This window comes from Pygocentrus nattereri, chromosome 21 (genome assembly GCF_015220715.1).
Source record: "Pygocentrus nattereri isolate fPygNat1 chromosome 21, fPygNat1.pri, whole genome shotgun sequence".
NCBI classification, from domain to species: Eukaryota; Metazoa; Chordata; class Actinopteri; order Characiformes; family Serrasalmidae; genus Pygocentrus; species Pygocentrus nattereri.
In genome coordinates this window covers 30,391,673-30,535,851 of record NC_051231.1, presented here as the reverse complement: position 1 = coordinate 30,535,851, position 144,179 = coordinate 30,391,673, and the positions used below count along the sequence as shown (strand labels likewise).

The 144,179-nt window shown below is 41.9% G+C and overlaps 4 protein-coding genes across 4 annotated transcripts; 1 reads left to right on the top strand and 3 right to left on the bottom strand.

The window, feature by feature from the left end:
• Positions 1-15,213: 15,213 nt before the first annotated feature.
• setmar (SET domain and mariner transposase fusion gene) lies at positions 15,214-16,898 on the bottom strand. Its single transcript, XM_017710411.2, has 2 exons — positions 16,691-16,898; positions 15,214-16,087 (listed from the first exon to the last, which is right to left on the bottom strand). The coding sequence occupies exons 1-2, from the start codon at positions 16,790-16,792 to the stop codon at positions 15,302-15,304; spliced, it is 888 nt and encodes a 295-aa protein (XP_017565900.1). The 5' UTR covers positions 16,793-16,898; the 3' UTR covers positions 15,214-15,301.
• Positions 16,899-19,253: 2,355 nt separating this feature from the next.
• brk1 (BRICK1 subunit of SCAR/WAVE actin nucleating complex) lies at positions 19,254-23,442 on the bottom strand. The gene is made up of 3 exons (XM_017711066.2): positions 23,277-23,442; positions 20,922-21,004; positions 19,254-20,139 (listed from the first exon to the last, which is right to left on the bottom strand). The coding sequence occupies exons 1-3, from the start codon at positions 23,392-23,394 to the stop codon at positions 20,113-20,115; spliced, it is 228 nt and encodes a 75-aa protein (XP_017566555.1). The 5' UTR covers positions 23,395-23,442; the 3' UTR covers positions 19,254-20,112.
• Positions 23,443-30,439: 6,997 nt separating this feature from the next.
• On the bottom strand, positions 30,440-32,326 carry gpx1a (glutathione peroxidase 1a). The gene is made up of 2 exons (XM_017711080.2): positions 32,043-32,326; positions 30,440-31,127 (listed from the first exon to the last, which is right to left on the bottom strand). The coding sequence occupies exons 1-2, from the start codon at positions 32,265-32,267 to the stop codon at positions 30,777-30,779; spliced, it is 576 nt and encodes a 191-aa protein (XP_017566569.1). The 5' UTR covers positions 32,268-32,326; the 3' UTR covers positions 30,440-30,776.
• Positions 32,327-35,010: 2,684 nt separating this feature from the next.
• LOC108434960 (testis-expressed protein 264) lies at positions 35,011-134,895 on the top strand. Its single transcript, XM_017710430.2, has 4 exons — positions 35,011-35,722; positions 62,589-62,810; positions 114,165-114,336; positions 133,644-134,895. The coding sequence occupies exons 1-4, from the start codon at positions 35,459-35,461 to the stop codon at positions 133,955-133,957; spliced, it is 972 nt and encodes a 323-aa protein (XP_017565919.1). The 5' UTR covers positions 35,011-35,458; the 3' UTR covers positions 133,958-134,895.
• Positions 134,896-144,179: the final 9,284 nt, after the last annotated feature.

The window sequence follows — 144,179 nt, the reverse complement described above, 5'->3', positions numbered from 1 at the left end:
TGTTTCTGTCTTAGCTGAAGCTGAAGAGGCTCACTCTGGCTGGTCATTTTCTAAAACGGCACTTGAAACACTAGCGTGGGAATCTATACAGAAATCTCCCACTCACTGATGTTGTAACTATGGAAATGCATCACCGTGGTATTCTCCTGAGTTCTGAGATGGGGGAACTACAGACAAGACAGAGAGAGAATGAGAGAGAGAGAGAGACAGAGACAGAGACAGAGGAAGATTCAGGCTATTTTCAGGCATACATGTACAGCCTGTGTGTGTAGTTCATACCGTTCATATGTCAGAGCTCACGCTTTAACTTATTTAATGTATGGTCAAAATGGCTATCAGGTACATGTTGTTCCTTTTTAAGGATACATTTCTGAGGAGATTAAATATGAGATAATCCACTTGAATGAGAGAGTCAAAGGAAAATAAGTGAAAAATGAAGAAGTAGTAATTTTCTAAGCTTTCATCTTTGAGAGAGAGGAGAAAATCAAGCTGCTTCAGATCTGAGAACATCCACAGGTGTCTCTGTCCATCCTTCCACTGTGAGAAGACCACTCAGTGCTGTGGGTCTGCAAGGATGTGTAGCTGTTCAAGAAGAACTTCACTGAGAAAAGGAGATGGACACATCAAGCAAAGAAGCTGAATGATGGACTGACCACCCCAGAGTCCAGACCTCAACACCACTGAATGGGTTTGATTACTTGTAGAAAATGATCGACCAGCTTCTAAGGCTGAACGTTGGAGGTGTGCCTGCAGATTCTTTGAGAAACTGAAAGTGAGTTGATATTTTGTTGAGGCTTATGTGTAAATTTCTGTTAAATATGTTTTGGCTTGGTGAATGTGAGAGTGGTCTCTGACCATGGGGTCAGATTCCCAAAGCATCATACTGCAGGTATGCTAGAACTTTGAACACTCTCTCTAATAACGCTGATGATTTCAGTAGAACTGCAATGCAAAAATAAATAAGTCCTGCCCTGGTTGAGTGTTTGGTGCCTGTGCTAGACTAAGCTGTGAGGGGTACTGGGGGCTGGTCTGCAGGTGCTGCTCCTGAGTGCCAGGCAGGCTTCATTAACTCTGTAACACACTGTATAATTTCACCACTCTTAATGGCAGTGTGGCAGACAGCCATGGCAGATGAGCGGAAAACAATCAGTTGCGCTAAGAACCAGGCAGACATGGACAGCAGGGAGGAGACTGTAGGAGCAAATGGGAAGAGTGGAATGTTTTTGGTTCATCACAGGAAAATAAAAGCAATGCTTTGTTGAATTTAATTGAGTTTTTTTTTTTTTCAAAATTTTGAGATATTGTTCTAAATTAGCATTTATGTTTAGCAAGATTACTATTCTATTAGAGGTTCAAGCAGGGCATGTAAAGATGAATTCCTTATGTATTATATTCCTGCATGATTAATGCCATTCTGAGTGGTTCGATGTGAAATACTCCAGTCAGGATTGTTCACAATGGTGATAAAGGGAACCAGACATCAGAAATGATGTCTTCCAAAGCTTTGCCTCTAAAATATACTTTTTTAAGTGACCCTTATTAGTCCCACGATGAGGGGATTTCATCTCTGCATTTAACCCATCCGTGAAGTGAAACACCACATACACACTAGGGGGCAGTGAGCACACTTGCCCAGAGCGGTGGGCAGCCCTATCCACAGAGCCCAGGGAGCAGTCGGGGGTTATGGAGTTGGGTTGCTCAAGGACACCTCAGTCATGTACCATTAGCTCTGGGGATCGAACCAGCGACCTTCAGGTTACAAAGCTGGTGCCCTAACCTCCAGCCTACAACTGCCTCATACATTTAAAACCCTTTCATGGTGGTGGGGTGCATGCAGGGTGTTGTAGTCCCCAAAGAAAACTTTTTTTTTTTCCAGATTTACCACTATTGACCGTTTTTAACATTATATTTAAAACTCAAGACACATATAGGTTCATTGATTGTTTTGGATAATTAATAAAATGGCTATATTTGCATTGTAGACATTGCAACCCCTGGTTTCTATCACCTCCACTGTGAAGGAATCTGAGTCGGTAAGTTTCTGTTTCATGTATATTTGCAAATTAACCACTCTGAATAACTTTGTTTACACCTCAGTTATCGAACTGTGCCGAAAAATCTGAGGAAATCCCTTTTAAAACCACAAAAATGTTGCTCAATATTATAAGCCTAGATGTAGATGCGTTATTTTCCCAGACTGAACTAAACCAGTATAAGCCAAAACAGATTTTTGGTTACAAATCTGAAACAAAATCTTTTTAAATATGCATCTTTATGTCACTGACAACATGATCTAACACAACCCGCCAGTCCATTTCCCTGTGCATTTCAGGAAAAGCAGAGCTGGAAGCATTTGTTGTGAAATGTCTGATTGTAGCTTTAAAGATGCTAATGATGGTTCAGTCACCCGGTCTTTACCCTTCACCAGTGCTGGACTGCTAATCTCTCTCGGAGAAAGCTAAAGCCTGCTAAGCCCATCAATAAACACAGGCCAGCCCAGTCACCTCCAAACGCTGTGACGTAGGCGGCAATAAGAATAGACTGGCTTCTAATTAAAAGTCTCTTCCCAACTATTGTACATGTGTGCTGTAAGCTTTGAAAGCAGCAATCAGAGGGGCCATCAGAGCTGACAGTGGCCTGTTAAACACACATCCGTGCACTGACTCTGAAGTCAGAGGACTTAGCAAGGCCTAGCGGGTACCATAGCAGGGTTGCTAGCCTGTGTGCAATGGGATAATGGGATTACAGAAGCTTAATACAGCACGCAGAGCAGACTTGGCTTTCACTGCTGAGGTGAAGATGGGGTAAGGAATGTAAACTATGAAACGGTGCTGGATCTGTGCCTACAAGTGAATGATAATCAGGGAGGATGTTAGCATAATACTGTGTGCATTATGCTAACTGAAGCCTACTAACCAGTCATATGACACTGACTGTTAAGGGCAACAGTACACCGACCAGACATAATACTATGACCACCTCCTTGTTTCTACAATTTGGGTGGTGGATCATTCTCAGCACTGCCGTAACACTGACTTGGTGGTGGTGTGTTAGTGTGTGTTAGTGTGTGATGTGCTGGTCTGAGTGGATCAGACACAGCAGTGCTGCTGGAGTTTTTAAACCCCTCCGTGTCGCTGCTGGACTGAGAACAGTCCACCAACCAAAAATATCCAGCCAACATAGTCCTGTGACCCCTGATGAAGGACTAGAGGATGACCAACACAAACTGTGCAGCAGCAGATGAGCTGTTGTCTCTAACTTTACATCTACAAGGTGGACCGACAAGGTAGGAGTGTCTAACAGAGTGGACAGTGAGTGGACACAGTGTTTAAAAACTCTAGTAGAATTGCTGTGTCGGATCCACTCGTACCAGCACAGCACACACTAACACCCCACCACCACGTCAGTGTCACTGCAGTGCTGAGAATGATCCACCATCCAAATGTCACCTCACAGCAAGAAGGCCCACTCTGTTTAGAGTTTGCATGTTTTCCCTGATTTCTAAGGCTATAACAGTCAGGGTTTTTAAAGGGTTTGACCACTGTTTTCCAACCAGGTCCTCCGGTCCAGAACAGTTCACGTATTTCATTTATCTCTGTATTGAATTAGGCTGGAGTTTGCCATATGGGGGCCCTGTGGACCAGGTTGTGGTACTGGCCGTCGTTTCTTTTAGCCACAAAGTTTCATTACAATATATAGAGTTAAATAAAGCAATAAATATGACAAATATTTGCAAAAATAAACCATCAAAAATGCCTAAATATTCAGGTCGAGCTTAGTGTAATGTAACCATGTAATGTATGTAACCCGCATAGATAGCTAGATATGTTAATATTTTCAATGCAATCAAGTGCAAGATGTTTCTATTTGCTAACTGCTAAAAAAAAGATAATTGTGAGATTTTTTTTAAGTTATGTTGTTGCATGCTGTGAGTTGCAAAAGTTTGAGAACCCCTAGAAAAGACAATTAAAAGTTTGCACTTTGTGCTGTTTGTTCCTTGTTGCACCGTGTTGCTACTGGAGGAACGTAATTTCACTCCACTGTGTACCAGAACATAGATACATATAATGTAATACACCAACATCAAACATTCAATGCACAAATCCAATTTTGGACAAAAAATTTGGTTTGAAACCGTTGTTTTATAGAACGAAGACATAGGAATTGTATTATAACAACAAGCTGAATGCAAATGAATGCTCTGAAAAATATCTTTCTCAGCAATAAAGCAGCAATGTCCGTACATAATTGTACAAATAATGATGCGATATTTATTAGGAACACACATAATGACAAAATGACAGTGTCCATTAGACATAAAACCATTAGACTAACATGAGCCAGATGTAGTGAATACAGATGAAGGCCAACCATGAAATCTGATGGGTCTCTTTGGAGATGTAACCCACTTCTGACAGGCTGGACGGTTCTATTTCTGTCTTGGTCAGTAAAGCTTGTCTGCGCTGCTCCCCTCACACCACTTCAGAATCTGATCAGTAGGACTGAAGCCTCTCTTCACGCTTCAGTCTGAGACCCTCTTGATTAGACCTGATTTGACTGTGTGTGGCTTCAATTTGCAGGCGTATGCGTGGAATTCATAAGGACTGAAACGGACTGAAAGCACAGTTGCTGGATTCAAGAGTGGAAATGTGACATTCATTGAAATGATGATACTTTAAAGTGAAGGCAGTTCTGGCCTTCAATGTTTATACATATATCTTGTGAACATTCTACATAATGTTTCTTTTATAATTATTACATTTAAAGGAATGCTGCAGCATTTTTCAACCTAATCTCCTTCCTTCTGCATCTGTATCATACTGTCAGTTACAACAAGCAACAATTTCCCTGTACTGCCCTGGACAAGAACAGAAAAGCTGATGACTCAGAACAGTCACGTTATATTTTTACATGACCTCTTAACACTTACAGTTAAACAGGCTGTTTTTGTGAGCAAGAATAAGTGAAAACATCTGCTACAGAGAACCTACTTTCTCTACACATTTTTATTTCGTGAGTGCCTTCAACGTGAGGTGGTACGATGAGGGAAGACTGACTGAGGGAGTGGGGAGAACACTGGGACTTTGGGCTAGAGTTCTGGGCGGCTTCTGCCTGTAGCTAAAAGGCCGGACTGCCTCATAGCAGGACTGATGCAGGACTGAGGAACAGGGAGGAGAAGGGGTGGTGGTGGGGACTGCGGACACTTCGTCAAGGCAACGGAAGGTGAGGACGTGAATTTATAGGCACCTAGATTGGGAGAAGGATTGGGTTTCAGGCACATTCCTGCCCCCAAACTTCAGGTGCAACATAACTACATTCATTTAACATACTGGGGAAAAAAAGAAGCATAAAATATAAAATGTGCCATAACGTTTGCATACTTCCCGTATGTTAAACTCAGCATTTTAGAGGATGTTTTAGCTCATTTTTACTTAGAAAATCCACAAAACCTGGCATTTAATGAAGGGTTGCCCAAACCTTTGCACCACTGCGTACAAATGAGCTCTTTTCTGATTGGCTGCCCTGTACTGTATTCAAAAAGGAGCTCTCTTGGTGTGATTGGGCTGAACAGGTGGACATCAAATTCAAGCATCAAATTCAAAATGAGTGAATATTTGTAAAAAACAATAAAGTTTATCCGATTGAACATTAAATATCTTGTCTTTGTAGTGTATTCAATTGAATATAGGTTGAAAAGGATTTGCAAATCATCGTATTCTGTTTTTATTTGTTTTACACAACGTCCCAACTTCATTGGAATTGGGGTTGTACACCAAGTGTGGAAATTGAAACCACTTTTCAAAACCACTTTTTTAATATTCACACCAGTATAATCTAGGGCGCCACTGTACTCTCTCTATCCCTCTCTATCCCTCTCTCTCTCTCTCTCTCTCTCTCTCAGTGCTCTTGGCACATTGTCCCATATATAAATATTAGGCAACTTCGGATTTGACTGGGCTCACTACATGCGGCTGCTGGAGAAGGCTTGTGTGCCATTCTAATTAAATAAACCACTGGCCCACTTTCCTAGAAGAAATTGGGGCCACAAGAAAGGAAAGAAAAAAACAAAAAAACCACCCCCAGCAGTCACCCAACTGATTTATCAGAATTTTTGAAGATGTGTTTGTTTTGGACCAGGAGGAGTCATTTGGCCCACTTAAAAGGCAAAATATCGGTCTGAAGTCACTACCAAGAGAATCTGGAAAAAGACCTTTTCCTGGGCTGATCGAATTGACGTATGCATGTCGTACACATCACATCCCTAACAGCAGATGCTTTGACCTGCTCCGGGCAAGAGGATTCATTCGGAGGTCTTAATTTTTCCCCTGATGTACAGGAGACACAGTATTGCTCTTACACACAAGTGCAGCAATAATCGATCCATTTACACATAATGCAGCTCTAACTCAATGACTAACTGTACTCAGTGCAGATTTTAAAATGTACAGCCTTTTATGTGTTTATGTTATAAGTCACATCAAATGTGATGCATTCCACTTCATTCTGAAAGATTACATTATACAAGTGTCTGGCCACAGTTGAGATCAGTGGATTGTTGGCATCCATGCGAACCATCTGGACCTTTTAAATATTCTTCTTTATAGCTAAGGCCACACTTTCTCTGTTCTTTTGAATATTTTTGTCTTAACTGGAGCTGCACATTACATTGTGTTTCATAATTACTATCACAATACTGGCCTTCTCAGCGCTGATACTGTACAAGTATTCTATATCGTTTGACCTCCAAAATGGAGAAGGAGCAAACATTCGTAACTTTAAATATACGTTGAAATAAGTTATCATGATGCCCGTACTAGAAACTCGGAATACTGGGTCTAAGGCACGTGTCAGGCTTCAGTCCTCGCGGGCCAAAACACTGTAGAGTTCTGCTCACTGTCTCATTGAACACACCTGATTCAGCTCATCAGCTGACTTGCAAGGCCTTCAGGAACCAAATTCAGAGAATTACATTAGGGTGAATGTTAATATCTGCAGGACCTTGTCCAGAAGGTCCCCAGTTTGACATGCCTGGTCTAAGCCGTTTTTTCTCAAGGGCAAAAAATAAACATTTTTCCTCAGAATGCCTCCCTATCATCTGAATTACAAAGTCATTAAGGAGCTGTAAAACCACTATAGCTACATCCAAGCTGTCACTGCTGCACTCTGGATTGATATTGTGACCTCAGCAAAGAAGACGACATCATTTGAAGGCTAATTGTTTTCTGTTGAACAGGCAGCAGGGGAGCGCTGCTGACGTAGCAGACAGGTCACTTCTAGCCATACACTTCCCCTTCCTGGCAGATACTGACGCCACACTGAATAACCCACAGCCCGGCACCGAATGACACCATTAGCACGTGCACATGTTTAAGATAATAACAACTTATTTATAGGAATGTCGCTATTATCGCAGGTGGGTCAGTTCCCGTGAACCTCTTTGCGTGGGCACGCCCCCTGCAATCCTATGGCAGGGCAAGCCAGTGGCAGGATGCCGCAGTATCATAGCACTGACAACCTCACCAAAATACCATACACAAAACAACAAGCTGTGCCAAGTATTCTGTTCCATAATTTTTCAACATAACGTGCATATAAGTGTGGTGGTTGAGAAGCTTTGACAGTAGTAGACTATAGTTTGAATTGGACAAAACATCTTGGAGTTGGTGTGTTTTGGCTCACCACATGGCGCAATAGCGCTGATTCTCAAAAGCGGCCTTCATTTACATCATAGAGAGAACCAGCTTAGACCTGGAGTTCCTAATTTGGGAATGATGACTAGTAGTAGTGTATGGACATTATCACTTCTATATACCTCTTTTTTTACCTCTTTTAGAGCTTTGAGAAGTCTCTATGTTCTTTACCAAGGTTCTGAGTGATGCTTCATTGGGTTGCTTCACTGTTTGTCTCCAGCATTTTTGTTTGACTGATGTGATGACTATGTGTATTGAATTTGCCCTAAGAAATCTACTCTATATAGACAAACGTACTGGAACACACATCTTAATGTGTTAAATAATCTTAACTTAGCCATTCAGTCAGCCTTTACCATAAATTGTGAAAGAATGGGTCGTTCTAAAGATTTGAGCACGGTACTGTAACAGGGTGCCACCGACACAACAAGTCAGTTTGTGAAATTTCTTCCTTCCTAGATATTCCACAATCAACTGTGAGTGATATTATTGAAATGTGGAAGTGGTTATGAACCACAGTAACTCAGTTCAAACCTCCTCTGACACTAACATCAGCACAAAAACTTCATGGCAGGGTTTTCATGGCCGAGCAGCTGCATGCAGGCCTTACATCACCAAGCACAATGCCAAGAGTCGAGTGTAGTGGTGTAAATCACCGCCACTGGACTCTGGAGCAGTGGAAACGTATTCTGTGGAGTGATGAATCATCTGTCAGTCTGATGGATGAGTCTGGGTTTGGCAAATGCGAAGAGAATGTTACCTCCCTGACTGCACGGTGCCAAGTGTGAAGTTTGGTGGAGGAGGCATAATGATATTGTGCTGTTTTTTGGCCTAGAACCCTTAGGGAATGGAAACCTTAATGCTCCAGCAGACCAAGACATTTTGGACAATTGTATGCTTCCAACTTTGTGGGAACAGTTTAGGGAAGAACCTTTTCTGTTCCAGCATGACTGAGTCCAAGTGCACATATCAAGGACCATAAAGACATGGTTGGGTAAGTTTGGTGTGGAAGAACTCTGAACAAAATTTTTCAGAGTGGTTTGGTGTTAAATGCTCTGTACTAGAGAAACTTACCAAGTCAGAATTGCCCACCGTGGTGGGGATAGGAACCAGACGTCTGAAGAGTTTAATATCATGGCATGAAGAGTCAGTGGAATTCCCCATCAATGACAATTCAAGAGGAAACGCAGTACATACATTGAATTGCATCTGGCAGAAACATAATTTTATCAGGGCCTACTGAATTCTACTGAATGAATTTGACCCTAAAGCTTACTATCTACAAACTACTGTATCTCTATCTCTCAGACAAACCTGTTAAGTCACTTTCTCTTATCTAATCAGGACCTGTTTGACCCCCCATGAGGGTGACACGATTGATGGCAAACTGCTCGTGTGAAAGTGAAAGCTGGGAAGGTGACGCTCCAGCAGCAGAGCAAGATTTCTGCTTTCACCCTCCAACAAACCTCATGAAACGCAGCCTACACTTCGGTGTCCAATCGATAGCTCACATTCTGTTGCCATAGAGACTTGAGAGACTTGCTTACTCACTGGTTTCAGTGAGTCATGAGACAGAAGTAGAGATTTTGGAGTCTATCACACACCTGCCATTATTATCACTCCTGCATGGCTGACCAGTGGAGATGGGACTGCATCAGCATAGCACAAAGCAATTACACTGTACTCTATTGCTGGACAATATGTTTCCTAAGCTGGTAAAAAAATTAATACAGATTTTTAAATGTAGTTGTAGTTGCATAAAAGCTTGTATGTAATTTGCTGGGTACTTATATATGCATTTACATATAATACTGTAGAAGTTTCACTTTATAGGAGAAACAGAAAAGCATTCCAGTCAAAACAAGCTTTGTAGGGTTTATAATACATTTGTATTATATATCAAAACAGCGGTATTCAAGGGTCCATTAGCTTTATTAGTACAAATATCATCTGATACTGATTTCTAAACATTTTGGGGGCCCTAAGGAGTATGCTAATTGTAGCATCCTCTGTCCATATAATTTTAGATCACTGTTGTCATATCAAAACCTTGTATCTCCAAAATGCCAACTTTACAGGAGAAGGAAAAATCGTACCTTACTTTTAATGTAAGTCAATGGAACCAGACGTTTCTCCAAGTAATTTTGGGTCATTTCTGTTGGTCCATTCATCGTTAAACTTACACACAGTATATAGGACCACTGGTACTTTCAAAATATGTCAAAAACTGAAAAAATGACAGAAATGGAGATACGAGGTTTTGTTCCTGACAGCACAGATGTGCAAGAAATAAAAACAGAATACATCATTCACTTCAATCAGAAGTTGAATAAATTATACAGAAAAGACTATGGGCGACATTGAATAAAAAGAAGGTACTGAGTTGTATTTTTAAATAAATCAATCAATAAATAAACAAAAGAAATAAGACAAAACAGATAAATACCACATACTCCCAGGGGACCCCTGGTGGCCTGTGCTAATAACAGAGGTCAGCACAGATCATCATGTCTGAGACCTCAGGCAGGACCCCTGAACAAGTTCAAATCAACTACCTGGCTCAAGTGTGGAATACCATAGTGACCACCTAACCATTCCCTAGCAACCACCTGGAACAGCATAGAAACCTCACAGCAGCCACCACTTAACAAACAGCAACCACCTCCAATACCTCAGCAACCACATAGGAGCAATCTGCTATCTCCAAAGATAACATAGAACCACAGCCCAACAACTCCCTAGCAACCACCTGGAACACCACAGGAACTGCCACAAGAGACACCATAACAATCACCTAGCAACACCCTGCCAACAACCAAGCAGTGAGGAATGTGTTGATATTGTGGCATCGGTGTAGAAAATGGACTTTTTTGTAAGAAAGGAATAAAATGTCTTTATTTACCCTTCCACTTTATATCTAAACAGAAAATACAACGAAATGTGGGCATTATATAACATTTTTTTCACCCCTTACAACCAAAAACACCATAGTAGCTATTTTGCAACATCATAGCAACATTGGGGAACCGTTTAAAAGTGCAGTGTGTAAGATTTCCACTTTAGCAGAAATGGAAAATAGCAAAAAAAAAAAAAAAAAAAAAAAAAAAGTTGACAGCCACTATTGCTTCTACTACACACTTGGAAAGGGAGGTGTGAGGGAGGGATATTCAGCTGGTTGCATTCTGCAGCCTCACCACTAGATGCCACTAAATCTTACACACTGCACCTTTAAGCTGTTGAACTACTCTACACTTTCTAGCGTTTTCTAGTTTGCCTCATAAAATTCTTACAATGATCAGCCAAAACATGAAAAATAAATCAGTCATTGCAAATATCGGCTGATTTTGATCAGTTGATTCTAATTGTGAAACCACTAACAAAAGAAAGCTTTTCTAGAGAAGGGAGATTTTCATAGAGATAGACTGATAGACACTGCTGCTAATGGCACAGATAAAGGCAGGACCGACATGCATGCTGGGGAAAAGCATGATCAGAACCACTTATTGCAACCGCAGAGTAGTTATTGGACAAAAAATACCCATTTACTAACCATCAATGCTGATCAATACTGCGTGACGCCATAAAGAGTCTGATCACTGCAGCAAAGTGTTTTCTCCTGTTCTAGCACCATTGACTGAACTCATGAAGAACTTCATAATTAGCTGGAAATAGGCTGAACTTTGGAGTGACTCTCCATCTACTGCACCAACAGTGTTCAGATGTTCTCTAATTTTGTGTAAAAAAGTTATCTTAGCAGGAAAGAGCATCTTGTATGCAATGTGGGCCTTGTAGACATTATTTGTCTTTATGTGACAGTCATTAGAACTTTATAGGGCAAATATCCATCCATTTTCTAAGCCGCTTCTCCGTCAGGGTCGTGGGGGTGCTGGAGCCTATCCCAGCAGTCTTCGGGCGGAAGGCAGGATACACCCTGGACAGGTCGCCAGTCCATCACAGGGCAGACAGACAGACACAGTCAGTCACTCACACCCAGGGGCAATTTAGCTTGTCCAATTGGCCTGACTGCATGTCTTTGGACTGTGGGTGGAAACCAGAGAACCCGGAGGAAACCCACGCCGACACGGGGAGAACATGCAAACTCCACACAGAGAGGACCCTGGTCACCCGGCCGGGGAATCGAACCCAGACCCACCACGCCACCGTGCCGCCTAGGGCAAATATATATTAGTAAAAAGTTTGCATCCACGTTTTGGAACAAAAGAATTATTTACACTTAAAATAAACCAATAGAACATAATGTCTTCACCACCGAAGGGTTTTGTACATCAACCTCACGGAACAATATTTTAACTGGATTCAAATCTTACATTTTTGTTGTATTTATTTTCTTTTTTTCCCTCAAAGGTCCACTTATGATGTAAATTAATTCAAATAAACAGTGAAACTAAAACAAGCTGCTTTTACAGCTTGGCTTCCGTATATGGACTGGAGGGACTGGGGAGTAAACTGTGCACTAATGCTTGCAAACTACATCAAACCCTTTTTTTTCATTCTTCTGAAAAGCAAAGGAAACAGGATTTTCCATGATGTAGGTCCTCGAAGTTGCAAAGACACACAGTCCACTTTATCATTACAGTGTAATTCAAGCTATATGATCAGCAATACACTCATCACTTGCCACTTTATTAGAAACACCTACCTTGTCCTTCCGCTCACTGGCCACTTTATTAGAAACACCTACCTTGTATTTCCGCTCACTGGCCACTTTATTAGAAACACCTACCTTGTCCTTCCGCTCACTGGCCACTTTATTAGAAACACCTACCCTGTACTTCCGCTCACTGGCCACTTTATTAGAAACACCAACCTTGTCCTTCCGCTCACTGGCCACTTTATTAGAAACACCTACCTTGTCCTTCCGCTCACTGGCCACTTTATTAGAAACACCTACCTTGTCCTTCCGCTCACTGGCCACTTTATTAGAAACACCTACCTTGTATTTCCGCTCACTGGCCACTTTATTAGAAACACCTAGCTTGTATTTCCGCTCACTGGCCACTTTATTAGAAACACCTACCTTGTCCTTCCGCTCACTGGCCACTTTATTAGAAACACCTACCTTGTCCTTCCGCTCACTGGCCACTTTATTAGAAACACCAACCTTGTCCTTCCGCTCACTGGCCACTTTATTAGAAACACCTACCTTGTCCTTCCGCTCACTGGCCACTTTATTAGAAACACCTACCTTGTCCTTCCGCTCACTGGCCACTTTATTAGAAACACCAACCTTGTCCTTCCGCTCACTGGCCACTTTATTAGAAACACCAACCTTGTCCTTCCGCTCACTGGCCACTTTATTAGAAACACCTACCTTGTCCTTCCGCTCACTGGCCACTTTATTAGAAACACCTACCTTGTCCTTCCGCTCACTGGCCACTTTATTAGAAACACCTACCTTGTCCTTCCGCTCACTGGCCACTTTATTAGAAACACCAACCTTGTCCTTCCGCTCACTGGCCACTTTATTAGAAACACCAACCTTGTCCTTCCGCTCACTGGCCACTTTATTAGAAATACCTACCTTGTCCTTCCGCTCACTGGCCACTTTATTAGAAACACCAACCTTGTCCTTCCGCTCACTGGCCACTTTATTAGAAACACCAACCTTGTCCTTCCGCTCACTGGCCACTTTATTAGAAACACCTACCTTGTCCTTCTGCTCACTGGCCACTTTATTAGAAACACCAACCTTGTCCTTCCGCTCACTGGCCACTTTATTAGAAACACCAACCTTGTCCTTCCGCTCACTGGCCACTTTATTAAAAACACCAACCTTGTCCTTCCGCTCACTGGCCACTTTATTAGAAACACCTACCTTGTCCTTCCGCTCACTGGTCACTTTATTAGGAACACCTACCTTGTCCTTCCGTTCAATGGCCACTTTATTAGGAACACCTACCTTGTCCTTCTGCTCACTGGTCACTTTATTAAAAACACTTTCCTTGTCCTTCTGCTCACTGGTCACTTTATTAAAAACACTTTCCTTGTCCTTCCGCTCACTGGTCACTTTAGTAGGAACACCTCTCTTATACTTTCAACCACTGGACGAGCTCCATTTAGAATATAATATATATTTTAAACATTCTATGCATGAGCATGAAAGTCTGCCTTCTCTCCTCCACTTCGACTCTTAACTGCAGGGACTCCCTTCTCTACCTGTGATATGTAGCAGAATACTTTGTGTAGGTTAACACAGCCGACGCTGGAGTGTAATATTTACTCTACTGACGCGGGCAGAGTGGATCTGCTCCTATCCAAGCCCTGCCTCGTGGTCCGCTCTCGTTTCTGGAGCTCTGCTCTCCGTCTCTGGTCTCTGGGCTAATTAACCCAGATGAGGATATTAATATCGGCGAGGAGATGAAGACAGGCCCAGGCTGGAAATGGGGCAGAGACATGAAGGAGAGAGGGGCCGGATTTAAGAATGGAGACTTTGCTGAAGTGGGTCACTCCGGCCCCCTCCACCAGCGGCTGGGGAGAAAGATCTGTTACTATATCCAAACACCCAAAGGCTCTTTTTAATTGCTTATTACTCCAGAGCTTTGTGTCCAATGAAAAGCTTCTGGTGCTCTTAAAGGGGAAGGCGACTCAAAAATGCATCCAGGAAATGAGCAGCGCATAGAGATTCTATTTGTCTCAATGTATCTCAACTGACCAATAAGCTCAAGGGCAGAGGGGCTGTTAAGAGAATATAATCTCATCAATAAGAAATGTACAGATATACTGCACACTGCAATGTTACTGTAATATATGTACGTTAAACATATAAGTGTGCAGAACTTGGTGATAGTGTAGAAATATAAATATACAGCAAGTTAATCTGAATAAAACTCAGAGAGGAAATGACAAAAAAAAATCTGTCATTACATGTCAGTGCATTTACAGACAGCATTGTCGCTACAATATTCAGTGTAACATTCAATAAATTATTTACAATTGTCTAAGAGAGAGTTACAAACACAACACTAACTCTGCATTAATACATACAGGCACATATGCGCTGATAAGAAACGGCCGTTTGCAGATGTGCTGCAAACATACAGTAACTACCCTACAAACTGGTAGTGCAATGCTAGTGAATTTCCATGTGCGTTCTGAGTCATTTAGAGTAGTTTAATCTGAAAGGGTTAATTGTAGACAAATCTACGGACTCAGATTTCTTTGCAGTGGTGGTGATGGGAGCCAAGTATGACACCAATATAACCATTTTATTTACTGTCCAAACCCACCAGTGAAGCCACACGAGTCTTCTGAGTTTTATATGTAATGATGATGATGGTGAAATAGTCATAAATCTGAAGAAAAGAAAATTTTCTTTGGGAATATTTTGCTATAAAATGCCTTGCAAATATCTGCTCAAAACATCGGGCAGCACAGTGGGAACCATTTAACATCATAACTTTCTGTGAGGGAACTTTCAGAGGCATTAACCTCCTCAGACGTCTGGTTCCCATCAGTTTCTCTAGTATGGAGCTTTTCACGTCAAACCACTCTGAATGGCTGGTTTACATATTAAAAGATTTAATCATGTAGAAATTCTGGTGGAATTCCCCTTTAATTTGAATAGAAATGCGAAAATTGACGCGGTGTTATTAATGCAGGACGGAGACGTCTAAAGGTAAAACTCCAGTGCAGTTCGGTGCTCCACAGTGACATGCTTTCCTCTGGGGAGCTCCAGGTTCAGTCTGAGGTCCCAGTCTGTGCGAGTGGGTTTGCGTGCTGGTGACGTGTCCTCCGGCGTAGTCGAAGGTGAGCTCCTCGCCCGCCTCTATGTCTCGGCTGGTGAACAGCGCCAGCCTGGGCACCAGCGAGTGCACACGCACGGGCACCATCACCAGGTTGGGCTGGCACGAGTGGTTCAGAAAGCGGCCCACGTTGCCCACCGTGGCCGGGTCAACAAACGTCCGGCTGAGCTGCTGCCCGCCCCCGTGCTCCTGGACGGCGATGATGTAGTTCATGTCCTCGGCGGTTTGGGAGAGCTGCCTCTTCCGGGCCTCCTGGAAGCCGATCACCTCCCCAGCGTACTCACAAACGAAGCAGCCTTGTGGGATCGCTTCCAGAGCCAAAACCCCCCAGCCGCGGTCCTGAGTACAAAATACTCCCAGACGTACCCGCACCCCATTTTGGACCAGGCGGGACTGGCAGGCCTCGCTGCACTCACACAGGACGTTACACTCAAACACAGGCCGGCTGTAGCCCAGGCTGGCCTCCTCTTCTCGCTGCTCCACCAAACGGCCCTCGCCGGTGTAGGGCTGGCCGAAGCACAAGCACGGGCAGCTGTCCGGCAGGCAGGACTGCGAGCGGCAGGAGCAACCAGGGAGGGTCACTTCAGTCGGGTCAACGTCACAGCCTGGACCCTGTATGTTCTCTGGATTGTACTGCAGTACACAAATAAAACAGCATTAGTCTCTAGAATAAACAATGTTCACCCACAAAACCTGCAGACACAGTTTTCCTTTATTAACATGAAGACTTCTATAAGTCTCATCAGTCTCAGAGACACAGTTACAAAAACAGACTGTTTATTTCTAAGGCAAGGCCAGTGTAGTTACAGATCACTTTTCATGCACATGAATTCAGTTCAACATGCTTTAAATATATAAAAGCAAAAAGATTATCAAAAAGACTATTTTAATACATATAAACACAATGTTTTAAGCAGAACTCAGAGAAATAAAATACAATAATAACAGCACACGGGCGCTTCAAGCAGCCTTTCTCTAAAACAAGGTGATCTAATAATATTTCATATTTTAAATTATACACCAACAAACTTGACGGGCTCTGCGCTGAGTGTGACACTGCTGCCATCTAGTGGCTGCTACAAGAACTACTGCGCAGCGAGCGCTCAAAAACAGGATTAAAGCGCACTAAGCGGACACAAAAATAAGTGTTTAATGTCCCAGCCTTTACAGATATGTATTATATCACGTTTCAGGCGAGATTAGAGAAGTATTAGGGATGAAAACCCGTAACGGTACCTGGAATTTGGGGAAGGCGTCCTCCCCGCTCTCACTGGCCTCTATCAAAATGAGAGCGGTCTCCAGACCTCCGCTTAGATCCCCACCGAATGACCGCTCCATGTCTTCATCTGTCCTCTTCAGCACAGACAGGACTTTCACACACTCTACAATAAACTGTCCGATTAAAGTGAAGCAACGCAGCAAGCTAAGCGTCGGACACCCAAAACGGAAGTATCGCATACAACATAATTAAAAAGTAAAGTCCCTAAATAAAAATAAAGATCCCTGAGCTGAACCAAGGCTACTGCCTTTAAATGATTACATATAAAGGGTTTTAGGGGTCTAGGGATTTAAAAGGCATTAAATAAAATATATACTGTTTTTGAGCTACATATATATATATATATATATATATATATATATATATATATATATATATATATATATATATATATATATATATATATAGAGAGAGAGAGAGAGAGAGAGAGAGAGAGAGAGGTATAACATTCTGACCACCTCCTTGTTTCTGCACTCATTGTCCATCTTATCAGCTCCACTTACTGCATAGCTGCTCTTTGTAGTTCTACAGTTACAGACTGTAGTCCATCTGTTTCTCTGATACTCTGTTACCCCCTTTTACCCTGTTCTTCAGTGGTCAGGACCCCCATGGACAGGTACTAGTTGGGTGGTGGATTATTCTCAGCAGTGACAGTGACATGGTGGTGGAGGTGTGTTAGTGTGTGTTGTGCTGGTACGAGTGGATCAGACACAGCAGTGTTGTAGTTTTTAAACACTGTGTCCACTCACTGTCCACTCTATTAGACACTCCTAGCTTGTCAGTCCACCTTGTAGATGTAAAGTCAGAGACGACAGCTCATCTGCTGCTGCACAGTTTGTGCTGGTCGTCCTCTAGTCCTTCATCAGGGGTCACAGGACGCTGTTGGCTGGATATTTTTGGTTGGTGGACTATTCTCAGTCCAGCAGTGACACTGAGGGGTTTAAAAACTCCAGCAGCGCTGCTGTGTCTGATCCACTCGTTAGTGTATATGTAACATTACCCCCACAGAGCAGGTGCTGTTTGGGTGGTGGATCATTCTCAGCACTGCAGTCACACTGACGCGGTGGTGGGGTGTTAGCAGTGTCTATCTGTCAGGACATATTTACAACAGACCTACATTAAACAAGGTTTATGTAAAATGTCATTATAATTTTAAAGGTTTCTGTATTTAAATCATTTGCATGTTACATTACTGCATATGAAAACGTCTGAATTCCTCAATGTACTGACTACATGAACATGGGCCAGTGGAAGTGTGCTGCCATCTAGTGCCTGTAAAAGAACTACTGCACAACTCGCTCACCAAACAGGACTCAAGCACACTAACAAACTAAAGTCAAGTCAGGTTTATTTATATAGCGCTTTATGCAACAAGCATCATCACAAAGCAGCTTTACAGAAAAACCCAACCACCTCTGGACAACACCGGAGAGCAAACAGCGTTAGAATAAAAAATTCAGATACAGAAAAGGGGAAAAAATGGTTATAATTAAATATTTTGTCTGTGCAGCAGAAGCAGCACTAGAGTGTTAATCAGCAAAAACAGAAATATCCAGTTTTTAACTCTACCATAAGCACAAATTGGCCTCATTTCTGCTGTGTGGACATAAAATTAAGGAATATTTCATTCAAAGTCTTTAAACGAATGGTCAAATTCTCAAATTTAAAATATGGCATATTTAAATATGTATTTATTCTTCCTCTGCACACCATACATACACGGACGTGTAACAGGTGTACAGCCTAAGGAATTCGTTTTGAGTGACCACCAGTACAAAGATTTTTGGATAAAAAGCAACTTATGGTCCTGACTTGTAACTCACTCACATTTGGCAGGCTGAAGATTCTCCACAAGGGGGCGGTGTTAGCTCTCGATCAGCTTTAAGCTGGCACTATAAACGCTGAAAGAAGTAAACGCAATCAAACTACTGACAGAAGCGCTGTTGTAAGTATATTGAAAATAACTCGATGCATGTCTCAGATGTGCTCGCCATCAATGTCTCCAAATAAATGTGCTTGTGATTGGGACCAATTGCAGTCGGGGGGGGTCTCAGTATTGATCAGGAGTTCTGTTGGCATGCAGAGCATGCGCATCACACTTCACACATTCAAGCCGAAAGACGTCGCTTTGCTCTGGAAGTATAACGGCTTAAAATTACTTATAAGAGCGGTGCTTCACATGAATGACACCGTGTCCTCGACGTCTCACTGAGTTTTTGCAAAAGCAAGTGATCCTACGGACAAAAAGCTGAAATGGATAAACCAGTCAACACTGCTTTTACATAAAGCATAAGGGGAAAAAAGCAGAACATCTATTTGTACTGGAAAAGCTAAATAAAAAAAATGCTGAACATTATTTACAGTTAGTAAAGCTGCACTATGTAAGTTCTCTTGTTAAAACCGAATTAGGTGGCCTCAATGACAAATCCACACATTTCTCAGCATGGCTTTAAACACCCTGGCACAGAGTTAAAAACATAACGCTTTGAGGCTCACATGAACAAAAACGTACAAACCCGACAGAGTAACTTGACATTTTATTTCCTTTTTAAACCACAAAACATCAATGTATGAGCATTAAATAAAAGACAAAACAGCACTTCTGCAGAGATGCACCCGTCACTTCAACATGGTCTTATTGGCACTTTAGAAACTCCCCCACCCACCACACATTACCAGTCACTGTGTGAAGATGCTAAGATGCTCTACTGCATGAGACACTGTCACAGGGCAGCTATGTTTCTGCAAATGCAGGCTTTTGCATTTCACAATTACAAAATATATAAAGGAACTGGTTAAACACACAAAGGGGCAGAGTATGTTAATTCGTTTTCGGTTTTAAGAAAAATAACCGTCGATTCGTTTCCATTTTATATTTACTCGTTACTTTATTCAACACTTGTCAATATGTCAAAGGTTTAGTGTCTGAGTCTGCATGTTTTTAATAGCTGGTCAAGTTTGAGAGCGAAGTTAAAAGGATCTCATGTGCAACCACCACAAAGACAGTAACAAGTCAACTGACCCCAACTTGAGGATCCAAAATGAAATAACGCTGTTCATACTGAGGCAGAGACTGTGGAACATACTCAAAATGCTCAATGATGTAATTACAATGGTCCCACACATTAAAGCCCCAATCAGGAATTGCTGCAGCCGTCAACGCTTTCAAGGAGTTCCCCCTTAAAACATACAACATGTACGTTTTTCCAAGATCCCTTTTTGCAGATCCAGTCCAGTGGTGGCGCTGCTTCAGCAGTTCCTAATTTGGGCTTTAAGAGGCTGGTCCAAAACAGTCAGTCGATTGACAGTTGATAAGTTGCTGAATGAAAAAGAGGAAAAAACTGAGTGGCCATTCTTCTTGTCCTCAGCGGCAAGATGTTTAGGTCAATGTTTCCCCCTTTGTAACCTTGAGAAAAACAGAGAGAAAGATAAAAACAGTGACTTACAAACTCCAGTTCACTGTGAACAGCCGTTTTTCTGCACGACACACAACATAACGCTTTTACTGAGGTGGAATATTTAGCACCTAACAGCTCAGTTTGGCAGCCGGCATGCAGCAGTTTTATTTTAGTCATCACACTCGAGCCAAACTCGCTGTAACCGAGTTTCTGCCTGTAATTACAGCTACGCCACAGACTTTAACAGAAGCAGAAAGCGCAGTTAAAGACGACGGAGCCACATCATCTCTCAAAACCTGATGTATATATTAGCAATAGGGCGGTCACTACTAAATATAGTAGTAATCAAGTAACCTGCAAGAATCCCCTCAATGTCCTGTTATACCATGTTCTCCACTTGATTCTGATCTAACTCACTGACAATTTGTGCTTCGTGACGGGTTATTGTGGCCACGAAAGGATGCACATAGTTAGCAGCAACACTCAGACAGGCCGGGCATTCAAATGATGCTCTAATGGTATTGGGGTGTGCAATGAGTGCCAAGAATACCTCAAACCCCCACACCATTACACCACCAGCAGCTTCGACTGCTGGCAGAACACCGAATTATGACCCTAGCTCCAGCAAATCACGGTAGCAATCGGATTTCATCAGGCTTCACAAGCTTGTGGTGTAGCTGCACTCAAACAGAGGGACCTGGTTGCATTCAGTGTGTTCCCCTTTTCACATATTCGAAGTGAAATGGTGTATGATGCAGGCTGTGAGTTCAGCAAGTACTTGTGCACTTACTCTGGCTTCGATGTACTCAATCCTCCTCTCCAGGGCAGTCAGCTTCTCATTCAAGGTAGCTAAGCGGGACCTGCAGGACATATCTGGCAAGGAAAGCAGAGGAATACTTGTCAAACCTGATGTTGGTGGATGTCAGTTTTCTTTGCATCATTTGGTGTAGCTGTTATTTAATTGCTGGAAACACAAATAGTAGCTTTTCTGATGCCTTATTAAACTGTTAGACAGTATGTCGGAATAAATGAGCCCTGCAAAGATGAGCTACAACGTTTCCTTCACTGGTTAGGCACCATAAACTCAAACTGCTTACACAATTAAATCTGGTCCTGTTTATTAATACATGAAAATCGTAATTTGAAGGGGTGGAATTTGTAAATCACAAGAGCTAAACTTTAGTTACAGCCTACATCATCAACAACGTTGTCTTCAGTGTTAAATGGGAAATTTAACCACATAACACAGAGGCTGTGAACCACCTGGAGATCAGTTAGACCAATTCGGGTAACCGAGCATCCATATGCTGTATACAACACGACCACAACTAACCGGCAATAAGTGCCAGAATTACAGCCTCAAACCAGAAAAAGTGGATACTTTGTTCTTCTTGGACAACAAAACAGGCCTGGGCCTTAATTTATAGAAAACAATCTCAATTTAAACTGCCGTCACAAAACTGGTCAGAAAAATCGCCGTGAGATATTTTGGTTAAATCGCTCAGCCCTCGGTGCAACACTTTGAAAACAGTGTCAGAAAATTTCAGGATTACAGCAACTTCTTCTTTAGAGAAGCCGGTTAGTTTTATGCTGACCTGCCATACTTCCATATTACTACAAGCTAATACACTGAGGCAATGAATTACAGCACTATACTGAAGTCATGAACAACGAGTTAATATATCGAGGCCGCAAATTAATATACTGAGGCTACAAGTTAATATATTGAGGCCATGAATGACTATATGGAGACCACAAATTAATATAGTGAGGCTATGAGCTAATACACTGAGGCCATGAATTACTACATTAAGGTCATGAATAACAAGTTATTATATTGAGACCACAAATTTATATACTGAGGTAACGAATTAGGAGGTAATACACACACACACACACACACACACACACACACACACACACACACACACACACTTTCTAAAACGCTTATCCTTCTGGGTAGCAGCTGGTACAGGAGCCTATCCCAGACGTCATTGGGCAGGAAACACCCTGGTCAGTTGACCAGTCCATCGCAGGGCGGACACGGACACACACACACACCCCTAGGGGCAATTTCGCATGTCCAATTGGCCTGACTGTATGTCACTGGGCTGTGGGAGGAAACCGGAGTACCCTAGATACTTAGGCCATAAATGATTATATTAAGACCACAAATTCATATATTGAGGCTACGAATTAATATGTTGTGGGCACAATTCAAGAGAAAAACTATTGGGGCGCTGGATCTGAGGAGCTGAGGGGGCTCAGCGTTAGCGCGGAGTAACTAATGGTCTAGAACTGTAACAACTTGTGGCCACGCCTTATTAAAAAAAGAATCATCTTGTCATCTCAGGGGCTCCATGCAACACTAATGAGGGAGCAGGGATCAGTTTCCGTCTCAGCAAAAAATCGAAAACCGTAGAGAACTGGAAAATGAGTGTTACTGTTACTGTTACAGCCTAATCGCGGTTCAGACGCACCCTGCAAAAACGGGAAGCTCTCTCAGCCGGGGTCATTTAAAGAGGCCAAACTGAGAAACATTCAGATTTAGGAAGTCCAACTATCAAACCCAGCACAATTTCACAGCGCAACGTGTTCTAACAGTCGCATAACCTGACTACCGCGACAAAACGCAGTGAATATCCAGACAGTCCAGAGCGTTTAACGCTACGACTTGTTTACGCTGCGCTCCGTCTCGGCACCTACGCTAACTAGGTTGGCTAGCGTTAGCTAGCAAGCTAACCTAGGCGGGGACTTGCCTTGAGAAAACATCCTAATTTCTTGGGTTTGTTCATATAAAGCGAACAAGAAACGAAACACTGCAAAACGACTTTCTAAATCAGGATAACGGAGAACAAAACTTTCAGCTCAAGCCCACTTTATCAGCCACTCCTCCTTTCCCGACGCCGAAGTCGGTTTCCCATTCGCCAGCTTCTTGTTCGAATTTTCCCGGTCCACCTTAAATGGTGCAGCGGCTCCATTCTGGCGCCTCAGGCTCTCAAGCGCCAGAACGTAGCTGCTGCACCATTTAAGGTGGACCGGGAAAATTCGAACACGGCGCCTGACGAAGAGTTAGCACGGAGGCTACATCAACAGACGGACGTCTCAATACTTCACAAACGTTATTTTTTTCCGTCCCACTCACCGAATGAATTGAGGAAATCGGCTATTTTCTTGATGCTGCTGGTAATGACCTCGATGTACTCGCGGTTTGCCCAGTCCTGGTGAATTTCCCTTTGGACTGGATCCTCCTGCCCGGCCATTTTGATCTACAGATACAGCTGCGTTGGTCGCGGTCGCTCACCAGCGCCGCCTGCAGTCACTAGCGGGGAGCAGAAAACTAGGTCATGTATTGTTAAATATACGAGCGTGTTACGCATTTATGATAAAACACACTCTTCATACACGGATGGCACATATTACTCATATTTACTATCTTCTTATTATGTAATCCAATGTTCTGAAGCATGTTTTTTTTCTTTCGCATTTCCTAATGAATTCACGTTGTAAGCCGTGCACATATTCACTAAAACCTGAAATGAAAATATCGCTCCCCAAACACAGTTAAATAATTTAATAAATAATAGCAAACAGATAACATAGTAACAGTTATAGCTGCACTTGGATGTACGCGTACACAACATATATATATATATACACACACAACTGTTTGGAAATATATGCTCAATCCTTTAGAAACCAAGCGCATATATGGCCATATATCAGATTTCTGTATGGGACTGAGTCACAGGACACTAGGTCAGTACAGAACCGTTATAACCTACAACACTATAGACATCTCAGTTTCTCATTGTATTACCACACATCTTTTTGGTGATGAATTAAGGATGAACTGGTTTAGCATCCAGAGAAGCGAGAAACAGTGGTTTACACACGCTGCTAGAAACTGAACATTTTATCCCCTAGACTAAGTCCTAGACTTATAAATAGTCCGTGTGAAGATATCGTGGCTAAAGGGAGGCTCCACTGAAACGATTTTAGGGCAAACTCTTATTTTTCCGTAAGACGCAGCGTTAAGGGGGAGTCTCAAACGGTTCCCTGCTCCCTACGTAGTGCACTACGTGGGTCTTAAAGTAATGTACGAAAAACGGCACAAAGACCCATTTGGGACTCGGCCACATATTAACAGTTCCTTACTGCATCATTTAGCGGAAGACTGAAAATTCTCATCACTTACATAGCAAGATTATGAGATCTTTACAGCGTGCACTATCTAGGGAACAAGGGGCCATTTGAGACTCGGCCGAAGCCACCGGCTAACGTTATTAGCCCGTTTTTAAAAACGTTCTCTCGAGCGAAGTTCGGCGTAACGGCTCTAACGATATTTTCTAACGTAGCTACACAAATTTAGCAGGAAAACGCCTGATAACCAGGTTGTAGTAAGTAAGTTTATTAAAATAGAGCAACAGTTTTTCGTGTATATGCTTTTAGACTGTGTCAAGTCGATTATTCAGGATTTAATGTTAGGTTAATGAACTAGCTGGCTAGCTAATATGGCGACCTCAGTACTAACAAGTCTGTTTAAGCAGTATACAGAACCATTTCGTGTTTAAGTGGTTCTTTGCCTGGTGAAATGGTTCCTTTTTAAAAAATTGGTTCTATATAGCACCAAAAAGGGTTCTGCTGTTGTCACAATGTCATTATTGGAGCTATTATAGGAGCATATCGCTGTTGTTGGGACAAAACCTCATCTCAATTTTTGACATTTTTCAGTTTTTGACATAATTTGAAATGAACGGTCGCCCTTAACATTGTGTGCCAATTTCATGATGAAGGGACTAAAGGAAATGACCGAAAATGGCTTAGGAAAAATTCTGGTTCCATTGACTTCCATTAAAAACGAAGCAGGTTTTTTGCTTCTCCTGTAAAGTTACCACTTTGGAGATACAAGGGTTTGATCTGACAACAGCGATACGCAACGTTTCCACCTGTCTGAAGAACCATCTCACCATTCAAACAACCATTTAAGCATACAAATGGTTCTATAACTGCATAACTTATGGTTCTAAACTGGGCCGTTGCCTTTACTAAAGAACCTGTGAATAACTATCTTTGTGTGTACTAAACCACAACACGAGAACGCAGTTAATCCGGTATAGTTTTTTTAAAAATAGTACAGCGTGTAGATGTAATGTGTCCCACAGCTTCATACAGTCAATGTCAGCCAAGCTGAGAGAGTGTAGGCAAGACCTTGCGGCAGCCTTGGACCAGGCAACCAAAGACGTATCCCAGTTTGAATACTGCTCACCTGTATTGCCCAACATCTCAGGACCTGTTCTTTATGTCTCGTGTCCCTTCCCTAATGACCACCCTGAGATCCTTCTTGACCGCAGCCTCTGCCTGGTTTCCCATAATGAGATGTTTATTCAACCCACTGAGAGACCTGATTGCAGGTGTATAGGGTGGGTATGCTTAGTTTTGATCACAGTATATGCTCCGTTTGTCCTAAACATGTCATAACACCACTTATTATCCTCACACCGTATGACTCAGACTTGGACAAGAGCGCTTTTCATGGCTCGGGTCTGAAGCTGATCTGCCACAGGAACTGCCTGGACTGCTTGGTCAGTAGGATCCCTTGTTTCTAAACATAGTAGTAACAGTATTATTGCTTCCACTCATTGAATAATAGTAATTATAATAAAAGGGCTGATGAACTAAAGTTGAAAAAATTCACAAATGGTAAACAAATTCCTGCTGATGTGGTTAGATTAAGATTAAGTGACCCTTATTAGTCCCACAACGGGGAAATTTCACATCCGCATTTAACCCATCCGTGAAGTGAGCACACACACACACTAGGGGCAGTGAGCACACTTGCCTGGAGCGGTGGGCAGCCCAATCCGCAGCGCCCGGGGAGCAGTTGGGGGTTAGGTGTTTTGCTCAAGGACACGTCAGTCATGTACTGTTGGCTCTGGGGATCAAACCGGTGACCTTCCGGTCACGAGGCTGGTTCCCTAACCTCCAGCCCATGACTGCCCCCTATTCATATTCATATTAATAACAATATTATTTTTTTCACTTTGATAGAAAGTATAATACCAGGAATTTCCTTCATTAATCAGTGTTTGGCTGATAAACCAAAGTACTGAATCACAAAAATTCTAAGAAGGTAAACTTTGAGAAATGATAACAACAGGAAATCCCTTAGTTTATTAGAACTCGGCTTGGTCTTCCAAAAAGCATGAAAACACATGGAAACTTGCTAGTGTAGCAAAATCAAGGATCGCTTTGAATACTTCTGGACTATTAACAGTTTAAACATATATTTAGGCTATTCATTCATTTCTAGCTTGAATGCCAAATTGAAATAGTATGTGAACAGTTTTCAAAGGCACCACTCACTCTGTAGTCCATGCATGGAAACTAAGTAGGCCATTTGAATTGTTTTTGACATGAAAACCAGTTTACCCATTTACACTGGAAGGAGTGTTTCAGCCTGGACTGCTTTTTGAAAGAGGCAAAAATACAGTACAGTCGATGAGAACGGAGATCATTTACACATATCAGTCTTAAAGTCTTGCACAAATCCATTTTGTCAAAGGTGGACCGCCGAGAAAAAAATTACAAGACAAAATGCAGAACATGAGCCTTTAAGACTTGTTCATTCAGTATAATGAACATACTATAAATTGCTAGAGTGAAGAATCAACCCTGTGGACCCCAGAGGTGGACGAAGTACACAAATCATGTACTTGAGTTAAAGCAGAGATACCCAAGGTAAAATATTACTCCAGAAAAAGTAGAAGTCCTTACTCTAGACCTCAGCGTGAGTAAAAGTACAGAAGTATTTGCCTTCAAATGTACTTAAGTATTAAAGTAAAAGTACTAAAAGAGTAATTCTGGCTCTGATGTCCTGTTATCATTTTTATAACCAGACTGGCTTCATGAACTCATTTCAGGTGAAAGTCCTCCAGCGTCTCTCTTGGTAAACCAGTCTTTTAATAGAACGTCATTAATTAGTGACGCTGACGTCTATTAAAATGATCAGAAGCACAAAACACTGAAGGTAAACAGTTTCCATCAGGGAGAACCGAGTGGCTCTGAAATCACTTTTTACACACAAGCAAAGTTTCAGTTTCAGATTTATTTACAACTTAGTTCCAAGTTTAAGTTGAATAAAAACTGGCTTTAAACTCAGGATCACAGATGAGCTCCTTTACTATGTTGATCTGTAGGCGTCTGTTCATAAACATAAACCAGCCCAAACTCATTTACTATAAAATGAAATGGTGTTTGTAGAAATTCAGAAAAAAGCCGCGTCAGTCTCGACTGCATATGTGGACATATTTCTATATTGAGCTCTATTTACACAAAGTTAGGTTAGTTCATCATTTATGTTGAACAGACTCTCCCAAAGTTTTACGCTGCTGCGCTGACGTTGATGTAGTGGAGTGAAAGGAAAAAGTCGCCCAGAACGGAGAAACTTCAGTACAGATACACGAAAAACCTACTTAAGTACAGAAACTAATTACATTTACTCAGTTACTGTCCCCCACTGGTGGACCCACGCAACGAAACGGCCCATATCCTTCATGTTTCTTGTATTTTGTTTTTCTCCATCAGCTTCACTTGTAACATTTATGTTTAGGTATCCAAAATGGTCATAATTCATTTTTTCGTGACCATTTTCCAACCTTTCTTTATCCCGTTATTAAACAGGCTGTTTATAACGTTGGGGGAGTCGAACATGCAGGATGCAAGCGCAAGTCCCTGAGGTATATAAAAATCCATGACGCAAAAGTGTCCACAAAGTTGACAAAACAAAGACAGAACCCTCTGAACAGAATACTGAAACACGGAGAAAACGGAAGACAGAGGAATATTCAGAGAACTAGAAAACAAATGAGGGATAACCAAAACAGGGCCTGAGAGATCAAAACACCAAGCAAACACAAAGCACACAAGCAGGGCTATAAATACACAAGAAACAGACCAGAAATGCCTGGGACTAACGTGAGGGTGGGGCTACAGACAACAGACAGGTGAGACAGATAACAAGAAGGCAGGACCAGAGTGGAAACAAGGACCAAAAGCACATGACAGGACACACAAAGCAATGAAAGCAAAGGCAGAAACGGAGAAAGACCAGGACAGGGCAAGACAAGATGTTGCACTGTTTATGTTACTGTGGTTTGAAGACTGACTGAAGATAAATGAGCTCTATTCTGATTGGTTGCCTTGCAGTTTGCTTCATTCAGAAAGCACTCAGAGCTGAAACACTGCTTAGTGAAACTACAATAGGAATAGGAAGGGCTGATCTTCAGTAGCTCAATTCAAATGTTAATATATTTAAATGTGTTGGTTCTCATGGCATCACATAAACAATACAAAATAGTTTGTTTTGTGGCATGGAATCCATGGGTGGACTGTATTTCCAAAAAGGGAGGGAAATTTAATTTGCCACGATATGGGTCGTTTAAGGGTTTAACAATGCCTTTGGTAAACAAGGCCTTGGTTGTTATGTAATTCTTCCTGTTTATTTTCCATTACTGAAGAGGCCTCTAGCATGCAGACTTTGGAGGAGCTGCTGGCAAAGCTGGAGTTTGAGAACGAGCTGAACCGTGTGTGCATGACCATGAACACCCAGTCGCCCCCGCCGCCAGCCAGGGGCCATAGCACAGGAAGTGCGGACAGCGGAGTGGAGGACGGACCGTATGAAGGAGACGTTGGTGGCGAGGACAACGAGCATGAGATCCTGCTGGACACTGTTTTAGAGATGGAGCAGGACTATGATCTCTACTTCTAGTTATCTGTGGGACAAGATTATTCTCGGCCTGAACCTCTACGTGGCTGGTGGGAGCTATAGCATTCAACCCAACAGATATTAGCCTGGAAATATGACTGAACACCAAACGAAATACTTTCCATTAATCATATGATAGTCCACCCCAGTTACTCTGTTTCAGCACGCGCCTGCCGAGGGGCGAATCTGCCACGCCCTGAAACTGTGAAACCTGCCTAACTCCTTTTGGATCAGAAAAGGAGTATGGTCACAGTGATTTTAGGTCTTTTTAAAACATGTAACATATTTATTTAAATGAACTGGACATTTATATGCATTAGCATATGAAACTTGTAATTGACGCATTGTAAATCAAAGCAAGGATCTGTGTGCAGTGTCTCGGAGGCCTTTGACACAGTGGTATCTTTGCCAATCTGCAAATAAAACATTTAAGCAAATATTGCAACATGTGAATTCATCAAAGATTGTCCGATGTCCCCTTTGACTAGCTCAATCTCTGTAGTTAATCTTTGACTTTTTTTTTTACCACCTAGTTTTCAATATTGATCTTTATATTGGTAGTTAAACTTTGCATATCAGTGTAATAACATATATAATACATAAACACCAAAGGTACCGCAGTCTCAGGTAAAGTTTTACAAATCAATGCGATGGCTAGGGGCCTTGAGGAGACGTCTTTGACCAAACTTCGTTTCTCTAAACAGCTCACAAGACAAGCAACTACTATTAAAAAAAAAAGTTTTTATTATTTTTTATTGTATTTATATGTGCATTTATCCTAATCATATGGGTTGTTTTTTACAAGCACAAGCCAAGAAATATGGTTTCAAATAACATAAGTCTTAGTGGTTGGTTAGTGTAATAGGTAACATCTTCACCTTTTATGCTGTAGACTGGGGTTTAATCCCCCGCCTGGGTCAGCACGCTACACTATACCAATAAGAGTCCTTGGGCAAGACTCCTAACACCACCTTCGCCTACCTGTATAAAATGATCAAGTTGTAAGTCACTCTGGATAAGAGTGTCAGCCAAATGCCGTAAATGTCTAAGACTTTTGTACAGTACTGTGTGTGTGTGTGTGTGTGTGTGTATATATATATATATATATATATTTTTTTTTTTCCCAGATTCTTTTTTTCTATATCATCAAAGATCCAAATACTGAAACACATCATAAAAACATGAAAAATTAAATGTAGTTTTCAACCCCAGATGGAGCTGATCAGCCAAGATACATTTGCAGCCCACATTTTGCTTTAGTGTAGAACTGGAGTTATGAGGCTAACACAGCTAACAAACGCAGTCACCCCAAATGATTTCTGTAAAAAGACTTCAGCAAAACTTCTCTCAAAGCACTTCCAGGTTTTCCAGAGTGTCATTTTTGTTATTTTTAATCTAGTCTTCTTACAAAATCTGAGCATTTTTGTGATACACCCACCAAATAAGGATGTGAAAATGAGGAGCAGTTGTGGTTTATGTTGCAATGTTCGACACATCAATCTCTGTTTGACTTGGTCAAGACAAAAAAAGAGGAACAAATGTTGGAATTCTGCAATGTTTATTTGGCTTTATTCAGCTGGACGGTAGAGCTGAGCTCTGCTGTACATAGCTAAATTACCACTGTTAATAACAGGCATTTACATTTACATCAGACACCCCCCTCACTCTAGATTTCAGGAGGTGCCTTCATTAAGTAAACAGCCTAAAAAACAGTTGCACTTTATGCAAGTCAGCACAGTCAGCCAAACTTTAAACTGCCATCTTCCACAGAAGGTGTGGCTACAAGCGATAGGCCAGGGGTCGATGTTTACAACGCCTATCTGCTGCCTCCACAACCCCCAGCAGGCCTCTGAGATGGCACCCTGCGCCAGGGACGGCTTATTTCACTTTCTTCAGGAGCTCCTTGATGTCTGCCTCGATGTCACTGGTCAGGAAGGTCCTGCTGTAGCGTTTGAACGGCTCTCCGTCAGGGCCGACCAGGAACTTCTCAAAATTCCACGCCACGTCGTTCCTGCAGACTGGGCTCCAGATAATGAACTTGGGGTCACTCATCAAGGCCATGGAGTTGTCGCTGGGGTATGGAAGATTCTCCTTGAGGTACACGAACAAGGGATGGGCATCTTTGCCATTGACATCGACCTTCTCCAGAAGTGAGAAGCGAGGCTCGAAGCCATTCCCTGGACGCACGTACTTCAGGCAGTTGAGGATCTCTTCGTTCTTGCCGTTCTCCTGGTTTTGGGAGAAGAGAGAAAGGTGTTCATTCGAGCAACCTTGACACTGTGTTAGTAATAGCTTGTGACCTAAGTGCCTGCTGTCGAATGCCCTACAGCCCTCATTATCCAGTTATGCACAGTCATTACCCTGAAAACAACAGTTGGCAAACAGTTCCTACTTTCATACTCACCTGCACAGGAGCTCTGAATCCTATCCAATAAATAACTTACTCATTAAACAGTCGGATGGAACTAATACAACAGACCAAGTGTTATGCAATAAGCACTTTAGTCGAAATGACTGCGTAACATTTCAAGACCTCCAACTTTTTAAATTCTAAAGATTTTCTGCATTTCTGCAGTTTTCTCGCTATTTGTAAAGGTCATAAGCTGATTATCTACAGATTGAATATCTTCTCAGGTCTACAACCTTGGTGTGGATCTTGAGTCTATAGGACTTTCACAACAGAATATACCAAAACCATTTTCTGAATTATTAGATCTTTTCACGTCTCAGGATCACTACTGAGTGCTCAAATGATCCGTTCCACCTTAAAAGTTACCACAGTTATATTACACCACCTTTACAGGCAGCAGACTGTAACTCATGCACGTTTAAAGTGGCTATTACAATACAATTCTTACTCAAATTATCCGTTCCACCTTAAATATTGCAAGTCACATTATGGCACCTGTACAGGCGGCAGACCAAGTGCTGCACCCTTTAAGGTGGCTATTACAATACGAGGCTGTCGAGCTTCTTATTCAAATGATCCGTTCCACCTTAAATGTTGCAACAGTCACATAATGGCACCTTTAAGGTGGCGCGGAAAATTCTTTATTCAAACTTTTGAAGGCTTACACTTGAACGCCCTGGACACTAAAGGAGACCCTGAGCGTACCAGTCAAGAAAGGTCTGAGGTGGACCCACCTGGTGGCCGAACTGGTTGCAGGGCACTCCCAGCACCACGAGCCCCTTGTCCGAGTACTTGGCGTGGAGCTCGTTCATCTGAGTGTAGTCCCTGACCGTCGTACCTCAGAGAGACGCCACATTTTCAATAAGCACGACCTTCCCCTTCAGCGAGGAGAAGCTGAGGAGGTCGCCAGACAGGAGTTTGGCTGAGAGGTCGTAGAACTTCTTGATGTTTGTTGCCATGCTGATCGCGAGCTCGGCGCGAGACTGCGCGGGTTCGGACGGTTCCTCCTGTTTGACTTTCGATTCAGACCCCCGTCACGGGGCGGAGCCACAGCCGCGCATGCGCAGATCAGATCCTTTACAGATCTAGACCAACTGATCCGTGTCACTTTTCTGAAGAATATTGGGAAGATTTATCCATATATATCTAATATATATATATATCCATATCCTATGTCTATTTATTAGGTACGGGCCCGCTGATGACACCCTGTAATAAAAATAACACGTGGGAACGAGATCCTAATGCATGGCTACGACTTAGGAAGCCATTGGACTGAGATAATGAAGTCATGGCCATGACTTAGTAAAGCATGGGAACGAGATCTTAATGGGTGGCCATGGTTTAGGAAGCCTCAAGCTCGGTCCCACGCCTTACTAAGTCATGGCCACGACTCAATCATCTCATTCCCATGCCTTACTAAGTTGTGGCCTCGCATTGTTTTTATTTATAAAGGATGTCATACACACATATATATATATATGTATATATGTGTATATATATATATATATATATATATATATATATATATATATATATATATATATATATATATATATATATATATGTGTGTGTGTGTGTGTGTGTGTGTGTGTGTGTGTGTGTGTGTGTGTGTGTGTGTGTGTGTGCACGCACGCACGCACGCACGCATGTGTGTGTTAAAATGTTGAATAAACAAATAATAGAATGTAATAGATGTGACTGTTTTAGGCTACCAGGTTATTTTGCACTTACAGGCTCTCTTGCATGGTGAAATGGGAAATGGTTTTTCAGACTGAAGGAGAACATGTGGAACGTGGTTGCATATACAACCCCAATTCTGATGAAGTTGGGACGTTGTGTAAAACATAAATAAAAACAAAATACGATGATTTGCAAATCCTTTTCAACCTATATTCAATTGAATACACTACAAAGACGAGATATTTAATGTTCAAACAGATAAACTTTGATTTTTGCAAATATTCACTCATTTTGAATTTGATGCCTGCAACACATTCCAGAGAAGTTGGGACAGGGGCAACAAAAGACTGGGAAAGTTGAGGAATACTCAAAAAACACCTGTTTGGAACATTCCACAGGTGAACAGGTTAACTGGAAACAGGTGAGTGTCATGATTGGGTATAAAGGGAGCATCTCTGAAAGGCTCAGTCGTTCACAAGCAAGGATGGGGTGAGGTTCACCACTTCGTGAACAAGTGTGTGAGCAAATAGTCCAACAGTTTGAGAACAACATTTCTCATCGTGCGATTGCAAGGAATTTAGGGATTTCATCATCTACGGTCCATAATATCATCAAAAGATTCAGAGAATCTGGAGAAATCTCTCCAGGGCAGAAAAGCAACATTGAATACCTGTGACCTTTGATCCCTCAGGCGGCACTGCATTAAAAACTACATCATTCTGTAACGGATATTCCCACATGGGCTCAGAAACACTTCAGGAAACCACTGTCAGTGAACTCAGTTCGTCACTCCATCTACAAGTGCAAGTTAAAGCTCTGCCATGCAAAGCGAAGCCATAAATCAACACCACCCAGAAACGCCGCCGGCTTCTCTAGGCCGAGCTCATCTGAGATGGACTGACGCAAAGTGGAAAAGTGTCCTGTGGTCTGACGAGTCATCATTTCAAACTGTTTTTGGAAATCATGGACGTCGTGTCCTCTCCCTGTCTGGATTGTTTTCAGTGCAAAGTTCAAAAGCCAGCATCTCTGATGGTGGGGGGTGGGTGTTAGTGCCCATGGCAGGGGTAACTTGCACATCTGTGAAGGCCCCATTAATGCTGAAAGGTACATTCAGGTTTTGGAGCAACATCTGCTGCCATCCAAGCAGCGTCTTTTTCAGGGATGTCCTGCTTATTTCAGCAAGACATCACCAAGCCACATTCTGCACGTGTTACAACAGCGTGGCTTCGTAGTAAAAGAGTGCGGGTACTAGACTGGCCTGCCTGCAGTCCAGACCTGTCTCCCATTGAAAACCTGTGGCACATTATGAAGCACAAAATACGACAGCGGAGACCCCGGACTGCTGAGCAGCTGAAGCTGTACATCAAGCAGGAATGGGAAAAAATTCCACCTACAAAGCTTCAACAATCAGTGTCCTCAGTTCCAAAACGCTTATTGAGTGCTGTTAAAAGGAAAGGTTTATCAATTTGAACATTAAATATCTTGTCTTTGTAGTGTATTAAATTGAATATGAGTTGAAAAGGGTTTGCAAATCATCGTATTCTGTTTTTATGTTTTACACAACATCCCAACTTCATTGGAATTGGGTGTACAGCACATTCTCCATCAATCTGTAAAACCAAGCAAAGACCTTAAAGCATGCAAACACTGAGTGTTCGCGGTTCTATACAGAACCACTGTCTGTTACAGAGCCATGTTCTTTAAAGAGCATGTGCCATACACGTTCCTGTAGGACACAAAGGAACAAAACTTTGTCCTGCTTGACACCTGCATAGAGAGTCAAAATAACTGCAGAACTCCTGCAGGACGCTTTTGTGAGAGATTGCTGTCGTTTATAATTCTATTTTACATCACGAGGCCACGTAAACACACGCAATAGTAATATTGGTGATATGCGTATATGCTGCGCAGCCTGGGGCAGCTTCAATGCTTTTCTTTCCCGTTTTAAAACGGACTGTTCCAAAATGTGTACGTTTTGGTAACCGCAGCGGCGGTCCTTTTTGGCATAGACGGGCTAAAATCATGATTAGGCCGCGATATCATAATCTGCACAGGAACATGAGCACGCGGTGTGTTTTTTAAACCTATCTGCACGTTTTCTGTGCGCGTTTTTTGATGGTACAATCCAGGAAGCAGCGTGTGCGGTGTTTTGAAGTGAGTGACCCCTCATAGCTGCTCTGATTTACAGACACACTTTTACACGTGTAGAGGTCCCTCTGGATTAGTCCGCTGCATATTCAGCGAATGTGCTCGTATGTCAGTGTTTTAACCTCAGCTGCCTCAGCCTGGGCTGGTTTAGTCTTTATCCGAGTGGCTAGCTAACCTACGTGAAAAGTCCGGTTCAGCTCCTTCTGGACTGTCTTCATCATCATCATCATCATCAGCAGCAGCATCCACAGCGGTCACTGGGCTGGTAAAAGAAGCTGCTGGCTGCCTCACACGATCCTCAGCGTTAAGACAGGCTGGCATGTCGGATTTAACGCTGCTGATCGTGAGCCTCGCTGGGATCTTCCTCACAGCGCTCCTGCTAACAGTCTCGGTTTTCGTGCTGTACTCCGGACTTCTGACGGACGTCCGCATCAGGACCGGCTCTCCTCCTGTCAGGGGCATCACTGTAGCTTACAAGTACAAACAGGGACCTTACAAGGAGTGCGGGACGCTGTTTGCTGAGAGCAGGTCTGTGGCACCGCAGCTGCCCACGGTGGGCATCTTCTATGATGATCCAAAGAAGGTGAGGGAGATGATCTCTTCTTAGAGCTTCTTCTATGCTTACCAGCCTGCTTGATAACCATGGGGCAGCTGAGATTCTCGCCTGCCCTTTTCTGTCTAATGTAATCATCTGCTGTGAAATGCTCGGTTCTAGTTCTAGAGAGCTCACAGCAGTGGATCCAGACATCCAAAGCGTTCAAGCTCCCACCCAGAATGGCAGTTCACAAAATAGGTACCAGTATGCAGAGCTGGGCAAAATACTGTGGTGTTGGCATAGAGGGAGACACGGAAGAGGCAGTGATTCTGATATAAGTCGAGCTCTTTTATTGAAGCACAAGCTGGTGGGCACATAACGGCATCCTGAACCAGTCACGTTAGCTACAGGCTTCCAATCCATGGTGACCGACCCCTAACACAAAACACCCCCCCCCCCTCCCCCCAACGTGATTGTTAGGGTCAGGCCGTAAAAGATGGGTGTGGTGCAAAATGTATGCTATGTGAACGTATAATAACAGTAATAGCACATTCTCAGTGTATTATGAATATACAGTGTAAATGACCACTTTGTCTTCAGGTTAGGCCAAAACAACAAGCAGAACCCTCGCTGACTCCAAGACAGATACTAACTAGCCTTAACCTAAACCAACAAATAAACAAAAGTCAAACCGCTTACATAACTAACACAAAACCCAAGCAAAAACCCCGAAACACAAGCAAAATCGCAGCCACATGTTCACCCAGTGAAGCTACAAAGTCTACAAAAAGGGGATCTATGTACAAAATATACAGCAAACTAAGAGTCAGATATTAAATAAACAAGCAACAGGAATCAAGTGAGCTGTTGGTGGAGCAGAGGAGGCCTCTTTGGTTCTTCCCGCCTGATGACATAACCAGAACTTAACTGGAGCGTGGACTGGATCATGGAATGAGGCTGCAAAACAGCAACACAATATGGAGCAGACAACGCAGTAAAACACCAGACGTCTTTAAAATAACAAGCAATGGCATCAACAACATAAATTTCCCTTTTTATGAGGAGTGTGCACCTCCCATGACCCTCCGTACATGGCCTTCTACATGGCTGTGCCTTTAGAGCCTCTAAGGCAGTGTGAGCTAATAGCAGGACACTGTGTTAGTTTGAAAAAGTAGTGTTTGCTGAATATACAGCCCTAAATGTATTGAGTTATGTAGTCCCTTATGAGAAATAAAGAAGTAATGTATTCAGAATACATGTACAGTACGTTGTAAAAAAAAAAAAACAGTTCTTTAAATCACACTGTTCCTCGCTGCTACTGGTTAGCAGTTTTCTTTATGTAATTCTTCTGTTAATACGTTTCAGTAAAAATTGCTTAGCATTTCAATGAAGTTCTGAAAATTCTTTTTTTTTTTGCCTCTTTCAACACCCGCTTCAGTCCACTGCTGCTCCCGCAATCCTCCGAGCAGGATTCCAGTACAACACAGAAGTAAAACTGACTACTCACAAACAAGCCCACTACTGAGGAGATTATTAGTTTGATCATCCCGCAAAAGAGCCCAGTATCACTGAGATTAATAACCGATCACATTGATTTATCAGTCTACTCAGGCTTTAGCAGAGCTCAGTAACGCTGAGATTAATAACTGATCACATTGATTTATCAGTCTACTCAGGCTTTAGCAGAGCTCAGTAACGCTGAGATTAATAACTGATCACGTTGATTTATCAGTCTACTCAGGCTTTAGCAGAGCTCAGTAACGCTGAGATTAATAACTGATCACGTTGATTTATCAGTCTACTCAGGCTTTAGCAGAGCTCAGTAACGCTGAGATTAATAACTGATCACGTTGATTTATCAGTCTACTCAGGCTTTAGCAGAGCTCAGTAACGCTGAGATTAATAACTGATCACATTGATTTATCAGTCTACTCAGGCTTTAGCAGAGCTCAGTAACGCTGAGATTAATAACTGATCACATTGATTTATCAGTCTACTCAGGCTTTAGCAGAGCTCAGTAACACTGAGATTAATAACCGATCTCATTGATTTATCAGTCTACTCAGGCTTTAGCAGAGCTCAGTAACGCTGAGATTAATAACCGATCACATTGATTTATCAGTCTACTCAGGCTTTAGCAGAGCTCAGTAACGCTGAGATTAATAACCGATCTCATTGATTTATCAGTCTACTCAGGCTTTAGCAGAGCTCAGTAACGCTGAGATTAATAACCGATCACATTGATTTATCAGTCTACTCAGGCTTTAGCAGAGCTCAGTAACACTGAGATTAATAACCGATCTCATTGATTTATCAGTCTACTCAGGCTTTAGCAGAGCTCAGTAACACTGAGATTAATAACCGATCACATTGATTTATCAGTCTACTCAGGCTTTATCAGAGCTCAGTAACGCTGAGATTAATAACCGATCACATTGATTTATCAGTCTACTCAGGCTTTAGCAGAGCTCAGTAACGCTGAGATTAATAACTGATCACGTTGATTTATCAGTCTACTCAGGCTTTAGCAGAGCTCAGTAACGCTGAGATTAATAACTGATCACGTTGATTTATCAGTCTACTCAGGCTTTAGCAGAGCTCAGTAACGCTGAGATTAATAACTGATCACATTGATTTATCAGTCTACTCAGGCTTTAGCAGAGCTCAGTAACGCTGAGATTAATAACTGATCACATTGATTTATCAGTCTACTCAGGCTTTAGCAGAGCTCAGTAACACTGAGATTAATAACCGATCTCATTGATTTATCAGTCTACTCAGGCTTTAGCAGAGCTCAGTAACGCTGAGATTAATAACCGATCACATTGATTTATCAGTCTACTCAGGCTTTAGCAGAGCTCAGTAACGCTGAGATTAATAACCGATCACATTGATTTATCAGTCTACTCAGGCTTTAGCAGAGCTCAGTAACACTGAGATTAATAACCGATCTCATTGATTTATCAGTCTACTCAGGCTTTAGCAGAGCTCAGTAATGCTGAGATTAATAACCGATCACATTGATTTATCAGTCTACTCAGGCTTTAGCAGAGCTCAGTAATGCTGAGATTAATAACCGATCACATTGATTTATCAGTCTACTCAGGCTTTAGCAGAGCTCAGTAACGCTGAGATTAATAACCGATCACATTGATTTATCAGTCTACTCAGGCTTTAGCAGAGCTCAGTAACGCTGAGATTAATAACCGATCACATTGATTTATCAGTCTACTCAGGCTTTAGCAGAGCTCAGTAACACTGAGATTAATAACCGATCACATTGATTTATCAGTCTACTCAGGCTTTAGCAGAGCTCAGTAACACTGAGATTAATAACCGATCACATTGATTTATCAGTCTACTCAGGCTTTAGCAGAGCTCAGTAACGCTGAGATTAATAACCGATCACATTGATTTATCAGTCTACTCAGGCTTTAGCAGAGCTCAGTAACGCTGAGATTAATAACCGATCACATTGATTTATCAGTCTACTCAGGCTTTAGCAGAGTTCAGTAACGCTGAGATTAATAACCGATCACATTGATTTATCAGTCTACTCAGGCTTTAGCAGAGCTCAGTAACGCTGAGATTAATAACCGATCACATTGATTTATCAGTCTACTCAGGCTTTAGCAGAGCTCAGTAACGCTGAGATTAATAACTGATCACATTGATTTATCAGTCTACTCAGGCTTTAGCAGAGCTCAGTAACGCTGAGATTAATAACTGATCACATTGATTTATCAGTCTACTCAGGCTTTAGTAGGAGCTTCAGTGTTTGTAAATAAGCTGTTAAATGAGGTCCTTGGAGTTTATTTGGAGTTTGTTTGCTATGTGCCGTGCACTGATTATAAAGAGTTAATAAACAAGCATTGAGGGTATTTTTTTTAATTTAGTGGGTAAGTATTCTAAAAGTATTCTAAAAATGTAAAACATAACTATATCTTTTATAAAAGGGAACTTGGACTGAATACAGATTCTTAATTTCTGTCTTCTGAATGCATATCCCAAATTCTTTATTTAAACATCCCAACCCTGAGAATATTCTGCCTGATGTCTGATTGTTGAGAGAGTTTTGGTCTAAAACATCATTTTTACAATCCATTCACAGCAAAATAGATCTTAACGAAAACTTTTTTCCCCCCAAATTTATGACTATTTTACAATCATGAACATTACACATAAAAACTCAGAAGATACATGTAGATTCACTGGTGGATTTGGATAGTAAATATAATGGCTATATTTGTGTTGCAGACTTTGCGACCCCTGGTTCCTATCACCACCGCTGTAAAGAAATCCGAATGCTTACGTTTCTCTGCAGTGACCTATTTCACATCAAACCGCTCTGAATGACCTTGATTGCCTCCCAAATACTGAATTATGCATACATTTTGAAAACCACTGGAATTCCCCTTCAAGTGAACGTATGAATAGCAAATGGTACTTTACTACAAAGCAAATATACAAATTGCCGTGACGTTATTAGTGTCCAGCCTCTTTCTACTCTGGTTCTTGTTATTTGGTTGAAGCTGATAAATCAAAAGAATGTATATATGCCTATATAGGCATCATATGAAGATATACAGAAGTTTATAGGAATAACAGCTCAAAAACTTGATGAATGTTACATTACACCGTAAGTCACCATATCCAGCACCAGTCGTTGGCTAGAAGGGTTTTAAGCCCCCCGGTATTGGGCTGTGGAGCAGTGAACTGCATTCTCTGGAGTGAGCTCAATACCTTTGGGAAGAACTTGAGTGATCCAGAACTGATCATCCAACATCAGTACCTGACCTCACTAATGCTCATGTGGCTGAATACAATCAAATCCTCACAACAATGTTCATACATAAAGCCTTCTCAGAAGAGTAGAGGCTGTTGCTGCAACAAGGGGGGGACAAACTCCCTGTTAATACACTAGATTCCGGACGTTTGGACATATAGTGTGTATGGCCTGCATACTGAGGTGTTAATAGTTCTGGTGAGTATTGTGTCCAGCGTTAGTGTAGTGAACATGCTGGTTTATTAATGTGGAAGTAACTGTAACTCACGTTTGTGCTCAAAACACACACACACACACACACACACACACACACACACACACACACACACTTTCTAAGCCACTTCTCCCTCAGGGTCGTGGCGGGGGTGCTGGAGCCAGTGGTCATTGGGCAGAAGGCAGGATACACCCTGGACAGGTCGCCAGTCCATTGCAGGGCGCACTCAGAACACATCAGTGAATTTCGTTCTGCCTTAAATGGTGCAGCACTTACATTCTGACACCTGTGTAGCTACACATAAAGGTCTGTTTGTGTTGCAGGTGTCCTTTTAGCGCTTTGTTAGCTCAGCACACAGAGTTATCACAGCTGTTTTATAAGCTGTGTTATATGCTTATGCTGCGTGCTGGTAACATCTGTTGCGCCAGTGCTTTTTAACCTCTGCCACATCTGCATCGCTTGATTATCATTTTATATTTAAAGGGGAATTCTCTCTGTTTTCTTCAGTGTGGTCATTCAGTGTGTTTACCTGGGAAAAGGTTGATTTGTAGAGACTCAGATTTCTTTACAGTGGTGCTGATAGTAACCAGGGGTCGCCATGTCTACAGCACAAATATAGCCATGTTATTTATTATCCAAAACTTCGTCAACCTACATAAAGTCTCATGAGTTTGCGTGTGTGATGCTCAAAATTGCCTTAAATGTGAAAAAATAAGTTCTCTTTTGGATGTTTTGCCTGTTATGTACTGTGTATGTTTTAGGCTCCGATATGATCTCAGTCATGAAACAGGGAGTGCGTTTACATGCACTTTATAATCCGATGACTGCAGAAAGTCAGATTTCTGATCAATACACTTGAGTAATCAGATAATGGGGAAACTCCAGGTCTACAGGAGTCAGGCAGTTGTCAGATTTCTGTGTTGCAACCAGCCGATAAACTCGCAGAAGACGACGTGACGTAAACGTAAAACTTAATGCCACGGCTATTTTTTAAACATTGTGCTACTTTACCTTAAAATATGAACATACGTCGTCTAGAAGAAGAATATTTAAATACTTTATTTGATGTTCGGTTTCAACGCTGTTCCAAAAGTGCTTTGTTGCCATCTCGCAGCAAAGCTGCTGGTACCGTCGCTGCTCTCCCGCATGCGCAGATGGAGAACTCCGAAAGAAATCCGAGTAAGAGTTTACACACACACTGGGAAATCAGATCACTGAGCTAAAGTCTAGCCTCTTTATCTGATCCTCTTAGTCGGATCTGGTCCGCTTAATCAGATTTCTAGTATGGTGTTTACACGGCCATTTAAATAATCAGACAGCTGCAGAAATCTGATGATGATTAGATTATTGTGTGCATGTAAACACACTCAGTGTCTCAGGCATCAGGCAGAACACGCATAACCATTTGTGTAACATTTAAAGGCATTAAATATTTCAGATGTCTGGTTCCTATCACCACCATTCTAAAGAAATGTGAGTCAGTGCGTTTCTCTACAAATCAGCCATTTCCCATCAAGCCACTCTGAATGCCTCGGTTTACTTCTCAGCCACTGAATTATACAGAAAGTTGGGGAGACTGGTGGTATTCCCCTTTAATATAGTTTTTTTAGTGTACTAATCTTAAACAAAGATTTCATATAGAAGGGTTTATGAGACGTCTGTGGACTAATGTATAATCACAGTTGTCTGCAAAAGTCTGAAAACTCCCAAGTTAACACATCCTCTACAGAGAAGATGCGCACTTAAGGGGGACCTTTTTTCTGCAAATTGTAATGCATGATTGCTATTTATTTTGCTGAATTTAATTATAAAAATATGTCATAACATCCTGTTGCATTTTTTCCCCAATATGCCAAATGTAACAAATAAGCAGTTAGTGAGAGGATTTGGACTTCTTTTTTCGCTTCAACCAATCAAATCACAAAACAAGTCATTTGACCAGGGGCGCTCAAACTTTTGCACAGGACTGTAGGATTATAATGGGCTTAATAGATCAATGGATTTGTGCTCTTGGGATTTTTAAAATGCATTTCGGTCTTGATGTGCTACTTTGTGTTCAAGGTGTCTGCATTACAGTCAGAATGTGCAATATGCTAATGCACCACTAGATGGGGCTGTTGATGCAGTAATGCTGGGTTTGGAGTCTGTTGGCGCCCTGTGAGGGTGTAATCCTGCTGTGTGTGAAGGTTCAGAATATTCATGAGGATATTACTTTATCTGATACTGCTCGGCTGCGCTCTCACGTAATTTGCTTTTTGGATCTAATTGGTATAAATGGCCTGAAAGTGTGCTTGTTTGTCTGCCGCGTATGGATTTACTCCGCATAGTGCTCAGTAGCACATGGGTGCCCACCTGGGAACACCCTAAAGCACCGAGTGCAGCAGCAGGGCTTTCCAAACAGCCCTGCATAGAGGACAATATGCAACTATGTAGTTTTCCTGTTATTTTAACCTCTAAATGCTCCGTTTAGGAAATGGATTGACAAGAAGGAACATCAGAAAATGCAGAACTGGTTATAACTGTAGATAAAAGGTACACCTTTTGCTGGAGAGTAGATGTGCCACTGTAAGCTGGGGGGTGTAACCTCAAGGAATACTCCTGAAGGAATACTCCATTCTAATTGCTATTGCTCAAAAAAGAACAGAAAAACCTGCTGAGTCAAAACGCACATATAATAGAAGCTGGTGCTGAAGTCCTCACTTCATTTATTTAATTGCCAGTCAAAATGACCATTAAGTGCAAGTTATTCATTTTTCAGGAGCCATTTCTGAGAAGATTAGTTATACGAACATTAACTCAGAAAGGAGAAAGTCGAAAGAAAGTAAGTGAAAAAGCTGAAGTTTCAAAAAATTATTAACAGCTACAGAGAATCCTAACAACCACCTGGAAGACCTGGTGGACACCAGAACTGTCTCCATCAGATAAACAGCGCTTAAAGCTTTCATCTCTGAGAGAGAGGAGAACATCAAGCTGCTTCAGATCTGAGAACATCCACAGGTGTTTCTGTCCATCCTTCCACTGTGAGAAGACCACTCAGCGCTGTGGGTCTGAAAGGACGTGTAGCTGTTCAAGAAGAGCCTCACTGAGAAAAGGAGACGGACACATCAGACAAAGAAGCTGAGCGATGGACTGACCACCCCAGAGTCCAGACCTCAACACCACTGTAGCTGTAGGCAGCGGCAGCGTGTTTACAAACCTCTCCTTGTGGAAGCCCAGTAGTATTTGGAGTCATCTTCCAATATGTGGTATAACTAATCAATACTCCTTCAATCAGTCAACAAGTTCATGATCAATGAACAAGATGGGCATCGAGGAGAAATCTGGAAAAACAAAAGTAGTTTACAAAAGTTTTGACTTTTTTTTTTTTTTAAAAACACAGTGCATGGTCATGTGTGTAAATATATCGCTGTTGTTGGAATAAAACCTCGTATCTCCAAGTCAATGCAGCCAGAATTTTTTCCAAGTCATTTTGGGATGTTTCTTTTGGTCCATTCCTCATGAAGTTTACGTTCAATGTAAAAGTCAAGCATTGAAAAACTGAAAAATGACTGAAATGGACATCCAAGGTTTTGTTCCGACATCAGCCATATACAGGGTGACTGAAAAAGATTCATCTGCTTTCAGAATGGTTTTTATCTCTTGTACATCATTGCAGATCAATGCAGTAAACTGTAATCGGTTTAGTTGAACATAAAGTTTATTATGGAATTTCACAAGCGCTCAATATGAACCTCCTCCAGCTGTACGGACGACATCAACGCCACAGTCAAGCTCATCCTGTACTCGATTGAGCGTATCGGGTGTCTCCGCGCTCACGGCTCTTTCAGCGCGATTTCGGAGATCATCCTGTGCTGTGGAGCCAACGCCGAACGCTCTGAGCTGTTGGAGGTTCACTGCCCATGAAAATGAGGCTGCACAGTTGTGACGGATTCACTCTTATTGAACAGGAGAACGTAGAACGCTTTCTGCTCAGGGGGCTCATCTCCTCCCAGACTGAAGGAGCCGTCTTCCCCTGACAGCCAGAAACTCTATGACCTCCTCTTACAATCGGATTGTGATTGGTTCCTCGGCGCCTCGCGGTTGTAAACATATGGCGCTTTCAAACTGGATGAATCCTTTTGAATCACACTGAACAACAACAACAACAACAACAACAACAACAACAACAACAACAACAACAAACAACAACAACAACAAATATATATGTGCAGTTTCAGCTGGTAATTAGATGTCAAATCAGAATGAGTGAATTTTGTGTTTATTTTTTTCATATTTTTAAAAACCAGTATGCCATACAGAGTTAGAAACCACATAAGCAAGTCTATTTGAGACGACTGAACAACTCTACACAGTTTGAGGCAAGTGATGATTTAGGTGTGCAGTTTGCAGAGTGCCAGGTGATGTTTTATAGGCTAACATTACTCGTTGGCTACATTAACATTGTGACTTCAGTGCAAGTGTAAAGATGCAAAGTTCACACCTAATTGACATTCTGTTTTTGTTTTGATGTAAACGTGCGATTTTGGAGTCAAATGACTACGGAAAACGATCGCAATCAGTTAATGTAATTGTAATAAAATGATTATGTAGTAACTGCAACAGACCCACTGAAGGCTCTGGTGATCTTGGCTGGGGATTCATTAGGGTATGAGAACGAAGAAAAGAAGCATTCATTATAGGGTATGAAAACCAAGTGTTCATCCAAGATCAGCTCTCTTACAAGTTTTCTAAAGCCCTAAAGAGTCTGAGCCCTGTTCTCCAATTACGCTCTGACAGGCCTCAGTGTTTGCGCAGCTGGAGTGCTTTGCCAGAGGGAAGGTTTAGCACAGTTCCAAATTTCAGTGTTAAATAAGGACTTCGGGGACCACGACCGGGCCATTTCTCAGGCTCTGTACTTGCACTCTGCAAGTGCACTTCTTGGCATCGACTTTGGCATTTAGGTGTGCAGGCCTGGCCGTTTAAAACATTGCACTAAACCTCACATCAAACTGACATTTACTGAAACAAAGTTTTCAAGTAGCATCAGCCTGGGCAGATGGTGTCTGAGGGTTGCTTCTTTAGTTTTGCACTGGAGCTACAAGGCTAATGTAGCTAACAAGTAATGGAAGCTTATGTATTACCAATAAGTGTCGAAGTACCTGACGAAATCATTGTATATTTACATTAAATTGGTAAAACTAAACTAAAACTAGGATTTAATGTTGCATGTCATGCAATGTAGTACATGCAGCATCCCTCAGCCTCATCAGTTCGACAGAGTTCACAGATTTGTATCCATTTCATCTTTTTGTCCATCAATTCACTCCTTCTTTCACTGCAGTACCCAGCATGCATTAAGGAAATACACCATACAGCCATTGGGAACCCCCCCAACAGGGGTAAACAAATCCTGAAAGCTAGTATAGCCACTAAACACTATGTGGTTAATAAACACAGCTTCCTATCAGTCGCATCTATAGAGGTCCAGAGAGGTCATGAGCTGTTGCTGTAATCATCTGGATTGTTATCTTGAGATAGTTAATTATCTTAACAGCTTTTTTATCTTGAGATTACAAGATAATTAACCCGCCATCTAAATATAACAATCCAGAAGATTATAACTACCTCATGGCCTCTCCGGACGTCCGTAAACATCAGCTAGCCGACTTCCTTCAGCATTAGCCAGCTAATGGAAGGAAGCCCACCCACAACTATCCACCCCAAAGTTTTTCAAAAGTTCCTCCCGCCCTCAAGATACCTCATCAGAAGGGGGTTTTCTTGTCTTCAATCCCAAAAATCTTACTTTAGCAACTATGGTGGCACAGCTTTAAGAGGCGAGTAGGGATATTTGCAATACAGTGGCTACATTTTTACAGGATGTCCCTCAAATATAATTGCTTATGTGGTTTCTGAGACTTGTCTCTAAATAATGGACAAAACTCTCACATAGCCAAAAAAGTAGGCCTGAATTTTGTAGGCACCATTATTTATAGATAACAGTCTGTCTGACAGTGTCAGAAACCGCATGAGCAAGTCTGTTTGAGATTCCTTAACAACTTAACATGGTGTGATGATCGGTGCATGCAGTTTGCAGTTTGGCTTAAACTTCTGTTACTTGTTAGCTACATTAGCCTCATAGCACCAGTTCAAAACTTCAGACACCAAGCATGTTTTGGCTGATTACATGCATTTCCATCACTTAGAACTGCATGTCAATTGTGGGGATTTGGAGACCTCTCTGGTGCAAATGTGTAATTGCACCAACATGCAGAAGAACATTTTGTAATGTGGTTCCGACCCCTTCCCCGAGGTGATGAATCTGATGATTGCAAGAGAATTCAAAGAGAACTCCATCAAAACTTGGTGAAGGACGTGTCTTCTGACAATGTCAGAGAACTATCTACTATTGTCATCATATCCTCCTCAGCATAGTGTTGATTTTCTATGTGAGCCCTGAAAATCGAGCCAAACATTGAGCACAGAGCGCAGCTCTTTGCTTTTGCGCCCACTAGTTTTGACATTGATGTGTTGCATCATTGACCTTTTTTTGAGCCTGTGAGTGTGACCTCAACATGTAAAGATGTACGATATTGGCCGAGACTCAGTAGTGCTACTTTTAATATTTAAATAAAGGCTTCTTTATTTATAGTGCAGCCTGAAGTAAGCCTTGTTGTGAAGTATATTGATCTTTAGTGGTGTTGTGGTTGATCAAGAAGTCTTGTAGTTGTAGTCATCTCACTGGATGAGTGCAGATTGGTGTGGGTGCTGTGAGATTATCTATCAGATGGATAGTTTGTGTGACTGTCTACAGGAGAAGCCACTCTGAAGACGGAGGTCTGAAAAGAATCACTTTATTCTTAAAAGGGGTTTGATGGAGATGCGTGTTGACTTAAAACTGTTCAATCAACTTGCTTGTACTTGAAGAGGGGCAGCGGCCAGTGCTGTGTAATTTCGAGGGGTCAGTGATGACCTTAGGGACCCTGTCAAAGAAAGGCTAATTGTCCTTAGTGAAGAGATGCAGTGAAGGCTGGGCTTTGTGTGAACTCAACTTCTTAGGATTAGGTTTGATGCCATGCATATTTATATGCGTGTCAGGGTGTTGCTTCATGGTCACCAAAGTGATATTTTTCACTTTTGGTTATAGCATAACCTTATCTCGAACCTGATTACATTTGATTACTTTGGGAAATTATTTAAATGCAGTTAAGTGATCATTCTAACAACAGTGATTGACACATCCAGATGCAGGTCCACTTCTGGTGGTCATATAATTGTGCTTGGTGACTTTATCCTAGAAGAGTGAATCATTTGCTAAAGAATGACTGAAGTCAGCCAGCCTGAGCTCAGCCCTCAACACTGTCTTAGGATTAGCTTTGACCAGTCAGTCACTCAGTAAGAGACCATGACTGTTGGGGGTTGAATTGGATTTCTTGGCCCAGAAATAGCATAAGAATTTTGTTTTTGGCCAGAAAAATATTATTAGCATCAGTTATAACTGATTGTAACATTCAATAGCTGCTATTTATACACCGCTGTTTGGTTAACAACCTTCCCTTTTGGCTCTGTTGTCCTGCACACATGCAATATATCTGTAGTTGTCCTTACGTACCTGAAGTAAAGGACCCCCCCCATCCTCAGGTGAGTTTGTCCTTTGGGCTTTTTTTTTTTTTAAAGTTTATTGTCCATGTCCATTTGCTGGTGCTGTTTGGATGTTTGGGCTTCAAAATAGCATAAGAATTGTATTTTGGCCAAAAAAAAAGCACATACTTTATTAGAATATTATGGAATGGATTATTACTGATTGACGTCGCTTCAGTTCACTTCCTCGGTTTTGTTTTGGTCCTTGTGGTCTTTCCCACTTTCTATCCACATTCACCTCCATTGGCCTGTGCTGTTGCCATGGTGCTGATGTGTCCACCACCTCTCAGCAGAAAGTCTGGCTGGAATGCGACTTGTGTTTGATTGACTGCTCTTGTCCCCCTGTGCTCAAAGGCTCTTTGTCACATTTTTCCCAGGCCTCCAATTAGCAACTGGCTCAGACCGCTATTGCGCACGGCTATGGCTGGGTCTTAATCCGGCTCAGCTAATTGGCCTAATGATCTTAGCTCATTAGCACGGGGGCCTGGAGTGCCATCGCTGATGTCAAGGTCAGAAGCCTCCAAAGCGCTGTGTTTTCTGGGCCTGGGGGAGAGAGAGAGAGCAGGACAAGACAACAATGAACTCCTCTGGGATGAGAGCTCCTCCTGGCCTGGGCCTCTAACAGCCTCTCCAGTCTCTCGTGTTTGCATTCTCTGCTGCCTGTCTGCCCCCAGGCTCTTCTCTTCATCACGCCAAACAATATGGTGGAAGAGGAGGCTCAGGCACCTCGATGGTTGCCATGGATGAAAAAATTTGGGGTGACTGGCTCTCATTTGGTGGATGGAGTGAGAAGGAGTTCCCATGTAAGGCGATTCAGTCCCAAAGTAAATTGAAAAGATTACACTCTAGTTGGCCTGGAGGTCCGCAACCCTCAAGACTTTAGTGCAGTGGTCCATGTAATGTGTTTTCACATTAGGTTGGGTGCAGCCTTAACTTTGCACTCAAAGTGCTTTTCATCAGGAACTAATAGCATGTTTAATCGAATATAAACCTTAGTTAGTCTATTCTATTTAATAAAAACCTATTAAACTTATGAATTAGCCGGTAGTGAGACGTGTAAAAACTGGCAGAATTCATTGGGTGATACAGTTGTGTCTCAATCCGATACAGAAAAAGTAGAAAGTAATTAAAAATGCACTTTAACATGTTAATGTTTTCATTTTCAGCGTATTATAGCATTCAGTATTATAAAAAAGTGCAACATTTGAAATAAAATCTTTGCTTTATAATGTCTCAAATACAGTAGCTGCAAGCTAATTTATTAGCCTCAAGCTTACACACTAGCAGCAAGCTAACATGCTAATCACAACGCAATGATACAGTTCAATATATTGTATTATTACAACCCGCTTTGCTAATGATACCACTTAGCACTATCAGCTATTGATTGAGGCTGTAACTAACCAAGATCAGAGTTTTAAGGCATATTTTAATGTTTAACATGGCATTTTTAAGATGACCGCAGCCATTAGCGCTGTCAGCTGTGTCTTAAAGCTACTATAATAGGGCTTGGGAGTGTAATGTCATGATGCAGTGTCTTGCTGCAGGGTTAGTCAGTCTAGGCTGGCTCTGAATAAATGCATAAATCTTTTTTACACGCGTTCCTTTGTTTTGGCTGATCTGAAGCCCTTAGCCTCGCTAAATGTGCTTGTAGAGCTAACTAGCATGTGGGTCTGTGTGGCTGCCAGATCAAAGATCAGAGCAAAGCCAAGGGAAGCAGATAGAAAATGAAATATGAAGGTGCAGCTCCAGTGAAACTTCAACCTCATTTTGTGAGTTTAGCATACTTGGTAACAGCTGGCTAACTCTTGGCAAACCAGCTGTTTTCCGGCTAAAAGGCACAAGGTGGGGTAAGTTATGCTGTGGCTGAGCTTAAGTAGCTTTCGTCTGCTTCTGAAAACTTTAGACTCACTACCCCCTCAGTGTAAACCTCAAGCCTTAAAGCCTGCGACTTAAAATGTTTTTTCTGGGGTTTATTGAACAGTCCAGCAGTAGCTGGGCAAGCCGTGTTTGCTAAAAGGCTACATACAGTGGACTATGGCAGAGGCTGAGTGAAATGCACCAGTAATGATTTACGTAAAAGCGCCACTAAATCTGTGGTGACTTAGGGAAACCAATAACTGAGTTAAATTTGCAGTGGCTGACATAAAATATGTCAGTGAATTAACCAAGTTCCTCCAGTGGCTGAGAGGAATATCAGTTATTAAACTGTTCAAGAGAGCAACACACACTAACACACTACCACGTCAGTGTTACTGCAGTGCTGAGAATGTTCCACCACCCAAACAGTACCTGCTCTGTGAGGGTCCATGGGGGTCCTGACCACTTAAACAGGGTAAAAAGGGGGTAAAAGTATCAGAGAAACAACAGATGGACTACAGTCTATAACTGTAGAACTACAAAGTGCAGCTCTACAGTAAGTGGAGCTGATAAGATGGACAACGAGTGTAGAAACAAGGAGGTGCTTTTAATGAAGTGGCCTGTTGGTCTATAATAGATGGAGTAGTAACATTAAGTCACATTCGAAAGTGTCAAATAAAGCATCATAGTTTTGAAATATTAAGTAATAGGAGGAATGGAGGTTGGGTCAAATCTCAACAATAAGAAAGAAGAAAAAACTTGAGGGAACTTGATTGAGGCAACCTGGGTTTGCAGTTTCTTAGAAAACTTCAAGGAGGAAAAGTGGGGCCCTGGGAATGTAGGGCAGCGCCGCTCTTGTTGGTGTGAGTTGGTTGATTTTGTTTTATTAAATTTTAAGTACGTGACGAGTCTGAAAAACCGTGACAAAACAGCAGTTTCTTTAAGCCCTCGTTGCAAATGTGAGTATTTTTAGCATGTAAACTTTGGGACTAACTTTGTGACTGTTTTCTAACTGATGCTAATGCTTCAGCCTTGAGGACTCTCCTTAAGTAGGCATGTTACCCTCTCATAGCAAATCCAGTTTTATGGCCCATAATCAAAATATAAACTCAACGCTGCACGGTGGCACGGTGGGTAGCGCTGTCGCCTCACAGCGAGGAGGGCCTGGGTTCGATTCCCCGGCTGGGTGACCGGGGTCCTCTCATTGTGGAGTTTGCATGTTCTCCCCGTGTCTGCGTGGGTTTCCTCTGGGTTCTCCGGTTTCCTCCCCCAGTCCAAAGACATGCAGTCAGGCCAATTGGACAAGCTAAATGGTTGTGAGTGTGTGAGTGACTGTCTGTCTGCCCTGTGATGGACTGGCGACCTGTCCAGGGTCTATCCTGCCTTCCACCCAATGACTGCTGGGATAGGCTCCAGCAGTCATTGACCCTGACGGAGAAGCGGCTTAGAAAATGGATGGATGGATTCCACAGGCATGATTAGGAAGCCTCAGTGGCACCACAAAGCCTGCATGCATGTGCGTCTGGCTTAGACCTTTCTGTGCTCCTGCTTGTGAAAGCCTTCAGTATCTGATTCAGTGATCCTTTAGAACATCCACAAGGTGGAATATATCTCTCGTGTAATAGCAGTGTGGATAGCCCCCCCCCTTTTTTAAGCCTTTTTTCTTCTCATCCAGCACCTGGAAGAAGAAATAAATTGCCTGTGTCCTCCTATCCAGTCTGGCACACTCACTCCAGTACTGTCTTTGCTAATTGCGACGTCCTGTCAATCACAGCCGGAGGAGGCGAGGCACAGTAGGAGGCCCATTTGGTGAGCTATGGTGTGTGTATGTGTCCTTCTGTCTGATTTGCTGCGAATGTGTGTGGAGAACAGATTAGTGTAGCTCCCACCAACAAAAGTATAGCCTTGATATCAACAGTGTGGAATTCTCCAGAGACATCTGGCTCTGCTGCGGTCTCACTGTGGAGATTTGACTGGAGTGAAATGTGTTTGGTTTAGTCCACAGCTTTAGAGCAGGAACACCCAAAAATTTTTCATAGTTTCGGCCTATTTAAACGATGAAGGTAACAGTCAAGACAAGGAAACACAGTCAGTCAGAGTGGTTTAGTGTGAAGTGCTCCATTCTATAAATTTCAAAAATGATGGTTCTTCAAGGGTTCTTTAGTAAAGAAGATGCCTCCATGTAGAACCATGAACATTCAAAAGAACACTTGCGTGATTAAAAGGGTTATTTGCATTGTGAAAGGGTTCTTCAGATTGATGGAGAATGTGCTGTTGATGTCTATGTATACATATCGCTGCTGTCAGAATAAAACCTTGTATCTCCAAAACTTTATAGGAGAAGGAAAAAAAACATAGTATACTTTTAATGCAAATCAGTATATTTATATACACCGATCAGACGTAACATCATAACCACCTCCTTGTTTCTACGCTCACTGTCCATTCTATCAGCTCCATTTACTGTATAGCTGCACTTTGTAGTTCTACAGTTACAGACTGTAGTCCATCTGTTTCTCTGATACTTTGTTACCCCCTTTTACCCTGTTCTTCAGTGGTCAAGACCCCCACGGAAACTCACAGAGCAGGTACTGTTTGGGTGGTGGATCATTCTCAGCACTGCAGTGACACTGATGTGGTGGTGGTGGTGGTGGTGTTTAAGTGTGTGTTGCGCTGGTATGAGTAGATCAGTACTGCTGGAGTTTTTAAAACACTGTGTCCACTCACTGTCCACTCTATTAGACACTCCTACCTTGTAAAGTCAGAGACGATAGCTCATCTGCTGCTGCACAGGTTGTGTTGGTCATCCTCTAGTCCTTCATCAGTGGTCACAGGACGCTGCCCACAGGACGCTGTTTTTGGTTGGTGGACTATTCTCAGTCTAGCAGTGACACTGAGGGGTTCAAAAACTCCAGCAGCACTGCTGTGTCTGATCCACTTATACCAGCGCCACACACTAACACACCACCACCACGTCAGTGTTACTGGAGTGCTGAGAATGATCCACCACCCAAATAGTACCTGCTCTGTGAGGGTGGAATGAACACTCTGAATAATCTCTGACAGAAATTCAGAGTTTCTGTCACTGTTTAATTAGTCACATTTTCACTTTCCTTTTTTAGTAGGCATGAGAAGCCAGTGCTATGTAAGAGGACGAGAGAGAGAGAGATGGATGGAAGGAGTAATGGAGGGATGGAGAAAGACAGGAAGGAGAGAGTTTTGAGATGGAGGTTGTAGAGGTGGTTCTGCAAATTCATTCTGCAAAACGTATAAGCAGCTCCGTCTTCAAAGACGTTTTGGAGTCGATTTCCCAGAGGGCCATCGGGTGCGGCTCTTTGTTGTCCTGCTGTCCTGGTGCAGTCCCAGCAACGGTTCACAAATCCGTCTGAGAAGGGTATCCCTCCCACAGACTCGAAGCAAAGCAGCATTTCTGCTCTCCTCCGTCAGCTCGTGAGGCTTTTTTCCCCTTCAGAGCTCTTTCAGTTTAATTACCTTTTGCTTGGGACGGGGCTGGCGCATCGATCGAGCCTCCTCTGCTCGCCGCTCTCGAACCCACAGGGATTCCCCTCTGTCCCTCTCCACGCACACGCTCAAACACTTTACACCACAGCAGGGACCACATCTGCACCTCTACAGCACTGCTGAATGTTCTACGGCAGAAAAACGTGCCGGCTTGATCAAACTCACTGCTTGCAGGTCAATAAGATTACTGTATAATCAGATTTGCTGAGCTCGAAATTAGAGCTTCATGATAAGTGCAAAATTAGATTTTTTGCAATTCTTTTGCTACTTATTTTAACTATTATTTACATTGCAGTCAGTGATGAACCTAGTTCAGGCCAAACATGTTAAAACACCTATAATAGTGCTACTTTTTGCTAGCACCCCTATGGCATTTCTAACTAATTGCTAAGATAAAACTGGAGCACATGAACATTTTTTGATCTTTCTAGATTAAGTACAGACATTTGAGTTTGTTATCCATGTTTTATTTAAGAGCATATAACAGATATTAAAGATATACAACACTTATCATTTATGTAATGAGAACAGCTGCTAGGGTGTTGATTTAGTTGCTTTAGAATTCCAGGTGGATAAAAGATTGTATATTGGTTATAGGTAGATAATAGGTTATATTATTGCTATAGCATCCCAAGTGGTTGCTAGGGTGTTGCTAGGAGGTCACTATGGTACCCCTGGTGGTTTCTAAGGTGTTGGTATCACAGGTGGATGATATGGTGTTGCTGGGCATTTGGTGTGGTATTCCAGGTGATTGCTAGGGGGTTGCTATGGTATTCCAGGTGGTTGCTAAGGTGAATGGACATATGGAGGAATGAGGGATAGTAAAACCACACAGAGAGGAGTGCAGGTCGGTACAGCTGTACATTAGAGTTTGAGGACCTGCCCTGACTGAGTAAAGTAGTGGCTGTTGGGCAGTGAAATAATTGGGCTTGTGTCGGGGGTGGGCAAAAAGGAATGGGAGTCTATGGCGGAAGTGAGGGATGAGAAAAAAGAGAAACAAATAAGTGTGGGTGAGAACATTGAATTTGTGCTCAGGGGCCTGCCCTGAGATTGCATATATGAGTGTTTAGGGCGAGCAAAAAGTAAAGTATGGGGGGGGGATTCAGAATTTAACGAAGATTGTACGGAAACCATACATAGGATCAAAAAGCTGTAAGTGCGAACATGCAGACATTGTGTGCAAACAACAAATTAAACTAGAAACAAAAATATTAAGTCTGATAAGTTAAACAGAGATCAGACACAGTAAACAGGACAGTGCAGCACCGACACAGCACACATTTCTGGACATGAGGTAGCGGAATAAGTTGGAGATATTTAACATGCGGTCATCTGTGAGCCACGCAGTCAGATGACAGACCTAAACACAGCAGTTACTGAGGTTGTAAACTGAGTAAACAGTGTAAAGTGTTTGGGGCAGTCATGGGCTGGAGGTTAGGGAACTGGCCCTATTCCCTGTGACCGGAAGGACTGACAGTCCATGACTGAGGTGTCCTAGAGCAAGACACCTAACTCCCAATTGCTCCCTGGGCGCCGTGGATAGGGCTGCCCACCGCTCTGGGCAAGTGTGATCACTGACCCCAGGTGTGTGTGTGTCTATTCATTAGTGTATATGTGGTGTTTCACTTCACGGATGGGTTAAATGCAGAGGTGGAATTTCCCCGTTTGTGGGATTAAAAAAGTATCACCAAAAAAACAGTGTTAGCAGCAATGTTCCAGATAGTGCAAGTAGAGCATCAAAAGAGGAGTGTGTGTAGAGTATGTGTGTGAGGGGGTGGGGGTTAGCTCAGTCCTTGTGAGTATAAAAACCTGATCACTTGAGGAATAAAGCTGTTGCAGAGTCTGGCAGTGGTGCTGCAGATGCTCCAGTACCTTCTGCCAGACGGCAGCAGTGAATAAAGTCTGTGTGAGGGGTGGATGGGGTCGTCCAAAATGCTGGTGGCTTTGCAGAAGCAGCTTGTGCTGAAGATGTCCATGACGGAGGGGAGAGAGACCCCTGATCTTCTCAGCTGTCCTCACTATACGCTGTAGGGTCTTACTTTCAGAGCCATATTACAGGGAGGAAGTGAAAACCCAGTGAGAAGAGGACTAAAATTTATAGGGGAAGTGGAGTGCGTGTTAGGAAGGTTGTGATTGAGGTGACCTGGAACCAGGCTCGAACCGCTGCTGTACCGATCGGCGGTCTGTGGAGTTACCGCTGCACCAACGGGACACACGGGTGACAATGGCTAAGCACACCAAAGAAGGGAAAGTGAAGAGGCGGGACCGTCAAAAGAGATGCTGAAACCAGCGTGCTCAAACAAAGGCTGAACTAGAAATGTAAAATTAAAGATAATGAGAAAACAAAAATGACTTCCTCTGTAATTTCAAGGGGAAGTCAGACTTTGTGTCACTTGTTTGCTCTTAGTTGAGCAAACACCTTTTATATGGCTTGGAGCAGTTTGTAGCTCAAGGCTTTTTTGTGGTTTTAAGTAGTTTTGGGACAGTTACACAGTTATACAGTTAATCCTCTTGCAGTCCTTTTCTCTTTCTTTTGGTTTTGGGGCAGTTTCTTTTCTCAGCCCTCTTTTCTTTTCTTTTCTTTTCTTTTCTTTTCTTTTCTTTTCTAACACTAAGTACCGTGTACCGGTCACCCCTCTACAAAGGTGTGACGAACACTACTGTTTGCCGCTGCCTTAAGTAGTGGAGTCCACAGGTGTGTCAAGTTGGACCTAATCAGCCCGTGGGCTTCTGGGAATTGGAGTTCCCTGAAGTTATGGCCCCTTGCCGCCATCGCCCTCTGCTGGCAGCAGGCGGTGCAGGCTGGACACCTTGCTGCCGTTGCCCTCTGCTGGCAGCAGGCAAGGCCAGCTGAACCCTTACAAGTCAGTGCATTTCCCAAACCAGGCGATGATGCAGCTGCTCAGGAAGCTCTCCACAGTCCCCCTGTAGAACATAGTGAGGGTTGGAGGGGGAGATGAGTCTTCTTCAGCCTCCGCAGGAAGTAGAGGCGCTGCTGGGCTCTCTTGGCTATGGAGTTGGTGTTGAGCAGAGCCAGTGATGTTCAGTGGGGGGTGGTCACCTCGCACTCAACAACCATCTCCTTAGTTTTGTCCACATTCAGAGACAAGTTGTTGGTTCTGCACCAGTCTATTAGCTGCTGCACCTTCTCTCTGTACGCTGAGTCATCATTCTTCCCAATCAGACCGAACATTCCGAAGTTGAACGATGTCTCGAAAACCACGGGACAAGTTAGCAGACAAAAATAATAAAAAAAAGAATAAGAATCGGATAACAATAGTGTTACTTTTGTTAGTATTACACTTAATACTAATATTGTACTAATTACTACAATACCTGCAGAGCTTAAGGTCCCCACTGCCTGCACTATACTAAAAAAAACATTGATCCTTGATGTGAGGTGGTCAAAGAGTGACTGACCAAAATATTTATGTTTGTATAATTAATGCTTTGACTAATCCACAACATCCAAATGACAGTCTGTGATGGATGAGGATGCTCACAGCGCTCAGCAAACCATGCAGTGATTGAATAGGGGCCTATTTATATTTTGTAGTCTTCTGCCATACCAGCGTTGTGAAGGCTGGCAACATGAAAATGATAGTGATTATGCTTCAGGCTGCATTTCATTAACATATTTGCTGCATTTATTTGTATAATTGACACTACATAATTAATCAAATGAATCAAGGCAATTCTTTTACATAAACCCACTCATCAAAATGAGGTTCTGTTGTAGGCCACATGATGGTTTAAGTGGCTGTCGTAGTGTAGTCTTCATGCATATTCATCGGTGGACTCTGATATGTCAGAACTGACCTTCTTCTTATCGCCCTGGCAACGCTGCATCTGTACCCATGGCTTGTATCATTGTTGTGCTTGTGATTTTCTATAAAAAGTGTTGGCACCAATTAAGCATCTGCACCATTAGCCTCTTATAAATGTCTTTTGAGTTACTGTTATTTACTAAGGAGATGAAAACATGTTTAAGTTGTTGTCTTACTCTTTAGTTGTGGCATGTAGACAATGGCTTGATAAATTCTTGAGTATTCCTGTAAATTAGGTAGGGCTACTTCAGCTTGAATAGGGCCTCGTGTAGTGAAGTCTGATAAATATCACTCAGCAGCTGTTTTGAAACCTGTTTTGGTGTCCCTGAGTAATGTTACCTGTGGGCTGGTGCATCTCGTGCTATTCCTAGAGGACTCAGCAGGGGGGCCGGAGTGACCTAGAGGTCTAAGAGACGAATGGCTGCTCTGCTGTTTGAATGCCCCCCTGCGGGCTAAGGGCCTGTGGCATCTGTTATGTGGGCAGTGTAGCATTTTTCCCTCATTTCCACCACATCACATCTATCTTTTGGAGTTTACTGACCCAGTCTAGTCCAACACTGTGGAAACTGTGCACACCTGCCTTGTTGATCCACCTCAGAGAGGAAAGTTAGACACGATAGCTCATCTGTCGCATGTTGGCTGACTTGCAGCTCGGCTTCTGAAATTTAGCCTGAGGAAAAAAATCAACTGATTAATTTAGATCTGCCAAACTCGAGATTTGCGTGTCAGTCAGTTTTAGTAAGTTTTACTAAGCAACAGATCACATACCTTTTAAAACTACTAAAGTTTACACTGTTAAAAATGAGAGGTCAGCTCAACTCAAAATGACATAGCAACTGATTACATGGCTTTTCTTGAGTTTACTCACACAAATTTCTTCGTTGAGTCAAAAGTTCTCTCAATTTTTTAGCTCTGCATCTCAGTGAGGTAAATAAAATTAACTTGTTTTTAATACGCAACTTCCCTGCTAGCCAGGGCTCTTTCATCACACAGTTTTCCTCTTGGGCACACGCTTATGGGTGGCTATGGCATCACTGGGGCTTGAACTCACAACCTCCTGTTGGGGTCACAGCTTGGTCCACTCATATTTTGGGTTGACAAATGTTTAAATCACTGGAGAAACTATTTGTCTTTTAATCTTGAAAGCACGCCATGGTCTCATGTGGTGCAACTGTCTAATAATTCATCCCAACATCAGGAGGTTGTGACTTTTAATCCCATTATGCCACAGCTGTCCACACCTGGAAGCCAGATAGGACCTATATGCCAGATAGGACTGTGTGATAGAAAGAGCGCCAGCTAGTGGTAAAAACCTGCAAATTCAGTTTATCTAACTGAGATGCAGACCTAGAAACAGCGGCTGGGAGAATGTTTGCCTCAGCTAAGACGTTTGAGTTGTGTGAACTCTGGTGTCCTCATGTTGATTCATCTCAAGAAAAGCTGTGTAATCTATAACATTTTAAGTTGAGCAGACGTCTCGTTTTTTACAGTGTAGCTGGATTACTTACTCTACTAGTAAAAAGTTTGGCTTCTTTCCTCTAAACATCACATTTACTGTGTGCAGCGCTTCGGTTTTGTACATCAGAGTGAAGGTTCTTCTGTAATGAGAGGCTCGTTATTTGAAGCTGACAGGTTTTTAGTAGCGAGGTGGTTTCATACGATGACACACTTGCAGCAAATAAACCGAAATCTCTCACTACAAGACCCGACTCGCTTCGCACACCAGAGACCCGAAACATTAACATAAATGTTTATACAGAAAAAAAACTTTTGGTTTTGCGCTCGTTTTGCAGCAGCTTGATGGAAAAAAAAACGTGGATTTGTACTTTACAAATCTGTGGCGCTGCTACAGGTCAGTAGTGGCCACACCACACACTAAAGTGGGAATTCTGTTCATGAGCTGTGAAACATTTTGAGAAAAAGTGTACATTTACATTTTTCTTCAGTGTTTATGGGTCATTCTACCAAATCGAGTCAAAGCCAGAACTGAAAACATGTCAGACTTTCAACTGACTTGGACTTTAGACTGAAACCCTTTCGCTGTGAGTGACCCTTCAGCCTCATCATGCTTATTTTACTAAAATGAGTGATTGAACATTTTACTTCATACTAAGAATCAGAACACCAGATGCTACTGTTTCAGTACTGTTTCCACTCATGTTGAACAGAACTCAGAAACACTAGCAAGCCGAGTAAAAACAGCTTTATAAAAAAAAAAAAAAAAAACCTTCACCCACATACAATCAAAACGTTTTCGATTAGAACATAAAAATGAACTTAATTGCAGAAAATATGCGTTTCGGTAGTCACTGTTCTTAATGTTCCACGCTGATTTTCAGACTTGGAGACAAATTTACATCAAAATAATGGGATCTAACTGCTCACCATGTGGCCATGTGGGACAGGGATGCAGTCTCACTTCCTGCTCTAAAGTGCTGAAATAAGGCTCCGCCCACATACTAAAGCTTGTGTTTCGGTAGTGACATGGAAACGGGGGAGATTTTTTTATTTTATAAATGATATTCAAGATAAATCCAAGTTAACTTCACTTTAAAAAGAAATAAAAAATATCCTTAAAAAATGAAAAAATATAAAAAAAAGTATAATTTCCACAAGTATAAATTTAGGGGTTACGGTTTGGGACAGACGCCTCCCTATAAATCACCTATGACTGTGTGTGTGTGTGTGTGTGTGTGTGTGTGTGTGTGTGTGTGAGTGTGTGTGTGTGTGTGTGTGAGTGACTGATGGTAGGAATGCATTTTTTTATTATTATTATTTTGTTCTTTATTTTATTTTATTCAGTACATGTAAACGTCTGTCTGATACTGTGCACTGTGAGCTCCGATAACCAAAACCAAATTCCTGGTATGTGTAAGAATAACTGGCCAATAAAGCTTCTGATTCTATAAATACCTTAAAAGTGTCCTGTAACTGATGATTTTGTATATCGTTGTTGTCGGAACAAAACCTTGTATCTCCAAAATGGTAACTTTACAGGAGAAGGAAAAAACCTAAATTAATTTCAATGTAAGTTAATGGAACCAGACTTTTTTCCAAGTAATTTTTGGCCATTTCTTTTGGTTCATCCTTCATGAAATTTACACACAATATAAAGGCCAATACGCATTTTACAATTATGTCAAAAATGGAGATACAAGGTTTTGTATAATTGGCTTATTATTATCACAATTAATTCCTTGATTGTCACATAATCCTTGTGAATATCTAAGGTCTGATTCATTATTTGTTTTTTGTAAAAATATAGTATTTACAGTGGGACCACAGTTTGAACTGATACGGTAGTGTAGTCTATATCAGTCAGGCCCTGCATCTCACGAGGAGCCCATTGTGGATTCCCCCGGCGTCCTGATTTGTATGTGTGTCGTCCTTTAGTATGTAATCTCTCTCTCTCTGAAGATAACAGCCGGGCGTCTGTCCATAGGCCTCCGAAAGCAGCCGGCGCTCTCTCAGCAATTAGAGCCGCAGAATATCATCAGCATGTTTTTTTCCTTTTTATTCCAACACACACACACACACACACACACACACACACACACACACACATACATAAACAACCTCACCTGCAGCTGCTGTGCTTCTTTATTAAATGCTACCTGTGTATAATGTATTTCCATTCTCTCGTCTCTGCGTTGTGGCAGAGCGGCTGGTCCTCATTAGGACACTTTTCTCTTTGTGACTCATCGTGTGTGTGTGTGTGTGTGTGTGTGTGTGTGTGTGTGTGTGTGTGTGTGTGTGTGTGTGTGGAGGAGGCAGGTGAGGAGGAGATTGTGTTTACAGCATCTAAGGGCTCGGTGAGGTGCGGGGAGAGGCTGAACTAATTGCTGCCTCCAGGTGGAGAGATTTCTCAGGCCTTTATTGGGGGGTTTAAGAAGTTTTTGGAGGGGATTTTTGGGGGGAGCTGAAGAGCTGAAGTTTGGGTTGAGAGTTCTGGGTTACTTGTCTGCTCATAATGAGAGACAGTGACAAGGATTCAGAGTGAGAGAGAGAGAGAGAGAGAGAGAGAGAGGCAAGCTGCTACTAAACGTATGTGCACAGTGCATCAAAAGTTTGGGGACGCCTAGCTTTTCAGAATGTCTTAAATATGAAAAGGCAGAAAAGAGATATATAAATAAAAATATTTGTGGCGGATGATCATGGAGTGTCTGCAAAAATGGACAAGTGAAAGTGATGAACATGTATACACAGATGTGTATATATATATTTATTTAGTCACTGTCACCATTTTTAGTTTTTATTTTAGTTGTCACAAATGTTTAGTTTAGTAGTTATTGTCACATTTTTTTATTAATCTTCTCAAATACTGTTAATGTTTAGCTACTCTCACATATTTTAATTTTTTTTCTTTTTAGAAATATTTTTAGTTTTAGTTTTCTTAGTTTGGTTTCTTATTGTTGCGTGTTTTAATTTTTGTATTTCAGTTTTTACATGATTTTCTCAATTAGGTTTAGTCTTTTAGTGTGTTATTTATTCTCAAACATATTTTCATTATTTGGTTTTTGTCACATATTTTTAATTTGTTGGCTTTTTATAAAGATTTTTAATTTGTTCCTGAGTTTTTCCTAATCATCAAAAATATTAAAACATTTTTAGATGATGAGTATTTGTCAAAAATATTCTTTGATTTTTAGCTGTTATCACAAATATTTCTAGTTCTGAGTTTTTCTTTTTAGTAATTGTCAAAAATATTTTTACATTTTTCATTATTGTTTTTTTTTCTATTTGAATAAACCAGCTGCCCTTAACATTGTCCAAATGGATGATGAATGGACCAGTAGGAATAATCCAGACTTTGAAAACAATTATCATGCATTAAAATGAAACATTTTCCTGTAAAGTTTCGATTACAGAGAGACAGAGTTTTGTCACAGTGGCAGTATACTATAGCATTTATTGACACGCAACATCTACTCCTCAGAGAAATGAATTGCAGTATGAGCCATTATATATTATTTGCATTGTTTTTACTGTAGTTAGAAGTTAGAGATTGTGTTGTTTCTGATTTAATGTTGAATGCAAAGTTGTGAGACGGTCCTGTAATGTTTCTCTGTTTGTATGTGTTCTACGCAGGTTCCTGGTCAGCTGTGTCGCTGTGCAGTGGGCAGTATTTTGAGTGACGGGGATGAAAGGCCTAGTGCGGAGCTGCAGGAGCATTATGAGGATTCAGGCTTTCAGATCTTCACCTTCCCCGAAGTCACCCACGCAGTGTCCACCTCTTTCCCCCACAGAACCCGTCTGTCCATCTTATTGGGTGTGCAGAGGGTCTACCCACAGTTGGCCAACTACATTAAGGTAAGAGAAGGTTTCTGCCTCATCCCTCAGAACATTCAGCTTCGTAATGATGTAATATTTCTTAGTCGATCTGAAATGGAATTGTCTTTTTTTTTTATCTTGTTAGTCGTTGTATGTTGCTGGTCATATTAAGCACAGTTAACTTTTTCTCAGCTCCAAAATGAATTCTGTAATGTATTACATCATTGTGCACCAGTGGGTGTGGAATGATAATATAAATCAATAATATCAGGTTTCAAATTTCTACCTGTCATGGAGAGAAAAGGCTCCCTTAGCTTGGTAAATGAACGACACCAACTTGTGAAATATTCAGACATTTTGGAAAAGTGAAGAGCTTCATCACTTTGTTTAGAGGCTGAAACTTTCAGTGCTTCCATGTGTCGCCCGGATGTTTGTGGCCCAGTTTGAGCCACTTCTAGATGCTGGTACTCATCATCATCTTGGTTGCTGCCATGCCAACAGCAGTGATTTGCCAGGTAGTTTATGTGGCCACTGAAAGTTCTCAAAATCCAACAGAGGCCGAATAAAATAATGTTGCATTTTCAGATACCAAACACCAGTCACTGCAGTTTCCACAAATGTATATTATAATTACTAATTACTATACTGTACATTTCTAATGTGCCAACATTAGTAATTCTTAATCTTACTGCTACACTTCTGATTGGTCAGAGCACTCATTTTGCCTCCTGTCCAGCAGACACAGTGGGCTGTATAAAGTGTAAAAGTTTGACTACAGATTTATTCAGATTTCATGCTGACTGAGTCTGGAGTCTGTGTTAATGCTAGTCATCTACACTGTGTCCTAGTTCTGGAATAGAAAGCCACAAGCTCCCCTCCACACTCGGCCTTGGGGAAATCTCCACTGCCATTTTAAGGGCATTCCAGTTCACAAAATGATAATGTGTAACAGAATTGACAGAAACGTTATATATTCTACTTACTTACATTTATCTCACATTACTAGCCCGTGTTAATCAACATATATGGACCGTTCTGCTGACTTAGTCTAAACTGTTTTCCCAGAGTCAAACCACCATTAAAAAAGGTTAAGTATCCAGACTTTAGATATTAACAGGGATTATGTTATGATCTATTTAACCCCAATGCATTAATTGAGACAGAAATAAGCTAAATACATACAAAATCATCATTTAAAGGGTACCTTCTACTGGGAGGTGTCTCTCTCAAAACCCTAACCCCCATATTTACTCTTGTGAAAATAAAACTTAAAAAGTTTAAAAGTTTGTCAAAATAAAAAGTTTTTTTTAAAGATCTTTTTGATTTTCTTTTAAACTGAAGTTGCAGATGTAAATTTCTAAATAGAGAAACTTCATACAAAAAATACTGACCCACACTTTCATGTCACTACTGAGCCTGTATTTTAGAGCAGAAGGTGAGACTGCATCCCAGTCCCTCATGGCCACATGGTGAGCAGTTAGGTCCCACTGTTTTGAAGAAAATATGTGACAAAATGCTGAAAATGAGTGTGGAATATTAGGAAGTGAAACACACTCCCTTGTGCAATTTTGTGTTTTTATGTGAAATATGATTTTTTTTTGCGTGTACAGCTGTTCAAAGCTGTTTGCTCGTCGTCTACTAGCTAGTGTTTTTGAGTTCTGCTCAACATGAGCTCAAACTGTCCCCACCGAAACATCCATCCATCCATCCATTTTCTAAGCCGCTCCTCCGTCAGGGTCGCGGGGGGATGCTGGAGCCTATCCCAGCAGTCTTCGGGCGGGAGGCAGGATACACCCTGGACAGGTCGCCAGTCCATCACAGGGCAGACAGACAGACACAGACAGTCACTCACACACTCACACCTAGGGGCAATTTAGCATGTCCAGTTGGCCTGACTGCATGTCTTTGGACTGTGGGAGGAAACCGGAGAACCCGGAGGAAACCCACGGAGACACGGGGAGAACATGCAAACTCCACACAGAGAGGACCCCAGTCGCCCGGCCGGGGAATCGAACCCAGGCCCTCCTCACTGTGAGGCGACAGCGCTACCCACCACGCCACCGTGCCGCCCCCCCACCGAAACAGTCACTACTAAAACATTTGGTAAAGTTCGTTGGGTTATGATTGTTTGGTTAGTGATGAAATGGAATGTTCAATCATTTATTTTAATAAAATATACATAATTAGGATATGGGGTCACTCAGAGCAGGAGAATTTGAGTGGAAAGCCCAAAAGCCCAAATTAAAAATGTCCAAAAATGTATTTTGATTTTGAACCAGTGTGGTAGAATGATCTGTATGTACACTGATAGTAATAAAGGTTCTGTGCAGGTCCAAGGTATCAAGGTACAGCAGTGGGTTTAAGGTCCAATCGTGTCCCTTAAAGAAGTTTTTTTCCAGGTGAAAAGCACATATTTGTACCATAACTTTTTAAAAAAGAGCAGCCTGGAGACGAGACGTGGTTTGTGTATGTACCCTTGAGGGTCCCACCCCATTGACAAGAGGGGCACTGCCCTAGTGACAGATTAGTTGAGACTGAGAGTGAGGTATACCATCATAAACCCTCAGACATTTTAATTATACTTTGTTTGTCCATCACTGGGTATCAGGTATGTCCTGCAGGTATGTCCTGTGATGTTTTCATTTTCTATATTTCTGGAAAATATGAGGATGTTTTCTGAAAATTAAAGCACATTTGTATTCTTCACAATGACTGAGAATCTCTCTCTCTCTCTCTGGGCGAACAGCTGTGTGCTCAGAATCCTTGTTACCTCCGTTTTCCCTTTTCCTTTGCTGTTGGTCTTAGTCATCAGCTGTAGTGCAGCAATGGTAGGTTTAATATTGAATCTTCGGCAAGCAATATCTACCTACCTTCTGCGCTCCCACAGTGTTGTAAATACATGAGTTCACCTACACTTCAATAATGTCAGAACAGGCAGAACACTGTGTCCACTCAGAGGGCCTTTTTCACTCCCTCCTTTACTGCGTACGGCTGATAGGGATGGATACAGAATTTAAAGAACCCATATTCTACACTTTTCCTGTATTTTATTCATTTTTCCTTTTAAGGTCCAGTTATAACATTTGTGTGTTTTCATGTACCAAAAACTGTTATGATGCCTTTTACTCAACCACTTTCAAACTCCAAGATGGTTCTTCAAAGAAAATCTCTAAAAAGAACCACGAACACTCATAGAACCGTTTGCATGATTTAAAGGTTCTTTTGCATCATGAAAGGTTTTCTCAGACTGATGGAGATAGTGTTGTAGATGGTTCTATATAGAACCTTTTTAAAAAGCGTTCTGTATAGCACCCAAAAGGGTTCTTCTATTGATATGATGTCAAGCTTGTATACAATAGAAGAACCCTTTTAGGTTGCTTAAAGGGTTCTTAAGTGAAGAAAATGGTTCTATATAGAACCATGAACACTGTACATGATTTAAGGCTTCTTTGCATCATTAAAGGGCTCTTCAGATTGATGGAGAATGTTCTGTAGATGGTTCTATATAGAACCTTTTTGGAAAGGGTTCTGTGTAGCACCCAAAAGGGTTCTTCTGTTGTTATGACGTCAAGCTTGTATTCAATAGAAGAACCCTTTTAGGTTGCTAAAAGGGCTCAAGGGTTCTTTTGCATCATGAAAGGGTTATTCAATTTACAAAGTGTTGTAGATGGTTCTCAATAGAACCTTTTTGAAAAGGGTTCTGTATAGCACCCAAAAGGGTTCTTCTATTGTTATGACATCAAGCTTGTATACAATAGATAGATTAGGTTTGTTTTAGGTTGCTAAAAGGGTTCAAGGGTTTTTAAGTAAAGAAAATGGTTCTATATAGATCCATGAACACTCAAAGAACCCTTTGCATGATTTAAGGGTTCTTTGCATCATTAAAGAGCTCTTCAGTTTGATGGAGAATGTTCTGTACTTGGTTCTATATAGAAACGTTTTAAAAATGGTTCTATATAGCATCAAAAATGATCTTCTATTTTTGTGATCTCCAGCTTGTAGCAATAGAAGAACACTTTTAGGTTGCTAAAAGGGTTCAAGGTATTCTATAGTAAAGACGATGATTGTATACAGAACCATGAACAGTCAAATTTGTTGCGTGAAAGGTTCTTTGCATCATGAAAGGTCTTTCGTTACTAAAGAACCCTTGAAAAAACGTCTTTTTGAGAGTGTAGAATTAAACAGAATCATTCTGTTACTGTGCCTTTAAGACTGATATTTGTGAATGACCACTGTTCTGATTGGCTGTCCTGTATTGTGCCTCATTTAAATAAGAGTCCAGACTGAAACACCCCTTATAACATCAGTGTGAGTGGGCGGAGCTAAACTGCTGTACTTTAAATAGGCAGATATATGAAAATCGTTTTTCGAATTTTTTTGTGACATCACAAAAGTAGCGAACTCATAATAGTCTGTTTTTATAGCTTAGTTTCCACACATGGTCTATGTGGTGTGGATGGTGTGTTTTGAAACATAGATTTCCTTCAGATTTTTTCCGATATCAGCTCTTTAAACTGACTGGCTGATACTGATTGCAGCTGTACGCAGTTGCGGCTTTGTTTGTGTGGATTCACTCATTCACTCAGTAAAGTAGCCTGTCAGAGCAATGACAAGCTGATCATTCCGGGTGCCAACTTCCGACTCTTATAACTTATCAGTAACTGCTCTGATGGCACATGTGATGGCACAGTTTCTCTGGTGACTGTGTTATTGATGATGGCTGTCTCACTTTGCGTAACTGGGGTGACCAGAAGGGCAGTCATATGTCGCGTTAAGGTGGCTCTGACCACTGCTTGACTGTTGCCCCTGCCTGGCAGCCTGGAACAGCACGACATTTAATCATATGCTTATATCTTCATAGCAATAACTACAGATTGTCTGCAGGAGCAACACCCCATATCATTTCAGCGATAATGGGCGGGGCTAAACTCTTGCAGGCTGAATGGATGGCCAAATGTGAATGCGTTCATGGTTTTGACATCACAGGCACAATGCATTTATTGTCCACATGTGGACTGTATGGACTGCAACAATTTGACAGTTTAACAATTTGTACATGGTACGTTTAGAGGAGGACGGAAAATTTTGTTTTCCATGATATTCTGTGAAAAGTGAAGGTCAGTGCCCCTCCTTTAGCATTCTAAAAATGATAGCGTTAGTTGGGCACTATAAGCTTACAGTATTATCATAATTCTGAGTTCTGGTCAAGTTATTGCTATGGAAATTTTTCTGTTGTGGTGATTTTTGAGTAAATGTTTATTTATACCTGATGGACGGCCTTTTCACAGCTGCCCCTGAGCAGCAGTTTACTCTTAATCCGCATACTGTCCCCCTGTGGCGGGCTTGGCATGTGCATGCATGTGTGTTTGTGTTTGTGGGCAGCAGCCAGAAAGACCTTGCATGAGGCCAAAGAGAGCCATTTGATGGCTTGGCCCCTGGTATTTTGGTGTTTTCTTGCCCCTCTGTTGTTGTGGATACAGACTACTGGTTTAGGATTCTAATTCCATTCAGGACAGTACAGGGAATCCCCATGGTAACCATGATCTGTAATACAAAATATGGACAAAAGTATTGGGATGCCTACATATTACACCTACAGGGGCTTTTAGGAATCCCATTCTAAAATGATAGGTATTAATATGGAGATGGTCCCCTTTGCAGCTATAACAGCTTACAGTCTTCTGGGAAGCTTTCTATAGGATTTTGGAGAGTGTCTGTGAACGCTTGTCAATTCATCCATAAGAGCATTTGTGGGGTCAGACACTGATGTTGGACGAGGGGTTCTGGCTCACAAAGTCTGTTCTAGTTCATCCCAAAGGTGTTTGATGGGGTTGAGGTCAGGGATCTGTGAGGGCCAGTCAAGTTCTTCCACACCAAACTCACCCAGCCATGACTTTATGGAAATTGCTTTGTGCACTGGGGCTCAGTCAAGCTGGAACAGAAAAGGTTCTTCTCCAAACTGTTCACACAAAGTTGGACGCATATAATTGTCCAAAATGTCTTGGTGCTGAAGCATTAAGGTTTCAATTCACTGGAGCTAAGGGTTCTAGGCTAACCCCTGAAAAACAACCCCATATCATTATACCTCCTCCACCAAACTTTACACTTGGCACAATTAGGCAGGAAAAACGCGGGAAAGGGTGGAGAGCCCTCTCTGGGTCGGGGATGAGCTCTTGCCTCAAGTGGAGGAGTTTAAGTATCTCGGGGTCTTGTTCACGAGTGATGGTACAAGGGAGCGGGAGATTGACAGGCGGATTGGTGCTGGGTCAGCAGTGATGCGGGCTCTTTACCGGTCTGTTGTGGTAAAGAAAGAGCTGAGCCATAAGGCAAGGCTCTCGATTTACTGGTCGATCTATGTTCCCACCCTCACCTATGGTCATGAGCTTTGGGTAATGACCGAAAGAACGAGATCGCGAATACAAGCGGCTGAAATGAGTTTCCTCCGCAGGGTGGCTGGACTCTCCCTTAGAGATAGGGTGAGAAGTTCGGTCATCCGAGAGGGACTCGGAGTAGAGCCGCTGCTTCTTCACGTCGAGAGGAGCCAGTTGAGGTGGTTCGGGCATCTTGTTAGGATGCCTCCTGGACGCCTCCCTTGGGAGGTGTCACAGGCAAGTCCACCGGGGAGGAGACCCCGGGGAAGACCCAGGACACGCTGGCGTGACTATATCGCCCAGCTGGCCTGGGAGCGCCTCGGAATCCCTCCCAGGGAGCTAGTGGAAGTGGCTGGGGAAAGGGAGGTCTGGGCTTCATTGCTCAGGATGCTCCCCCCGCGACCCGAACCCCGGAGAAGCGGAAGATGATGGATGGATGGATGGATGGACAATTAGGCAGGTTAGGTTTTCCTGGCATTTGCCAAACCCAGACCCATCCATCAGACTGACAGATAGAGAAGCTGATTCATCACTCCACAAAATACGTTTCCACTGCTCCAGAGTCCAGTGGCGGCGCTTTACACCGCTCCATCTGACGCTTGGCATTGCGCTTGGTGATGTAAGGCTTGCATGCAGCTGCACAGCCATGGTTCTGTATAACACCAAAAGATTCTTCTGGTGTTACAATGTCAGGCTTGTTACAATAGAACAACCCCTTTTGGTGCTATATAGAACCGTTTTCAAAAAGGTTCTATATAGAACCATCTACAGCACTTTGTTCATCAATCTGAAGGACATAATCATATTATTTTGTAAATTTAATCATGCAAAGGGTTCTTTGAGTGGAGGTCGTATATAGAACCATCATTTTAAGTGTGTACAAATAATCTGAAATTAATATGTTACATTTCCATATTTTGTTGTCATTGGCCAGTGTTTCCTCAGGCACACACACACACACACACACACACATTCTTATTCGGTTGAATAGGCTTTTTGCCAGCCTTCTGTAAAGCTTGTGCAGCCTCACTGTCATTTCTATGAACAAACACATGTGGCTGTAACATGGACTGGTTGTTTTTCTTTCACTAGACTCTACAGCATTTGTCTCAGCCTGTTAGCATGCTGCTCACACTGTGCAACACCTGTGAATAAATTTTAGTTTAACTGAACCTCCTGCTGAGTCCACCAGACTCCGGAGCCAACCCTGAATACGCTCCGGAAATCAGAAGCCAGTAGGCAGCTATGGAATTGTGCTGACTGTCGTGTTGTGTGGCAGCGGCCTAATGGGACCTCATTGGGCAGTGTTACCTCAGGCCCGCACACACACACGCATTCTCGCTCATGCAGCTTTGACACCTGTTTTTTTTTTAGAAATTGATAACTCATCAATTCCAGTGGAATCATCAAATCCCCTTTTGAGCTGTGATGTTTGATTCTAAATTAGTAATCGACTAATCATGCTGATGGGTAAATGACAGTCACCTCACAACGGACTTAACTTGGGCTGACCTGAATGGTTTGAATACTCACGTATTCGTTTGTTACGTTACCATTTGTTCTCTTCATTAATATTCGGAGAAGAAAAACAGCCGGATTGTTTCTACAACACATTTAAATGAGGTCAGTTCAGTGCAGTTTCAGTGCAGCAGACCCCTTGAATCTGTTGAGGATGGTCTGTTTCTCTGAGTATTCTCTCAGGCAAATATACTGTTTGATCAGATTTCATATTTAATAATGTTTTGAGGCCTCGTTTTCCCACGTCTCCAATTAGCATGACCCACAGTGCAGTGCTGAGTGTGGCTGCATTACAGATGCCTGGCCGTGGCTGCTGTCCTGCTGCTGGACGTGCTGATCAGTTTCAGATGTGCGGCAGTTCAGGCTGTTCTGGACTCCGTTCTGTATCAGGCTGCCTCTCAGAAAGAGAAGCTCTTGTCAGGCCTGTCAGAGAGTCTGAATGAGAAACAGCGTCTGCTCCTCTCAGCATTCTGCTACTGTCCACACTCTCTCTCTCTCTTCTCTCATCGTCCCTCACTCTCTCTTCGTGGGTCTCCCTTTCCCTCACTTCCTCTCTCATTCTCTTGCTCTCTCTCTCTCTCTCTCTGCCCTATGACTCTTATCTTCCTTTTGCTCTTTCTCACTTTCATCCCGACTCTGTCAGCCTCTCTCTGTTCCTGCCGCATTCCTTTTTTCCCTTTGTCTTCTTCTTTCTTTCTCTTTTCTGCCTTTCTCGCTCTTTCTCCTGCCCTTTCTTTCAGTCTCTATTCCTCTGTTGCTCTTCCTTGTCTTCCTTTCTCTCTCTCTGCTTGTCTCTCTCTTTCGCTCTTGCTTCCCCCTTTCTCCCTTTCCCTCTGTCTTCTCAGCCTTTTCCTTTCTATTTCTCTCTTTTTCTCGCTTTCTTTACTCCCTCTTGTTTGCTCCCTCTTCTCCTCCCCTTCTTTTAGTTTTTCCCTCTCTCACTCTCTCTCTCCTCTTTTCTCTCTTTTCTCTCTCTCTCGCTTTTTTCTCACTTTCCTTGCTTCTTCTCTCTCCTTTTCTCTCTATTTCTCTCACTCTCTCATTTTATCTTTTCTTTATTTTTCTCTTTTCTCCCTTTTCTCTTTTTTCCCTGCTGCTCTTTTTTATCCCTTTCTTTGCTTCCTCTCTCCTTTTCTGTATTTTTCCCCTGTGCTCTCTCTCTCACTTTCTCTTTCTTTCTCTCTACCTTTTCTGTCTTGCTCTCCTTTTTCTCCCTTTCCTTACTTCTTTTCTCTACTTTTCTTTCTTTCTTTCATAACCCCAGCGACCTCTCTTTGTCTTACTCTCTTCCTTTTCTTCCATGTTCCTATTATCTTTTTTCTCCCTTTTCTTCCCTCCTTCTCTGTTTTATTTGCCTCTCTCTCTGTCTCGCTTGTGCTCTCTCTCTCTCTCTCTCTCTCTCTCTCTCTCTCTCTCTCTCTGTCTGTCTCTCTCTCTCTCTCTCTCTCTCTCTCTCTCTCTCTCTCTCTCTCTCTCTCTCTCTCTCTCTCTCTCTCTCTCTCTCTCTCTCTCTCTCTCTCTCTCTCTCTCTCTCTCTTGTGTAGTGCGTGGTGTATATGGAGTTTATTCTGGAGAAAATATCTTCCCCAAATGCCACGCTGACATTTCAGCACCATCGCTGGATCCGTGCCGTAGATTACGGTGGAAGGACGACAACAACATGAAACTAACTGTCCTGCTGCTCGCCTGTTAAAAAGCCCCCTGATGCTAATAGACTCTTAATGCCACCTGACGTGAAAGACCCTCATAGGCTTATAACAGAAAAAAACTGGAAATCTTAATCCCCAGATTAAAAACACTGATATTCTCTCAGAATGTGAAAGACGCCTCTGAAAGTCTTACTTATCATTTTCCGGGGACGTCATGGTGGAATTCTGTCACCAAAATGGCATCTTTACAGTTTAATGGGGGGAATATGAAAGTACTGCTATGACTCAGTTTAGCCCCTTTTAATCTAAGGGTCTGTGTTGTGTGTCAGTGGCCACTTTATTGGAAATCCCACCTTTGTCCATCTCCTCACTGGCCACTTTATTAGAAACACCTTTGTACTTCTGTTCACTGGCCACTTTATTAGGCACACCCACCTTCGTACTTCTCCTTGCTGGATACTTTTTAAAAACACTGACCTTGTACTTCCACACACTGGCCACTTTATCAGAAACACATACCTTGTTGTTCCACTCACTGTCCACTTTATTAGAAACATCCACCTTTATACTTTCCCTCACTGGCCACTTTCTTAGAAACACACCTCTTGTACTACATCCACCCACTGGCCACTTTATCTGAAACACTTGCCTTGTTTCACTCACTGGCCACTTTATCAGAAACACCCACCTTGTTGTTCCAGTCACTGGCCACTTTATCAGAAACACCCACCTTGTTGTTCCAGTCACTGGCCACTTTATCAGAAACACCCACTTTATATGTCCACTCACTGCCCACATCAAACCACTCCCAATGACTTGTTTACATCTCAATGGTTGAATTACACAGACATTTTGGAAAATCAATGGAAATCCATTCTGTTGTGTGCATGTAAAGATAGTAATTACTGACAACATTGTAACAGGCAGACTACCTTGATGTATCGACATTACTGGCAATACAAGCTCCCTCACTAAGCATTTCAGCAGTCTAATATTTTAGCATTTAAGATGCATGTTGCCAACCTGGTTACTACAGTGGAAACATTTTTTATGCTATTAGAATCATTATTCCTGACACCTGTCTAGCTGTCAAACTGTCATATGGTGAAACTCCATTTGACCTGGTGCAGTCAGTATTGACAACCTGGCGTTATGTGATTCTCCTCCTGAAGCTGCTTTCGTTTGCTTTCTTCAATAATTAGCAGTTTGGCATTACTCAGGAATGAGCAGGTGTCATGCTAGCAGAGCGCATGCTGAATTTCAGAGCAGCTCGTTCCTGGTTGCGCAGGGTTTTGTGGATCCGTGCCAGAGTAGATTGGATTTGAAATGCTGTTTACTGCAGAGGTGCCTAGCAGAAGGTCGACAGCTTTCTTGTGAACTCCATCCGGCATATAAAAGGAATCATTTTCCACAACACACTGAGATTGCACTAATAAATGTGTAATTGATTCAGGGCAGAGGGTACAGACACAGTGCTGTTGTGTCCTGTGTGATGAGTTTCCATGAACCTGGCTCTTGTAAATAATGAGCTGTATGTGGGTTGGATTTGATGTTCTAGGAAAGTCAGCGTTATTTGTTTTCTGTTATGGAGCTAGACTCGATATAGCTTTGTGTTATAGTTGGCCAGTATCCGTCTTTTTAGCACTTTGCAATCCACTTCAAATGTTGAAGTGGTATGTGGTGTTACCTTTTGGGGTCACTAGTGACCTAAGTGACCCCTAGCTCACTTAAGCTATGTTCACACATCAGTCTAGCTCCTAACCTGGCCCACATGCACAGAATGGCTCATCCAGAGGTAAACAAACATAACTGCCAACGAACAACAGGGCTCGGTTTCATCTTCGCCAGCAACACTGGAGCCATCATGAAGCTTCATTGACCCACAGCTGGGCTTATCACCCAGAATGTTTTTGAGCTCACTGTAAAAAGGGTGCGGTCACTTCCTTGGTTCGTGTCCTTGGATTCTTTAAAGTTTGCTTTCAGACTTTTAACTGTTCTTTGACGCTGCAGCCTCGTTCTCCTCCGGCTGCGTTTGGCCATTTCTTTTAAAATCTCTGCGAGGGTTTGGGGTTTGGATGAGTCTCTTCAAATTTTTTGTACAGAAACATCAGCCTAAATGTTTATGAGTCTCAGCAGCACAAGATTATGACGAATGTTGAGATAAATTGATGTAAAACTCACATGAATTCGGATACGTATCGGTTTTCAGTACCGCATATAAAAGTGTCTCAAATTGGAATTCAAAATATCAGATTCAGTGTGTTTATCTGACACACAAAGCCACATTTACACAAAAAGCCACATTTACATGCATCCAATTGAACGAGGTGGGTAAACCTCTAAATAATCCGTTAAATAGAAGAATAATAGCCATGTAAACGCCTGAATCCGATTACATTCCAATCGGAACGTGTAAGTACATTCTGCACGTGTGTTGCGTCATAACGAAAGGTTTATAACGTTCAACATGGCGGGACCAGAAACTGGTCTGCAGAGGAGACAAAGTTTATGCTCTGAGCTTTAAAAGACAGTGGTGGGACGGACGTCCAGCTTATGTGTCTCAGAACACAACGTCTTCCTCTTGCCGCTTCCTTTATAAGTACATGTGAAGTACATTTTTCACTGTCTGACATCAGTTTAAAGCAATTAAAAACACAAGCACTGCTCACTGCTGCTCATCTCACTCTGACTGGACCTCACGTGATGTTCGTTGTCATGGTAACGTTTACTGTAAGTGGTTCTCCACACATGCGCGTGACTTTGCATCGGATTACTTGTAGTGAGCATGTAAACGAAGATTTTCCATCAGATGGTTGAACAGTGTGCGCATATAAACACCTCAGTCTGAATCTGTAATCCGATTGTATTCAATCAGATTGGCAAAAATCTTTGCATATCAAACACAGCCAAAGACACATCTACGTAACCTATAAGAAAAAGATTGGATTTGGGCCACTTTTACAAGCTGTGTGAACAAATCCTAAGGCTACTTTCACATTACATTATACATCATTCGCCCTTGTGTGACACCGATCTGAATTTTTCAGACCTGTGTGAACACAAATCTGTTCAAATCAGATCCAATCCATTTTCATATGTGGCTCTGGATTGGACATGTATGTGATTCGTGGCCATGCATACCTAATGAGACCTTAATGACCTGAAGTGCCAGTAAACGATGCAAAAGCATCTGACTGGTTTTTCACCTTTGTCTTGCTCTGATAATGAGGTGTTAATTGTCTTAGTGTGAAGGCTTGTTCTGCTGCTTATTTTGTTTGCTGGTTATGAAGCATGTAGTTCACTGACTAAAGAGTGTCGTTTTAGGATGCAGGTTCGTTCACATTAATGGCCAGTTTCGGACGCTTACCAACACAAGTGTGAACAATCATGTCAGAAAGATCAGATCTGAGGCTTGTAATGTAAACGTAGCCTTACATGGGCACCAAATGGGTGAACGCAGTGCATGATTTTCAAGGCATCATACAACAAATATCAAACCATCTGTAGAACAATTGCTAAATGTTGACCAGTGCTGCTAGTCAGGGGAGAGGAGTTAGTCAGCATTAGCTTAGCTAGTATAACAGCTCTGCTCACCACAGAACATCCCAGAGACACAGACAGTTCAATTCCGTCGGACTAAAACAGAAGTTTAGATGACGGGGATTAAAATCTGAGAGATTGAGGTGGAGCAACTGGCGACCGGCGAAATTCAACCAGCTCTGTGGTGTTTGGATCTGCACCCTGATCAGCTAACTTAACATTAGCTTAGCAAGCAGGCTAAAGACCCAAAGAGTGCCACGTACCACAGTACAGGCTTGACGCTGACTGGCTGCTCTGCTGAAGTGTAGATGATAAAAACGAATGCCTGATAGAGTAAAAGCCGCGTGACTGACGGTGGAGTGACAGAAAGCCGAAACCGAGATGAGCAAATTCTGACGAGTCGCAAGTGTGGTAGCAGCCGGTTTTAGGTAGGATCAGAAACAGTATCTCATTTAAAGTGATTTAAAATGATTTTAACTGCACTATTTTTATCAGGACACTCACAGAAGCTCATTACAGGGCCAGTCCCTCCGCAGCAGCTTACAGCTAAGCGGCCAAGGCCATGATGGCAACAGTAAGACATGGAAGCAGCTGGGATTAAACCCATGACCTCTCGGTAATAGCCAGGTTGATGATGTGGGCCTGATGGCTTTATTAAGTGCTAATTTTAGGAAAGAATATAGTACACCCATTATAAACTGTGTTAATGACCTGAGGTTAATTCTGGTAATGATGACAGAGATGAAACCTAAATTGAACTAAATTACAGGACCCGGCAGTGGCAGCGGCTACTCATAGGGTTTTTCATTTCTGCACATTTTTTGAGATTGTAGAATAATAGTGCAGGTATCAAAGAAATAACACTTGTGAAAAAAGTAAACTGAAAGAGTGTTAACCCTCCTGTTATCTTAAGATTTATCAATATTTTTATCCTTATTTCATGTGGTTCTTGCATAAATACAGCTATAGTTGAAACATGTATGGTGAGATGTTGATATTTTTTGTTTTTGCAGCTGAAACAGCCTCGGGTCAAGTTGACCCCTATAAATATTAAGCAAAAAAAAAATGATGTTAGTTGCTTATTTAAAGACGTTAACCACTGAATGTGGTCAAAATGACCCCAAAGATAATAGGAAGGTTACACAAATCCAAACTATCTTCTGTATTAGAGAACAGTAATCCCCCTTAACCTGCAGCAGTCCCCCTTTTTATGCAGGTGAGGTATGATATGTTCTTTTTACTAGTAATAAACACTATATACAGTACTGTGCTGGAGTCTGAGAGTCTGATATAGTCACACAATCGAGTGCGTTTACATGCACTTAATAATCTGATAATAATCCCCAGCACTGAGAGGTCCCTGGGCACTGACTGCACTGACCCGGTCAGTGATCTTTCAGTCTTTCAGTAAATGAAATCAGGTGTGCTGCTAATGGAATTGAACACGTCCACATGATGGTTGGAGGGCAGCGACACGTCAGGAACCAAATCTGTGTTCTTCTAACTGTGCTCTATGAGCTGTGTTCTTCTAGCTGTGTCATTCTAAATGTGTTCTTCTAGCTGTGTCATTCTAAATGTGCTCTTCTAGCTGTGTCCTTCTAACTGTGTTCTTCTAACTGTGTTCTTCTAGCTGTTTTCTTCTAGCTGTGTCATTCTAGCTGTGTTCTTCTAGCTGTGTTCTTCTAGCTGTGTTCTTCTAGCTGTGTCCTTCTAACTGTGTTCTTCTAGCTGTGTTCTTCTAGCTGTGTCCTTCTAACTGTGTTCTTCTAGCTGTGTCCTTCTAGCTGTGTCATTCTAGCTGTTTTCTTCTAGCTGTGTCATTCTAGCTGTGTTCTTCTAGCTGTGTCATTCTAGCTGTGTTCTTCTAGCTGTGTCCTTCTAACTGTGTTCTTCTAGCTGTGTTTTTCTAGCTGTGTTCTTCTAGCTGTGTTCTTCTAGCTGTGTTCTTCTAAGTGTGTCCTTCTAAGATGTGCTCTTACAACTGTGCACTTCTAACTGCACTTCTAACTGTACTCTTCCAACTGTGTCCTTCTAACTGTGTTCTTCAAATTGTGTTCTTCTGTGTTCATCTAGCTGTGCCCTTCTAGCTGTGTTCTTTTAACTGTGTCCTTTTATTTCCTTCTGTGTTCTTCTAGCTGTGTTCTTCTAAGTGTGTCCTTCTAAGATGTGCTCTTACAACTGTGCACTTCTAACTGCACTTCTAACTGTGCTCTTCCAACTGTGTCCTTCTAACTGTGTTCTTCAAATTGTGTTCTTCGGTGTTCATCTAGCTGTGCCCTTCTAGCTGTGTTCTTTTAACTGTGTCCTTTTATTTCCTTCTAACTGTGTTCTTCTAGCTGTGTTCTTCTAGCTGTGTTCTTCTAGCTGTGTTATACTAACCTACTTGTTCATAACTATTTAAAGCACACTGTGTTCTGTGGTGCTGAGTGTAGTAAGTTCTCCACTGATTATTCCTCCTGCAGTCTCTGTCACAGGATGAGGTGCATGATAATTACTAAGGGCTTTCCGTCTCAGCAAACAGGTAAATGATCATGTAAGTTGGAGTCTGTACATCCACAGCTGCTCTCATCGAACAGATTAAAACATCTTCTGACAGCGGCAGAATTTGCCCCGCCAAACACACACACACACACACACACACACACACACACACACACACCCCAGAACACTGTCAGCTGTCAGGATTTAGAAACCGCTGATGAACTCAGACAGCAGTTTTATAAGGAACTAAAACAATGACAGCGATGATTGATTGTTCTCTCTTTCTCTCTCTCTGTCTCTCTCTCTCTCTCTCTCTCTCTCTCTCTCTAGGTCTCTCTTTCTATCTTTCTTTGTCTCTGTTTCTCTCTCTCTAGGTCTCTCCATCTTTCTGTCTTTCATTCTTGCCTTCTCTCTCTCTGACTCTCTCTCTCTCTCTGTCAATCTTTTTCTCTCTCTCTCTTTCTACGTGTCTTTTTCCATCTTTCTCTCCTCTCTCTCTCTCTCTCTCTTTCTCTCTCTCTCTCTCTCTCTCTCTTTATGTCTCTCCATCTTTCTATCTGTTTCTCTCTCTCTATGTCTCTCCATCTTTCTGTTTTTCTCTGTCTGTCTTTCTCTCCTTCTCTATCTCTGACTCTCTGTCAATCTTTTTCTCTCTTTCTCTTTCTCTCTAGGTGTTTTTTTCCATATCTCTCTCTCTCTCTCTCTCTCTCTCTCTCTCTCTCTCTCTCTCTCTCTCTCCTGCGTGTCTCCAGTCAGGGTGCTCTGTGGTATTCAGATGGCGGCTGCAGGCGTGGGTGATTGTTTGGGTCAGAGACTCTGAGAGTCGTGTCCCTGAGCTGACCGCCACCATTGTTGAATGTAAATACGCGGCCGGTCTATTTTTGGCAGGTTTCTAAAAGCAGCATGCAGATCAGCTCAGTTTTAAACCTGCAGCTCTGACATACATAAATACACCTGTTCAAAGGTTTGGAATTACTTGTCTTATTAACAGTCCTTGACATTTCACATTGAATTTCAGTATTCGTATATTAAATGATACATAATATACTGTAATCATTGATTTACACTTTGTCATTAGCCTCATGATTTAATCACCACTTGCAATAAAAGGCCATCTGAATATTCATTCATATGAATTATTAGTATAGTTGGTGTATATCTCTGCAGGTTCAAATGGCATCATGGCACTGGGAATAAAAACAAAACATGCTAAATACATCCTAGTTACTGCATAATAATTTATTAATGGGGAGCCAATTAATTAGTAATTATCTGTAATTACCAACTGTTGACATTATTAGATTTATTAAGGGCATAACAATGGATCTAATATTATCCTAACATACATGTTATGCAAAAAATTATGACTGTATAATATATAAAAGTTCTCAGATGTTTCATTTACATTAGTTACTATGTCATAATGTAGTAATAAGCAGCCAGATAGCTCAACTACTGGCTTGTTGAGGCTTAATAAGCACTTAATAAGCACCCTTACATTTGTGTTACTGAATTCATGTCATTTTGTAGGTCTTGGTAGGTTAGTAGCTCGAGGCTGTTAGACTTGGGAATATTGTCCAGTCACACCTCAGTATCATTGTCCTGTACTGTCATCCAGTTGTGCCCCCCACCTCCCCCCAGCCAGGCATTACCAGTTGTATCATATCATATTAGGTATGGTGGCCAGACCAGAGCTGCTTTACATGATGACTGGCATTGTGATAATTCCATTTGTGGTGTTTTGGGAACATTAATCAGAGACTTTATCGCCGCGTTAAATCCCAGTACATTACCTTAGACGGCATTCACGGGTCCAATAGTGTTTAAGACATTGAGTGCTTATACATGCAATACAATAATCCGATCAGAATCAGATTTCAGTGGTTGTCCGGTTATTGAAACGGTCATGTAAACACCATACTCCAGACCAGAAATCCAATTAAGAAATCCAGTAAAAAAGAGCTGAACTTCAGCGGAGTAATCAGATGTCTCAGTGCATGTAAACTCTTACTCTGATTTCTTTCGGATGTCTCCGTCTGCACATGTGTGAAAACAGACGGTGGTAGTGGAAATAAGCGAGCAGCGTCGCTGTGAGATGCAGACACTTTTGGAGCGACACTGAAACGGACTGCATTCTCGACACTGAAACTGACTGCATATTTTCAGGTAAAGTGGAGCGATGTTTTTAAAACAAAGCCACGGCGTGAAGTTTGAGTTTTACATTACGTTTACGTCACGTCGTCTTCTGTGAGTTTATTGGCTGCTTGTAAAGCAGAAATCTGATGACTGTCTGACTCATTTAGACCTGGAGTTTCCCCATTATCTGATTACTCAAGTGCATGTAGACACGTTGATCGGATTACTGACAAAATCGGATTTTCTGCAGTTATTCAATTATTAAATGCATGTAAACGCACTCATTGTTGTTTGAAAGCCTGTATGTGTTGCTGTGCCACCTAAAGGTAGAAATTAGGGCTCAACTCAGAGGCGGGTGGTCAGTACACTATGAATAAATCACTGAATATCGGAGCTTTATCAGTAGGTAGCAGTAAATCTGTCTGTGGATGCTTTCAGGCAGTTGGTTTATGGGCTGAGCCCTGGTGGAAAGATCTTGCATATTCTGTGGTCTAATTTAGTGCACTCTGAACTGATTGTGGAGGGTCGCAGTATTTGGCAGAGATGGGTCCACTGGGACCATTAGCACAGCTGTAGGGCCAGAGGGCTGCTGCAGGGGTCTGGACAGCCACAGCCAGGAGAATAATGGGTAAAGGCCACTAAAGGACACATGGGTAAACCTGAAAGGTTTGCTGGGCAACAGCATATTAGAGTGGGCCTGTGTCTATATGTGTGTGAGTGTGTTTACATTGTATGTATTAGTGTGTGTGTGTCTGTGTGCGTGTGTTTATAGTGTATATACGTTTGTGTTTGTGTGTGTCTGTGTTTGTGTGTCTGTGTGTATTTGTGTGTGTCTGTGTGTGTGTTTTGTGTATTTGTGTCTGTGTGTGTGTGTGTGTGTGTGTTTGTGTGTGTGTGTGTCTGTGTGTGTGTTTACAGCATATGCATGGGCGTGTATGTGGATGAGTGTGTGTATGGATGGGTGTGTGTCTTCTTGTGTCCCTGTGTGTGTGTGTGTTTGTGTGTATGTGTGTTTACAGTGTATATATATGGGCATGTATCTTCTTGTATCCCTGTTTGTGCATGTATATGGTTGTGTGTGTGTGTGTGTGGGGGTGTGTTTGTGGCCTTTGCAGTTGCCAGGCAGCCCTCACGGCCTCAGCACTCCTCTCCCCAGACATTCTGCTGCCCACTCAACCATATGGCCTCTCTGACACTCAGCCAGAGTCGTGGGTTCACACTCGCTGACCACACATTCTACTATGACTGAGACGCGAACACACACACACCCACACCCCCCCCCCCCACACACACACACACACTTACACAAAGACATTTGAAACTGTAAAAAGCACCTCTGGTCAAATGACATGTTTTGTTGATTTTCTAAGTGAATAATAAGTGTCCTCAACCTAGAACACACTTAAATATGGCATTCTCTCTATTTATTTCCTGAACTTCATATATGTATATATATAATATTAATATATGTTCAATTTAGCAGATGAACATTCATTTTCTTTTAAAATGTGCAGAGGTGTGCCCATACTTCTGTAAAACGACGGTACCTGATGCAGCTCATCTTTTAAATTAAAACGTTGCTTCCCAGCATGCCCTGCTTTTTTTATTTTATCATTTTTTTGCCCAATCTGAAAAGGCCAGCTGCTAGTTGTGTGCAATATGGCAAAAATATGACCTCATGATACTTCAGAACATTTTCACGATACACAATATGCATCACAGTGTTGTGCTCTGACAGGTGATGAGCTGGAACAGATAAAAATGAGCCGGTAGCGCTACATTTAAAAATACCATCAAAAACTACGAACGCAATGATTTTCGCTCAGTGTTTTCTATAAAATCCAGTGGGATAATTATGGTTTCCATGTAATGATGCATGCAGATGTTCAGTGTTATCCACTATATGCTCCGAAAAAAGCGTATTTTTAATCATTGTTTATCACAGTAATGATAAATATCATCATACTGCCCACCACCCCACCAGCAGCACTAAAAGATAAATAAAAGGACTTGGTAAAAGGACCAATTTAGACCAAAGTTGCTTGGAAAAATGTTTATATTAACATCCACTGAAGCGTAGAACTTTCCTCCCTTCTCCTATAAAGTTACCACTTTGTAGATATGAGTCTCTCATTAAATTGAGCACACCTTTTAAAAGTGGTAAACACTCATTATTTGAAGAACTCCTTTGAGACAGGCTATGTTTTTAAGTGCCATTAATTCATATTATTGTTATCATATTTAAGTCACATCCATTTTCATTGTTAAGATGATATGAAGGCCTCAGTAGTACCATATCAGCCAACAGTGGCATACCTTATAGATTAACCCATATCTTATAGATTAGATTAAGTGACCCTTATTAGTCCCACAACGGGGAAATTCCACCTTCGCATTTAACCCGTCCGTGAAGTCAAACACCACAGACACTCTAGTGAACACACACACTAGGGGGCAGTGAGCACACTTGCCCGGAGCGGTGGCCAGGCCTATCCACAGCACCCGGGGAGCAGTTGGGGGTTAGGTGTCTTGCTCAAGGACACCTCAGTCATGCGCTGTCGGCTCTGGGGATCGAACCAGCTGGTTCCCTAACCTCCAGCCCATGAAATTTATAGGACTAAGTCCAGCATCACCCACTGGCATCAAACATTAGCCTAAATGTTTCCATGAGACTACTTCAGAGTTTAAAATGATAAACAGTGAATATATCATTCTGCAGGTTGTGCAGGATTCGTTCCGCTGATGAGGTGCAGTATGAGTAAGTGGGAGATACATAGACTTCAGTGCTGTCTGTGTAGTGCTGATGGAAACTGACCGGTGAGGTATGTTGTTAAGAAACAGGTACTGTGCAGTACTATGTTATGATATTACTTCCATTACTATTAATATTACTACTATTAGTCATTATTACTATTATTATTATTACACCTACTACTAATGCAAGTGTTATTACGGAATCCAAGTGTGTGTGTGTGCCTGCATGTCCGTGCATGAGTATGTGCACGTGAGCGTGTGTGTATGAGTGTATGTGCGTGGTGAGGCGCAGGCTGGCTGGATGTGTCTGGTCAGGCCGCAGGGGAGATCCTGAAAGCGGCCCGGTCCGCTCCGCTGCTCAAACATGACTTTTGTCCCGCAGCCTGGGGGACCCCGGGAACATTTACACGGGACGAACGGGTAAATGTCACATTTCAATACGATCGATCAGATAGCGGCCACAACAGTGGACTGAATGAAGATGAATGGGGGCCTTAGCAACGGGCGAGATTAGCGCCACTGAGGACACCAGGGGCCTCCTGTTCAGCCCCTAAAGCTTTTCTTCAGGAGGAGCCTTATCACAAAGTGGAAATGCAGTAGAACACAGCGGAGGCAAAGCTGATAAAACTTGGCTGGGGGTCTAATGCTCTCCCCCTGCCCTGAGGGCTGTGTGGAGTTTTAGACAGGCAGAGAGGCAGAGTTTGCACGAAGTGTGAATGTAGACAGATACAGAATTTTGCACTGGCCCCTCGGAAATGCTGTACATGATCTTGAGCTAAAGTAGGTAATCAGTAATGGCTAGACGTGAGTGATATAATAATAAATATGCTGATAAATGTTACAGCTCTTCAGAAGAGATCTGGCTCATTCTACAGAGGTGTCCACTGTTTTATATGCCCACAGCGGTCACTGGTGTAATTGGTTGTCATTGGTGTTACACGTAAGAACGGTAGCACCAGAGAAAGTAGCACCAGAGAGGTTTTTTAAAAATGCATTTTACAAAACGGCCGCTGCTGAGCATCAAACCACGTCTTGTCAGTCATGGAATATCCACCAAAATATGTCACTTAATCCCTTTGTGTTTCATTTTTTCACAATTACCTGAGAATAAAATAGGTCACACCAGTGACTTCAGCTAAAAGCTTCATATGAAATCATGAGGGCTCACCATGTGCTTTTCTTCATGGATCCTCAGAAAACAGAAAATGAGGGATGTCATCAGCGTGACTTTTATTTCTAAATAAGAGATGCTTTGTTATGCAGTAACACCAGTGACACGACTCCTGGGGACCACGACTTTCAATATGTATTCTCGAATATTTATTTGGCCTTTGTTTCCTTTATGTCATTAAATTCATTTCACAGCCTCATTTCATAGTTTCAAATTTCATAGTCATGTGTAGATTATTGCAGTGAAAATGGCAGGAAAACATGTTTTTACCTCAAAATGTGGCCTCTCCATTTACACATGGCTGTAGGGACGAGCTCTTCGGTGGTGCTTGGAATTCTATATATTTGATTTAAAACCCAGTATTACTAAAATGAGGCTTAAGAAGGTGTAATTGTTAAAAAAAAAGTATTGCTTTATTTTTAAAAATACATAAATTGTAACCCTTGACATGTTTTTCAAGTGTAATATGTCTGTAAACACTAGGGACCCAAAAAAATGGACGTTTCCATAGAATGACCGAACAGGTTTCCAGGACGAGTGGATGCTTTTTACATGAAAACTGTTCACAGAAGTTATATTTTAAGCTGATTAAGCGGATGGATGTAGGTTTTGAACAGACACTGATGCAGCTCGGAATATTCCAGTGGCGTTATGAACGATGGTGAGCTTTTGTGAGGTTTGTAGGTGGACGTTCACTTGCAGAGCGAACTGTGTCCTCAGGGAGGAGTTTGGTTTGTCAGAACATCTACATGAAGGACAAGCTAACTGCTATGAGTGAGCTCATTTTTCAGGAGCGTCTCGTTTGAATTTTTTGCTCCACCTTACATTTTGGCTCCTGTGTACCATTTAAGGTGGAACGGAATATTCGAATAAGAAGCCAGTTTCAGCTTCATCCTGTTACTGTCCGTTCTGCTTCTTCAGAATGGACACCAGCATGTTTTCTTTATTGAACGAAGTAACATTGTGCAAAGTTAAATCAGACTTGTGCATGGTCCAGTGGTGGACAGTAACTGTAATGTAACTGTAACTGTAAATGTAATTTGTTGCTGTACTTAAGTTTTTCGTGTATCTGTACTGGTTTTTCCATTTTGAGGGACTTTTTACTTACTATATAGGTAGAATGCAGTTACAGAGTGGTAATTATAGAATGGTCATATATGTGATGTGATGTGATTAGGTTACCTTGTTTCAACACAGTTACTCCACAGTAATAATGTAAAACAAAAATGTAATAGGCAACAAAAAGACAAGACGTTAAAAAGACGTTAAAAAAAGACGTTACAAGAGAGACGCTGGAGGATTTTCACCTAAAATGAGTTCATGAAGCGAGTTATAATAATGATAACAGGACCAGACCAGAGCCAGAATTACTCTTTTAGTACTTTTACTTTATACTTAAGTACATTTGAAGGCAAATACTTTAGTACTTTTACTCAAGTGGAGGTCTAAAGGGAGGAACTTCTACTTTTACTGGAGTGATATTTTACCTTGGGGGTCTCTACTTTAACTCAAGTACATGGTTTGTGTACGTTGTCCAGCACTGGTATGCTGTAACTCTCAGCCATAATATTTTTTTTTTTCTTCATGGAACTGAGAGACAGAGATAAACAGTGGTAGCAGGCTAGCTAATTCCTATAAGTTATAAATGGCTGTAAATCTATAGCAGTTTAGTATAAAGGTCATGTGTAATGTGAGGTAAATAAGGACAAAATGAGTCTGATGCTGAGTCTAGAGGTGGTTGCTGAGCCATACTGAGACAGAATCAGTACACTGTGGGTGTGTGTGTGTGTATGTGTGTGTGTGTGTGTGTGTGTGTGTATGTGTGGTCACAGAGGTGTAAATGAAACAGCACTGTGACCTCTTGAGGTGAAAATGAACTTGCAGTACCTTCAGCTCATCAGCATCTCTCTCTCTCTCTCTCTCTCTACTCCCAGCTGATACTTTGGCAGCAGGTGTGTGTTCACCGGAGCATATGTGGCGACTCTTTAAATGTTTGTAGGGATTTGAATGTTGGGCAGTAGGAGCCTCAGAACTACTACTAAAGAAAAGCACTAAAGCTACTAGCATTATGATTATTATTATTATCAGTAGTAGTAGTAACAGTATTAATATTAGTATTATTATTAGGGATGTGCCCATCATTATTTTTTACGGCTAATTCCAAAATTCCGATTTCTTTACAAATCAGCTGTTGCTGTTTCCAGCACTTTCTGCTAGCCAAACCTATGATATGAACCGTATTATTTGCTCTTTGATGGACCAAATTGGCTTTTTAAAATATTCCGTGTTAAATCAGCTCACTATTAAAATAATGATTTACTCTTTAAGTGTTTGGGAACTGAGAAGACCAATTCCTGTAGTTTTGAAAGTGAAGTGTTTTCCCGTTCTTGCTTGATTTGGGATTTCAGCTGCTGAGCAGTTCACGGTCTCCTTTGTTTAATCGTTCAAAGAGTTTCAGTGCACCACAGGACACTTTTCCACTTTGCCTCAGTCCATTTGAAATGAGCTTGGCCCCAGAGAAGGCGGCAGTGTTTCTGCATCCTGTTTAAAGGTTTTTCTTCTTTGCATGGTTGAGCTTTAACTTGCGTTTTGCGGATGCAGCAATAAACACAAACATAGTGTTCAGACAGTGCTTTTCGGAAGTGTTGCTGAGGGATTTCCACGACAGAATTGTGTCTGTTTTTATTGCGGTGCTGTCTGAGGACCCAAAGATCACGGCCAGCAAGGTTTTTGGCCTTATCCTTCGCATACAGGGATTCCTCTGGATTCTCTGAATCTTTTTATGATATAACATACCGTACATGATGACATCCCCAAATTAATTGCTCTTTTATGTTGAGAAACATTTTTCTTGTATAACAAAAACTACTACTAATATTATTAGTAACATTACTATTTCTATTATAACTGCTACTACAAGTCTTACTGATCCTACTATTACTATTAATACTAGCTACAAATATTACTACAATTATTACTGCTATTATTCTTATAACAACAACAAATACTACTTCTTATGTCCCCTATACAGTGCCTTGCGAAAGTATTCGCCCTCCTTGGCATTGTTCGTGTTTTGCTACCTCACAACCTGGAATTAAAATGGATTGTTTGAGGGTTTGCGTCATTTTGTTTACAGAACATGCCTACAACTTTGAACATTTGATTTTTTAATTGTGAAGCAAACAACAAATAGGACAAAACAACAGAAAACTTCAGACAGAAAACAGTGCATAACTATTCACCCCCCCCCCCTAAATTTAGTACTTTGTAGAACCACCTTTTGCGGCAATTACAGCTACAAGTCGCTTTGGATTAGTCTCTATGAGCTTACCACATCTTGACACTGGGATTTTTGCCCATTCCTCAAGGCAAAACTGCTCCAGCTCCTTCAAGTTAGATGGTTTCTGCTAGTGAACAGCAATCTTCAAGTCTGACCACAGATTCTCAATTGCATTAAGGCCTGGGCTTTTTCTCGGCCATTCCAATACATTTACACATTTCCCCTTAAACCACTCGAGTGTTACTTTAGCAGTATGCTTTGGGTCATTGTCCTGTTGGAAGTCTCAAAGCACTGACAGACCGAAACAGGTTTTGCTGAAGAACATCCCTGTATTCAGCACCACCCATCTTCCCAGTCCCTGCTGCTGAAAAACATCCCCACCGCTTGATGCTGCCACCACCATGTTTCACTGTGGGGATGGTGTTCTTGGGGCGATGAGATGTGTTGGTTTTGCGCCAGACATAGCATTTTCCTTGGTGGCCAAAAAGTTCACCAGAACACCTTCCTCCATACATTTTGGGAGTCTCCAAGACTTTTTAGGGGCTTCATAGCAAAGGGGATGATTGCATATGCACATGCCAATTTTCTGTTTTATTTTCCTCAAGTTTTTTTTTTTGATATATAATTTTTCTCATTTCACTTCACCAACTTAGACTATTTTGTGCAGATGCATCACATACAGTTCAGATTAAAAAAACATTGAAATACAGGTTGTATTGTAACAAAATAGGGGAAAAGCCAAGGGGGTGAATACTTTCGCAAGGCACTGTAAGTTTTACCTAACTACTACTAATAGTGCTACTTTAATTCCATTTATCACTCTAACTATTCCTACTACTTGTAGTACTAGTATTGTTTCTAGTAGTATATATATTACTTTTACAGTCAAAATCGTCATGACTACAGATATTATTGCTACCAATCATTTTTTACTATGTCTATTGTTATCACAATCACTGCTTCTATCAGAACTCCTGTTTTTATTAATGTTACTGCTGTTATTACTACTATTACAACTATAACAGTTATGATAACAAGCAGCCTGAAGGCCGTGGCCTTAGTACCAGTTTTTATAGACCGCTGCCCACAGAGCACCGCTGATATTGTGCCCTTGTTGTTGTACACCACTCGTCCCATCTCTCTCAGGACATGGCTGTAAACGAGTGCATGCACCGTCTTCAGTAGCACAAAAGTTAATCAGTACTGCTGAAGACTCCTCCAGCTCCATAACAGCGGCGGAGCTCGTTAATTGCCGCGCAATTAATCCATTATTAATCGTTATTGTGATTTTGGCCCGTGCACTGAGCTAATCAGCAGTTTGTTAATTGGGAAAGCAGTTAGCGCGTTCCCTTCGGACGCATTCACGTCTGCTGCATCAGAATGAAGTCCGTAAGCTTTCTTAAGCATGGAGATATTTGGCTTAGTGTTTGGCTTAGTGAGTTTTATGCTTAAATAGAACTGTATGAGTTTTGATGTTGCTGCTGTTCCAGTGTTTGAATAGCCGTGATAGTCCTTGAATGGTTTTTTATGGGCAGCTATTTTGAACAGTGCTGTTGGTGCTTGGACAGGGCATTTTTTGGATAGTGTATTGTTTGGGAAAGTGCTTTTTGTGGATCGGATGATGGTGTTTAGTGTTAGTTGTTTAGCGTTGTTGCTGTAGTAACAGCAACATCAAAACAGGAAGAGTTTTATTTAAGCATAAAACTCACTAATGTTTGTTAATTTAATGATTTTGGAAACCAGTAATTGTTAATGTACTAGTGAGTGAACTTCTGTTGAAATTCTTCCTCAGGTATCACTCATATCCATTGCATAGCGTGATATTTAGCTGAGAGCCAGGGATGTTTCAGTCACGTTGTAAATGAAAATGAAAACACAGCAGACCCTCGATCACTTTCCACGGTCTACTCTGGTGCATCTGAAGTGCACTTTGATTTCAAGGCAGCAGACATAAAGAAACAGCCAGTCTTTTGGGGTGAGCTTAAGCCTAACTTGGACACCAGAGCGCTTCTTTTTCCTCTCATTATGCCAAGAAGCTGCCTGACTCGGTCAGCTGCACCACCTGCTGGTACTGATAGCATGATTGACTGTAATATTTTCCAGGTTCCAGCAGTGTCTGATGGTCAGTGTCACAAGTATATGGGACACACATGTGAAATTCAGATGACACATGAAATTCAACAAAGCTAAAGGTGCCGTCTTATTTGAATTGGGGGTGTTCAAACTGTACATGCGTACAAACTTAATTGTGTTTCATTTTTATTAATAAGTTTTATTTTTTATTAATTTATTTATTAATTATAAATACATTGTTTGGAATTGTATAGTTTTTTTTGTTTTGTTATTTTATTATTTGTGTTGTTTTATGTACCAAAACAACAATAATGATTGATCTTTATCCCTTATATCCCATGTATGAACTGAAGAGTAAATGGCATGTTTTTAATCTTTTACAGTTTTCAGTTCATTAAACTCTTACTTTGGAAAAGCAAGGATAATTGATTTTTTTGTATTTTATGAGCACTTTCAATACATCATACACAAGAAAGCCAATGGATTTCAAAGTATTAGTGTCCCAACAGTGATATTAAAAAATGAAAGCAGCTGAAGAAGCGCAGTAGCAGTAAAGCAGCGCGCTGTGTTATGAACCATGCTGGGTTGTTTGCGTCCGTGTCGGGGGGCCGGAGCTCGCTATGATTTGAGCGGAATCCCTTCATTCTTCACTGTTCCACCTTAATAATGAAAGATTCTCTCTCTCTCTCTTCTCCAACCCTGCCTTTTTCCCTCTCTGGAATATCAAAGGATCTAAATCTCCATGAAAATCTGTTCTGACCGTTACCTTGGCAACAGGCTGCGCTTCACGTGTCTCTGATTTTTCTCTTTTAACTTTTCTTCATGTGTGCGTGAGGATTTCAAAAGTGATATATATATATATATATATAAAGCTCTAGTGTCTGTTCCCCTCAGAGAGAAAGAGCAAGAGAGAGAGAGAGAGAGACAGACAGACAGAGAGAGAGAGAGAGAGAGAGAGAGAGAGTATTGAGGAGGTCCTCGAGTGAAAGCACCCAGCACCAACACCAGCCTGATCTCAAAGCCTCGATCAATGGATGTTTCTACATGATTGTTTTCTGCTGTTGGGTCTGTGTAATCCGTAATGTTGAAGTCAAGACCACTAGAGTCGAGCCCGAGTCAAAGCCGAGACCAGATAAAGATTCTTGAGAATATTAAGAGAAGAAGATATTGGGGGGGTGGGGTGTTGGTTCCTTTGTAGATCATTGTAGAAAGGTTCCTTTGTAGATCATTGTACATATTCACTGTCATTGATTATAAATTATATATTCATATAAAAAAAAAAAAATATATATATATATATATATATATATATATATATATATATATATATATATATATATATATATATATATATATAGCCTTTTGCATTATAGTCTTAATCCAGTTTTGTAACTTTTTAAAATAAAATAATTAATCTTATTTAGAATCAACAGGTCAAAACCAGCTCTAAACAAAGTGACCGCTGGGCCCTGATTGGTGCTCTGGCTTTGCGCTTCTTTCGTTTGACATTACGTTTTTATTCACACAGAAACCAAAAGGAACGACAGATTTCTCAAAATATAGGAGGAAAAAGTCAGATATTAGACTCTGAAATGTAGTGGAGTGAAAATAAAAAGTCGCCCAGAACAGAGAAACTTCAGTACAGATACACCAAAAAATTACATTTACTCAGTTACTGTCCAGCACTGCTAATCTGTCACACCTGTTCTGTTTGTCACATTATTTCGAGTAGTTAGCATATAAGCCCAGGCTGTTAGGTTAGGACTTTGAGAGATTTTGCTGCTTTTCTGTGAGCTACTGAACGTTGTCTTTTGCCTTTGCCTTTTTTGGCTCTTGTTTGCCCATTTCTGAGATGTTTGTCTTTTTGCCTTTGTGGATTGTTTTGACCTGTGCACCGAACTTGGATCACACTTCAAACACTAAAGCCTCTTTTCCTAACTACATCCGTGAGCGTCTGGTCAGATATGTCGGGTTACACTGTGTACAACATTATGACTCTGTTGGGCTGCTAATGGACAGTGGGGGTTAAAAGGGGAGGGGTGAGAACCCCCCGCAGTAAAAACAACTATACTGAGATAATACCGAGATAAAATGAGCAGTTTTGTCAGGTTAAGAGGTTCTCAAGCTTCGCAGTCTGTTTGGATTCTGTTTACTCGGGTATACGTGATTGCAGAACTATTGCTTTAAATATTGTTTGTTTTTCCAGCCACGCTGTTCTAGCCACTCTAGTTATGTGTCACATAAGCATGGGACGATAGCCTTCGCCCTTGTTTTTCGGAGACGTCCCAGCGGCCCAGCAAAGCTCCTTTCTCAGATACGCATGCAAATGAAGATTTCCACCACCTCTTTTTTCCCCATCTCTCCTGATGAGGGATTTTCACACAGAAGCAATTCAGAATGCAATTTGGGGGCAGCGGACTGTGAGGGCCGGATGGTACCAAAGCACATGGGGGCGTTCTGGAGGAGCACCAGGGCCATTTAGCTTAAGAAAATGGGCCCTGATAAAAGAAGCCCAGAGACAAGCAATGTCTTTCTCAGGTCACTGACTTTCCAACAGGAGCCCATTCTAGAGCACTTAGCATGCAGAGAATATGGCAACTAAAATTGGAGCGAAGTTTCTGAGGAGTAAATGACGGTAGCGGATGGAGATGCTTGCTGTCTGTGCTTTGTGTAAGTCTTGTCAGGATGAGCGTTTTACGTGACCCCTATTCATGAAAGGTGGTGTCAATCAGGAATTATAATTACCAGACTTCTGCTTAATGCACTTGAGGGCTTTTGCACAGCAAATCCGTTTAACAAATGATGAAAAATGTGTCTGATTTGGTTTGCAGAGGTGTCTGTCTTAAGTAAGTATTATGGTTTTTTTGGACGGTTCACAGTAGATGCTTTGAAGGTGCTCAACTTGTCTTTAACTGAGATTAAATATGTGTTAACATCACCTTAATCTAAAGACTAACCCAAAGCATGGCCTCAAAACACTGAACCTAAGATGAAGAATAATGTTGTAGAGAATCAGCTGTTTCACCAGATGTTTTAATGTATGCACATATATATATATTCCATGTGGGACTGTAATAAAATGGAAAAAAAGCACTTTTTTGGGAAAAGAAAGAAACTTTTAGATTGCAGTTTCCTGCAAAATGGAGAGTATTACACATTAGTAGTATTACTGTATGCTAAGTGTGAAATACTACATATTAGCTACACAATCAAGTTAGAGAAGAAAGAACAGTCGTAGAGACTTTGTACAAATTGACAATGTTTCTTTATTAGAAGGTTTGGTTGAAGATTTCCTTCACAACACTGGGCTAAAATCCACAGCTGTGACAACACTTTCTGTGAAAGAGACTTTGATACAGGACTGAGCCTCTTCCTTCCTAATCAAATTCATAGCATGTCTTTAGCCCTTGGTGTGCATAGTTGACTGAGCAAATGTTCAGACACCTAGTTTTTATAATGTTCAGACAAATTACTAACTTTTAGAAAGCTAGTTTTGCTAAGTAACTTGTAACTTTAAGTAACTGCTAGTAACTTTTAAACACATAATTGTGCTGATGAAATACCTGGCTTTGCTTTTAGACACCTAGTTTTCCTAATATTGAGATAGTTAACTAACATGTAGACAGTTTCACTGATGTTCACACGGCTAGTTTCACTGATGTTCACACAGCTAGTTTCACTGATGTTCACACAGCTAGTTTCACTGATGTTCACACGGCTAGTTTCACTGATGTTCACACGGCTAGTTTCACTGATGTTCACACGGCTAGTTTCACTGATGTTCACACGGCTAGTTTCACTGATGTTCACACGGCTAACATGGCTAGTTTCACTGATGTTCACACGGCTAGTTTCACTGATGTGCACACGGCTAGTTTCACTGATGTTCACACGGCTAGTTTCACTGATGTTCACACGGCTAGTTTCACTGATGTTCACACGGCTAGTTTCACTGATGTTCACACGGCTAGTTTCACTGATGTTCACACGGCTAGTTTCACTAATGTTCACACGGCTAGTTTCACTGATGTTCACACGGCTAGTTTCACTGATGTTCACACGGCTAGTTTCACTGATGTTCACACGGCTAGTTTCACTGATGTTCACACGGCTAGTTTCACTGAAGTTCACACGGCTAGTTTCACTGAAGTTCACACGACTAGTTTCACTGATATTCACACAGCTAGTTTCACTGATGTTCACACGGCTAGTTTCACTGATATTCACACGGCTAGTTTCACTGATGTTCACACGGCTAGTTTCACTTCGTTCACACGGCTAGTTTCACTGATGTTCACACGGCTAGTTTCACTGATGTTCACATGGCTAGTTTCACTAATGTTCACACGGCTAGTTTCACTAATGTTCACACGGCTAGTTTCACTGATGTTCACATGGCTAGTTTCACTAATGTTCACACGGCTAGTTTCACTGATGTTTATACGGCTAGTTTCACTAATGTTCACACGGCTAGTTTCACTGATGTTCACACGACTAGTTTCACTGATGTTCACACGACTAGTTTCACTGATGTTCACACGGCTAGTTTCACTGATGTTCACACGACTAGTTTCACTTCGTTCACACGGCTAGTTTCACTGATGTTTATACGGCTAGTTTCACTGATGTTCACACGGCTAGTTTCACTTCTTTCACACGGCTAGTTTCACTGATGTTTATACGGCTAGTTTCACTGATGTTCACACGGCTAGTTTCACTTCTTTCACACGGCTAGTTTCACTGATATTCACACGGCTAGTTTCACTGATGTTCACACGGCTAGTTTCACTTCGTTCACACGGCTAGTTTCACTGATGTTCACACGGCTAGTTTCACTGATGTTCACATGGCTAGTTTCACTAATGTTCACACGGCTAGTTTCACTAATGTTCACACGGCTAGTTTCACTGATGTTCACATGGCTAGTTTCACTAATGTTCACACGGCTAGTTTCACTGATGTTTATACGGCTAGTTTCACTAATGTTCACACGGCTAGTTTCACTAATGTTCACACGGCTAGTTTCACTGATGTTCACATGGCTAGTTTCACTAATGTTCACATGGCTAGTTTCACTAATGTTCACACGGCTAGTTTCACTAATGTTCACACGGCTAGTTTCACTGATGTTCACATGGCTAGTTTCACTAATGTTCACACGGCTAGTTTCACTGATGTTTATACGGCTAGTTTCACTAATGTTCACACGGCTAGTTTCACTGATGTTCACACGACTAGTTTCACTGATGTTCACACGACTAGTTTCACTGATGTTCACACGGCTAGTTTCACTGATGTTCACACGACTAGTTTCACTTCGTTCACACGGCTAGTTTCACTGATGTTTATACGGCTAGTTTCACTGATGTTCACACGGCTAGTTTCACTTCTTTCACACGGCTAGTTTCACTGATGTTTATACGGCTAGTTTCACTGATGTTCACACGGCTAGTTTCACTTCTTTCACACGGCTAGTTTCACTGATGTTTACACGGCTAGTTTCACTGATGTTCACACAGCTAGTTTCACTGATGTTCACACAGCTAGTTTCACTGATGTTCACACGGCTAGTTTCACTGATGTTCACACGGCTAGTTTCACTTCGTTCACACAGCTAGTTTCACTGATGTTCACACGGCTAGTTTCACTGATGTTCACACGGCTAGTTTCACTGAAGTTCACACGGCTAGTTTCACTGATGTTCACACGGCTAGTTTCACTGATGTTCACACGGCTAGTTTCACTTCGTTCACACAGCTAGTTTCACTGATGTTCACACGGCTAGTTTCACTGATGTTCACATGGCTAGTTTCACTAATGTTCACACGGCTAGTTTCACTGATGTTTATACGGCTAGTTTCACTGATGTTCACACGGCTAGTTTCACTAATGTTCACACGGCTAGTTTCACTGATGTTCACATGGCTAGTTTCACTAATGTTCACACGGCTAGTTTCACTAATGTTCACACGGCTAGTTTCACTGATGTTCACACGACTAGTTTCACTGATGTTCACACGACTAGTTTCACTGATGTTCACACGGCTAGTTTCACTGATGTTCACACGACTAGTTTCACTGATGTTCACACGACTAGTTTCACTGATGTTTATACGGCTAGTTTCACTGATGTTCACACGGCTAGTTTCACTGATGTTCACACGGCTAGTTTCACTGATGTTCACACGGCTAGTTTCACTAATGTTCACACGGCTAGTTTCACTGATGTTCACACGGCTAGTTCTACTGATGTTCACACGGCTAGTTTCACTTCGTTCACACGGCTAGTTTCACTGATGTTCACACGGCTAGTTTCACTGATGTTCACACGGCTAGTTTCACTGATGTTCACACGGCTAGTTTTGGTAATGTTTAAGAAGCTTGTTTTGCAAAATATTCGTGCATTAATCAAAAACAGCTAAAGTTGACTTCAGTGATAAGGAATAAGATCCCCTGTGTGCGACTACAAAGCCCCACATAGATGTTTTCTACCACAGATGAGACAAAAGCGTCCCAGGCTTTGGCTGTCTTGGGTTGAAGTGTATTTTTAGCGATCCTGTGGCCGCTAATGGAGAGGACTGTCAGATACAGCTGAAAAGACACACTTGTCCCCTGTGTTTTTCGCAGACGTTTGACAGTCGTCCACCCCGCAGTCCTGAGGATTATAGTCTTTTAAAGCGAGAGGAAGAGAAAGGGAGTTAGAAAATGGGAATTAGAGCCTGGTCAGTCAAGATTGAAAGGCTAATACAGGCTTCCTGGACTGATTAGCTTTCTTTTTTAGACCAAGGTGATTAGTTTCTAAGACTGGCCGTTGTGTTTATGCACCTGTTTTTGTATGTGAATGTATAGGAAATGCATGCTGTCTGAAAAGAGATGGATTCTTAAGCCGTATTAGTCACAGGTAGAACAAATGTTTGCTATAAATCAATGTTAATTATTTCTTGCTCGTAGCTCATTGAAACAAATGGAGAAAGTCTGTTGAAAGTGCAGAGTTTGAATACTTAATACAGTTGTGTTGGTAAGTAGAAAAGGGGAGATGGTTATATGCAAAAGTTTTGGCACCCTTTTGACAGCACTATGACAACTCTTGGCAGATATCCCACCTTGTAAACACTTTTTCGTAGCCAGTAGTCATTCATGCTTCTTTGCAAAATGCTTCTAGATCTGTAGTATTCTTGGGCGTCTTACATGAACAGCATGTCTAAGATCTACCTCCAAATTTTCAGCGATCTTCAAGTCGGTGGGCTGTTTCAGCTTGTATTTCCTGAAGCGGCCCATGATGGATTTTGAAGTGTGTGTTTGGATCACTGTCCACTTGTAGAAGACAATATCTTTGTCTTCAGCTACAGTTTCTTGATGGACTTTGTCACATTTGGGTTCCATATTTGCTGATATTTAGTGGAATCCATTCTTCCATCTACCTGGGCAGTGTGTCACTGTCTGCCACACAACCCCAAAGCATAATAGATCCACCCCCATGCTTTACAGTCGGCAAGGTGTTGCTTTCAACAGATGCTGCTCCTTATTCTACAAACATACGTTTGGTGATCGTGGTAAAGAATTCCATTATTAAGTCCACAAAAATGCCTCTGGCTTATTCTATGTTGCTTTGCATAATTCAGATGTTGGCTTTTATGATGAGGTCCCAGGTCAGGCTTCACTCTGGTGACTCCTCCATACAGGTCACGTCTGTGCACAGCAGAACGGTGCGCCACCACTCCTGTGTCAGCTAAATCTTTCTGCACGTTCTTTGCTGTAATGTGGGGGTTTTGCTTTGCCTTTCTGGCCAGTATTGAGCAGTTCCATCTGAGAGTCTTATTGTTCTTCCAGGTCTTTCATTGACTTTCACAGTTCCCCGTAACTGCCATTTCTTAATGCCTTTTCCAGCAGTGATGATTGTGAGCTGGAAGCACTGTTACACATTTCTGTAACCTGCGTAGGCAGCAGTTAGCTAAAGAGCCCGTGGATGCTCAGCATTAGCACAAGGTTTGAAGAGAATTCATTACAATCTGGAATCGTCATCAGCTGACAGCTCTTAACGTCAATTCTTGCCCTGCCTAATCAGTCCTAACGAGTCAATTTAGGCTTAATAGGTTAATTTAGTTCAGAGACTTTACAACTGGAACAGTATCCAAAGTTTTGCTCATGCTACTATTGCTCTTTTATCTTTTCCTGTTTTTTAAGGTAATCAAATATCATTTGCAGAAAGTCGTTTTTTGGCTATCTTTTAAAATAGTTTTGCTGCAGCAGTTGTTCACTCCCATTCACTTCAAAAATCAGTAAATATTTCATTTTCTTATCATTTGGATTTGATTAATTAATTAAATTAATTTACCAGTTTTGTGCACAGTCTTGATTTGCGGAAAGAAAAACTATCTTTGTCACTGATGGCAGCAAGAAAGTAAAAAAAGTTGTAGGTAGACTCAAACTTGTTGATACAAAACGGAAATTAAATGAAAATGCATCTTGTTGCTTAACTGTGATATTAAATATGTAATTATTTATAGCAAGGCTTGATGACTTCACTCTTCTAAAGGTTTATTCCCAAGATGAAATTTAACGTGTCGCTGTTGTAAGAAAGCCTTTCGTCCCTGAGACTCTCAGTTTACAGAAGGTAAAAACCGTTAAAACTTTCCACACTTATTTATTTGCATATTAACATAACTTTAAAAAGCTAGAGGTGTTAGTCCAGTCATCCTGAAGTGTTCACACAGGGTAGAGCTGGTGTTTTAAAAATGGAAAAAAATAACGAGTTACAAGGTTCTTTTGACAGCACCAATATGCTGTGTTTACAATGAGGCGTACTAATCGCTTTAAATACCTTATTATAATGTTGTTATTAATGACAGATGGGCAGATGGTTTTGGCCCAGATGGATGAGTCTGGCCCAAGAGAAGCTCATATACAGCAGAAAATCATTAAAATAGTTAAGGCCATATGTGCTGAGTGCTGATATAGGATCATTTTGTACTTTTTCAGACTTAAATACACTCATACAGACAGAATGAAGATGAACCCTCTTAGTCAGTTTGAGGTGAAAAAAATCCATGAGAATATGTGTTTCTGCTACTCTTACATAAATGAACAGTCTGTTTCAGTAGCTGTTCCAATCCATATGGCTGTATTTGTATGTGTGTGTGTGTGTGTGTGTGTGTGTGTGTGTGTGTGTACATGTACAGTACTGTGCAAAAGTCTTCAGTTATTTCATTTATAGTCAAAACAGCCATTACAAGCTATTAATTTTTCAGTATGATGAGAGCCAAAGACCTGGAAGACCTGTTAGATACTAAAACTCCCACCATCAGATAAACAGCACTTAAAGCTTTCTTTTTTAGAGAGAGGAGAAAATCAAGCTGCCACAGGTGTTTCTGTCCATCCTTCCACTGTGAGAAGACGACTCAGCGGTGTGGGTCTGAAAGGATGTGTAGCTGATCAAGAAGAACCTGTGATATTTACAATGCATACAATTGGTCTGTGAGTCTCCTGGGCCGCTAAAGCGGCACCATGAAGGCTGGAAAAGTTACGCAGATTAAAAAAAGACCACCCCATCAAAATGAATGCTCCATAATTTATTGATTACAAGTCCAGGTCCGCACAGGACAGTGTTTGAGTCCGGACTCGGGCCATGGTCCGCCTATTAGTGACCTTTGCTCTAGACTTTTAAAGGTTGATCATCCCTGAAATGACCTTTAGTACTAATATGGCAGAAGATTGCAATATGCAAAAGAGACCCTCTAATCAGTGATATTGAGTAGTCATATGATGTGCTGTGAGCATCCTGAAAAACAATACATTTCATCAGAATAATGCAGGCCATTCGTTAGTGTTCTGTGTGTAATGGCCTTTTCCAAGAGAGCTAAATCAGTCCAGTCTTATTTAGGCAGTTTGTCCCGGAGCATGTGGGTTTGATTTGTAAAAAGGGTCACTGGATGTTTTACTGACCGCTGACCCTGCTTTTAGCCATGAGAATCTACAGAGGATGGGAAAGTGTGTGCATGTGTGAGGTTCTGTGTGAGAGAGTGATAACAAAAAGAGAATGAATGGAAAATAAAAGTGAATCTCTGTGGATGCGTTTTACTACAGTAACCTGGAAACACCACTAAAAATAAGCACTACCGCTGCTCATTTACACGTGCAACCCCCTGGTGTGAGAGATGGGAAGAGGTCTCCACTTTCTGAAATTATGTAACATATTATGGTGATTGTCTAAAAGAAGTATATAGCTTTGACTTTAGTAAATTCAAAAGAGCTGATAGATCAGTTATTACAGAGGCAGTCGTGGGGAGGTTAGGGAACCAGCCTTGCAACCGGAAGGTCACTGGTTCAATCCCCTGAGCTGACAGCACATGACCTAGGTACCCTTAAGCAAAGCACCTAACCCCCAACTGTTCCCTGGGCACTATGGATAGGGCTGCCCACCTAGTGTGTGTGTCTTCACTAGTGTGTATGTGAGTGTTTCACTGCATGGATGGGTTAGATTGCGGAAGTGAAAGTTCCTCATTGTGGGACTAATAAGGGTCTCTTAATTATATAGCTGTCAATTACAGTTTAAAACTCTAATTAAAGCCAGAATAAGTTGTTGTTTTATAGCACACACCGACCGGCATGGGAATCGTTTACTTTTTTACTTTTTTAAGTTATTAATAATCTTTCCTTTTTTCTACTTAAGTATGATCATATCTATCATTATTGAGGTATATTGCTGAAAGATTTAAGCCACATGCAGATGCGACTAAGAACTTTAGGGACACAATGGAAATAAATAAAATGGCATTGTAATACAAAACAAAATGCACACTAATTGACCTCTTGGCCCACCTGGACCCTCAAAATTCGAATTCTGGGGGAAAATAAACTCATTATGCTGTTTATTAAGATAAAGTAAACTCATAATTACAAATTTGGGGAAATTCATTGCTTCAGCTCTGGTCTGCCCCAGGGTGGCGCTGTCGTAAATTGGTGTACCAAGTTGCTTCTTCATAGCCTAGCAACTGTAACTATACCCAGGATACCTCTGAAAATAATATGCTTTATAATATGCTGCAGCATATTTGCACATCTGAAAACTTGCACAGCGTCCTGAGAGACTGGTAGAAAGAGTAAATTGTTCCTCATTTCCCAAACCAATCATTTTGCTTCTGTTGAAGCTTGCATGAGTGCTGCTAAGGTAATTGAGTTAGCAGCCAGCTAACATGAGACCCCTTACCCCCACTCCCTCCAACCAAATACTAGGCAATATTTCATACACTGATCACTGGTATGACAAGGCTTATTCTAGCCAACTCTATGGGATTTGTAATGTTATGTTATCCGTTGTATATTCACGTTCTTGTCCTGGGTTGATCCACATTTAAGGCAGCTAATTTCCCACTTGCCCCAGAGAAAGAAGCAGATTTTGTACATTTAACTTGTCATGGCTGATGAATCACATCTGGGGTAAGTGGGAAATTGTGTAATTTAAATGTTTACATAGTTTTACACAAACCCTCTTTTTACTTAGAGACATTCAAAGCTTGTTAGATGTTAAAGTATGATATTCTTCACACCCTCACGAAGTACGAATTGGTCTAATGTGCTCTAAGCTGCTTTATGCTGGCAACCCTGCATGGTTGTGCTGGTTGACCAACATACCGGCATCAAAAACAAAGCATTTTCTGGTTTTGATGGTCAGCATAACAGCTTCCATTGCTGCTGACCGACATAGCAACATGCAAAACACATCGAAGGCTGGTTTTGCTGGATAACATCGATTTGGTCTATGCTGGTTTTTCTTGCAGGGATGACGCTGATAATGCTAGCCAGTGCTTCAGCATTAGGTAGAAATAGCAGCGAAGAAATGCCATCGCTCTTCAAAACAGCAGCTCTCAGCTGTAGTGGTTTAAATATTTTATTGTGTTGCACTTTTTTTATGTTTAATTCCACCTCCCTGTTTCCTGATGTCTCCTGCTTCTTATTAAATCAGCTTCTCCAGTGACTTCACATGGCACAGTCATCTATTCAGTTTAACCTTGCTCGAGCCTCTACCAGTGCGTCTGTTAAACTTCCCATGACCCCTCTCTGTCCTGCGTGCCCTGCAGCGAGCATGCTGGGAAGACCCGTCAGTGTGGGCTGCTCTGACTGTGACCGTGTTGACAGGATTGCTTTCTGGAGAAGGATGAGATGCTTATGGACGCTGGGAGGCCCGTCTTAGGGATCCTATTTTCTTTATAAGTGGTCCTTTTTTGCTTACTGTTTGCTGAAAGTGCTCAGTGTGGCACCTGTACTGTACCTTTTCCTGGGTTTCCTGGCTGACCGTTCCAGTGAAAACAAAGTGGGTGACGGACAGGAGAGATTTAGCGTAATAGTTCGGCAAAATGTACCCAATTTACACCCTCACTCCAAAAGTAGTCAATAAGCCGAGACATGTTTGGTCTTTGAAGCTGTGGAAGCTTTTATTCTAGCCATTAGCATGGAGCTAACTGCATGCTTAGATCATAACACACTCACCTCAGACCATATTGGCTTGTTCAGTAATCTCTTTAGTTTTGCACTGGAGCTACGAGGCTAATGTGGCCAACAAGTAATGGAAGCTTTAACTAATTATAGCATTGTGCTAACGGCATGTCTAAATGGTCACATACTTGACTCAAAAAGCTTTCTAATCTCTGATAGACTTTCTTAGGTGGTGTATCCCCCTGTATGGCATACTGTTAGCTATAACAATACACAAAAGTAGGCTACAGAGAGAATTCAGGCCAAAGAGTTTGCTGTTTTTAGTGGAAAGATATATGTTTTAAAAAAAACACACTAACAGCTGTTTACTTACCAGTCTAGAAGAAACATTGCGAGTTCAGCATTACTCTTCATCCCTTTACTCACCAAGAGCTCAAGTCTCCAGTGGGGGAAGGCAGCACTAATGTTTACTATTTATGTCACGTGGTTTCTTGCCAGGAGAGGGCGGTGGTGGTGATAATGGTCTCTTGCCAAGAGCTTCAGCCACTGTTGCATTTACTCAGTGCTACAGTGACTCACTATCACCTCTTGAGATACAAAGTGGTACTATGAGACAGGATGGGCTGCGGCTGGTTAGCATGCTGACTTCTTGAACATATTACATCAACAACATTGACATAATATCAAAAGTGTTGTTTTTTTTACATTATGTTGATAATTGTAGTTAATTTTGATATGTTTTAAACTATAAATATTACAGATTGCACCTTTAAATCATTTTTTTAAAGAGTTCTCCTTTCGTGAGCTTTCTTTTTATTTCGTCCATGGCTACCAGTTAGTAAAACAGGCCACGTAGTAGACTTCAGAGAGAAAGTGCACGAGAATGTGTAAAATTGACATTATGAATAGACTGACGTTGAGTCAGTCCCGCAGCCCAGGGTTTTCAGGCCTGGGTCGTGTAGCAGCCCTGTAGCATCTCTACACCCACTGTATTTTATGTAAGCCTTGCCAGATTTCACACCCTGCTCAGCTGATTAACCTGCGTCTTGTCTTTATCAGAGTGAGCATGAATACATTTTTGTCCATTTTCTTTTACAGCGCCTCTTTCATTCCTCTATAAATAAGGTGATCGTTTTGGGAGCTGTCGGCCTGCTTCGCTGCGTTTACTGCCGGCCTTTGTTGAGTCTTTAGTCACTCGCTCACTGTGTGGGTATGTATTAAAAAATAAATAGCCGTTACAGGCTGGGATAAATCCACACGGCATGATGAATACAGCTCTGCGCTTCCGGCTGAGAATGTCAAATAATAATTGATTTACCTTTTGCACCAAGCCGAGATTAGACAAGCGTGAAGGAGCAGAGCTGTGTAGAACCCTGTTCTCAGGTAATCTGGGAACATTGAAGAGCAACACAAGGAATCCCAGCATCTCTCTCTCTCTCTCTCTCTCTCTCTCTCTTATTCTCTCTCTCTCTCTCTCTCTGTCTCTTATTCTCTCTCTCTTATTCTCTCTCTCTTTCACTCTCTTATTCTCTCTCTCTCTTTCACTCTCTTATTCTCTCTCTCTCTTTCACTCTCTTATTCTCTCTCTCTCTCTCTCTTATTCTCTCTCTCTGTCTCTTATTCTCTCTCTCTTATTCTCTCTCTCTCTTTCACTCTCTTATTCTCTCTCTCTCTTTCACTCTCTTATTCTCTCTCTCTCTCTCTCTCTTTCTGTCACTCTTATATTCATTCTCTCTCTTTCACTCTCTTATTCTCTCTCTCTCTCTCTCTCATATTCATTCTCTCTCTTTCACTCTCTTATTCTCTCTCTCTCTTTCACTCTCTTATTCTCTCTCTCGCTCTCTCTCTCTTTCTCCCTTTCTTTCTTATTCTGTCTTCCTCTCTCTCTCTGTTATCTCTTCTCTGTGTACTCTCTGTCTCTTTTACTCTCTCTGTCTCTCTCTCTCTTTCTTATTCCCTCTCTTCTTCTCTCTGTCTCTGTTATCTCTCCTCTGTGTACTCTCTCCTCTTTGTGTCTTTGCATTCTCTCTCTCTCTCTCTCTCTCTCCCTCTCTCTCTCTGATTGGTAGGGGGCATATATGTGTCAGTAGATGGTAATTAAAGGGACGTGAGGTAGAAAAGAGCAAACAAATCTTTCTTTCAGCTTCTGGATGAGAAACCGAGAGGCCTTTTTATCTTCTTCCTGCCTCAGTTCTGCTTCCAGCCTCCTATTTTTGCCCTGATTTCTCTTGCTGTGTTTGTTTTCTTTGCTTTTGAATCTACTTTTTTGTTTGTTTGTTTCCTCCAGGCACTTCCTGAAGGCACATTTTATCAGTGAAGTACATGGTGTCGTCTGTTATCCAGACAGAATGATTTGAATATGAAACGGACGCTGGCTGTCGGTGGACTGATGCTGGAAGATGAGGCTGATAGCTGTGTTAATGTTTTATTGGTGTGGACCGAAGCAGTGGACACACTGGGAAAGAGGAGTTTTACAAAGTGGGCTTTGCATATAACATAACTGACCTTTCTTGGGATATTTGATCCACTGCGAAACAATTAGTGTATGGATTATTCTATAGACTTTAATTCAGAGTCAGAGTTCAAGCGTTTTGATCTTTTAACTGACTAAAATCATTATGCTTTGAGTGATCCTGTATAGTAATGATGTTTATTTTATTAAACCAAATAACTGAACATTCCATTTTGTCTCTAACAAAACATCGTAACAGTAACTGTTTCGGTGGGGACAATTTTAGCTCATTCTAGCCAGTACATGACCAGCAAACACAGCTTTGAACAGCTGTTCACACATAAAATCATACTTTTCTGTAAAATACAAAAATTACTTAATTGTAGAAAATATGTGTTTCGGTTGTGACAATTTTTAATGTTCCACACTGATTTTCAAACTTTGGGACGCAAAAAATGGGATCTAACTGCTCACCATGTGGCCATGGCTAAAATACAGGGGTGTGGCTTAAATAAGGCTCCGCCCACAGACTAAAACTCGCTGTGTGTCGGTTATCATTTTTTGAATATCTTATTTTATTTAAAATAGAACTTAAATCTAAATCTAAACTTTTCTTCACTTTAAAAGAAACCAAAACATATTTTAAAAAGTTTGTAATTCATATTATTATATTATTTTTCTCATGTTGAAACGTAGGGGTTAGGGTTTGGGACAGACACCTCCCAATCGAAAATACCCAAGAAATGGCGATTCATTGTGTATTTAAACAGCAGACTTCCGTATTTCTACATAATTCAGTGGTTGAGAGGTAAACAGAGTCGTTCAGAGTGGCTGTGAAATGGTTTACTGTAGACTCAAATGCACAGGCTTACAGTGGTGGTGATGGGAACCAGGCATCACCTTGTCTACAACCCAGATGTATCCATTTATTTACTATCCATAACCACCAGTGAACCTACACCTGTCTTCTGAGCTTTAATGTGCAATGTTGATGAGAGTGAAATAGTCTAATCTGAAAACCAGACGTTTTCTGGGGGCCGTCTTGCCTCACAACACCCTGCATGTATCCCTCCGCCATGAATGGATTAAAACAATAGGCTAAAATCTCAAAACTTAACCACCTGATTGTGTAGATAGAATAGATTTTGATTCATGTGGATAGTCCATGCTTTTTTTCCAGCGTACAAAGATGCGGCATATAAAAAGTACTGATGAGGAGAGCGAGGAAGAGCTCTAGCGGTTTTCCTGGAGATTTAGAGCATGTAAATCTCCAAACTCAATAAAACAACCCACAAAGCAGTTCCGAAAGCCCCCTGGAGAAGCCCCTCACGCTCTCTTTATGGATTTTGTGCTGTCAGCATTTCGTTGGTGTTTTGTTGCCCGAAACAAAAAGAGTCTCTTCTATCAATAATGATAAATGGCTTCAGGGTTACACATAGCATGGGCCAATGAATCAATAGACCTTCCTCATCTGCTCATTATAGCTCCTCTTGGTGCTCTTGTGAGACCTGGACGGAGGCAATAAGTGAGAAATGGATTGTAAGTGGGTTTTCTTTTTTGTCATTTTTGTTTAATAGTGCCTCGTCCCCAGCCTAGCAGTGCTCTCCTGTCATTGTTTTATAACTCCACACTGCCTCCGTCAGTGGAAGCTGTCGGTCTTCTATCAGGATTTGTCAGAAGCTGATGGGAAGTTGTTTGATCTGTTCTGTTTGGATTTCACTTCATGTCTTTCTACTTTGTGCTACTTTAAAGTTCATATCACTCTGCATTGATTTATGCAGCCTGCGTGTGGATTCAGGATGAAGCCCAGGTGATATTGGGCCTAATACCTCTTTAACCCGCCCAGTCCCAGTGACCACAGTGTGAATTATTGAAAATATTTGTATGGCTCTAAAATTGAGTGTCAAATGTTAAATGCATTGAATGTGTATATTAGTTCTACACTAATGAAATGCACTATATGGACAAAAGTATTGGGACACATCTTAATCATTGAATTCAGGGGTTTCATTCACTCTCATTGCCACAGGGGTATAAAATCAATCACCTAGCCATGACATGACAAACATCTGTGAAAGAGTGGGTCGTTCAGAAGAGCTCACTGAATTTCAGTGTGGTGCTGTAACAGGATTCCACCACTGCAACAAGTCCGCTTGCAAAATTTCTTACACAGCGAGGCCGCTACATTCGACCCAGGCGGCTGAGCAGCTGGGGGCGGTAGCAGGGAGGTGGAGCGGCGAGCTCTCGTTCCCTCTCGGCTCTGGTGCTCATGCTGCCCTTAACGAGAGCAGCTGATTCTCATCGGCTTGGCAGCGCCTTTAAAAACAGCTGAGAGGGAACAGAGCGGGAGAGGGATGAGCAGCAGCTAAGGACGGCAGAGCTGAAAAGCTCCACTGAAGAGAAGGACTGAAAAGTCTAGCTGGCTAACTGAAGCCACTGAAAAGTAGTGTTGCTGTTGGTTGTGTTTATTTTGTGCATAATAAAAAGCAGAGGTGGACGAAGTACACAAATCATGTACTTGAGTTAAAGTAGAGACGCCCAAGGTAAAATATCACTCCAGTAAAAGTAGAAGTTCCTCCCTTTTAGACCTCCACTTGAGTAAAAGTACAGAAGTATTTGCCTTCAAATGTACTTAAGTATAAAGTAAAAGTACTAAAAGAGTAATTCTGGCTCTGATCTGGTCCTGTTATCATTTTTATAACCAGACTGGCTTCATGAACTCATTTCAGGTGAAAGTCCTCCAGCGTCTCTCTTGGTAAACCAGTCTTTTAATAGAAGGTCATTAATTAGTGACGCTGACGTCTATTAAAATGATCAGAAGCACAAAACACTGAAGGTAAACAGTTTCCATCAGGGAGAACCGAGTGGCTCTGAAATCACTTTTTACACACAAGCAAAGTTTCAGATTCAGATTTATTTACAACTTAGTTCCAAGTTTAAGTTGAATAAAAACTGGCTTTAAACTCAGGATCACAGATGAGCTCCTTTACTATGTTGATCTGTAGGCGTCTGTTCATAAACATAAACCAGCCCAAACTCATTTACTATAAAATGAAATGGTGTTTGTAGAAATTCAGAAAAAAGCCGCGTCAGTCTCGACTGCATATGTGGACATATTTCTATATTGAGCTCTATTTACACAAAGTTAGGTTAGTTCATCATTTATGTTGAACAGACTCTCCCAAAGTTTTACGCTGCTGCGCTGACGTTGAACCGCGTGCTGCACTGGGTCGGTATGACCAACAGGTCAAAACCAGCTCTAAACAAAGTGACCGCTGGGCCCTGATTGGTGCTCTGGCTTTGCGCTTCTTTTGTTTTGACATGTTACGTTTTTATACACACAGAAACCAAAAGGAACGACAGATTTCTCAAAATATAGGAGGAAAAAGGATATTAGACTCTGAAATGTAGCGGAGTGAAAGGAAAAAGTCGCCCACAATGGAGAAACTTCAGTACAGATACACGAAAAACTACTTAAGTACAGAAACTAATTACATTTACTCAGTTACTGTCCACCACTGATAAAAAGTAATGGCTACTGCCACCCTAAACCCTGCCTCCAGCGTCCTCCTTGAGCCCGGGGTAGCACATGCGGGCAGCTGTAAATGTTGATGTAGTATGGAAACATTTAAAAACACCTTTCACTCTTCAGTTCTTACGTTCCATCCTCCTTTTATGAAATCACTGTTTTGGTGATGTCATTCAAAAGTCATCACATTTAAATAGAACCAGCAGTTCAGTTCTGCCCATTCACACTGAAGTTATAAAGAGTGCTTCACCCTGGGAACACAGGGCAGCCAATCAGAACAGAAGTCATTTACATATGAGTCTCAAGGGCACATTAACAAAAACAGCCTGTGTGTGGTGATTTTTGTGCGTGTGTGTGTGCTTGTCCCACGATCGAGTGGTGGGGTGTAGTCGGGGTAACTTTCTGGCAGGCCAAACCACCGGCCAGCTTTGGGCAATGATGATGTAAAGGATGGTCGTTCTTTTTGCAAAACAATAGTGTGCATGCAGCTGTGTGTTCATAGTAAATTCAATATATATAAATTCATAATATAATATCTCCTCTTCTGCTTACAAACACAGATGTGGTATTGATTTAAAGTAGATTCTACACTTCTTTCACGAGCTGCGAGTCAGAAAGAATTAAACAAATTGTAGGAAAATACATGTGAAGGTGTATGTAAGGTGTATGTCGTGGGAACCTGGTTCAGTAAGTAACTCAGTAAGTCTGTGATATCAACTCAATGCATCACTCAATGCTGCTGAGTATCGCAACAATCCCTGTCGTTCAATATCAAATTTCAGTACTTTAGTAGTCAGTCTAGGGGCAGTCGTGGGCTGGAGGTTAGGGAACTGGCCCTGTGACCGGAAGGTCGCTGGTTTGATCCCCAGCACCGACAGTCCATGACTGAGGTGTCCTTGAGCAAGACACCTAACCCCCAACTGCTCCCCAGGCGCTGTGGATAGGGCTGCCCACCGCTCCGGGCAAGTGTGCTCACTGCCCCCTAGTGTGTGTGTGTTCACTAGTGTCTATGTGGTGTTTCACTTCATGGATGGGTTAAATGCGGAGGTGGAATTTCCCCGGTTGTGGGATCAAAAAAGTATCACTTAACATTAGTGAGCCAAAAATGTTTGGCCCTGAATCAATGCTGCTGATTGGCTGCCGTCTAATTTACATCCCATTTGCAGGTTATTAACATCGGCGCTACTTCATTGGTCTGTAATCCAAACATGCTGAACTCCAGCACCTCCCATTCATCTCTGGTTTAAGCCACACCCACTTATTTAAAAGCAAGTACAGACAAAAGTACCATTAAAGAATTAGTATTGCATGTTGGTAGGTATCAAAGGTATTGATGTTGGAAACCTTTGAACAAAAGTCCATAATACAGGGTCTTTTTAGGTTTTCTAATGCTGACAAAATGTTGATAGATGTAAAAATAGCTTGATGCTTTGCCAAAGGAACATTTGCTTGACATCTAAAGCTGAAGCGAAGAAAGCGAAATGCTGAAGAACTTAATTCTACAGACTGGTGCTCCAGTTTTTCTGCTGGGAGTGTTTGTAGATGAGTTGTTTTTGCCATTTTGGCCATTCGGAATGTTTAGCTCCAGACTTCGAGCATAATCCTGAAAGACTGAATTCCCTGAAACACTGCTAGGCCAATCTGCCCAACCTCCAGAGACTGCTAGTGAATTAAAGCTCCGGTTGAGAGCTGCCACTGCTATAACCGTGGCTTTCAAACTGCATGTACAATATCATAAGTCTGCATCCACTAAAATGTACAATATATACGTTTATTATGTTCACAGTTAATAAACTTGCAGCTCTAGTCCTGAGAAGACTGTGGCTGTTCCAGCCAGTCCTGATTGAGGCCGTGAACATTTAATGCTTTATGTATATTTATGAATCAGATGTTTATGTATTGTTGTGGCTGTGAGTCATGCTCATGAAGCCGAGATTGTGGCTGGTCGTATTGCACGCTGCGTGACGCACCCTAAATGTAATACATGCAAAATATATTGCAGGGAATTGTGTTTATTTTTTTGGAATATGTCGACGGCACATGGTAATATAGGCCAATTTAAAGTGCACTCTGCTGCGTAGAGAAGTGCTGATAACAGTTAGGGGGTTAGGACTGTGCTCTGGCAGTTCTGCTAGAATAATAGAGATATTACTGTACTGTGTGAAAAGACAGAAATAGGGCAGTGCTTTTTTTGGATAATCCAATTTAGGTGGACTTAATTTACTTTCAAGTTACATTCAACTAAATACTACTAAATTGGCCATAATTTTCTGTAACCATAAACCTGCTCTAATCCTAACCCTAACCTTAACCTCAGCCCAAAACCTAAACCCAACCCTCCCCTTGGTTCTAGCCCTAACCCTAATCCAAATCATAACCCTAACCCCACCACAGCTGACTTCCAACAGATAGTTTGTTAACAATTTGAACATCTGTAGATGATCTATAGGGCACTGTAGTGGACTATTCAAATAAAGGGAGACCAAAAATAGTCTTTTTGTGTTGTTGGTCAACCAAATGGCCTGATTTTCCTAAAGCGGGACCACGTAAAACAGAAAGAAGTACAATTACCGAGTTAACACCTTAAAATATGGTGCGGGTGCAATATGTATTGTTACAATAAAAGTCAAAGGTGTCGGATTGTATTTAACAGACCACGTCATATGTCCTTACAAATCGATCCCACATGCACAGCCTCAGAAAGAAGGTCCAGCTCTATGTTTAGGTCTCACATGCAAAATCAATGTTCTACAGGTGAAGATACGATGACAACAGCAGATAATTCACACACATCCTCGGAAAACTCATCCTTTACCAAGTTTTGACTGAGTTCTCTTTGAATGCTCTTTAATGTGCTCACAATAATCAGATGCATCCCCTCAGGTTAGGGGGTTGAAGAACATCCCCCGTTACTAAATTGCTTCCACCAACTTAAGTGATACTTTATTAATCCCACAAATGGGGAAATTCCACCTCCACATTTAACCCATCCGTGAAGTGAAACACCACATACACACTAGTGAATACACACACACTAGGGGGAGTGAGCACACTTGCCCGGAGCGGTGAGCAGCCCTATCCATGGCGCCTGGGGAGCAGTTGGGGGTTAGGTGTCTTGCTCAAGGACAGTCTGTCAGCCCTGGGGATTGTACTGGCGACCTTCCGGTCACAGGGCCAGTTCCCTAACCTCCACTGGATATTGTATTTATCCAGCACAAGCCTAAAGTAGCTAAATTGGAGGATGTGTTGTCATTTTGCAGCTCAGCGTTAGTGTCTGGGTTCTGGGTGTCAGCTGTTTTTTTTTTTAGGAAAAATGAATGCCATTTATCTTAATTTGCCCTCATTATGCTGGGTCAACTGACAGACGTTTCCCCACAGCATTAGCATATGGCGTCAGACTAACATTACCACTGCTGATGATGTGAGCAGATTAAAGAACCAGTTTGCTTTAGATGAGTCGACGTAGGGACACAGTTGCTGGTTAAGCCTGTAACATTGTTATCTGTTATACATCAGGAACACTGAAGTCGTATCATATCACTAACTTTAGCTGGCTAAAATGTTGGAAGCAATACTAGTTTTTAGAGATGAATCCATGTTTTTCCCACTTGTGAATGTGCAGAAGTCAAAAAACACGTGGTAATTCCCACTTCCGAGTCAAGTCGAACGCAGCATTAAATCCAGAGTGGAGGCACTTCAGTTAGCTTTGTGCTAAAGTTCTAGCTGGTTATAGCCACATATAGTCACATAAGCAAAGGCTTTTCAAGAGAAAAGGAATGCATTGTGAATGATCAGATGAAGAAATACATCTGATTCTGCGGCATCACTTAAAAAAAACCCTTTAGAGAAAACATCGCTGCTGTCGGAACGAAACCTTGTATCTCCATTTTTGTCATTTTTTTGCCTTTTACATTGTGTGTAAATTTCAAGATCATTAGGCCAAAAGAAATGGTCCAAAATTACTTGGACAAAAGTCTGGTTCCATTTACTTACATTAAATATAAAGTGCTTTTTCCTTCTCCTGTGAACTTAGTTCATTTTGGAGATATGAGGTTTTGTTCTGATAGCAGCGATATACATATATATACATACATACATACATACATACGCCAGTGGTGGAAACTCCCATAGATGCAGCATTGCAGTTATTATAGATGCACTGTTGTCAGATGTATCATGGAAATGAGGCAGACAGAGCGAGACTGTTTTAGAAAAAACAACTCTGATCATTTCAGCATTAACACTCTGATCTTTTTCTCTGCTGAAGGGTGTGGGTGTGTGTGTGTATCGGTGGTGGGGGGTGTGCTAGAGTGTGTGTGAGATAACAGATGTGAGAGTGGTAAAAAAAAAAGGCCACATGTAAAGAGCAGCATAATGACATTCTCGGGGTGAGAGACCTTGTGTTTATGAGAGAGAGAGAGAGAGAGAGAGAGAGAGAGTTTGAGGAGAGGTGGCTGAGCAAGATTATTACCCTCTACGAAGCAGAGCGAGGAATCACAAGGAAAGAGTGGGATGTTGAGGAACAGAGCAAAGGAGAGAGAGAGCGAGAGAGAGTGGTGAGGGGGTGGACACTCACTAATAGACATTAGTCAGTGAGATACACGCACTCTTTCTCTCTTTTTCACGGTCTTTTCTCTCCAGCTGTTTTGCTTCACACTGAGCTCTGAGTTTGTCTGACACTATAGCTGGACACATATATGCATTAGCAGCCTGCAAGAACAGCACCTATAGTGTCAGAGAGACTTTTCGGAAATCACCCATGTCACATCCGGTGGTAAACAAACATGTTTCAGACGAGTTATCAGGTGTGAAATATGAATATTGCTACAGTTGAACTGTCATCCCTAAATTGCATGAAAGAAACAATATACTACTTAAATATTCACATTAATTTCCAGTGTAAATGGCCATTAATTACAAGTTAGGCATTTTTCTGGAGATATTTCTGAGGAGATTGGATATCAGATCATATACTTGGATAAAGAAGGAGAAAGTCAAATGAAAATAAATTTCAAAAGAGGATATTCCAAAACTGGAGGTTTCAAATAATGTTTAAAAGCTGCAGAGAAAATGGGGCTCCTAACAACCACCTGGAAGACCTGGTAGGCGCCGGACCTGTCCCCATCAGATAAACAGCACTTAAAGCTTTCCTCTTTGAGAGAGAGAGAGGAGAAAATCAAGCTGCTTTAGATCTGAAAACATCCACAGGTGTTTCTGTCCATCCTTCCACTGGGAGAAGACCACTCAGCGCTGTGGGTCTGAAAGGACGTGTAGCTGTTCAAGAAGAACCTCACTGAGAAAAGGAGACGGACACATCCAACACAGAAGCTGAACAATGCACTGACCACCCCAGAGACAAGACCTCAACATGATTGGATGTGTTTATTTGGATCATGCAAAGCACAAAATGCAACCAACATCTGAGACTGAACTGTAAAGGTGTGGATAACGAGTTCACTATGCAGAATTCTTTCAAAAACTGAACTGAAATGAAGTCCCCCAGCCCACCCCCCCCCAAACTAACTGTTCACTAAATGTTTATCTGTTGCAACTGTAGTGCACAGTTGTTACAGACAGTCAAGACACATATTACGGTACATGTAAGCAATTGCCTATTGTATTACAGATGCAGCAGAGTTTTCCTTTACAGAACCGTCCAGTACAAGGTACTTTTGGAGACCAAAAAGTTCTTCTTCTTCTCCTATATCATTAGCCCAAAGAACCCTTTTGGCGCTTTTATTTGTGCATGTTGATTAAACTAATCCAGAGCACTCAAATAGGAGCAGTTTTCAGCAGCATCATTACAGCTAGACAGGTGGAGCTGATCCTACATCAGCAGTTGTCCCCCGAGATGGTTGATAATTATGGAGCTATTACTCTTTCTACTGGAGCTGTGGCTCCAGGGTGAGTTCATTATGGAGCAACCTCCAGTATCATGTTCATTCTCTCTCTCTCTCTCTCTCTCTCTCTCTCTCTCTCTCTCTCTCTCTCTCTCTCTCTCTCTCAGGAGAGGAAGCTCTGTGCTCACCCGTTCCTGGAGATCTACAGGGGTCAGCTGATCCACTACATGAGCCCGCTCGCCAGGCAGGGGGATTTCTATGTGCCTGAGGTCCGAGAGGCTCCACGGAGACCACAAAAAGAGGAGGAGTCAGAGGAGGACAGGAGGACGGACATCACCGGTAAGTTCCTCCCTTCGTGATTAATGTATTGGAGTAAATGATTGGTTCTGAGAGGTTGATTATTGGTATTGCCTCTAAGCCTTTAATGCCTTTTACTCGACTCTTCTCCTTAAATAACTCAACTTCTCAACTCTTGTTGCGTTTTTCATAGACAAATAATGTTGACTAACAATGTGGAAAATATGTAGATTATCACACGTCAGTGGTCTTTGCAGCTTGGTTCGATCATTGGTGATGCTACAGCCATCCGTTAACTGATGTAACAGATCTGGCGGTTGGCGCTTTCCTCCGAGCGCATCCGGTGATATTGTGTGATTGGAGGAGTCCTAACTAGTGGGTGGAATCGGACACGTCTAAATTAGGGAAGAAACTTGGGGAAAAAAACAAAACAAACAAACAAACAGAAAAACAACAATAAGTGTTTCCATAGCGATGTGCATTGCATTCTAAGTGTGTATGCACACATGCTCAGAAACTGTCGCAGCCAGTAATAAAGGCGGCATGGAGCTTCTTTAATGCAGTGATAGGTAAAAAAGGTAATGCACAGAAAACTCCAGTTCCACATGCTGATCCTCTTTACTGTGGAATATAAAGACATATGCTTACCAACTACCCCAGGGGCAGATTTTAATCACTTTAACGACAAGGAAGATAAAGACAAAATCGGTACTGTTGTTTGTTATTTTATCAAAAGTAAAGCAGTTTACAAAGTTCTATTCCTCAAGTGACTTCTATCTGTAAAATTTAAGCCAGAGCAACGTACAGCACTGAAGAATAGATTCATTTGACCTATTTCTGCCAGGTATACTAGAAAAAAAGTCACCTTTTTATTTCAAAACATAAAATATGTCAAAATAATAATAATAGTAACACATTCTTTTTGTGAGATTATGCTTTCATATGAACGTTCGGTACCACTTTCATTTTTTTCACCTTTTCTGCATAATTCAGAGGTAAAGATGTAAGTCAGATTGGTTTGATGTGAAATGGTTGATTGTAGAGACTCTTTTCAGTGGTGGTGATAGGAACCAGTGGTTGCCATGACTACAACACAAATATAGCCATTTTATTTACTATCCGAACCCACCGGTGAACCTACACATGTCCTCTGAGTGTTTATATGTAATGTTGATGTTGGTAAATAGTGATAGATCTGAACTATTACTGAAACTACTGTTTGGATACTATTTTGCCGTACAACGCCCTGCATGTAGCCCTCCACCATGGAAAAAAGAACGAAATCCGTTTTATCACAAAGCTGTCGTAAACAATCTCTCAGGTATCATTACCTTATGCGGAGGTTCTTTAAACTTTAAAAAAGATTCTTTACACTTAAAAAATGGTGCTCTGAAGTACCATCCATTGAGGGGTCCCATGCAAGGAACCCTTTTTGGGACCTTCACATGAGTGTAGTGTGACTGTGGATGTCCAGTGGTGCTGGAACTTGTAGAGTGGAATAAAAAGCGTGGCTGCTCTGTTTGTGTGAGGGAGAGTGAGAATTTTGATAGATCCTCTCAGCAGGAGCCGGAGGACGTGTTGTACACACCAGCTGTCCCGCTGTGTGTGTGTGTGTGGTGTGTGCTCTCGTAGGTGTGCTGACCCCACCGGTCAGTCTGACACTCTTCAGTCTGTGGAAGGTTTTATAACGAACATAACTGGTCCAGAGACGTGTTGTAATTATCTCCATAACACAGTCCAGGTTCCAGGTTGTGGGTGTTGTTTGTGTGAATGTTTTTACACTCCTGTTCCCTGCTGACCACTCCCACAGTGTACAACTTCTGCTAGTGACCACGACCCATATGCAGCAAATATACTGGAATAAAATTCCAGCATAAACAGCCTCCTAGCATTCGCTTAAACGGAAAACGGCAAACTGGACATTCCATGCCTTAGAATGGGAAACTGTGCTACTGCAGCAATGCTGTGGGCACTAGAATATTCCATAGAAGAGTCCAGTTTTCCCAACATTGCCCCTTCACACTGTTCTAGAATGTTCTAGCCCATTAATGCCTATCTAGAATGTTCTCCCCGCTCACACTCTTCTTTAATGTTCTCACTGTTTCAGGCAGATCTTAAATGTTCTCACTGTTCACACTGTTCTAGAATGGTCTCCCTTAATCACACTGTTCTAGACTGTTCTTCCTAATCAGACCATTCTAGAAAGTTTGCCCCTGTTCATGCTGTTCTAGAACATTCTCCCCATCCACACTCTTCTTAGATGTGCTCTCCACTCACACTGTTTTCAGGTTCTTCCCTATTCTGTTCTAGAATGTTTTTCCCCTTCACTCTTTTCTAGAATGTTCTATCCATTTTCAGTGTTCTAGAATGTTCGCTTCATTCACACTGTTCTAGAACATTCTCCTTTAGCCACACTGTTCTAGAGTCTTGTTCCTATTAACAGTTCTAGAATATTCTCCTCTCTTCATACTATTCTAGAGTGATCCACACTGTTCTTGAACTCTATCTCCATTCACACAGTTCTATAGTCTTCTATTCATTCCCATTGTTCTGGGGTTCTCCCCTATTCACCATTCTCAAATGTTCTCCAGCATTTGCGTTATTATTGAATATTCTCCCCATGCTAACACTATTCTACGATGTTCTCCCTTTCGGACTGTTCTAGTGTTCTCTCACTCACACTGTTCTTGGATTTTCCCCCGTTCACAGTGTTCTAGAATGTTCTCTCCATTTTCAGTGTTCTAGAATATTCACCCCATCCTCACTGTTCTAGAGTCTTCTGCCCATTCACACTTTTTGCTCATCGCTCCGTTCTGGATTATATCTAGAATGTTCCCGCAGATTCATGCAGATCTAGAATGTTCTCACCATTTAGACTGTTATAGAATGTTCTCATCGTTCTCACTGTGGTTTATTAAGCCTGTCAGTTCTTAATCTGGAATATTCTGAAACCAATCGGCAACACATTAGTCGCACCGCATCTTTAGTAATATGTAATTGCTGCATTGTGTAAACATCAGCTGTAAGAGAAAATATCCACCATCATGAACGTTATATGAATAAACACAGTTAGTTGTTATCTAGCTCACTGTGAGGCACTTGAAGTTCAGTCATGTCAGCAAAACATCGGTGAGGAGCTGAAGCTCATGCTGACGAGTTAGTCATCTTTAAATTAACATCAGTACAGAAATCAAAAGGCGAAAGAGCAGAATCGCCTGATTTTCAACTGTACTTAACTTTAGCTAGTGTGTTAAGGTTCATCCATATCGTCAGATTTCTAAACGAATACTGTACCTTATTAAACGCATATTTAAATGTATCACTATGGTGATACAGTAGCTCTGTACCCTACCACAAGACAGTGGTGCAGTTTCCTGCAATCTCACTTGACTGTTACACTGGGGCAACATCCATCCATCCATCCATCCATTTTCTAAGCTGCTTCTCCCTCAGGGTCGCGGGGGGTGCTGGAGCTTATCCCAGTGGTCATCGGGCGGAAGGCAGGATACACCCTGGACAGGTTACCAGTCCATCGCAGGGCTGACAGACAGACATAGTCAGTCACTCACACACTCACACCTAGGGGCAATGTAGCATGTCCAATTGGCCTGACTGCATGTCTTTGGACTGTGGGAGGAAACCGGAGAACCCGAAGGAACCCCACGCAGACACGGGGAGAACATGCAAACTCCACACAGAGAGGACCCCGGTCACGCGGCCAGGGAACACTGGGGCAACAGTTAGGCCAAATCCCGATTCACCCCTCGCCCCCACTGCTTAGCCCCCTTACCCCTCCGTTTAGGGGTAGGGAGTCCCCGAGTTAGAGCGGTAGGGTGAAGTGTCTCTCCAAACTTAGTGTCATGAGTGAAAAGGGAAACACGGCAAGATGGCAAGATGGAACGACCAAAGAAATCCACAAATGTGAGAATTTTCTCTGTTAAAAAATTGAGGATAACCACTGTTTTTATGTCATTTCAATGTATTCTGGTCCTTTTCTTCATAACAAGCGTACAAATCGCTAGTAGCATGCTGACGTCTCAGTAGCTAGCTACATTTCCCGTTCCAGCTTAAAGGTGCAGCTGTTCCATTCTGCTGCCTCAGGTGTTGCCACTCGATTTGAAGTGGAACGTTAAATTAGAAGAAGAAGCTGGCAAATAACTGACGATAATAATTATTTGTCTCTCCTCTTTGAAGGCGTATGATTCCCTAAATGTAATTACAGCCCAGGAGTGAGGAGCTGAACTTTAGCCTCCTCTGCTGTGTAGAAATTCAAACCTTCGGGATCCAGGGGACGTAGTCTGTTGTCTGTTGCAGTGAAGTTTATTGTTACACGCGCAGGACACAACCAGCTAGCCCGTAAGACATTGGGCCAACACGATTACATAGACGGACTGATGCCAAGAACAGGCACAGCTCATACAGGACAAGTAACAGGTGTGACAAACACGACCATATAGGGGGAACCACAGAAACAGACAGCCTAGAATACAAATGACAGCAGATGCACACAGATACAGAATGTTTACCACAGTTCAAAAATTCCTTCAGCTGTCACTGCAGACGGGCAGGATCGCCTACAGAGCAGCGCTAGAAGCTGTTAATGAAGTGATGCTCTCTTTATTTGAGGGTCCCATTTCTTGGAGAAGGATTTCAACCAATACCCCTTGTAACTCTGTTCTAAGGGGCAAGGTGATGCTCAAAAACAAGGGGTAGGGGTAAAAATAAGACATGGGATTGGGCCTTAAACTACCCAGCATATGACGTGTGCCCGGAAACACTGATAAATTGCAGTGGGAGGCTGAAATCCTGCCGGTTCTCCCTCTGAGCAGGTTCTCCCTCTCTTTATGTGAGACCATGTTATCAGCTCACTTTCTCTGGCGACTCAAGGGTTACAAACGGATGTTTCTCCAAGGCCTCAGAGTGTTGCTCATTGGTTCAGCACCTTGATGTTTGCTGAGGATGTTTTTCCAGCCATGACTGTATTAACATGTCCTCTGATCACACAAGCGCAGAACGCCTGCGCCCAGATTGAATCAGCAAGATCAACGTATACGTTTTAGCACACGCTGCTGCAGCGACAGACATCGTGTGCAAAAATGGATGAATATTTAATGCGGGAGCTGCCGTGGAACCGTCACCGAGCTGGACGAGTCTGGGCTCGCCAAAGACTGGAAGGACTGCATTTTTAAAACTAAACAGATCATTTTAATCACAACCAGCTGGACCATTTGTATTTATGCACAAAATGATGCGGCGTAAATTGGGATGGACAGTGTGTCAGTGATATTGTGATGAATTAATCTGAGTGTATGATGGCTGACAGTACTTCTCGACCACGGAACAACTGCATGGAAGGACTAAATTGACACAAACTAAAATATGGTTGCATTCAGTAATCCTGCCTTAAAATGTGCAGAAATAAAGGTCTAAAACTGTCTTGTCATGTCTTGTCATCGGGGTGGTACCCTCAAGGGTACATCTCAGTACCTTTAGTCAGGGAACATAACCATAATCCACTGAAATGATATTATCTATGCTGTACTGACTCCACACACCCTGTCATGTCTCCAGGCTGTTTTGAAACATTCGGTTATGAAAAGGTACAAATGTGTACTTATCACCTGGAAAAACTTCTTTAAGGATCACAATTGGACCTTAAAACCACTGTTGTACCTTTGAGGGAACAATTACATTATTTGTACCTTGATGAACTAAAAATGTACCTGCATAGAACCTTTATTTCACAGTGTAGAGGATGTGTTAACTTATTATCACATAGAAACTCAACAAAACATGAAACATGCCATTTGACCAGGGGCACCCAGACTTTTTGGTCCTACTGTATAGCAACTGCATTTTATTTATTTTTACCAAATGTTTATATCCAAAGTGTCTCTTCATTATTTTTTCAGAGATTTAATTAAACTCAATGAGCTTAAAGTGTTTTATAGCCTTCCCATGTGTGGCATTCCCAGCGTTGGGGAGTAGTGAGCTACATGTAGTTAAATTAAACTAGTAGTTGAGCTACAGTTTGCCGTAGTTATGATGGTTCAACTACATTCATATTTGAATTATGATTGAAGTGGTTAAATGACTTTTTTGGCATTTTTTGTGTAGTTAATTACTGAGACTACAAACAATTTTGGGCTGGCGGCACGGTGGCGCGGTGGGTAGCGCTGTCGCCTCACAGCGAGAAGAGCCTGGGTTCGATTCCCTGGCCGGGTGACCGGGGTCCTCTCTGTGTGGAGTTTGCATGTTCTCCCCGTGTCTGCGTGGGTTTCTCCGGGTTCACCGGTTTCCTCCCACAGTCCAAAGACATGCAGTCAGGCTGATTGGACATGCTAAATTACCCCTAGGTGTGAGTGACTGTCTGTGTCTGTCTGCCCTGCGATGGACTGGCGACCTGTCCAGGGTGTATCCTGCATTCAGCCCGATAACCGCTGGGAAACCCCTCCTTCTTCCTATTTGATGCCCCATAAATTCACATCCTCACTTTCTGTTCCTGTGACAAAGTGTTCGCAGTCCCTACCTCCACCCCATCTCTTCCCTGTTCCTCAGTTCTACATCAGTCCTGCTCCAGCTGTGAGGAAGGTCTGGCCTTCTAGCTACAAGTAGAAGCTACCCAGAACTCCAGCCCAAGAGGACCCCCCCCCCTACCTCAATTAATCCTACCTCATACTACCACCACCATGTTTAAGGCATGGTCTGAACAAACTAGCTCTTGGTGGCTGTAGCTAAGACGTGGGGTGAGATGTCCCACATACAGTCATATGGAAACGTTTGGTCACCCCGGTCAAATCACTATTTACAATGTTGATTTTATTGAAGTGAGAATAAGTTAACACACCCTCTACAGAAAACATAAATATGACATTTTTCTGCTGATTTTAGTTTTTATTCATTTGCTTTAGTTTAACATGTTGAAAAAAAAAGAAACATAAAATATAAAATGTGCGTCACCTTTTGCAGAGGCCACATTTTATTTTTATCCACATTATGTTAAAACAGCAAATAAACAGTCATTAAACCGACTGTATAATTTATCTTTATAGTAAACAGGCTTTGTTCTTAAAGGGGGTGCTTTCCCCGTTTTCCCCCGTGGTATGTTGTGAAAATGCCTTCATATTTTGGCTGTTTCAGGATAAATGCTCTCATTTCCCTCTCTCTTCCCTCCACTGTCAGCCTCTCTCTCTGACCCTCCCTCTCTCTCCCCTTTTGTGCTCTCTGATGTCAGTCTCAGTAATGTTGCCATGACAGAATTATATAAATAAACAAACAAATGGTGGCTGATGAACTCAGCGTCAGTGTGTCTGTGAAGTGCTGATGGAGGCAGGAAACAGCTGGAAGGCAGGACACACCCTGTCGCTTATCACTGTAAAAGTGCCGCGTGCATGTGTTTTCGCGAGAGTGACGCATACACACGATTTACGTGAGAGTGATTTTACACGTTTCCCTGACTGACACAACACACAGACAAAACCCAAAACCCAAGCAAAACAGCAGCGGGTGGGGATGAGCAGAAGACACGGGTTCAGTGATGGAATGACTGCAAAACAATGTCCTAGGTGGGAAAAACCGAACATACACAAGCAGGAGCAAAACAGCAACACAAACAAAAACAGAGCAGAGTGTAGCAATCACTGTAGGAGCCATACACACACTTTGTTTATTGTAGAACCAAGGTCTCCCAACCAATTGGGAGAACAAACAAAAAACAACGCTACACCACTGCACCATAAAGGGTCATTCGACCAGTATACACTACTCACACATATAAACATACATGCACATACACACCTATAAAAACAAGGAATTATGTAATACAGTGGAAAAAGTGACACTAATTAAAAAGGAAATAAATAAATAAATACATTTTTCAAAGGGAAATTTAAAAAAAATGTGAAATATCGATCAAGTCCATGTTTTCTACATATGTCAAGGCAGGTTGCCAGGTTTTATTGAACTTGTGATCATAACCGGTCACAGAGTAACACATTTTTTCTAGACTCACATAATGCATTAAATCCCTATTCCAGTATTTAAAGGTAGGTGGGAACTGTTCCTTCCATGTCAGTAGAATAAGCCGCCTGGCTAGGAGAGTGGTGAAAGCAGTCACCCTTTTGGCAGAGTTATCTGTGTGAGAGTCCTGTGAAGTCACTCAGAATGCTGCCGTGATAGGAGATGGCGTCAGTGATCTCTTAAAGACACTTGAGAGGAACGCAAGTATTACTGCCAGAATATAATTGATTTTGGACAGGACCAAAACATATGAGAGAGAGGCTGGTTCTGTTCTGTCACACACAGGAGTACATTTAGCCAGGCTGTGCTTGGACCAGTGTAGACGATGGACTAAACTGAATGATAGTGTGCCGTAGACAAATTGAAGAGGAGTGTATTCCATCCAGAATATCTTGCCACATCTCCGTTGATATCTGTGTATCACGTTCCTCCTCCCGCTGTTGTTTCAGTAACATTAGGGGCTTCAAATGATATGAATGAAGCAGAGAGTACACCACGCCAATGCATTTCTTAGACTGTGGGCTGGTTTTCAGTATAGTATCTAAAAAGGAGGGAGGGGGTAATGATGGAAATTGCAAATAGCTTGACGATATAAAACTACGAAGCTGTAGGTATCTTAAAAAATGTGATATTAAAATGTGTTCTAAGATATAGAAGTATCTTCAACAAACAGGTCTTTAACTATTCTGATTTCTTTCTCAACCCAACATTTGAAGGCACTATCGGCAACAGAGGGAATAAACATGTAATTTTCATTATTGGGCTGTAAATAGAAAATTTGTTAAGTGACAAAGTCCTCCAGGTATCCTTGAGCAGAGAAGCGTGTGCAGTGAGTTATGGCTACAGGATGCACTTTCCATTGAAAACCATCTGGGAATAACCGGATCATAAGGAATGTTAATGCAGTAGAGTAAAGCCCTAATATTAGTGGCCCAATTATAATATTGTAAAGGATAGTCCACCATGGTGACGATGTTGATTAGTGCATCTTTGTGTATTTGGGGGTTTTTATTACTCCAGATATCAATTTGTTTAAATAAATCAAAATGGTTTTGTCAGAACAATGGGGAGACATTGAAACAAGTACATAAATCTAGGCAATACATACATTTTAATGGTGTCAACTCTACCCCGTAAAGATAAGGGAAGTCAATTCCAACGCTCAAGATCTTTCCTTAGACACACTATAAGTGGGCGAAAATTAGCTTCATAAAGGTTTTTAAACTTATGTGTAAACTGGACCCCTAAGTATTTGAATTTTTCTGTGTTTATCTAAGTAATATTCTGAGAAGCTGCGTTAATGGGTACTTGTTTCCAAATTAACTTTAAAGCCAGATATTACACTAAAAGTCTCCAATAAATTAAGTCATTTAGGCAGACTAACAAGGGGATCAGATAAATATAGGAGCATGTCGTCAGTGTATCGATAGACCCTTTGTTCTGAGCCCCCCTCTGTATACCCATAATAGAGGTCTCATCACGCAACGCTGTTGCTAGTGGTTCAGTCATTAAGGCGAATAAAAGTGGTGATAAGGGGCAGTCATGTCTCGTTCCAAGATGTAATGGAAAAAAGGGGAATAGATTATTATTTGTACAGGCTGCCACTAAAGGAAATGCGTAGAGAACTTTGATCCAACTAATGAACTTTGGACCAAATCTATTGTTTTAATGTATAAAAACGATAATCCCACTCCACCCGATCAAATGCTTTCTCTGCATCAAGTGATATTACTATCTCCGGAATATTGGATGGAGTGGGATCGTAGAGGATATTGAGAAGCCGACATAAGGAGCACCATTTTTTAATAAATCCTGTTTGATCATCAGATATTATGGAGGGTAAAACTCTCTAGTCTGCCAGCCAACATCTTAGCAAGTATCTTGCTATCCACATTTAAGAGTGAAATGGGGCAGTAGGAGCCACACTCTAAAGGATTTTTATCTTTTTTAGGAATAAGAGATATGACTGCTTGACGCATAGTTGGAGTTAAGGAGCCAGAAATAAATGATTCTTCGAACACAGAAATCAAGACAGGGGCTAGATCCTCGGAAACCCATCCGATCCTGGACCTTTCCATTTTGCATAGATTTCACTGCGAAGATGAACTCTTCAGTAATGATCGGGTTGTTGAGTTCCACTGCAGCCACCATCTATTATCTATTAGTGAGATATTTAACTTAAAAAAAAATCCTCAAACACTCGTTATTACGTGACTCTGTACTATATAAATCATCATTTGTTTGAGATATACATCAATCAGCAGTCTTCTGCCATAACTGATATGCCAAAATCTTACCAGTCTTATCATCATGCTCATAAGTCCTATGCTGTGTCTTATTCATGAGAGTTTCGATATGTTTGGTAAGTAAAAGATTGTATTCTGTTTGAAGTGTTCATCTCTGCTTGTACAGTTGAGGCAATGGTGACCCAGCTACCTCTTTAGTTACTTTTAAGTTACAGGTAGATTATACAGTATGCCAGCCATTCTAGCCAATGTGTATGCACCGAATTGTGATGACTGCAGGTTTTTTGCTAATGCCCTCTCCCGTCTACCAAATGTAGACTCATACCATCTTATCTGGGGAGATCGTAGATCCTAGTTCATCTAACACCATGACTCAAACTAAATCAGCTCATACAATTCAATTATTTCTTGACATATATGGAATATCTGATGTTTGGCGATTTCGGAAGCCTTTATCTAGGAGCTACTCTTTCTTTTCATAGGTTCACAAGACGTACTCATGTACAGACAATGTTTTCTTACACAGGAAACTTCTTCCTTTAGTAAGTGACTGTGAGTGTCATGCAATAGTAATTCCTGATCACGCACCATTACTTATGACCCTATGTTTACCAACTAAACGTGATAACTACCGCCCCCTGGCGTCTGAACACACTATTGCTCTCGGGTGAGAGCTTTGTTAACTGTATCAAACGAAATAGCCACCTTTCTACGATACAATAAGATGCCTGGACTGTCCGCCTCAGTTATATGGGAATCAATGAAGGCATATTTGAGAGGGCAAATTTATATGGTATAGTGCTCAGACGAGGAAAGCTCAGATGTAGCATCTTGAGAATCTAACAAATGTCATCCATCCTGCAGAGTCTGCTTCAACCTGTGACATAACGAAAGGAATATCCTTGTTAATAAGAACTGCAGTTCCTCTAGATTTAGAGTGAAAGTTAGAGTGAAATGTTTGGCCTATCCAGCCTCCTCTCAATCTAAAATGATCAAATGCATGCAAGTGAGTTTCCTGAAGGAAGGCAATTCCCACCTTAGGTTGCTTCAGATGTGAAAGCTCTGTGCTACATTTAACTGAACGATTTAGAGATTTAACATTCCAGCTTGCAAACGTTATCCAACAACCTGCAGATAGATTAAGTGGCTGTGCCTTTGCCATTTAAAGTAATAAAAGATATTAGAATACTGTTAAGTATCACAGTTTTGTGCCTTTGTACATAAATGTCAAATCCCTTTGTTAATTCGACATAGAAGAACAAGGTGACCCAAGGACCCCATGAAAAAATATCCACACATTAAGTGCTTGTACTGGCGAGGCCTAGATTAACAGGCTGCTCTGCTATACATATTGAATTGAACCGCACCTTTAGCAAAACGTAGATACGAGAACCAAAGAAGCAAATGATTGCCCAGTGTAGACACCGGGCCAGAGTACATACAATAAAGTAAGCAGTCTGAATTGTAAGCATTTGTTCTTTCTTGATAACACAACTGAAGGTTATCAGAAGATAAATCGGCTCTTGTTTTACATCACAACTATTCTAAGAAATATTAAATTAAATTTTTCTCTCTAGTGAAGTAACCCTACACCAAACCTGTTGTATTCATCCACCTTACAGAACATTCGCTTTCACATAAGCCATAGCCTCCACTGGATCCCAAAAGTCCTTTTCTATTCCGTTGTGCATGTGGCTGGTGGAGAACGCCGTACCAAATGCCATCTCGTCTCCGGAGTAGTTTCTTAACATCGTTCAAAGCGGCTCTGGCAGGCATCACACAGGGGGGATAGTCTGGGAAAATGAGAATTGTAGCTCCTCTGAATTGCAAGGGTCTTGTTTCTTTGACATGGTGAAGAATTTCGATGCAGTCTTGGTAGCAGTGCAGTTTCGCCACAAGTTTTTTTCCCACCAGGCCGCTGCGGTTGAAGACCATGGTGTGACCTATCGACCAACACCTCTTTATCAATGTGCAGAGCTTCTTTTAGCAGCTTTGAGACGGCGGTCGGAGAACTCGAGCCCTGTCCCTCTGCCACATTCAGTAAACGAATGTTTGATCTCCTCATTCTCCCCTCCATGTCGACGCATTTTTCCTGCAGATTAGCCACCTCCGCCTCGAGCTTTCAGTCCAAGGCTTGGAGAGATGACACCTCGTCTGAGCGTGCAGAAAGCCTGCGTTCCATTTTTGTTACCCCTTCATCACATCCAAGTCAGAGCGAAGTAATGCGATGTTAACAACTTCTATGTTTACTGCTTGCAGTTTGGCCTTCACACCATCGAATTCAGCAGCAAGAGAAGATTGTAGCTCTGACCTGAGAAGTGTGGAAGCGTCCGCTTTTAGAGAGGAAAGAATCTCAGCTTTTGTGTCCACCATGTCGGATTGCTTAGCTGATGGCTGCGAGTCACTAGGCCTGTTAGCGGTGCTCTTCCCCTTCTACATGTATTGACGCAAATCTTTGGCCATGTACGCATCAGTATCAAAGGAAACGAATGAAAAATATAAAATAATAAACTTAGGAATATATCCTGTACATTTTGCTGAGCCAAAGGTGCCGCATATATAATTTTATATCAAATTTTAGAAGAGCACACTGTTTGTCACTGTAGGTTTTTCAGTGTGAGGTCAATCTCAGCGTGTGTTTGTTTGTCCAGTGTAAGTGTGCTATATGCATTTTGGCTGCTGCTTTACATCAGGATTTGTTTTTTTTTTTTATATTGTTCTTTTTGCTGGCTTGTGGGTTGTTGACTGAGAACTGACCAAGAGGTGTTGCGTAGCCCTTCTGCATTTCCTTACAGAAGTGGGCTTTGACTGGGCCATGAGCCATTATGTATTTCCCTTGTGGAAATGGGGTTTTGCCTAGACCACAAGCTGTTATGTTTTTCCTTGCAGAAGTGGAGTTTGACTGGGCCGTGAGCCATTAGGTTTTTCTGTTGCAGAGTGTTGACTAGGCTGCGAGCTGTTTAGTTTTCCCATGCGGAAGCAGGGTGTTGACTAGGCTGCGAATTGTTTAGTTTTCCCATGTGGAAGCAGAGTGTTGACTAGGCTGCGAGCTGTTTAGTTTTCCCATGCGGAAGCAGAGTGTTGACTAGGCTGCGAATTGTTTAGTTTTCCCATGTGGAAGCAGAGTGTTGACTAGGCTGCGAGCTGTTTAGTTTTCCCGTGCGGAAACAGAGTGTTGACTAGGCTGCGAGCTGTTTAGTTTTCCCATGCGGAAGCAGAGTGTTGACTAGGCTGCGAGCTGTTTAGTTTTCCCATGCGGAAGCAGAGTGTTGACTAGGCTGCGAGCTGTTTAGTTTTCCCATGCGGAAGCAGAGTGTTGACTAGGCTGCGAGCTGTTTAGTTTTCCCATGCGGAAGCAGGGTGTTGACTAGGCTGCGAGCTGTTTAGTTTTCCCATGCGGAAGCAGAGTGTTGACTAGGCTGCGAGCTGTTTAGTTTTCCCATGCGGAAGCAGGGTGTTGACTAGGCTGCGAGCTGTTTAGTTTTCCCATGCGGAAGCAGAGTGTTGACTAGGCTGCGAGCTGTTTAGTTTTCCCATGCGGAAGCAGGGTGTTGACTAGGCTGCGAGCTGTTTAGTTTTCCCTTGCGTCAGCAGAGTTTTGACTAGGCCATGACCTGTTAGATTTTTCTCTTATGGAAGCAGAGCTTTGACTAGGCCGTGAGCTATTTGGTTTTTCCTTGTGGAAGTGGAGCTTTGACTAGGCCATGAGCTGTTTGATTTTCCCTTGTGGAAGCGGAGTTTTGACTAGGCCGTGAGCTATTTGGTTTTCCCTTGTGCAAGCGGAGTTTTGACTAGACCGAGAGCTATTTGGTTTTCCCTTGTGGAAGCGGAGTTTTGACTAGGCCGTGAGCTATTTGGTTTTCCCTTGTGGAAGCAGAGTTTTGACTAGGCCGCGAGCTGTTTGGTTTTCCCTTGTGGAAGCGGAGTTTTGACTAGGCTGCGAGCTGTTTGGTTTTCCCTTGTGGAAGCGGAGTTTTGACTAGGCCGCGAGCTGTTTGGTTTTCCCTTGTGGAAGCGGAGTTTTGACTAGGCTGCGAGCTGTTTGGTTTTCCCTTGTGGAAGCGGAGTTTTGACTAGGCCGCGAGCTGTTTGGTTTTCCCTTGTGGAAGCGGAGTTTTGACTAGGCCGCGAGCTGTTTGGTTTTCCCTTGTGGAAGCGGAGTTTTGACTAGGCCGCGAGCTGTTTGGTTTTCCCTTGTGGAAGCGGAGTTTTGACTAGGCCGCGAGCTGTTTGGTTTTCCCTTGTGGAAGCGGAGTTTTGACTAGGCCGCGAGCTGTTTGGTTTTCCCTTGTGGAAGCGGAGTTTTGACTAGGCCGCGAGCTGTTTGGTTTTTCCTTGTGGAAGCGGAGCTTTGACTAGGCCATGAGCTGTTTGATTTTCCCTTGTGGAAGCGGAGTTTTGACTAGGCCGTGAGCTATTTGGTTTTCCCTTGTGGAAGCGGAGTTTTGACTAGGCCGAGAGCTATTTGGTTTTCCCTTGTGGAAGCGGAGTTTTGACTAGGCCGTGAGCTATTTGGTTTTCCCTTGTGCAAGCGGAGTTTTGACTAGACCGAGAGCTATTTGGTTTTCCCTTGTGGAAGCGGAGTTTTGACTAGGCCGAGAGCTATTTGGTTTTCCCTTGTGGAAGCGGAGTTTTGACTAGGCCGTGAGCTATTTGGTTTTCCCTTGTGCAAGCGGAGTTTTGACTAGACCGAGAGCTATTTGGTTTTCCCTTGTGGAAGCGGAGTTTTGACTAGGCCGTGAGCTATTTGGTTTTCCCTTGTGGAAGCAGAGTTTTGACTAGGCCGCGAGCTGTTTGGTTTTCCCTTGTGGAAGCGGAGTTTTGACTAGGCCGCGAGCTGTTTGGTTTTCCCTTGTGGAAGCGGAGTTTTGACTAGGCCGCGAGCTGTTTGGTTTTCCCTTGTGGAAGCGGAGTTTTGACTAGGCCGCGAGCTGTTTGGTTTTCCCTTGTGGAAGCGGAGTTTTGACTAGGCCGCGAGCTGTTTGGTTTTCCTTTGCGTAAGCGTAGTTTTGTCTAAGCCGCGTCTTCACTGGCCATTAGGTTTTTCCTTGCAGAGACAGAGCTTTGACTGGGCCACGAGCCATTAGATTTTTCCCTTGCTAGAGTGGAGCGTTGACTGGGCTGCAAGCCATTAGGTTTCTTCGTTGCAGAAGTGGAGTTTTGCCTAGGCCACAAGCCGTTATGTTTTCCCTCGCAGAAGTGTAGTTTGACTGGGCCACGAGCCATTAGGTTTTTCCCTTGCATAGGCTTGACCAGGCCATGAGCTTGAATCTTGAACACAGAGTTTGATTGGGCCATGAGCCAGTAGGTTTTTCCATTGTGGAAGCAGAGTTTGAGCTCACCATGAGCCATTAGATTTTTTCCCCAGTGTATAACTAGGCCACAAGCTAAGGGCATTACATCCTGACAACAATTTGACTAGGCTGCAAACCAGGAACTGTACATCATGGTAAGGAGAGTTTTTCTCTCCGTCAGTTGGTGAACTATGTTTTCTTTGCTGTTAATTTGTAATTGTAAAGCATCTTTGAGGTGAAGAAAGCACTTTTTTTTATTCTAAATGAATGTTTTTGAAAATTAAGCAAAAGAAACTTAACCCAAAAAAGCTAATGTAGCAAACAAGGAATGAAAGCTAATGGTAATAAGATAGATTTATAAAATGTAGTGGAAAAAAATGAGTGAAAGCCAGTTGAAGCTATAACATTATGAAAACGAATGCTACTTATTAGCTTATGAATTATAAAAGCTAGTGGTAACTATGAATGAAAAGATGTGGCATGTCGTCACCACTATAGTGGGAACTATGAGTGAAAGCTGTGAATGAACTGTCATGTTATGAAAGCTAGTGGTGATAAGTGGTGATAAGATAGTGTTATGAAAGTTAGTTGTAAGTCTGGAGAAAGAAGAAGTGAAAGAAACTAGGAGTAGCCGCTTGTTTGGCAAAGTCAAGCGGAAGTAAACGCGTTCATTCGGATCTGAGAAAAGTGTGTTGGCCCTCATTATCATGCTGTTACCAGGCCAGCGTTTCTCCTTCTTTGGCGCGGTTCTGAAGGTCTAGAGTCAGCACTGTGATGCTTCTCTCCAATTAAAAACAGTAAAAGTGTGACAATACTGTTTACTGAGGCTGCAGAACACTAATTATCTGGAAAGGTCTCGTGTTTCTCAGCCACACAGACACACTTACATGTAGTCACACGCAAATACATCAGCCTGACACACACACACACACACGCACACACACACACACGCACACACACGCACACACACACACACACTCCCATACATACACACAATTGTCTTTTGACTCCACAGAACACTAATTATCCTGAAAGGTCTCACATTCAACAGCTATACAGCTACACACACATACACACACCCCTCTCACAGTGAACTTCAGAAAGTTCGACTAATTAACTAGCAGTAACCCCAGAAAGGAACGCTGGAATGGCAGACTACAGAGCTCCAGAGCTCTTTTTGAGCAAACACACAGGAGTGTGCGGATTTATGAGAGAGGAAATTTATACACAGCACTTAATTACCCATTTGGCCTTGTTAGCTGGGAGCCTCACACACTGAGATTCACCATATATTCACGTTTATATGTGGCTGCCTTTGTCTGTGCGTATACATACATGTGTGCACCCCACTGTAGACCTGTTGGTGCAGTTATGTGCATGCTCATGCGTCTTAGTACAGTCATGTGTGTGAGGGTTTTTGGGGATTTTCAGGACAAAGGTGGATGGGAAAATGTTTCTATGGGGCTAACCGAATGAGTTATTGATGTGTGGTTACTGAGGGTTAGGTTAAGTTTTGGATTAGGCTTAGAAAATTATTACATAGGGGTACGTACACATACAGGTCCAAAATGTAAAGTTTTTAAGACAAAAGGACAAAAGTGGCTTTGTTTTTTTGAACAGCAGCTATATATTACATCCAAATCATTGAGGTCAGGTGTTCCAGTCACTTCCACAGCCACAGGTGTATAAAGCCGAGCCCCTAGTCCTGCAGACTGCTTCTACAGACATTGGTGAAAGAATGGGTCGCTCTCAGGAGCTCAGTGAATTCCAGCGTGGTACCGTGATCGGACGCCACCTGTGCAGCAAGTCCAGTCGTGAAGTTTCCTCACTACTAAATATTCCACAGTCGACTGTCAGTGGGATTATAACAAAGTGGAAGCGATTGGGAACGACAGCAACTCAGCCACGAAGTGGTCGGCCACGTAAAGTGACAGAGCGGTCAGCGGATGCTGAGGGGCATAGTGCACAGAGGTCACCAACTTTCTGCAGAGTCAATCACTACAGACCTCCAAACTTCATGTGGCCTTCAGATCAGCTCAAGAACAGCGTAGAGAGCTTCATGGAATGGGTTTCCATGACCGAGCAGCTGCATCCAAGCCTTACATCACCAAGCGCAATGCAAAGCGTGGAATGCAGTGGAGTAAAGCACCACCACTGGACTCTAGAGCAGTGGAGATGTGTTCTCTGGAGTGGCAAGTTTGGGGACGGCCCCTTCCTGTTCCAGCATGGCTGCGCACCAGTGCACAAAGGTCCACTGGACATTTAAATAGTAACTACATCTGAAGACATTTTTTTTTCATTAACTGTAATAATAAAATATACCAGCCTTACTTAAGATGTGAAAACATCTTTCCAACTAGTAAAAATCTAATTCTTACTGCAGTCAGTTCTGCCTCTGCAGCGCCCCCTCTGGTTCAACTCTGCTGTAGGCGCAGATGACTGAAGTACGAAGAGATGTTACGGTATGCAAATGAACAGCCACGATCAGTTTGCAGAACGTAAGGATTTAGGGCCACTGCAGCAAACTGGCTGACCGGTGATGCAGTCTGCGACATTGACGTCAAACTGAGTGAAACATAGGCAGCGTTCAAAGAAATCCACTTTATTTGGGATTCAGTGCATCTAAGAAATCAGGACTAGAATAAGAATATGGACCTGCTGAACAGAGCATTAGAAGCTTTAGGGAATGTTCTGCTGTTTGGCCTGATCAGAAACACCTTCCCTCGTCAGAGATGCGGTTGGTAATAGAGAAAAATCATTAACCTCATAAGACTCTCAGTTGCAAAAGTGCCGTTTGATTCTGTCTCTCTCCATATTTTCTGGTAGCTAACGTACGCTAGCTCTAAATACACAGCAGCCCAGCCTGCCCAGTTTCCCTCATAGCCCCAACTCCAAACCCGTAGATCACCTCTCCTGATTTTGAGCCGGGGTGGAGTTAGCTGAAAATAGTGGTTTTTAAGGAAATTTATGAAAAGTTTAGTACTTTAAAAACTTCCCAAAAAGATTTTATGTGACTAAATCACCTTCTTTTAAATAGTTTAATCCACACATCTATCTATCTATCTATCTATCTATCTATCTATCTATCTATCTATCTATCTATCTATCTATCTATCTATCTATCTATCCTTGTACCTTGTATCTCTGAAAGTAGGAAACAACCTACTTGGCTTTCAAATGTAAGTCAAAGGAAGGGACCATTTTCCAAGTCATTTGGGGTCATTTCTTTAGTCCATTCATCATGAAATTTACATACAATGTAAAGGGTAAAAGGTATTTTCAAATTCTATCAAAAACTGAAAAACGTCAAAAATGGAGATATGAGGTTTTCTTTTGACAGCAGCCATGGGGGCAGTCATGGGCTGGAGGTTAGGGAACCAGCCTCGTGACCAGAAGGTCGCCGGTTTGATCCCCAGAGCTGACAGCACATGACTGAGGTGTCCTTGAGCAAGACACCTAACCCTCAACTGCTCCCCGGGCGCTGCGGATTGGGCTGCCCACCGCTCTGGGCAAGTGTGCTCCCTGCCCCCTAGTGTGTGTGTGGCTCACTAGTGTGTATGTGGTGTTTCACTTCACAGATGGGTTAAATGCGGAGGTGAAATTTCCCCATTTGTGGGACTAATAAGGGTCTCTTAATCATACACATATAAACACACACCCACATATATATATACACACATATATGTGGGTGTGATTGGGACAGATTGTTATGGATGTACTTTACGTGATTGATAAATAGAGAAAAGGTAAATCATTTTTAAAAACTGTGTTTGTATATGTACACATTCAGGTGCAGACTCCCACAGTGAGTGCAGCTCCATTAGCTACCTGCTGCCCTCAGACAGTCGACACCCGTCTCTTGCCCCATCCGACACCCCGTCCACCCTGTACCGGAAGAGCTGGCGAGACCGGGACTCACCTGAGCTCAGTGGGTCAGACCAGGACAGTGGGCGGAGCTACAGAAGCTCTACTGAATCGTCCTTTGAAGAGCTGGACCTAGAGACAGACCGGACGGCACCGGAGACTGACCAAACACCTGACGACCCAACGGAGGACAAAATCACTCATCAGGAGCAAGTGAAGGTGGTGGAGGGGGAGGAGTGAGAAACATGAGAATTGAAAATATTGGAATATGTTAGCAGCATATCATAAGATGTGCTGTAATGTAGAGAGATTGTCAGTTAATAAGTCTGTGGGGTTTTAAAAAGATGTGGGTGTTTTGGATGTAAAGAGTATTTTGGGAAATTATAATGTTAAACTGATACAGATCTTACAGATTAACTGTTTGTGTGGTTGAGTATTAACGTGTTTGGTAACGTTTTGATTGACAAGAGTATTTTAAGAGGGCCGTCCTTTATTTTGACCAAATATTCAGAAGAGGTTGTGCCCGGTATCGCTCCTCCGCTTCAGGAGTTTCACCTGTAGGACTTGAAAGCAATACTTGAAACAGTTTGAACCAGCTAGACTGGATTCCATCCATCCATCTTCCAGCACCTTCTTTAGTATTTATGAATGAAGGATCAAACATTTCCCGTTCAGATGAAGATGGCTGTGTTGTTTATGGTATTGGTACTTTGGTATCTTTGGTAACTGATGCGTTACCGACAGTTAAAAATACAGCACGGCCTGAAAGTGATTATTCAAGCCTCTGTAATTTCTTCATTCTAGATGATTCCGTTACATAAAATGTTCTATTTTCTGACAATGTTATGCAACATTTGACTTATTCAGTTGATTTTAGAAGAAAGTCTTTCTAATATAAAGCCCTTTATTGCAGACTTGATGTTTGTTCATCAAAGCCATATATTTTTATAGCAAATCCAGATGTTTATCAATAGGAAATACTGCAATGGGAAAAGATTTACAAGCAATTTCAATTTCAACTTGGAGTTAATGTGTCATTCTTGTTTCTTTGTTTGTTTAAAGAAAAAATGCTAATTCCCGCATGTAAATGAGACTTAAATTGTGATTGTGATGATTTTACCCCACCAGGCTCTTGACGAGTCCTAAGTGTGATTTAATAAAGTATTTTTCAAGTATTATTCAGAGGTGTGATAGTGGTATCGTCAGCACTGGCTGTTCCCAAGCCAGAGCAGGTCCTGCCAAACCTTTCAGTTCAGTACCAAGACTAGAGCTCTTGCAGAAGCAGACTAATTCAGTCCTGGACTCTGAGTGCCTTACTTGTATTCCTTCCCGTTGATTAGGATCACTTTCTTTATTCATTCTTCAGTGGTGTATATTCAGCAGTTTCTTCTTTATTCATTATTCTCAAAACTCTTATTGCTGTTATTGGCTGGATCCAAAACTGAGTGCAGCTGTGTTGATGCCTTGCTGTCTGTGCTGTTTCAAAAGTCACTGCCTGAGACTCAGAAAAAGGTCTTTTAAGAAAGTTAACATGTTAATCTTTTTATAAAGGAAATAAAAAATGTTGTATTTGTACCCAAACCGCTCTCTCTCTCCCCCACCTGACGGCTAGTGTGTTCTGCTATTTTTTCCTAACCGTATTAGCGCTGACACAGAGGTAAACACACACACACACACACACACATACACACACACACACACACACACACACATATATATATATATATATATATACACACATACATACATACATACATACATACATACATACATACATATACATATATGTATGCCACCTAGCAACCACCTGGAAAACATGTTCTAGCATATGTAATGTCTAAGCATACGTTCTACCTCCTGTGTCAGAAAACTGTCCGAGTCGGGAACATTTATTCTGTTTTAGACACGGCTAGAGTGTTATTGATATCTGGTGTTGAATGAAGGAGGATGGGTTCCTATTCTGAGTGTTAGTAGTGAGTTTATCTGTGCCACGTTTGCGCTCGTGGCCACACTAGCTACTTTGTGACAACGCCAGTTGTGTCAAGGGCCATAGAAAAATGTGAAGTTTCGTGTAAATAATAAATAATCAGGACAAACTAAAAGTGAACAAACTTCAGATTGGCTTGACAAAGTCAGCTAATGATGCTTGAGCAGTTAAAGCAGTTGCATGGAGCTGCCGGTGTTGTTATGTGGTTGCTATACCAGTTCTGTTGGATGCCAGGTTGTTACTACAGTACTGATAAATGGCTGTGGGTGTTAATGCCGTGCTGGTGCTAAGGTGTTGCAAATGCTATGCAGATGCTACGGCATCTCTGGTGGCTGCTATTGTGTTACTACAGGATTGCTATTTAATTGGAGGTGATTGTATCTCTGTGGGGATTGCTAGATGGTAGCTGTGGTATTCCAGGTGGTTGCTAAGTGGCATTTATATATATTGTCTACCCTGCGATGGACTGGTGACCTGTCCGGGGTGTAACCTGCCTTCTGCCCGATGACAGCTGGGATAGGCTCCAGCAGCCCCCCGCAATCCTGAGGGAGAAGCTTAGAGGATGTGTGTGTGTATATATATATATATATAAAATATACACACTATATTGCCAAACGTATTCGGTCATCTGCCTTCACACGCATATGAACTTGAGTGACATCCCATTCTTAATCCATAGGGTTTAATATGATGTCAGCCCACCCTTTACAGCTATAACAGCTTCAACTCTTCTGGGAAGCTTTCCACAAGGGTTAGGAGTGTGTTTATGGGAATTTTTGACCGTTCTTCCAGAAGCGCATTTGTGAGGTCAGGCACTGATGTTGGACGAGAAGGCCTGGCTCTCAGTCTCCACTCTAATTCATCCCAAAGGTGTTCTATCAGGTTGAGGTCAGGACTCTGTGCACGCCAGTCAAGTTCTTCCACACCAAACTCGGTCATCCACGTCTTTATGGACCTGCTTTGTGCACTTGTGCGCAGTCATGTTAGAACAGGAAGGGGCCGTCCCCAAACTGTTCCCACAAAGTTGGGAGCATGAAATTGTCCAAAATCTCTTGGTGCTGAAGCATCAAGAGTTCCTTTCACTGGAACTAAGGCTTGGATGCAGCTGCTCAGCCATGGAAACCCATTCCATGAAGCTGTCTATGCTGTTCTTGAGCTGATCTGAAGGCCACATGAAGTTTGGAGGTCTGTAGTGATTGACTGCAGAAAGTTGGTGACCTCTGCACACTATGAGCCTCAACATCCGCTGACCCAGTGCTGTCATTTCACATGGCCGACCACTTCGTGTATATCTCGTTGTTTTCAGAACAAAACCTCCAAAATTGTAACTTTTACAGGAGAAGGAAAAAACGACTTGATTTTTAATGTAAGTCAATGGAACCAGATTGTTTTTTCCCAAATCATACTGGGTCAGTTCATTTGGTCAATACATCATGAAATTTACAAACAATGTAAAGGGCAACAGGCATTTTCTAACTATGTAAAAAAAAACAATTGACAAAAAATTTGATACAGTGATATACAATATAGAATATATGATAAATATATTATTATTATTATTATCATTACATGTAATATTATTATAGAATAAATATATTAGCCATTCTAAAAGCTATATAATAGTATATAATAGTATTGTACATATATACAAAATTATACATAATTTTACAACCTTACAACTACAAGTTTCTTGTACATTATACTGAAATCCAAAAGATAATAAACAAACTTTTAGGCCGAAAGTGATAAATCACTTTGATGCACCAGTTACATTGAGATGAATATAAGGTTTAAAGTGTTAAACGATCTTTATTTTACCTTCATCTCTTTCCTTGCTTTTCGCCTCCTTTTACGTTCCTTATCTTCTCATTTTCTCCCCCGGCTGCCCCTCCTCCCCCACTCCCGTACCAGCTGTTGCCAGTCTGTGTGCTCGTCATGTTGCTCACAGCAGGGGGTTCAGATTCAGCTGTATTTAAACAGTTTGCGTCTGACAGCCTGCAGACTGATCTTTTCTCCGCAACTCCATCCACTCACTCAGACAGGCTGCACATGACTGCACTTACGCATGAAACGCTGAAGTAGTAAAAGCTGCTTCAGTCCAGTGACTATCATCTGGGTTCTTCGAGGGTTCTATATAGAACCATGAACACTCTAAGACCCCTTTGCATGATTAAAGGGTTCATTTCATGGTGAAACGTTTCTTCGGGCTGATGGAGAACGTGGTGTGTGGTCCTATATAGAACCCTATTGAAAGCTTTGTGGAGGTTCTCTGAACTGTAAACAGGTTCTTCCTTCCTGTAAGTCCTATTTACAATCTGTTTTAATGAAATTTGGGGGAACAACAAGAAATTTGCATACTTTTCTTACAGATCTGATCAGCTGAGATGTTTGGAATCCAAATTTTGCTTCTTTAGTTTAGCACTGGGGCTACGAGGCTAACGTCGCTAACAAACACTAGAACTCAATCATCCCCAAATCATTTCAGTAAACACATCTTCATCACTTCATCATGCTGACGTATATAAACCATCAAGAACCTTTTGGAAAAGCGTTCTGTATAGCACCAGAAAGGGTTCTGCTGTTGTTATCAAGCTTGTAACAGCTTGTATTCCAATAGGGTTCCTTCCTAAAACAGGCTCTGCTATTGTTACCATGTCATGCCTATAATAATTGAAGAACACTTTTTGGTGCAAAGAACACTTCAAGCATGCAAATGTGTTCTTCGAGTGTTCTTGGTGCTAGATTACTAAAGAACCCTCGAAGAACCATCTTTTTAAAGAGTGTACTTAAAGCTTCTATCTTTGAGGGAGAGGAGAAACCCTTTTCAACAAGGTTCTATATAGAACCATCTAGAGCACATTCTCCATCAATCTGAAGAACATCATTCAAAGGGTTCTTTGAGCATTCATGGTTCTACATAAGACCATTTTCTTCACTGGAGAACCCTTCAAGAGCCATCTTTTTTAAGTATGGAGTTTTTGGGGCTTCTGTGAAGTTTTCTGAAAAGTATAAAATTCTGCTGTAATTTATTAAGTATCATTTTCCGGACACAGAAAAATGAGCGACACGCTGACCTGCTCAGTGGTTGTTTTTCTGTGGAGATTAAATCAGCGAAGAGTGAACGGAGACTTCGCAGCGCTGTTGGTTTTGGAGCTCTTTTGTTCACCACAGACTGTGACGGGGGTGATTTTCACAGACATATATTACAGTAAATTCATGCCACAGTTCAACCCCTTAACATTCCAGGCTTATTGCATACTAAGGCTCATTATTCAGCAACTACAGGGACTTCAATGCAAACTAATGGAGCTTTTCTTAGATTATAGAAGGGTGTGATCAAACTTTGGGCCAGCCGGCGGGACCCGTGGCTTGGTGAGGGATTAAAGTATTCCTTTAATTTACCATTTATAGAGAAAAATAACGTTTTTGTACATATGTGAAAAGCATTAAGGTTTCCATGATCAGAAGCTAGGGTGGTACAGTGGGTAGTGCAGTCACAGCAAGAAGGGCCCGGGTTCGATTCCCTGGTCAGGAGACCAGGGTTCTGTCCCTGAGTCTGCGTAGGTTTCCTCCCACTGTCCAACGACATGCAGTCAGGCCAACTGGATAAGCTAAATTGCCCCAGGAGTGAGCCGGTAACAGCGTTCCAGAGCCGAAGCTGCAGCCGAAGTAGGGTGGGTCCTCGGTAGGACTGTCCTATGAAGACTCCTTCTTAGTAGCCTAAGGGTCACACAAATGGAACAGTCCTAAGGAGGCTGCGTTTGACATCACCGGAAAGGTCCCGCACAAAACTGGCGAGAGAAAATGGAGCATGTTGCACTGTGTTTGTTGCTATGGTAACTGATACGCCAACAAGGTTATGCAGTATGATGAACTACATTATATACAAACACTTCTAAATATCATTTTACGCTTTATACGGTCTTGAAGGTGAATTTAAGGACGTGAACAACAAGCTCAAAGCTGTTTCCCACCTTTTTCGTGGTGCTGTATTGTTAACCTTGCGCCGTCTGTGCGCAGAGAACTGTGGGCCTGGAAGGAAACATCAGCTGTGTCCTTGGAATCACTCAAAACATAGGCTGCGTTTCTAGGCTGTATATGAAGGGTCCTTCACTTTGGAATCGCCTTCTATGACGTAGTAGCAGAGAAATGCAGCCTAGGCTTTGGAACACAGCCTGTTGTGTGCAAGTCTGTGTGTCTGTCCTGTGATGGACTGATGATCTGTCCAAGGCGCGACCTGTCCTGTTCCTGTCTTCCACCATGAGCACTGGGATAGACTCCAGCATTCCCAGCAATCCAGGAGGATAGGCACCTTAGAAAAAGCCAGAGACCCTTCATTGAGTTAACCCTCTAGAGGTCATTCTCTCTCGGTTTATCTCTTCTTAAACCTCTAAAGGCTCTTCATGGAACATGATCCTCGTATGTTTCATATCAATATGCTCTGTTATCTTCACTACTTTCCAAACCAGCAGCTTCAGCAGCTGTAAACTCTCTGATGCTTCCAAAAAAAAGGTTTAAAATGGGGATAAATCAGCAATAAAATCAGTGCTTGCATCTCCAAGGGTTAAAACCCAGGGTTCATCCAGGTGATAATGGGGAGAAGGTAAACAAGCAGCGGAGACCTCTTGAACGAGACACTGAAGCTGACCAGCTAACACATTGTGACCTTCTCCGGACTGCTCCCGTGCTTCTTGGACACATAAAAGAAAATTCTGCAGCGTCAGAATGCAGTTTACCCAGCGGCTGGTGCGCCCAGCTGTTTGCCTCCAGTGCTGGAGGGGAACTGTATTATATTGGTGGTTTCTGTGAAAAGCTTCAATAAAGCAACACTAGCTTTTAATATCCTCAGTGGGAAATTGCTGCCATGGCCTCAACCTGTTTACTGACTTTAATATGACACAATCACTTCAGTGAGAAGCTGAGATGTTTCCGTCCACATTCATGTTAAAGTATATGATCAGTGCAGGTGAAGATCGACCCAGATGACGACCTTAGAGTGAAAGATTTGTGGTCCGGCTTAAGACGTACGATTTTTCCTGGTCAAGGGCAGCATTTGTTATACTCCATCGACAGGGCAGCCTCAGTTTGGGATGAAAGAGTAATTCAAGAGCCTCTCTCTCTCTCTCCGCTGCCCTTTCTATCACTTGTTAAGTCATCTCCATGTGTCTTCTTGAAAGGCGTCAGCATTACAAATCAGGACCTGTCGGAAATGACTGCAGTCAGCAGGAAACTCTCAAAGATAATGTATGGCCACGGTCCATTTGGTAACAGCATCTTCTCAGACACCTTTATGGCTGCTAGTGCTGACATAAAAAAAAAAAAAAAAAAAAAACCTTGAAAATGTTGTCAGCATCTCAACAAAACTTCATATATCTGACACAGAAACTTTCTAAGAGAAGAAAGTGACTTTCTTAACTTTAAGCTCTTAAAAGCTTCATTTTTCTCTCTGCAAATCCCTGCATAAGGAAATAGTTAAGATGTAAAGTTCATTCTAGAGAAACCTACCAAGAATTTTTCCCAGTGGTGGTGAAAAGAAACATCCGAGATGTTGGTTTATGACAGCTTTGAGATAAAAAAAAATCAGCCTTAAAAGTATTTTCAAAATGTATTTATGGTGGTTATGAAGCAAAGTAGTCCCCAAAGAAAGCTTATTCATGTAGATTCACCATCATCAACATCACATATAAAAAATCAGTGTATTTCCACTGGTGGTTTTGGATGCCAAATAAAATGCCTATATTTGGGTTGTAGACGTGGCGACCCCTGGTTCCTATCACCACCACTGTAAAGAAATCGGACTGTAAATGTGTCTAAAACTTTGTTTTACGTCAGACCACCCTGGATGATTTTGTTTACAGCTGAACTGAACTATGCAGAAAAAGTCGCAAAATGAACCTTTAACATCATTTTTGACCTCTCAGCCTTATTACATGCTTATTACATGCTTATTATATAGTCATTACATGCAAAACAGTAGAAAAATAGCAAAATTATTTGCAGAGCCATTTATGAACATCTGGCTGTCCTAAGTGACATCCCACCCATCCCACTCCTAAGATTTTGCATGAAAGAATGAAAAAGATTTAGTAGTAATTAATTTGTATCATGAAAAGGTTCATAAAGGCTTAAATAAATAGAATTAAAGGTAAATGGAAACCTTATACCCCTAAATTGTTTATATAAATACAAATAAAATAAAACCATCAGTGTTCTGTTCACATTTTTCTGCCAATATCGTTACAGATGCACAACCAGCGGTCATTGGCCAGAACGCAGAAAACAACCTGGACAGGTTGCCAGTCCATCACAGGGCAGATATTCAGACACGTACATTCAGACACACCTAGGGGTCCAGTCGGTCTGACTGCATGTCTTTGGATATGCAAACATGGGGAGAACAAACAAACTCCACACAGGAAAGACCCCTGATGCCCGGCCGGGGACTCGAACCCAGAACCTTCTTGATAAGCAGCTGCATGTGTCGCTTATAGCAAGAGATGTCATTAGATGTTAGAGGACTAGAAGACTGGACCCATCAATGGGGATTTACTGGTAATTTAACATTTTGGAGCATTCCAGTTGGTCCAGTCTTCATTTAACGTAAAAGGCAGCTGACATTTTCAAAGTGTGAGAATAAAGCTATGAGCTTTTGATCTGAAAGCGATGGCATGTTTTCTCTTTAAAGTGCTGCATAATGCAGAACAGGTTTCTGTGCACTTTGCCTGGCTCTGTCTATGCTGTAAAATGAGCTCCGAAGCCTTGCATGTTGTTTTCATAAGCCCCTCGCTATAAACATGTCACAAGCACAGCCTGCTTCACCTCGGCCCCTCGTACGCCTCGCTCTCGTACGCAGTACAACAGCCTTTGCTGCTCTGTGTAAAACAATAGACTGATCTCTGGAGAGTTTCTCTCTCTTCTTTTGTTTATTTCTTTATTTTGTAAAGACCATGCGTGGGTGTGTTTACATAGTCAACTTCAAAGTGTCTCAACCACACACACACACACACACACACACACACATACATTGAATGAATATGCCACAGTTTAATCAACTCTTTACAACTCAGGGTGTATTAAGGCGCTGACCATAACAGAGGGCAGCTGAAGGACACCAGGGGCCTACCTACACAGTTTTCTGAAATTTCTACAAAAATTAAAGATATGTACATACATTTTTCTAAATGATACCGAAAATATTTGACATAAATGTAAATATTCCAATTGAAACATTGTCACATATTTCTATCTACATACACACCAAAAGGAAATATGTTTATCTATAATTTTGAAATATAAGTACATATTTTTTAACATGAATATAAGTATTAAGTTGATACCATTACATATCTTTTTTACACACACACACACACACACACATATATATATATATATATGTATATACAATATATTTTTAGATGAATAGTATATTCTGAATATGTAAATACATTAATATTCATTAAATTAAATGACCCTCATTAGTCCCACAATGGGGAAATTTCACTTCCTCAATTTAACCCATCCATGCATTGAAACACACACTAGGGGGCAGTGAGCACACCAGAGCGGTCGGCAGCCCTATCCACAGCACCCGGGGAGCAGTTGGGGGTTAGGTGCCTTGCTCAAGGACACCTTAGTCACAGACTGTCAGCTCAAAGGATTGAGCTGGCGACCTTCTGGTCACAAGGCTGGTTCCCTAACCTCCAGGCCACAACTGCCAAATTCATTTATATACTACAAAATTCCAAGCTAAACATATTTGGAGTTTCAGTGCTGAGCCATCAGGTATACTGACATGTATTGCTTATATATTTTGTATATAAGGAAATATATTTGGATACTGCTATAAGGAAATATTGCTGTTGTTGTAACATAACCTCTGACCTCTGTATTTATCATTTTTCAGTTTTTGACATAGTTTGAAAATTCCTGTTGTCCCTTACATTCTGTATAAATTCCATGATAAATGGACTAAAAGAAATGGCCCAAAATGACTTGGGGAAAAAAGCCTGGTTCCACTGACTTTCATTAAAAGTAGGGTATGTGTTTTCCTTCTACTGTAAAGTTACCACTTTGGAGATGCAAGGTTTTGATCTGAGAGCAGTGATATACACATATCTATCCTGTGGGCACCGGTGCTGAGTTTTCGCATACTTGTTCCTTTTTCCACATAAATAAATAAAAGGGGCTGATAAAGCTTCCCTTAGGTTATCATAATTTTCCAGCGGACACTACCACCATGGCATCAAAGCTGTTTCATCTTAAGACGCTCTTTTTCAAAGGAAACGTCAACACAGCAGAGGTTCGTTCCACCGTTTCTCCTCGTGGTGAGATTGTAGCTGAGCTCTGCTATGTGGGCTGTTTCTGTAGCAAGTGGAAAAGTGACATGAACGTCACAATCATCCCCAAAAAATCCCCAAATCAATGCCTTGTGCTGAGAAAGGTAAGATTCTGGCGAAGTAGCCTTTCCCGCCTGTG

Bases quoted from the DNA above. Each gene is read 5' to 3' on its own strand.
- LOC108434960 (XM_017710430.2), top strand. From the start codon at position 35,459: ATGTCGGATTTAACGCTGCTGATCGTGAGCCTCGCTGGGATCTTCCTC. The intron at 35,723-62,588 runs GTGAGGGAGATG...TGTTCTACGCAG, and splicing joins TCTATGATGATCCAAAGAAG to GTTCCTGGTCAGCTGTGTCG. The intron at 114,337-133,643 runs GTAAGTTCCTCC...GTACACATTCAG, and splicing joins CAGGAGGACGGACATCACCG to GTGCAGACTCCCACAGTGAG.
- setmar (XM_017710411.2), bottom strand. From the start codon at position 16,792: ATGGAGCGGTCATTCGGTGGGGATCTAAGCGGAGGTCTGGAGACCGCT. The intron at 16,088-16,690 runs GTACCGTTACGG...TGTGTACTGCAG, and splicing joins ACGCCTTCCCCAAATTCCAG to TACAATCCAGAGAACATACA.
- brk1 (XM_017711066.2), bottom strand. From the start codon at position 23,394: ATGGCCGGGCAGGAGGATCCAGTCCAAAGGGAAATTCACCAGGACTGG. The intron at 21,005-23,276 runs GTGAGTGGGACG...TTTCCTTGCCAG, and splicing joins CGATTTCCTCAATTCATTCG to ATATGTCCTGCAGGTCCCGC. The intron at 20,140-20,921 runs GTAAGTGCACAA...GTTTTTCTCAAG, and splicing joins TTGAGTACATCGAAGCCAGA to GTTACAAAGGGGGAAACATT.